The sequence below is a fragment of the Vidua macroura genome, chromosome 21 (genome assembly GCF_024509145.1).
Source record: "Vidua macroura isolate BioBank_ID:100142 chromosome 21, ASM2450914v1, whole genome shotgun sequence".
Classification (NCBI taxonomy): domain Eukaryota; kingdom Metazoa; phylum Chordata; class Aves; order Passeriformes; family Viduidae; genus Vidua; species Vidua macroura.
This window is the reverse complement of record NC_071591.1, coordinates 10,099,430-10,240,543: the sequence shown is the minus strand read 5'-3', so window position 1 is coordinate 10,240,543 and position 141,114 is coordinate 10,099,430. Positions and strand designations below refer to the sequence as shown.

General features: G+C 54.5%; 1 protein-coding gene across 4 annotated transcripts; it reads right to left on the bottom strand.

The window, feature by feature from the left end:
* Window positions 1-61,698: 61,698 nt before the first annotated feature.
* RGS3 (regulator of G protein signaling 3) lies at window positions 61,699-133,190 on the bottom strand. Of its 4 annotated transcripts, XM_053996455.1 has the most exons (23): window positions 133,103-133,190; window positions 129,335-129,385; window positions 126,677-126,735; window positions 125,948-126,042; window positions 125,071-125,139; window positions 124,316-124,376; window positions 122,919-123,009; window positions 122,283-122,350; window positions 117,821-117,902; window positions 117,033-117,138; window positions 116,437-116,770; window positions 116,001-116,040; window positions 112,559-112,746; window positions 110,786-110,869; window positions 104,742-104,853; window positions 98,364-98,404; window positions 86,544-86,666; window positions 72,154-72,804; window positions 68,618-68,691; window positions 64,728-64,829; window positions 63,842-63,903; window positions 63,049-63,215; window positions 61,699-62,959 (listed from the first exon to the last, which is right to left on the bottom strand). In XM_053996455.1, the coding sequence occupies exons 1-23, from the start codon at window positions 133,188-133,190 to the stop codon at window positions 62,774-62,776; spliced, it is 2,934 nt and encodes a 977-aa protein (XP_053852430.1). In that variant the 3' UTR covers window positions 61,699-62,773. The 4 variants fall into 4 exon arrangements, with proteins under 4 accessions (XP_053852430.1, XP_053852431.1, XP_053852433.1 ...); XM_053996456.1 differs by lacking the exons at window positions 122,283-122,350; window positions 122,919-123,009; window positions 124,316-124,376; ... (3 more) ...; window positions 129,335-129,385; window positions 133,103-133,190 and adding an exon at window positions 120,603-120,688; XM_053996458.1 differs by lacking the exons at window positions 68,618-68,691; window positions 72,154-72,804; window positions 86,544-86,666; ... (14 more) ...; window positions 129,335-129,385; window positions 133,103-133,190 and adding an exon at window positions 67,420-67,722.
* Between the last annotated feature and the right edge of the window lie 7,924 nt (window positions 133,191-141,114).

Below are 141,114 nucleotides of genomic sequence, written 5' to 3'. Positions count from 1 at the left end.
GCAGGAGCCAGGTGCCTGGCAGCCCCATTTCCTGGCATTACATCCTGGAAAGCCCTGTGGGAGTTTCCTGTTGCTCAGCCCTTCAGGCTGAAGCAGCACCTGCCTCCCTTCCCCACATTGTGCTGGCAGCGGGGGGGAGGATGTCACTGGCCAAGAATTCCTTAGCAAGAAAATGCCATGAGGCCTCCAGCCCTTTTCCAGGCTGCTGGGCAGTGGCAAAGGCAAAATAATGTGTGGGAAAGGATTTGCCAGGTGCATCCTGCAGGACGAAGAAGTGCCAGAGCTGGGCACGGGTGGCCAGGCCTGGTCCCACAGAGTGTGAGGCACCTCTGGAGAGAGCTCAGCAGGACCAGGACTCGGATGTCAGCTGAGAGGTGGCTGCTCTTGAGGCTTGGCCAGGGAAAGGTCTGTGCAAGGTTGCAGTGTCGGGATTCCTGAGGCTGGACTGGAGCCCTGCAGAGGTCCTTCCCAAAGCTGGTCCTTCAGAGGTGCTGTGAGTCCCTAGGGCAGAGCATCTGCCCAGGGCTGTGCTTGCAGTGCTGTGACAGTGACACTGTCCACATGTGGTGGATGCACTCCAGGATTTCAGTGTTCACACTGCACTGGGTTTTTACTGAATCACCTTATAGGCCACCCACATGTCCCATTCCATTTTCTCTTTCATTTCAGAACCAGGTCACTTCCACACCCATCCTCTTCTGAACTCCAAAGCTCCCACTCCTGGGATCCCACAGCATCTTCAGCAGCTCCTGCTACTGGAGTTTGGCTGAACCCACTCCTGTCACCTTCACCTCTATTTTTTTTTTGTCATTTTTCTTCCCCTCTCTCTTGCTGCAGCTGAGGGAGCAGCTGCTGTGGAAGCTGCAGAAGGCAGCAGCTTTCCATCAGCTCTGACAGGAGCAGCGGGGCCCTGCTCCAGTTCCACCAGCAGATCCTTCCCCATGTCCATGGCTGGAGGGATCCCCATCCAGGCACCAGGGAATGCACCCAGCAGCTGCAGACAGGTCACTGGGAGGACACCTTGGGGCTCTGGGAGAGCCAAGCACGCGATCAGTGACAAGCAGGATTAGTGTCAGATGACATTTCAGCTGCTGGTTTTGGGCACCCACAAGACCAGCTTTGTTCCCTGCACTGAGGGCCAGCCCTGCCCCTCCCTGCAGCACCAGGCTCCCGGTCCCATCAGTCCCAGCACAGGGAACAGCCTCTCTCCAGGCAGGAGATGGAACAGGGTGCCCATCCCCTTAGAGCTCAGCCTCCCTTGTAGGGCCACGTGTCCTGGCCGTGCCTGGCCACACCTGGCTGCTCTGGGACACTGCTTCCATCTCCCTGGAAAGCCTTGGGGCAGCTGGGAGCCCTCTGGATGTCACTGAGAGGGAATTTCTCCTGTGATTCATGACACTTGGCTTTGCAGGATGAGACAGGTCATGGAGGGTGGGAAGGGCCCCCGAGGGATGCTGAGGAGGCAGACAGGAGAAACTGCAGAACACACCCATGAAAATCGTGGCACTGAATATCCCCTTTGCCCCGTTCTGCTGGAAGTTCATGGCAGTGAGGGATGTGAATGTGATGGCCACCCTGTGATGGCCCCTGGCTGGCACTGGGATGGGTCACAAGGCACAGAAAGAAGGTTCCAGGGAGCCCAGCACAAGAAGGAGCCCAGATCCCAGTGTGTCCCAAGCTGGAGAATCAACTGGAGATTCACTAATGGCAGTGCTTTGTCTAATGCAGCACAAGGTGCCCCTGATCTTCTTGGGGGCAGTGACACAGTGCCAGCTTCTGCTCAGGTTTGTGTCCACCAGGTCCTGTTCTGTGAATCCTACTCAGCTGGGAAAGAAGAATAACAGGGAGAGAGAGATTGGCCAAGTGCACAGATCCTTCTCTGAGAATAGATGGGACTTTGGTGCCTCTTCAGTGAGTGGCGTCAAGGAAGAACTGTGTGGGTTTGTCCAGTGCTGCTGCAAGGGCGGCTTTGGAATCATGGTATCAAAGACTGGGTTGGGTTGGAAAGGACCTTAACTCTCATCCAGTGCCACTCCTGCCATGGCAGGGACACCTCCCACTGTCCCAGGCTGCTCCAAACCCCAATGTCCAACCTGGCCTGGGACACTGCCAGGGATCCAGGGGCAGCCACAGCTGCTCTGGCACCCTGTGCCAAGGCCTGCCCACCCTGCCAGGGAACAATTCCCCCTCAATATCCCATCCATCCCTGCTCCCTTATCCTGTCATTCCATGCCTTGTCCCAAGTCCCTCTCCAGCTCTCCTGGAGCCCCTTCAGGTCTTAGAAGGGACTTCAGGCTTTCCCCAAGCCCTCTCTTCTCCAGGCTGAACAATCCCAACTCCCTCAGTCTTTCCTCCTGGAAGAGGTCCTCCTTCCCTCTGATCATCTCCATGATCTCCTCTGGACTTGTTCCAACAGCTCCATGTCCTTCCTGTGCTGGGGACCCCAGAGCTGGCCACAGCACCCCAGGAACTGCGAGGAAGAGCTTTGAGCAATTCCAGAGGAGGGACAGAAGCACAAAAAGAGCAAATGGACTTGGAGCAGCTTTTCCTATTTAGACTCATTTGTTATCTGAAGTGCTGGAAACTGGAAAGCTTCAACAAGCAAAAGGTGCTGCCAAGGCTTATGTTTTCCTGCAATGTTTGACCTTTAGCTCCAGAAGTCACAGAATTACATAAGATCCCTCGTTTTTGCTAATTAAAATATTGTCATACTGGAGAAAGAGTCTTTCACAGAAAAATAAAACATAAGCAATGTCCTGAAAACACGGAAATGGGAAAGGAAAGAAAAGCCCAGGGTCTGTTCCCTGAAGAGACAACCCTGTTAAAGCCAAATTTGTGATCTGGGTGAATGTGTCATGGGTTTCAATCACGTCATGGTTGGCACAGTGGATACCAGCAGCCCTGGGAGCTCCACACTTTAATCTGGAAGTTTGGTCTGTGAAACAAACAAATTTTTGCTCAATTTCTTCTCTTTTTTGATTCTTCAAAAGTTTCCAAGGCCAGGGCGCAGAGCAGTCTGGTCTAGGGAAAGGTGTCCCTGCCCATGGCACTGGATGAACTTTAAGCTCCCTTCCAACCCAAACCAGTCTGTGATTCTATGATTTTATAATCACTGGATTAAATAAAACCCCAGAATGCCTGGGGGGGGGGGGGGGAATATTCTATATCCTCCCTTCTTTATGAGAAATGAGAGTGAGCCAAATAAATTATACCTGCAGCTAAAAAAATTATTTCAACTAATTGTGGAATGACATCTTTTTTCTTCCCCTCTCAAAAAAATCAGGTCACCAGCAAATGACAGCTCCAATTTTTCTCTTTGTAGTCATATCCCCAGCAGCTCTAGGGGGGATGAAGAGCAGCAGGACCCACCTAACCCAGCCCAGCTCCTGGGGGGGCTTCCCTGCCCACATCCACGTGCCCAGGCTGCTGGGGAGGCAGGAGAGAGGAAAAGGGAGTTTTATGGAGTTTTATCATTCGTGCACTGGAAAGGCCCCGGGTATGACCCCAGTGAGGTGCTGAGGGTGACGATCCCAATATTTGGATCTTGTGGGTTGTAGTTCAGGAAAGCAAGAGCCAGGCAGGCTGGAATTTACCTCCTTCAAAACTGACAGAAAATCAACATCCAAATGGGAATCTCACTGCTTTCCAGTTGTTACAAATACGTATTATAGCATTGGCTTTTTGCAAATATTGAAATAAATGTTATATGTATAATATTAAAGTAAGTTTGCTATAAAGATACAGTTATTTTATTTCTGTTGTTAAATAAACTTAGACATAGCAGTGAAATATCTTATAAAAGTATGCTTGTGTAAGAATACTTGTTTAATTACAATAAGATTTGATGAACATTTGATTAAGCCCCTGCTACTGATATACCAGCTATCAACATTCACCATCAGTAGAAAGTATGGGCCAAAACCCAAAACTGGAGGTAATAAGAATGGACTAAAACCACTGGCAAGAAATATTCATGCTCTAAAAAAGCAGACCAAGAAAAAGCCATACTGAACAGTTCTTAGAACATACAAACAAGTTTGGGGAAAAGTTTAAATCTACATCATTGCTTATGAATATGCAACAGACTAATACAATAGAAGTAGTATAGAAGGAGTGTTTCCAAAACAGCAAGTGTGCTCTTAGCAGAATACCAAGCACCCAGCTGTAAAATCTCTGCCTCCTCTTGTCCTTTATTAAATTTTACGTTTTCACAAGAGAGCGAAGCTGGTTTTCCACACAGTGCTCCTGCCTGGGCTGGAGCCCTGGCTGGGCACTCCCTGCTGGGCTGGGCAGGGCTCTCCTCCCACTGAGAGCTCCTTCGGCTGGGCCAGGGCAGGGAGGGGCACACCAGGGACCCCCGGGCACGGGCAGAGGCTCTGCTGGTGGCTCTGGACCGAGCAGAGTTGGCCAGTGAACCATCACTGGGGCTGGCGAGCCCTCCAGCAGCCACAGCTGCAGGAGCTATGAAAAGCTCCAAAAACAGATCCATTTTGCCAACTAAAGTTATTTCTGCAGCTCCAGCAGTGGCCTGGGTCCTGTAGCCTGTGGGGTCTCCCTCCACCTCCCCTCCCTGGCACGAGGTGGGCACCAGCATTTTGGGCCCCAAAGCCAACTCCACATCTTTCCCTTGTCTGTGTGCAATATGCAGCTGGGAAAAAAAAGGATTTCTCCTTTGCTATTTTCCTTTTATTTAGAGAATTGCAGATCAGGATGGGGGATTACAGTTGAAGTTAATCTTGGTTAGGATAACGATGAGTTTAGGACTGAGCTTTAATTAGAAATGGGTTACTTTGGAGGTTAAAATATACAATTAGGTTTTTCTTTGTGTCTGTAGGTTTAGATAAGTTTTAGGGTTATATCTATGGGGATGATTAAACTCAAGGACTTAGATTTTAAATTTCAAGAGATAATTGCCTTTGGGCTGGAATTAAATTTGAAATAATTTGAAGGATTAGGCTGGTATTAAGGTAAGATATGATTAACCATTGCATTATAGTAGATTACTGTTAAATAGAATCTCAGGCTGATTTAAGAGTCCAGTTTGAATCTAATTATAATTAGGGCTATTATTTGGCATAGACACTGTGATTCCTGATCGGGGAGAGATGAGAATTTGCATCAGGGGCTCTCTGCAGCTGCATTTCCACTTGATGCCCCTGATTTGGGACTCCCAGTGAGGGGAGGAAGCAGAAATTTCTGTGACCCAGGAAACCCCAAATCCCTGATGAGCAGCTTGGAGCTGTGCTGGCTGTAAGGTTGCTTTGTTTGCAATCCCTATTTCTGTTTTATGAGCACAAGAAGGATAGACAGAGCACGGTTTTGTTTATAGCACTCTGACACTTTCCCAGGTTTCCAGCCATTCAAAGCAAGGCAGGGGAAAGATCTGATCATTTAAATCTATTTTCCATTCTCTGCCTAAGCCTTTATGAATAAAACCAAAGATTGTTTTTAGAAATAACTCTCTTCCATATATAAATCCAACTTTTCTGTGTTAAAAAAAAAAAAAGAAAAGAAAAAAAACACCTCTTGATGTTTAGTCAGTGCTGTTTTATTCAGTTGCAGTAAAAGCAGGGAAAAGAAGCCTCAGTCGGCTGTTTATTACCAGGGATGTTATTTTTTGTACTTTACAGGATGCATTTTCTGTCAGAATTTGTAAAATATTAATCAAACAAACAGAAAACAGTACAGAAACTACAACTTGAAATGAAGGTGATTTCACAGCAACACTAAATCCATAATGGCACATTCCCCATCTTTTTTCTGTCAGCTATGCCACCTAAATGCTTCATTTACAGGAGGTTTGCTTTTGTTTTGGTATTTCTTGACATTTTATTGTCTCGGTTTCATTGAAATGAGAACAAAGCAGAGCAACTCTCTGTGAATAACAATGTTAAGAAGCAATTAGCCAGTAGAAATCAAAATACACGATGCTGCCATTAGAGTGACAAGGCGTGTGCACGGGAGGGAAGAGCTGCACTGCGGTGGGGAATGTTCAAACCCTGCATTCCCTGTCCTGCCTTTATGGCAGCTTTATCCCACACACTGGGGCTCCTGGAGCACGAGGGAAGGGGGAATTTTGGTTCCTATCCCTTCTCAGACTGCTCATCCCAGGACACGGCCCAGGGAAGGCAGCCCATGGTTAGGATAACGAAGAGTTTGGGACTGAGCTTTAATTAGAAGTGGGTTACTCTGGAGGTTAAAATATACAACGGTGTGGTTTCCACCAGGGATCAGAGACAGGGCTCCCACAGCCACCTGCTGACTCCCCTGTGACCCCAGGGGCAGTGGGGCCGAGGGACACAGCCCCTGGGGACTCCAGCTGGGAAAGCTGGATGCTTCTCTCCTGTTCTGGACACACCAGGCCCCACTGAGCCCAGGATGAGCCCTGGGAGCTGCAGTCTCATGACAGAAGAGTTTTGCAACCCTTATTCGCATGACCAAGATTCCAATGCTTTCCCCTCAGCCGTTTTTGCCATTAAATATTTTATATATTTTGATTTTTTCCATAGGAATGTGGGGTTGTCATAGCAAATCCCATCTAACATTCTGATTTTGGGGACAATTTCCAAACCTTTGATGAGTGCTGAAGGCACCTCTGCATTATATTGAACTTTGGGAACATTTGTTATGTTTCTGCTTATGCAGGGGTTTCCTGTCTTTAGCATGTAAAGGAACACATCTTCATTAAGGTTTTCAAGACCTCCATGAATTCTCCCTCTGATATTTGCTAAAAGAGCCTCAACAACTGCTGCATTTCACATTTTTCAGAAAGAGATAGATCAGGATTGACGTCACAGACCATATTTGGGTGCATTAAAAGCTGGAGCTTGTCTGACAGATGCTTTTTATAGATTAAAAATATTTGTGGTCTAAGGATGTATTTACATGGTCTTCAGGAAATTCTGGCAGATCGTTGTACCAAAACAATGGCTGCATTTTTTCTTCCTAATTCAGACCAATTTTACCCAGCTGGAGCTGCTGCCTTGGCTCCTCTTCATTTGTGGGTTTTGATCTTGCACAGAATAGCTGCACTTCATCAGATACTCCACTTTGTGTGCCAGGAGCAGCTCTTTAGTCCAAAAGCATCCAAATTTCCCTTGCTTTAGGTACTCAAGTGTAGAACTTAGGTCCTCCTATGGGACTATCCTTGCATTGGGATTTTCAGCACCCCCAGTTCTGAAAAATGCATTAGGAACCCAATTTCTTGGTGGGCCTTGCCCTGATTTCTGCCTTGGCATCTCCTGATGGTTCACAGGAGTGGGATGGAGGAGGCAGGAGGGTGGGGAGGTGCTTGGAAATCACCCCCAGGGTTTTTACTTTGTCTTTACTCTAGATCTCCAGTGAATTGTATCAAGGCTATTTTGACATTAGAAAATGTCCAACATCAGTGAAATTCACAAATAGCTGCACTTTTCTTTATCAGCTTTGACCAGTGGTCAAAGGAATTACTCCAAAAAGCTGCTGGGGTGACCAAAAACACCAATGTGGTGTTCCTCCACTGTCCCCCAGGAAACTGCCACTGGCACCATGGCTGTGCTGGTGTTTGTTTCCTTCTCAGCTCCTGCTTTTACAGATTCTGAACTGTAAATACCTACACATGTCTGTTTGTGTGTTTGTGTTTACCTTAATATAAATTTTAAATATTTATAAATATATATCATATCATCATATCATATCATACCATATCATATCATATCATATCATATTATATTATACATCTTATGTATATTATGTATATTTATTAAAATATATGTTATGTTTATATAAATATATAAATATACATAATATATATATTTATTAAAATATATGTTATGTTTATATAAATATATAAATATACATAATATATTTATGCATGTAAAAAAGAAGATAAGGCAGCATCTGAGCAGTGACATGGATGCCCAGGAAGTGGGATGGGATGGGATGGGATGGGATGGGATGGGATGGGCCAGAAACTTCTGGTAAGGAATGGATGAAAAGCAGAAAAATACGATAAATGGTGGGAAAGGCAGGAAATGGGTTTGCAGAACTGAGACAAGTAGAAAACAAAGGTGGGCAGAACTGAGCCTGCCCTAAACCCCTTTAGGAGGAACTTCACTCTGGCCTGAATGATCTAAAGGGTCTTCTCCAGCTGAGCCTTTGAGACTCCACAAAACCACTGGAGTCACTTGATGTAATCTGTTGGAACAAGAGACATTTTAGAAATAGTTTTCTAAAAGAAAAATACTGAGTTAATGCAGCCTTTTCTTAACTCAGTGATGCAGCTGGGGGATAATTTTCAGAGCAGCCCCAGGGGGAGCATCATTAACATCAGGCTGGTTTGTTGCCACACAAAGTTCTCCCTATTTCTGTTTCTGTTCTTTACTCCAAGTGCAATCCATTCCTGAGGTGGGGGAAAGGCAGGATTGTGTTTATCTTATGCAAAAAAAAAAAGCAATCCTTTTTTTACTTTATAAAAACAGCCCACAGGAACAGAATGGGGTCATTTCTGACATTTTTTCTTGGTACTGTTTAACATTTGATCCAGTGCCTTCATGGGGCAGAGATGAGCAGGACTGAGGGAGAGGGACACTGGGGTGGGTTTTACCCTGTGGCCTGATCCTGGTGTCAATTCCTGCTACAGAGCTCAGATCCAGAGTGAAAAGCCATCATCTTTCAGGGATGAGCCACCTCCCCAGGAGCACAGGGGAATGCCCAGCCCTGTTTTCTTCCTCCAAGCCCCTCTGTTTTTTGAGAACTCACTTACATATCACCCAGCAGCATTTTGGGAAGTAAAGCTGCTTTTTATACAGTCAACTGAATATTTTTACACAAATTTGAGGGCTTCTCTGCCCTTCTGGTCCAACAAGGACTTGTGCAGAGTTCAGTGTGGGTGAAAATAACCTGGAGATGGGGAATGGGCTCTTTGGCTCTGTTTCAACAAGCCAGGGCTTCTCATTCCAGCAGAGCTGTGCCCAAACTCTGTGTCCTTTTGTCTCTCCTTGTCTCCTCTAACAGATTTTCTTCTCACCAGTCTCAGAGGGCTCCTGGAAATTTTTAGAGGACACTTTTCCCCAGGCTTCTCTGCAGGGGAAGCAGGCCACTCCTGAAATAGATGTGACCTGGGTGGAAAATCAGTGTGGGGCTGCTGGTGTTCCCAGAGTAGGAGACAAGGGCTGGCATCTCTCCAGCACTGCTCCCCAGGGAGCTCTGCCAGGATCAGAAATGCACTGGCCACTTGTGAGGACTCATGGATGAAAATGCCAAGAGCAGGAGAGTCCAGAGCAACCTTTACTGCAATAACCTCGTAGTGTCCTTGCAGACCTGCCACAGGTCTTGCTGCTCATTCCTCATGTGAACACCTGGCCCAGGAAGGCAAGAGAAAGCAGAAAACCCAAAGTGTCAGCTCCCTAGGTCAGAGAATCCCAGAGTCCAAGAATCCCATAATCCCAGACTGGTTTGGGTTGGAAAGGACCTTAAATCTCATCCAGTGCCACCCCTGCCATGGCAGGGACACCTCCCACTGTCCCAGGCTGCTCCAATCCCCAGTGTCCAGCCTGGCCTTGGGCACTGCCAGGGATCCAGGGGCAGCCACAGCTGCTCTGGGCACCCTGTGCCAGGGCCTGCCCATCCTGCCAGGGAACAATTCCTTCCCACTATCCCATCTAAACCTACATTCTGCACCTGTCAGGTGCAGCCCTGTCCTGGAATGCTGAGCAGCATGGAGATGTTTCCCATCACTTCTGGAGGACCAAGAGCAGCATGGATGCCCACAGGAATTCTGCCAGTAGTGGGAGGAAGGAAGGGATAACAGTGTGAGGCCTCCAGGGTCAGGACAAGCTGAAGAAAGTGAATATTTCTTTATTTCAACTTCCTAGTCAGGATGTCTCTGATTTATTTTGGCCAGAAACAGGCTGAACCAAAAAAGATTCACTCTGATCTTGATTTTTTTTTTTTTTTCTTTTTCTTGTTTCCTAAGCCTTTCCTAAGGTCATTGGCCATTCTTGGCAGAGACAGTTCTGGAAAAGGAACTGTCTGGTTTTGTTTTGACTCGAGTCTGTCAGGGGGTTTTCCATCATGCAGTGAAAGGCTCAGCCCTGCTTTGGGAGCAGGGACAGGGAAGAAGAACTGAAAAGCACCTCACAGGTGGAAATTCCCTGCTTGTGTTACGAAGTACCAGACCTGAGTACAGCAGCTGAGGCTGCCTGGCCTCAGCAAGCCCCAGGGAGCTCCTCAGGGCCAGGTTTGCTGTCATGGAGGATGCAGACACAGAGCTGTTCCTGAGCTGCTGCAAAAAGCCTCAGCCTGGGCACTCTGGGCCCTGGTGTCCCCAATCCCCTGTGCTGACAGGTCCCAGGTGCCTCCTGCCAGCACTGCAGTGGGTGCCTGGTGGCCTCAGCCCTGCACAGGGCCGGGCTCCTGTTCTGTGCCAGCCCTGGGAAAGCTCTCCCACCATTAAGCACCAGTAGCTGCTGGCAGCTTGTCTTGGTTTGAACAGACAGGTGTCTGCTAAGGAAGGCAGGAGCCTCCTCTGAAATGGAAAATGTAAACCCCCTCCCTCTGAATTATTATAATTTGGAAATTAAGGGGCTCTTAAATTAAGGGTAAAGATATGGGAATAGGAATAACAGTTCTTTACTAGGAAAATTAAAAATACAAATGCAATAGTACAAAACAAACCACTGGCAGAGTGAGAGCAGGCCCTGGCAGGCTGTGGGTCAGGGTGTGGCAGCAGTGCCATTCCATGGGGGCTCAGCCCTCCTGCAGTGCCAGCTGTGCTTCTGCTGGAGCAGGATCCTGGACAAGGCTGGAGTTTTCCTCTGGAGCTCCAGGGCTGCTGGAGATGGGCCTGGGCTCCCTCTGGGAATGCAGTGGGGCAGAAAGCTGCTCCTCTGGGAATGCAGTGGGGCAGAAAGCTGCTCCTCTGGGAATGCAGTGGGGCAGAAAGCTGCTCCTCTGGGAATGCAGTGGGCAAAGGCTGCTGTGCTGTTCCAAGGTCAGATTGGATCCAGGTAGGAATGCTTGGCTCCTGCCCTGGGCACAGCATCTCCCCATGGGATGCTGGAATTTTCTCAGCCATGCAGGGACACTCAGTGGCCATGAACAGCAGAGATCTCCTGGAGGGAGGATTGGCTGTGGGAGAGATAAAGAAAAGTGCCCAATGCACAGAGGAGAACTGCCCCAGCTCTGACAGATGATAATCAAATGCACATCCCCAGCTAAGTCTTTCAACCTAAGACTTAGCTCACCTGGGAGGGGTCACCTGTACACCCTGCTGCTGGAAGAGCCCCTCAGCCCAGAGCTGAGGCCACTTCCCAGGCTGGGAGCAGCTGTGGCAGCTCCCTCTGGGTGTCCCGTGCTCCTGATGCTCTCCAAAGGGGCAGGAACCAGGCAAGAACACCCTGAGCCCCCAAAGTGCCATCTACCCAAAGTCACTGAACTTTGCTTTGTTGGTGAGCCCTCAAATGGCAAAAAGTTGGCCAAGGAGAAATATAAAACATGGATTAAAATTGCCTCTGTGACACAACATTCCAGCACCTGTGAGAGAAGTGTCCAAGGCCAGGTTGGACAGGGCTTGGAGCAGCCTGGGATAGAGGAAGGTGTCCCTGCCCGTGGCACTGCATGGGCTTTGAGGTCCCCTCCAACCCAAACAGGGCTGGAGCCTGGCTCTGATCCCAAAGAGGGGCATAAGGTCCTGGTTACTCCAGGATAGCTGGATCTAGAGCTCCAAGTGTTTTCTTACTCCTTGCTCTAGAAATTGTAGTTTAGTCAAATTGTAATTACCCACTAGAAAAGTGGGTAATTAAACTACCAAGGGAGAATTTTTTTCCCCCGAGAGCAATATTCTTACCCGAAAGCATTTTGCTGAGAGTTTGCTATTTTCATACTCCCCCCAAAAAAACTGAATTGGGGCCCTAAACATGAGTGTTTGTCCTCATAATAAATCCTGAACTCAGCACTGAACAGGCTGCCTTGCCTTGCCTTCAAAACATTTATTCCTCTGCAGGCTTGGTTACATTTCATGCCTGGCTGCAGCAGTGATAATGAGGCTCTGTTTGTGCCCATCAGCACAGCTGGACTCCCACTCCTTTGGGCTGTAAATATCTGTTAAAAAGAACATCTGACACATGGAAATCCAAACATGGTAAGCAGCAGCAGGAGGGGAGGCTTGGGAGACTGGTGGGATTGTGAGGAAAGTATTGGGAGCCAAAGGAATTTAATGGAAAGGTGAAGGATCAAGATGGGTTAAGGTTGGGCACTTTCAAAGGGTGGAGGTGCAACCTCTAGAGGGTCAGGTAGAATTAGAGCAGATAAAATATTTTAATTGGAGTTGGAAGGAAGCTGTGACCCCGTTGTCATTCCTGACACTTGCTGGGATGATTCCCCAGGCTGGCACAAGACCACCGATGGAAATATTTAAGGCCAGGGTGGATGGAGGCTCTGAGCAACCTGATCCAGTTAAAGATGTCCCTGCTCACTGCAGGGGGATTGGACTTGATGGCCTTTAAATTCCAACCCAAACCTTTCTGTGATTCACTGAGATTTCAACATTTCCTTTCCAATCATGCAGGGGGAATGAATTTTTATTTGTTCTCCCTCATATGTTTATTTGCCAAGAAATTATCTCATGTATTGATCAAATTCCTGGCTCTGACACTGGAGATTACCAAATCCTCAGGTTTCTGCACCTGTAATTCCCTCTGGGATGAAGTCTGTTTAATGGATGGGTCAGCCTGAGGCACAGACAGCACCTTCTTTGGAAATGTCTGGGAATCAGAGAACAAACAGTTTGGATAATCCCTAGTTTGGATGGGGCCAGGCAGTGTCACAAACTGTCACAAAGGAATTTGTGGGTCAGCACTTCGAATTTCACTTTCTGTAGGCACATGGATTTAGGGAAACTCAGAGTAAATATTGTCTTTAACTTTCCACTGGTCAATATTTACCTATTCTGTCAATAAAGCCCGATGTTCATCGGAGCAGAAGCCTGCACTTGTTGGAACAACAGGGATTCTCCTCCCAAACAGGTGTCCACAAGAGCAGGAGGCAGAACAGCCATGCAGCAACATCTGGGCTGCCCTCAACATCTGGGCTGGCAAAGCAGAGAAGACTCTCCAAAAAACACACACAGCTTCAAACACAGGTGAGCAAAACTGCAGCACCTTTGTCACTGCTGGAAGACAAGTTGTGAAATGGGGAATGTTCCTATGGACCTTCCCAGCTTTTGCCAGGCTGCAGCTGAGGAAAAAAGTGTCCTTTGTCCCCTGTGAGGGCACCACCCTCCCCAGGACCACACTCTGGCTCGGGGGATGGTGTCTCCTGTGCCTTGTGCTGCCCATGGTAGGATCTGATGGTTTCATCTCCCTTTTTCATCTCTCTTTGACATCCCGGAGCTGCCCCAGAAATGCTGTCCAGGAGGAGCTCCTGGATGTCCCCAGCCCCACCTCCTGCTCAGAGCTCCAGGAAAAACCAGCCATGGGTTTGCCCTGCCCCACCCTGAGGAGCTGATGCATCTGTGCATTGTCCCTTCCCTTGTGCCATGTGAGTGTGACTGGCTGCCACATTGAGCCAAGGAGCCAATCCCACCCAGGAGTTGCTCCACTCCTCAATCCCTCCATTCCTGACCACCTCACCCAGGGCCACATGGCTTTGGGAGAGGCAAAGCAGCCCCTGTGCAGACCAGTTTACACTTCTGCCATGGTGTATCCTTAATTTTGGGTTCTATCAATAGCTTCCAGACATGAGGTGCCTAAAAAGACGTCATCAAGGGGATGTCTGCAAAATGCTGCATCAATATCCAGATTTGTGCCAACACCTTTAGAGGAATTGGCCCAAATCCCAGGGGTCTGAGCTCCCAACCCCACACAGAAGGGCTGCTGGAAGACAGTTCTGCAACCCAGAGATGCTCCTGGAGTGGTGAGTGTTTAATCCCTGTTCCCAGCAGGTGCAGCAGCACTGGGCCCCAGTGGGGCTGAGGCACTGGTGCAGTGCCAGCACAGGTGTCCCAGAGCAGGCACAAACACCCTCTGAGAGCTCTCTCAGCCCAGCACTGCCTCCCTGATGTGCTGCTGCAAAACCCCAAAATTCAGCATCAGCTCTGCCTCCAGGACACCTCCATGGGCCAGAGGATTCCTTACATAAACAAAGGGCAGCTGGTTTTCCAATAGATCCTTCAGGAGCCAGAAAGAATATGACTCCAAACCTCATCTATAAACTCTGTGCTGAAGCCTTGTAAACCAAACCAGCCCTGGCTCTGCCCAATAATTATTTTAAGGAGGTTTGTTACAGGCTCAAGCAGAGGCTGCAGCCTCCAACTGCGTTATTAGGATATTTAATCCATTCTTGTGAGGAGCAGAGCACAGAAAGCAGCACAGAGACAGGAGCTGGACTGGCGCCAGTACCAGAGGACTAGAGAGTGTCACTAATGACTTTATTTGCTCCCCTGGGAGCAGGGATGGCTCTCAGGAAGGCATCCAGGGCTGTTTGGCTTACAAGGAGAGGAGCTCTGTGCACTCTTGAGTAGCAACAACCCGGGGTGCAGGCAAATTTGGGGAATTACAGCTTCAACTGCACCGGAAAACCTGGGAAAATGGAATATCCTGCTGCTTATGGATGATCCTTCAGAGAAGGGACAAAGGCAGTAGGATGAATTCTTCCCTCTCAGTGTGAAGCTGGAGCTGTTTCCTGTCCAAGCCTGTGGTTTCTGGCTGGACCCTTCCCAGGCTGTGCAGTTTACTCTGGGTCCAGGGACCTGCTTGGCCCAAGGCCTCGTGCCTGGGTCACCACTGAACCCAGCACACCACACCTGCTCCTAGTTTTTTTTTCCCTTTTTTATGATTATTTTCTCTCTTCCTCTCCCCTCCCCAGCACCACAGTGCTTTCAAACACTATTTCAAAATGGCATTGGGGCCAGACCTTCAGTCCCCCCTCTAGAGGACCCAGGGGAGGGGGTGGAGGGTTGCTGCCCTCCTGCTCTTTTTGGGGTCTCCAGCTTGGCTGCAGCCAGGGCAAGAAAAACCCAGGCTTTTGGGTTGTTTTTTTTTTTTTTCCTGCCCATGGAGGAATCAGAAAGTGTTTCTGGTGTTCCCCAGGTGTTATTCCCAGCCCCAGCTCTCCACAGGCTGGAGCAAAGATGGGCACAAACATCCCCATTGTGTTCCCAGTTTACAACTTGGCTCTGGGCTCCTGCTCCGAGGCTGTGATGAGCAGAGGGGCACTGGCACCCTCCTGGGCTCCATGGGCAGTGCTGCATACGAGTTTTCTGGGTGTCCAGTGACCGAAACCTTACAAAAATCCACAGGGAGCAGAGCCCTGGCTCTGCTGGCAGGGCAGGTTTGCTCTGACACTCGGAGGAACCACTGCCAGGACTTGTTGCTCATTCCTGCAGCATCCAGCCATCCCCAGGAGCTGCTTCCCTGCCACCAGCACCACAGCACGTCGCAGAGCCTTGTGGAGCCAAGAGCCAGGCCTGTGCTGCTTGAAAACAAAGGACAAAATTGGTGCCATGAAAGATAAACGCAGCTGGGAGCAGGAAAAAGTCCTCACACAGTGAGACAGGGGCAAAGTGAGCAGGGAAAAGTCACAAAGATTCCCAGCTGGAGAACACATGGAGAACACGGGCAGCTGGGAGAGCTGAGGCACAGAGAGATCAAAGCAAGGCCCTGGGTGTGCTGCTGGTGCTGGGGATGGCAGAAATGCAGGTGCTGAAAATCAGGGAGCCACATCCCAGCCCAGCCACTGGGGTGGCTGCAGGGAGGGGAGCCCTGCCTGCCTCCAGATGTGCCCCTGCAGTTCCTGAGCTGCCCAAAACCGCAGAGCTGCTGTCTCTCATTGGCTTGGCACCAGTGTTGGGTTGGATGCTCGTGTGCAGGAGGTGGTGGCTTCACTGCTGGGGTACCCAGGTACCACAGCAAAATCTGGGCTGTGGAGCCTGAAGTTGCATCTACTGGGAATTGAAATTCCAGCTCAGGCAACATCAGTGAAAATCTTTCTTGTGCTCTGAATCATGTGGGCAGCAAGAATTGGAGAGGGAGGGACAGAAACGTTGATGGGGTTTTTTATTTATTTTGGAAGCAAATTCCTTTGATGTCCAGCTGAGCGTGCCAAACCCGTGAATCAGGGTAACCCCCTGGAGCCAGCAGCAAAGAGCCCGCGTGTCCCGCTGTGTTCCCGTCGTGTTTAGCACCCAGCAGGCAGGACAGGAGCCGAGCAGCCCCGTGTCCCGGCCCTGGCAGCTCCCCCTTCCCCATCTCCCTGCCCGGAGCGAACATGCTGATTCCGAGATCCGCTGCTCTGTTTCCAGCGCTGCTCTATTCAGCGAACACAATAAGAAAGCCGACGGCAGATGTGGCCATGAAAAAACACCATCAGCTGCCAGGGCCGGCCGGAAAGCCCCAGAACACTGTCCCGTGCTGAGGCTGCTCCCAGAGCCGGCACCTCCATCCTCCATCCTCCATCCTCCATCCTCCATCCTCCATCCTCTGTCCTCCAGCGCATCCCTCCGGGACCCGATCCCGGGGGCACAGCCCGCGGGCATCCCGCGGCGTGCAGGGAGCGGGGAGCAGGCAGCCGCAGGGAAGGGTGTACGGGGGATATTCGGCTGTCTGCAGGCAGAGCACGGAGCACATCCTTGCTGGAAACCAGCGGGTTTAATGAGTGCTGGCGTTAATCGTGCTGCCCGCTCGCAGCCCTGCCCCGCTGTCCCCTGCACAGCCCCGTGTCCCCTGCAGGGAGTCAGGGAAAGATCCAGCACCACCCGCAGCCTCCCTCCCCTCACGGGCCACACCGAGTGCGAGATGTCTGGGCACGCTCCCAAGGGCTGAGCTGCTAATTGCTCCTGGGTTTTACAGAGCTCGGGGCTTTTCTGGGATTCTGGACATCTGTCTGATTGTGATGGCTCCGAGAATGGTTCCCACTGCAGGCATAGCTTTGAAGCTGTGGGATCGCAGGAAGCTTCGGGAAGCAGATGGATTTAACTGACAAATTGAAGCTCACTGAGTTTTCATTTAATTAACTTTTAATTGGCGAATTTGGGGCTCACGCATTTTTAGTATAATTAGCTGCTTAAATTAGCTGTTAACAGAGGTTTAAATTTAGCAGCAGGCTTTTTATATCCCGTGTCTGGGTTTATACTGTATCCATGCTGTGATTCCTTTTCAGCCAAATGCTTTAACTCCAACACCAAAGGATGAGGGGGTTTGGAAGCTGCTACAGGAACTTGGAGCAGGAAAAATGAGATGCACAATTCCACAAGGATTATCCCAGAGTTCCCTTCTGCGTGGGGCTTCTGGTCACTCTGCACCAGCAGATGGGGAGGATCAGAAAAAGAGGAGAGAGGAGAGGAGAGGAGAGGAGAGGAGAGGAGAGGAGAGGAGAGGAGAGGAGAGGAGAGGAGAGGAGAGGAGAGGAGAGGAGAGGAGAGGAGAGGAGAGGAGAGGAGAGGAGAGGAGAGGAGAGGAGAGGAGAGGAGAGGAGAGGAGAGGAGAGGAGAGGAGAGGAGAGGAGAGGAGAGGAGAGGAGAGGAGAGGAGAGGAGAGGAGAGGAGAGGAGAGGAGAGGAGAGGAGAGGAGAGGAGAGGAGAGGAGAGGAGAGGAGAGGAGAGGAGAGGAGAGGAGAGGAGAGGAGAGGAGAAGAGAGATCAGTCTTACAAACCCAGTTGTCTCCCTCAGCCCTAAGAAGCTCCATGAAGTCCTTGAAGTGGGTCCCTCACACCCTGTTTGGTGGCTGGAAGGAGAGGGACATGGAGAGAATCTCAGGCCACCTGGAAATGTTGATCTTGGATATGTTCTTCAAGGCCTCTGAGCTCCTAAGAAAAAACACCTCCATAAATTGGGATGGATAGGGTCAAAGGATGAGCTGTACTGAAGGAAGAGTTCCCAGCAGTGGGGTGTATAAAAGGATTTAAACAAATCTCCCCAAAAAATTATAATCTTTTGATTTTTGCAGTTGAAAACAGGAGAAAAGAAAACTCAGCAAAGATATCAAGGTGACAATACAGCCATGATTTGTTCCTTTTTTCAAGGCTGCATCTGTTTACTATTCTAGGAATAAATTCACAAGCAGGGTGGGAAGATCAATATTGTTCCTAATCCCCCAGATTAAGGGCAGCAGAGAGGGCAGAGCAGCCCAGCCAACAGTGAGGGCTAAAAGCTGCTTGAGCCAGGGCTAGAAAATGCAAATCTGCTCCTTCCTCAGCAGAAATAAACTCCACATTTTTCTCCTCCTTGCTAAGTTCTGTATAAACAGAACAAAAATATGTTGTGGACAAATAACCTTTCCCCAAACTGAACAAGAAAGGCATGGTCAGGTCTCTGCTCTTTCCTGGTAAAAAAGGTCAAAAAATATTTTAAGAACTGCGGTAAGAATGGAAATGTGGCTAAGTGGAAATTCAAGTGGAGTAGGAAACAATAGCATGGATTAGGTCATTCCCTGCAAGAACAGGGAGAAAATGTCGGGGATTTGGGTGCTCTGGACCTTGGTTTCCTCTCCCGCTGTGAGCAAATGAGGACCAAGCTCTCAGGAAATGAACTGGGGGGAAATGAGAGCCCCCCACATCACTCCTGGGGTCCCAGAGGGGCTTTGGGGCTGGATGGCTCCTCCAGGAGGAGACACATCCATGGGAAGTGGCACAAGCCAGCAGAGCCCTGATGTCTGGGAGGTGCAGCTCTGCCTATTCCTGCTGGGATGGAACTTTTGGGGACCCTTGGGAGCCTTCATCCCTCCATTAATGATCCCACATTTAATTACTGCACATTAAGTGACTGCACGCTTTCAGTAGCCTCTGGTTGTCATCTGCCCCCAGCACTCCCTCCAGGATTTATGTTCTTGGGCTGACAGACAGACACCAACTGTCCAGAAGCCTCCCACGTGAAGTGTTTGCCAAGGATTTCCACAAAATTTTAAAAACTCAGTTCCAGGAAGAGCTCTGATTTCTGCAGAAATGTTGAAAAATTGAGAGGGGAAGTTATTTTTCTACTGAGCAAAGGGGAAAAAAATGTAGGTATTTCCACTGTAATTTCCTTTAGAAATTTCTACAGCGATTGCTGGAATTATTCAAAAAACATTTTCTGGGCCCTGTGGGCACTGGCAGAACAAGAGGACACAGTCTCAAGCTACATCAGGGGAGGTACAGGTTGGACATTAGGAAAAAAATTTCACTGAAAGAAAAATAAAGTACTGGAATTGTCTTCCCAGAGAGGTGGTAGAATCACCATCTCTGGATGTGTTTAAAAAAGACTGGACACGGCACTTAGTGCTGTAGTCGAGTTGAGGTGTTAGGGCACAGGTTGGACTGGATGATCTTAGAGGTCTCTTCCAACCTCATGATTCTGTGATTCTGTGGTTATGAGGTCACAGTTTCTCCAGCTCAGTGGTCTTGAAGAGCAAAAATTGGCTCTGGCACAGGTTACCCAGAGCAGCTGTGGCTGCCCCTGGATCCCTGGCAGTGCCCAAGGCCAGGCTGGACCGGCTGGGAGTGACCTGGGACAGTGGAAAATGTCCCTGCCCATGGCAGGGGTGGATGAGCTGATCATTCAGAGCCTTTCCAACCCAAACCAGGGCAGAGAGAGGAGATTCATCCCCATCAGGACAGGAGATCCCTGCATGCCAGACCTCCTTTCCCCAGGCATTGGCATTATTCCCTCACTGGCTCATTCCCACACAGATTTTGGCCAAAACTGAAGAGCCCAAAGTGCCTCCACTGTGCTCCAGTGCAGCCCAAGCTCTCCTTCTCTTGTTTCACCCTCATTTTCCTTGCTAGGAGCTTTGCTGTCTCTTTCTGTCAGCTGCCTGGTTATTCCCAGCCCAATATTCCGAGTTCAGCTGTCCTTTCAAGCTGCAGGAAGGAGGATTTAGGGCTCAGCGAGCCAGAGAACAGATGGGCAGATTGGAGCATGAATGGAAACCTTTGCCATTGAGGAGCTGAAATCCCAGCTCAGAGCCCTGCAGGGCAGTGAATTACCCGGCAGCAGGGGCTGGAGCAAGGCTGGCATATGGGAAAAATCCTGCTTGTCAGGGGGGCATGAGGAGAGCTCCAGCTGTTTGCAGGGGACCTCTGCACCTGGCCAGCCCAATAAATCTGTCACAAATTCAGCAGGCACCGACTGCCAGCGCAGCAGGGTGGCTCCCCCCGGCCTGTTTGCACGTCCTGCCCACAGGAAATGTGCCCAGAAAGGATTAAAGCATGGCCACGCTTCACAAATTGATCCCATCCTGAGCCTTTCAGCCCCGCACTGAGTCAGCATCCAATCCCCAAAGGGAGATTTCCTGGGAAGTCTGAAAGGGAATGAACTGCCAGGTTAAAATGCCGTGTTTATCAAACTGAGTGAGAGACTACCCTGCTTCCTACGTGATTTCAAATAAATTAGAAGCCCATCTGCTGTGCTTGCTTCCAAGAACTTAATTACTTCCAAGGGTGATGAGTTTTTACAACAAAGTAATTATCAAGCGAATAATAAAGGCAGAGGTTGGGCCTTCAACAAGAGCCAATTGCTGCCACTCTAGTGCCTGCAGCTGGGTGTTCCTGAGAATCCCTCGGGACTGCTGCCCCGGGGGCTCCAGGAGAGGGATGCAGACTGATAAATAACTGTGCCATCACTCTGGGCCGTGTTCTGGGCTCCCAGGAATGGGAAGAGTGAGCTGGGATCCAGAACCCTGGCTGAGCCCCAGCCTGGGCAGCAGGGGAGGGAGAATCTGCCCCTGTGCCCTGTGCTCAGGTGAGAGCCCACCTGCAGAGCTGCCCCAGCCCCGGGGCCAGGCTGGGAGATCTGTACCCATGGCCATGGAAAAGCCAGCAGCACTCCCAGCACCTTCATTGCTGAATTGAAAATTGCTCTTGGAGCCAGTCACAGGCTAATCAGGACATAAATACAAGATTATCATTGGCCAGGCAGGGGGAGTGCTCAGTGCAGCTTTGGTCCTGCCCTGCCCCAGGGGCTGCTCACCCCCTCCTCTGCTGGAGCAGGGTCTGGTGCAGGGCTGGGACAGCTTCAGGTTCTGCTCTTCTGCTCAGACTTGGGGTGTCCTGGAGCCCAGAGAAATTCCTCTGCTCTGGAGCCAGGCTGGCAGAGCTGGGGGTGCTCACCTGGAGAGGAGAAGCTCCAGGGAGAGCTCAGAGCTCCTTGCAGGGCCTCAAGGGGCTCCAGGAGAGCTGGAGAGGGACTGGGGACAAGGGATGGAGGGACAGGACAGGAGCAGCCTGGGACAGTGGGAGGTGTCCCTGCCCATGGCAGGGGGTGGAATAAATTGGTCCTTAAGTTCCTTCCCAACCCAATCCAGTCTCTGATTCCATGATTCTATGTAAAATTGCTGCTCTAGATGCAATAAGGATTGGGCTGATTTAATGATAAAACAAAAGGAAACCAAACTGACTTCAAGGGAGGGAAGGAGAGGCTGAAACTCTCCTGAAGCACCTGATGACACCTGGCATCAGAAATATAGGGACTCCAGGGACAGGGAAAATTCCTTTCCATGCTGCTTTCTAGGAAAGCATACTGGAAAGTCTGATTTTCCTTATTGGGAAGTTTCCTGGATGTTCTGCAAGCAAACCCTCATGACAAAATTTTCCTTTTCCGACGGAGGTGTCCATGAGGCTTCTCCAAGTGCTGCTGCAGCTGCACCAGGCAGGGCAAGCACCAGGAGAGGTTTCTAAAGTGCCCAGATTATATTCCTGCCACTTCTAAAGATCCCCAGTGCTATGGAGCCAGCTCCAGGCTCGCCCAGCTGAGTGTTCCTGTGCTGGCTGGAGCCTTCCTCCTCAGCTGCATCATTGCTAATGACACAGGGCTGCTCATGAGCAGGCCAAGGGCTTTTTTCCCATATAGCTCATGGCCAAAAATTTGATGAATCAGGGTTTGGGGTGATTTATCTCTATTTCTGTCTCTCCTAACTGTATTTTCTATTTCTAGCACCCACTGTCATTCAGGAAAATCTTGTAGGTGTCCAAAGACACCATGACTCACACTCTGGCTCTCCCAGCTCTCATGAGCAGTTTTCACTCAGAGTTTGGGATCCTGGCTTGCAGCAAGTGGCTCTCTAGGACCAGGCCCATTACTGGGGAGAAGGAAAATGCTTGGTTTCCTCTGAGTCAGCCCAAGAACTGTGGTTTGTGTTGTCATCATTAACACATCTCTGCAGCTGGAGTTATTTTAATAAACTTGGTGACGATAATGCTTTTAACAATGGTTTTAGGTGTTAATTCCCATCCTCCAGGGAGACTCTTCCTTTGATTTGTCAAGGTTGAGTGAAACCCAGATGCTTGGAAGCCAATGATTCCTTTGAGGAGCATTCAGTGTTTCACCTCACACTTGTTCTTTCCCCTCCTCTTCCCCTTCTCCTTCCTCTTCCTCCTCCTCCTGCTGGAGCTGTGCTAAGCTCTCAGTTTGCTGCTCTGCAGAGGTCTGGCAGCACATCAGGTGAGCATCCAGCAGGGACAGGGAGATGAGGGTTGGGAGTGCAGGCACGGCCACCCCCAGCCTGCAGCACCTGTAAATCAAACAGGTTCTGGAGCCAAATAACTCCAGGGCTGCAGGTACCCTTCAGTGCCAGCTCCTTGTGTTTTCCTTCACTGGAGCTGCAGCCAGAGGTGTCATCCTGAGCGTGGAAGTACAACCAGAGGGGTGACCCTGGGAGTGCAAGCTCCACTCTCCCAAGGAAGCTTTCCCACCTGGAAGCTCAGGTGGATGAAATCCCTCAGCAGGATCCAACAGCAACCTGCACGAGCACAGCAGAGCTCAGGGCAAGGCTGTTCAGCCAGAAAGGGGGATTTTATTTGATATCCAGCTGATCTGAGTCGTTGTCAAACACCCCAAACTCAGCAGCAGCAGGACACAGGCTCTGCCCAGGGCCACTCAGAGTCACATGGAGGACAAGGGACACCAGCAAGGCCTTGGCACGTCTCCTCTGGCAGCCACGTGCCGATTTTGGGTGGCCATCACAGGATCCCCTGCTCACAACACAGTGACCATTGGGTCACCTGGTGGGAGTGAGAGGAGTGGAGAAGGTCCCCAGAGGGATGGGGACACACTGCTGTGGTACCCATGGTGCTGCTGAGAGGAGGGATGCCTGGAGGAGGATGTTTATGGGGGAATGTTCTGGTTGAAGTACTTGTAAGAAAGTGGGACACCTTAATAGACTTCTCAAGGAGTTTTGGGGAGGATTTGACTTTGAACTTCCTTTTTAAAAATAAGAAGTGGCCTACATAGGACTGAGTTTTAAATTATGCAAGTATCCCCCGGTAATGTATAGAGCAGCAGGAAACCCCAGAATAGCATCAGAGAGGGATTTGTGCCCTCAGCAGAGACCATCTGCAGAGGAGAAATGGAGCTTCTTTGGAAAATCCATGTTGGATCACTGGGAAAGGAGAGATTTTGCTGTCCTGTCAAGGACTCTGGGCTGACTGTACAGACAAAGTCATGGATGTGCTTGAGCCAATTCTCCTGCAGGGCAGGTCCTTGGCCACCCTGAGGCACATCTGAGGTCCAGAAGGAGAGTGGAGAAATTGGCCACAGCAGGAGAGTGGAGAGAGCCCACCCAGAGCCTCTGGAGTTGCAGGGCCAGGAGCTGCCCCCGGGCAAAGTGCCCTGGAGGAACAGCCCTGCCCTGGAGGAGCATCCCTGCCCTGGGGGATCATCCCTGCCGTGGAGGAACAGCCCTGCCCTGGAGGAGCATCCCTGCCCTGGAGGAGCATCCCTGCCCTGGAGGAACAGCCCTGCCCTGGAGGAGCATCCCTGCCCTGGAGGAGCATCCCTGCCCTGGAGGAACAGCCCTGCCCTGGAGGAACATCCCTGCCCTGTCCAGGCTCCATCCCTGAGCCATGAGCATGTCCCCATGGAGGCACTGGGGCAGAAATGGCTGTGGGCTGGGTTCTCTGGCCTCCTGTCCCTTTTTCCTGCCCTGGGAGGGGACAATCCCACCCCTGGCCAGCCCAGGCACTGCCTGCAAGCTTCTCTCTGCCCTGTGAGCACCTGGCCTGGGCAGAAGCTGCTCCTGGGTGCTGTTCCCACATGTCCCAGAGCTGTGTGGGAGACACTAAAGCACACAGGTGACACACGGCCTGTGGGGATAAAGGACATCCCTCACTTGGGAGGTTTAGGAAAGAAACAAAGCAGCTCTCAGGGCCACTTGCTCTACCTCAGAACAAATCTGGATTAATTTACCTCGTGGCACTTGGAGACAGAGCTTGGCTTTCCTTGGGCTGGTGCCTTTTAGGAAGGTAAATCTTGCAAAGCCCACCTGGAGCTGTGGTTGCTGAACATTCACCAGGACTTTTGGGGTTGTCCAAGCCAGTGGGCAGCCAAAGGATGCTGAAAAAAATTCCAGTGCCCAGTGCTTCAACAGAAGTCAAAATGTTCTACCCACTGTGTTTGTTATTCCCATTTTTTTTTTTGTCACTGTATCTAAAAAGTGGTTCCTGTTTGTCTGGTAGGAATTATCAGTCCTGGATTTCTCTCAAGGACTCCTCATCCTTGCAGTGCCTCCCTCCCTCTCATGTTTAAAATCATGAGCCCCAGCAAAGTGCCCTGGTTTGGGTAAGGTTGGTCCTGGGGCCTGGTGACAAGGACAGGACTGGGTACCATCCTTGTGGATCCATGTATTTTGGCAATATTCCATTCAGGCTGGCACAACTCCATCTTGGTCAGCACCTCTGCTTGTCCCCCAGCATGGCCAAGAGCTGGACAGGCCCCAGGTCCCTTCCAGGGGGCTGAACATGAGGCTGAATAAAGATAAACAGGCTTGAAAAGTGGAGGGAGGATTTTTAACTCCCTGCTTTGTCCCAGTGGAGGGAAGGGAAGGAAAGGATGAAGGGAAAGCCATAGGAGGAGCACGAGCATCTCCACAGACAAACCCATGGAATTTCAGCCTCTGCTTTGGACTCGGTCTGGCCTAAGCCCAATTCTGGGTGATGCTGGTGGGGCTCAGGGCAGAGCTGGGGGTCTGTGCTGGGCACTGGGGAACATCCCCAGGGCGGGGGGAAAGCTTTGCCCAGTGACACCCAGGAAGGGACAGCCACCCACACAAGCCTGGCTTGGTGTTTGGGGTACCCTAAAGCAGATCCTGGGGGTCTGTGCTGGATCTTCCAGCCCTGCAGATGCTGCAGGCTCCCTGGAGCACCATCCTCTGGAGCTGAGTGCCCCAGTTCAGTGCTCTCTACCACCAGTTCAGAACCAGCTGGGCTCTGCAGAGAGACCCTTGGCTGGCTGCTGCCAGACCCTGCTCAGACCACCCCACAGGGAGAGGCTGAAAACCTGAACTCCTGAAATCCTGGCTCCACTGAAAGCCACAGCAACATTCCCATTGCTTTTCCATGGGACACCCCCAGCTCATGAGTGCTGCTCCCAGTGCTTGGCTCCAGCTTCCCACAGGCTCTGAACTGCCCCAGCAGCTTCCCCAGGGCAGCTCTGCTCCCTGCACAGGCTCCAGGGCCCCCTTCCCAGCCACTGTGCCCAGGAGACCTGGGGAATGTCCAAAGGTGTTGCAGTCCTGACTGTTCCACGTCCAACTCTCAGATCCGTGAGAGCCACCAGAGATCAAACCCAAAACCTCCCGCAGCTCTCGGACCCTCCCACTGCCAGGGAACAACCAGAGGTGCATTTTCCACCTGGCTGCTGCATTTGTGCTGCTCTCAGGTTGGAGTGGATCCCCTCAGGGATGGGCCAAGACTGACTTGGTTACACAGAATCCTCTCCTGCCTTGTGCCTCTTATAAAACCCACCTGGAAAAATAATCCTGGAGACTGTGCTGACAAATGAGGAACTCTGCCCCTTCCCTTTCCAGGGGTGTGCTTTGGAAACCAAACACAGAGAGAGCCCCTCGGGGTGGCCAAAGCAAACAGCTCTGTTCAGAATACAGAAATAAATATAAAAACCAGGCCATGGACAAATCAGCAAGGAGCATTTCTAAACACAAACCCTGCCACAGGGCCAGACCTTTCCAGTGTGCAGAGCTAATGAGGGGCTCTTTTGGTGCTGTCAGATTTTGTTGCTGCTGCCAGGCTGATTTACAGCAGCTCTTTGTGCAGTGTGGCCCCTGCTCAGGGCTTGTGTGGGGTTACAAGGCATGGTCAGGATCCTTCTTCCACTAGATGCAAACCCAGCAGAGGAAATCACAACCCTCCTCTTAGGGGAAAAAATAATAATTCTAATACAAGAAACCTTTAAATCAACCCAGCAGAGGAAATCTCAACACTCCTCTTAGGGAAAAGAAAAAAAAATAATTATAAGAAATGTTTAAAATCCTCATGCTGGTATGATTTCTTTGATTTTAACAGCTGCTGAAATTGACTTTTTGAGGCCATAGGGAGGAGCAGCCACTGTCTGCAAAACAGATCAGGAGCAAGGCTACCTTCTGTCTCTCTGGTTAGGAACAGGGGATGTTTTGGGAGCAGTCAGCCTGAAAAGGCAGGAAGGGAGGAGTCAGGATGGAAACCCGGGGGCTGACACAGTGGAGTGGAGCCCTTCTGCCCCAAATCCCTCAGCAGGAGCCTCCCCGGGGAGCCCGGCTGTGGCCAGGGCCCTTGGGGAGGCGTGGGACAGGAGGGGCCATGGCATGGGCAATGAGCCCCAGGCCCTGGAGCTGCCTGGGGCGACCTTCCCGAGGAGAACAGGGGGGATTTATGGAGCAAACACTTTTCCAGCCAGGCCTGGAACCCCAGAGCAGCTTCTCCACATGTCTGGGAGCACCTCCCAGGCTGCTCCCAGCCCATCCAGCCTGGCCTTGGGCACTGCCAGGGATCCAGGGGCAGCCACAGCTGCTCTGGGCACCCTGTGCCAGGGCCTGCCCACCCTCCCAGAAGATTTGCTTCCTAAGAGCCAGTCAAAGCCTGCTCTCTGTGGGTGTGAGGCCATTCCCCTTGTCCTGTCACTCCATCCCTTGTCAATAGTTTCTCTCCATCTCTGTAGCAGGTTCCCTTCAGGTGCTGGTAGGCCACAATGAGGTCACCTCTCATTGCAGCTTCTCTTCTCCAGACTGAAAAAAACAGATTCTCTCAGTCTTTGCTCACAGCAGAGCTGCTCCATCCCTCTGGTCATCTTGGTGCCTCCTCTGGTCTTGCTCCAGCAGCTCCACGGCCTTGCTGTGCCAGGCCCCCAGGGCTGGAGGCAGCTCTGCAGGTGGGGTCTCACCTGAGTCTCACCAACTGCCCTTGAGTAACAGAAGCATAAACATGAACCACAGTAAATGACAGAGGTTGTTTTCAGCCTGACATGAGGAGCTCAGCTGCCATAGTTTCACTGAAAGCTATGTCTTTCAGAGCTGCTTCTTTTTACACCTGCTCAAAACAACGGGCACGGCTGAGAGGGGCCCTGGAGACAAGGGGCAGAGAAACTCTCAGAATGGCTTTTTTACCCAGAAAAACTTTTTCCCATTCTGACATTACCTTGAAAAGGGCCTGGTTTAAAAACCAACCACCCCCAAACTGAAAATGTTTTTATTTGAAAAGAGGATCATGTCAAGAGCAAAGCCCATCAGAGCTCAGGGAGGAGATGAGGGTCCCCCTCACTTCACTGTCCTCCCCAGGCTTGGAGCCAGGGGACAGCCCAAGGACAACAAATCAAAATTTAGATTCTGAATCAAAATTTAGGGGGTTTGGCACAGAAAATAAAAAATTTCTACATGTTTCTTATACTGAGTCAAACCTCAGGGAAGTGGAAGCACCCAGCAGATGCACTCAGGCTACTCAGGGCCCCAACAGAGATTAATGAATCTCAGAATTATAGAAAGGTTTGGTTGGAAGGGACATTAATTATCCAGTGCCACCCCTGCCATGGCAGGGACACCTCCCACTGTCCCAGGTCACTCCCAGCCCTGTCCAGCCTGGCCTTGGGCACTGCCAGGGACCCAGGGGCAGCCACAGCTGCTCTGGGCACCCTGTGCCAGGGCCTGCCCACCCTGCCAGGGAACAATTCCTAATTCCCAATATCCCATCCATCCCTGCCCTCTGGCAGTGGAAGCCATTCCCTGTGTCCTGTCCCTCCATCCCTTGTCCCCAGTCCCTCTCCAGCTCTCCTGGAGCCCCTTGAGGCCCTGCAAGGAGCTCTGAGCTCTCCCTGGAGCTTCTCCTCTCCAGGTGAGCACCCCCAGCTCTGCCAGCCTGGCTCCAGAGCAGAGGAATTTCTCTGGGCTCCAGGACACCCCAAGTCTGAGCAGAAGAGCAGAACCTGAAGCTGTCCCAGCCCTGCACCAGACCCTGCTCCAGCAGAGGAGGGGGTGAGCAGCCCCTGGGGCAGGGCAGGACCAAAGCTGCACTGAGCACTCCCCCTGCCTGGCCAATGATAATCTTGTATTTATGTCCTGATTAGCCTGTGACTGGCTCCAAGAGCAATTTTCAATTCAGCAATGAAGGTGCTGGGAGTGCTGCTGGCTTTTCCATGGCCATGGGTACAGGATTGAGCACAGACAGTGGTAACACTCCAAAGGCTGAGCAGGATGAGCAAAGGAAATGCCTCAAATGCTCATGGTGTACTGTCAAGTGTAAAAGCGGAACATAAAGACACTTCTAGTGCAATTTTAGGGAAAAAAAAAAGCTGTTCTAACTTCTTTTTGTTGCTAAGAAATAGCAAAACATGAGAATAAGCAAAGGAGCACTGCAGAAGGCACAGATGTGCAGCAGAGTTCATCATCCATGGACACACTCCTGACAGCCAGCTAAATACAGTTGTTTTCCATGTCTAAAATGATCCTTTTGTGGGACAAAAGCTCCATGTATTTCCAATAATGTATTAACTACTTTTTGAAGAGAATAATGGAAGATTTGGCTAAAATATTCATACTTATATTTGTGGTTTCTGAAGTCTGAAACCATGAGGATTTCAAAGCATTTCATGTGGCTCATTACAGCTCAGCTAAGAGGAAGATCATCTATTTTCAAGGAAGAAACAGCAGTGAGAAGAGTTGAAAATGTGAGAAGTGCTTCCACCATATGGTTTGAATTCTGATGATGATTCATCACTTGCCACTAAAATTTTAATTTTCAAAGTCAGAAATTAAAGGGGGGGGGGAAAGCTGAATATTTACTCCCAAGTTCTCAACCCACATGTGTTAAACAGCAAAGTATGGTGTAAATGCATTGTGTTGAGGACAGAAGTTTATTAATTCCTTCCCCTAGCAAAGGGCTGAAGAAGTGTAGAGGATTTGGGATCTTTTTCCTATTAAATACAAAGAAATGTTGAGGCAGCCTATCATAAAATGGCCCTCTCTTCCTGAGAGTTATCCCAGGGAATTCAGCAGGAATAGCCCAGCTGAAGTTTTTATATTCTTTAATACAATACAGATGGCAAGAGAGATGGAAAGTGCTTGGTATGCAAGTGCTGAAGGCTTTCAATGTTCATTTTAAAACACATAAGAATACTTTAAAAATGAGCCTGCATTAATCTTTGCATGCCAGAATGTATAACATGCATCCACTGAAGTGTAAATTACAGCCAAGGACTGACAACAAATTCCTTGGCCATAAACACCAACCTTCTCTGAAAGAAAAATCACAAGAGAGCAGAGCAGAATCAGCAGAAAAGGGTTTTGTTTGACTGGGTGTGTTGTCTTGCAGACACCTGACTTCATAGAGATCTCAGCACGTGACACTCACTTAACCTGAATCAATCATTTTCTCTGAAATCCACGCTGACTTCTCATCACAAACATCAGAGAAGTGGTGAATTTTTAGAGCAGGCTTGTTGTGTATCAGACTGAGCATGCACACGTTTTAGGGGGGCTGAGTTATGGAAGGCTCTGATTCTGAAGCAGTGAATCCCAGGTCTCGCTGTTGATCCAAACCTCCTGGATCTCCTGCAGCTGTCAGGGATGTGCCCATGTGTGCCAGGAAGAAGGAGATCTGGACAGGCTGCAACCTCCTGATAAACCCTGATTCTGCCAAAGGACAAGTCTCAAATTGACACCATTTATCCACAGAAGGTGTTTTATGGCTTGATAAAAATACAAAAAATACCAGAGGAATGGAAGCCTCATTGTCATCCTGCCAGGAACTTTTAAAATGAGGCATCAGAGATTCCTCCCTCAGAGGGTGCTGGCACTGCCCAGGCTCCCCAGGGAATGGGCACGGCCCTGAGGCTGCCAGAGCTCCAGGAGCGTTTGGCCAGCGCTGCCAGGGATGCCCAGGGTGGGGTTGTTGGAGGGTCTGGGCAGGGACTGGGTTGGGCTGGGTCATCCTTGGGGTCCCTCCAGCTCAGGATATTCTGATTCCATAATGGGATGAGGGCTCTTAAGATGCCTGGATGTGAGAAACTGATGCACCCCACTCCCACTGGCACCAAATCATCCCCTTTGTGCTCCGGGGTCACAGCTCTGGCAGTGCCTGTGGCACCTGGGACACCGAGCCAGGTCTCAGCTGCCACCTGGGCTGCATGGGGCCCATGAGATCCCCACACAGGACATCACAGAGGTGTCCCCATTGCCTGGCTCTGGTGTCCCCCCCATTGCCTGGCCCTGGTGTCCCCATTGCCTGGCTCTAGTGTCCCCCCCATTTCTGGTCTTGGTGTCCCCCATTTCCTGGCTCTGGTGTCCCCCCCATTGCCTGGCCCTGGTGTCCCCATTTCCTGGCTCTGGTGTCCCCCCCATTTCCTGGCCCTGTTGTCCCCCATTGCCTGGCTCTTGCTGCATTTGTGACTGGTACAAACCAGCCCCAAACCCCGCTGGAGAGCACCATGAGGGGCTCTTTCCTCCTCTTTCCTCCTCTCTCCTCCTCTCTCCTCGGTAATTCAATCCCAGCCCGGGCTGGCAGCCAGGCAGCTCCAGGAGCGAGACAGGCTCCTCTGGGTTATTAACGAGTTTCTTGATCCCAAAGAGCCCTTCCTAAGGAAAAACACTTCCCTCCATGGGCCAGCATGGGCCAAACAGATTGGGGCTGCATTTCTCCCTTGGCTTTGGTGCCTGGGCTCCTTGGCCTTGTGCCAGTGGGCAGCAGCTGACCCCAAGCTCGCCCTCAGGATGTGCAGCTCTGGCCCCTCTCCCGCTTGTCTTTGGGGAGGGGGGATCAAGGGCCACCGAAATAAGGCAAATGTTATGGGTAAAAAGGGCTTAATTTTTTGTTTTTGTTTTTTGTTTTTGTTTTTGGTTTTGTTTTTGTTTTTGTTTTTTACTTCGCTTTCTATTGTGGTGGCGTTTTGTGGATTTTCTTTCAGTGTATAAAGCAAGGCTGCAGCAGATGCCGTGTGCTCAGACCTCACCTTGACAGAGCTGGGGAACAGAAATAACTTCAGTGACTTAGAGGGAGGATGTGTGGAATCAGTAAAAACCACAGGGAAATCAGCTTTGTTTTAATCATCTGCCCAAATTCCTGTAAGTTAAGGAGATCCCAGGTACCCTGTACCAGAGAAATGTTCCTGCTGCTGTCCATGACATCAATCCCTGGGCTTTGGCTGCCTGGGGATCCGTGCTGCGCCTCCAGCAGATGTAACCTTTGTACAAGGGGGATGTTTGGTGCTTGTATTCTCTAGCTATTTCTGGAAGTGAATGCAATAATCTTCCACTCGGATATGACTGTCTCCAGCATAAACAAATCCAGGCCAGCTTTGCACCATAGTTCTACTGTCTGGAAATATCATCATGGAGGATGTTTACTTGACTCTTTCCAGTTTTTTTTTTTTCATTCTTTGCTTTGTTTGCAGTCAAACTCAAATTTTTAGATATACACACTTTTCCCAACCCAAATGACTTCCCCATTTCATTTCAGCATTTCTTGCTCCAGAATCTGGGGAGCAGCCAAACTCCTTCACTGGAACCAGTTTCCATTTGGGACGTGACATCATTCCAAGTTGCCATAAAGTCAAAGTGTATGTTCCATATCCAGGACCAGCATGGAGAGCTTGTGTTGTCTTTGGCATTGTGGCCACTGCCACAGTTGTCCATGTCCATCCTCCTCTGGAAACACAGGACATCAGACTCGGGAGTCTGGGTCACCTCTCACTGCTAGGGTGACATTTCTCCTCCAGGTGGGACAGTTGGACTCAATGGGCTGAATTTCATTGTCCTGGCAGCCTCCCAGTGCTGACGTGGGAGTGACAAGGAACTGTCTGTGGACAGCTTTGATGCTCTTGAGGATGTGGGATAGACCCATGGGGACATCCCCATCTGACCATCAGCCTCCTTGGAAAGCAGGGGACAGCAAAGCAGCACTGTGCTGTGAACTCAAGGTCTGAGATGAACTAGAAGTGATTGCAGGAGAAATCTGCCCTCGGCCAGAGGCTCTGGGTGGGATAATCCCCTCTGTGATGATGAGTGTGGTGCTCCTAAAACCCCACAAGTGCTCACAGCTCCAAGGACCTCCTGCTCCAGGGCTGGATGGTGCTGGATCTGCAGGAGCCCAGGCTGGGGAAGAGCATTTATTATCACAGGAAAAGAAGAATGTATTTTTGAGCTGGACTGATTTATTCCTGCCTGGATGGGACCTGTGGAGGTGTGTGAGACATTGAACTCCCTTCCTGGCCACACTGTGAGGGGCAGCCTGGGGAACCAGCACGGCTGCTGCTCTGTGCTGAACCATCTCAGGGAGCAGCTCCTTGCAGGGCCCGTGGGCAGCTGGGCACCACATGCAGGCTGTGCACCACCCTTCTGTCCCTCTGCCACCTGTAGCTTCTCACTGAGAAGTTGTTGGGATGAAATCTTCCTGGCAAGATTGGTTCAGATAAACACACAGACACAGCTGGAAGCAGCTCCAGGGGAGGTGAATCACACCCAGACCTGGACACCATCAAGACAAGGTGAAACAGCCTCAAGTTGCTCCAGGGTAGGTTTAGTTTGGATATTAGGGAAAAATTCCCAATGGAAAGGGTGGTAGGGAATTGGAACTGCTCAGGGCAGCGATGGGGCCACCGTCCTAAGAGGGATTTAAAAGATATGTAAATGTGGCACTTGGGGACATGGTTAGTGGTGGCCTTGGCAGTGCATTCCAGGGGGAATGGTTGGACTCATGATCTTAGAGGCCTTTTCCAAGCTTAATTCCATAATTCTAAGAGTACCATCAGTCCCCTTGCTTAGCACTCCTGGCTCTGGAACAACCCCCTGGACTTCAGAATCCCCTGGAAATCAGAGCTGAGAGCCACCTTTAAGCCACACAAATGTTTTTTCCACCACTTCTCTCCCACTAAAGAGCAACCAAATGTCCTACAAACCTCTGTGTTTGCTCGGATCTGCTCCCACTAAGGAATAACCCTGCAGGGAACGAGGAGGCAGAAACGGGACCAGGTTAATTTGGAGTGTGCCCTCCCAGCCCAGCGTCAGCAGATATGGGTATTTTTGTGCTGCTTCCTCTGAGATATTTTTAGCCACTCAAGTGACTTGTGGCAATTCCCCGAGGCTAGAGTGATTCATAGGGTTTGGAGACTGCACTGGATCGCTCCTTGGGAAGGGAGCGTCATCCCACTGAAATCAGGAGCTTCAAAGGCGTAGGGACTTTGAAAAATGGAGCAGGATCTCCAGAATGAGGTTTTTGGCTCTGGCTAAACTGGAGCTGTGGAATTTTCAGATTATTATATCATGGCGGGGGAGGGATCTTTTTGTTCTGGTGTTGGTGAAAGGCAGTGATTAATCTCACAGGCTGGGGGCAGGCAATGTGCAGAGGAAGACTGAGCCATGGAAATTCCCTCTTCCCTCAGTCCTCAGCAGCTTTTAACCCTGCCCTGGGCACCATCTCACATTTTTATCCTGCCTTCCTCCCCTGCAGCCTCTTCTCCATTAGTGCACATCAGTCCTCCTCCTCCAGACCATTATCTCTGATGTGTTGGCTTTCCAGAGACTTTTTTAAGTTCTTCTTCTAGTCAAGTGGACTTTGGTGGGATTTGTGAAGTTCAGCAGCCCAAGGGCAGAGGAGAACAGGACATTTTTCCTGATCTTCTTCATCTGGCTGCCCCTTCCCACAGGCACTCCTTAGATCATGTCCAAGAACTGCTTCTCTCTAGACTGACAAAAGCAGAGGAAGGAACCTCCCATCAATCCATGAGGAGATGAGATGAGATTGAGGTGAGATGAGATGATGAGAGATGATGAGATGAGATGATGAGATGATGAGATGAGATGAGATGAGATGAGATGAGATGAGATGAGATGAGATGAGATGAGGTTAATTCAGGAGAAAGTCCTTCCTCTGCTCTTTGTCTCCCCTTTACTTAGGAAAGGGGCACACCTTTCCTAAAGTGAGTTGAATGTGGGTTCAGAAGAATGTTTTGATGTATTTCTGCTACATGGAAGAAAAGAGAGAAGGTTTCCTGCCCAGCTTGGTGGGTTGGCAGTAGCTGTCCAGCCTGTCCAGCAGCTCATTTCCAGAGAGCATCCTCTGGACAGCAAAGAATGGGAATGATCAGGAAGGGCAAGAGCAGCATAAGCAGTGAGCAGGGAACCTCCCGCTGTCCCCAGTCCCCACAGAGCAGTCAGGAGTGCTGCTGCCAACAGCTGTGAGAGCCCCATGGGGAGAGGGAGGAATCAGGGGCCTCTTGCCAGGAAGAATCAAAAAAAGATGGAAAAGATCTGGAGGCAGAGAGGGCAGGGGAAGACAGGCCTTGGTCAGAGCTGTCTGGAAGGCATGAGGCTCTGAAAGCTGTGTCTTTGAGCTGCTCCTCAGGGCTGAGGCAGCAGCCAGACTTCCAGGCTCAATTTCCCAGTCATGTGGGATCTGCTGGGCTCCAGACATCCCTCAGCAGCAGTGTTTTGTGGGCAGATAATGTCTGGCTGCTCTTGTAAGAGATGTAGCTGTCCTAACTACAGAGCAGTTCCTGATCCTGCCTGAGGTATTTTTGCTGTGGACAGGAGCCAGTGGGATCATGTGCTGGGGATTCAGCTCCAGCTCCTCTGTCACAGGCCCGGGCACAGCACACAGGCCCCAGGAGTTATTTACAGCAAACCAGCCAAGCCCTCTGGCACAGCAGCTGCTGGGTGCCAATGCCAAAGGCGAGTGCTGAGGCCAGGATCTTCCTCCCCATGACCAGCACTGCTACAAAAGCAGCTTCTTCAAGCCCTGTCTTGTCTGGGACTCAGCCTTCATCCACCCTTGCAGAGCAGAGAAGAGACAGTGACCACACTTGCTTGGTCTGCTCCATGGAGAACTCAGAACCTCGGAATATCCTGAGCTGGGAGGGACCCACCAGGATCAGTGAACTTCTGCTCTGCACAGACCCCCCAACAACCCCACCCTGGGCATCCCTGGCAGCGCTGGCCAAACACTCCTGGAGCTCTGGCAGCCTCGGGGCCGTGCCCATTCCCTGGGGAGCCTGGGCAGTGCCAGCACCCTCTGGGGGAAGAACCTTTCCTGCTCTCCAGCCTGAGCTGCCCTGGCCCAGCCCCAGCCCTTCCCTGGCTCCTGTCCCTGTCCCAGAGCAGAGATGGGAGCTGCCCCTCGGGAGGAGCTGCAGCCCCTGAAGAGCTCCAGCTGAACAATCCCAGTGCCCTCAGCTGCTCCCCCCTGGCAAAGCAAGGGCAGTGACTGATGACACAGCCTTGGTGACACCCTGGGGCCATCTCAGCCCTGCAGAGGAGGTTTGTGGTGTTCAGCCAAGTGTTGGAGATGCACGAAGTGCTTCAAGTGCAGTGAAACCAGCCCTGGTCTGCCCACCTGCTCTGCAGGACCAGAGATGAACCAACCCCTCCTGAGACTCTCCCAAGATCAGGTGGAGCCACAATGTGAGAGAGGGAGTGTGTGAGAAAGTGGATTTCAGGATAAAACCTCACCACGGAGCAGCCGAGTTGTTCTGGGAGAAAGTTTCCTGTCAGAGAGTGTGGTCACACTGAAACCAAAGCTTTTCTTAAGAGCAGGCCAAAACTGAATGACTGAGTGCTAATTTCTCCTTTGTGGCAGAGCAGCTTCATTTTGAGCTTATGGGCTTTGCATTTCAGTGCTTTAAATTAATGGTTTGATAATAATAATAATGTCCTAACTCCACAGCAGTACAGCAAATTAAATGTGATGCTCTGGGTGGAGGTTAAATAGACTTAGGATTGCATTAATGTTTATGTTTGGACGTTAACAGAATGAAATAACCTGGTGTTACTGAGTGGAAATCTGTTATCATCTGTCCTGGGCTAAATCCTTCAGGTTTAGAATTTCAGTCAGTGAAAGAATGGAACGGAACGGAACGGAACGGAACGGAACAGAACAGAATAGAATAGAATAGAATAGAATAGAATAGAATAGAATAGAATAGAATAGAATAGTCCAGTAAGGGACCTACAGGGATCATCTGCTTGAGCAGGACTGACCCAGATTTAAAGCCTGTTGTTAAGGGCATTGTCCAGATGTCTCTTGAGCACTGTCAGACCTGAGGCATCATGCACCTCTCTGGGGACCCTGTTCCAGTGTTTGATCACCTTCTCACCAAAGAAATGTTCCCTCATATCAAGTCTGAAGCTCCTTGGTGCTTCTCTCCACTCTAGACAAAGCCAGTGCTGGGCCAGTCACCAGGGCAGGAATCAGCCTGAAGTACCCATGTCTGTGTAAAATCACAGTCAGGGGCTGTGTGTGAGGCAAATCACAGAATCATAGAATAATGGAAAGGTTTGGGCTGGAAGGGACCTTAAAGCCCACCCAGTTCTACTCCTTCCATGGGCAGGAACAACTTCCACTTTCCCAGGTTGCTCCAAGCCCCGTCCAACCTGGCCTTGTTCATATTGGCAATGATGTAAAGTTGAGGAAACACAAAGTACTGTTGCTGAAATACATAAACATTTAGAATCTGTGCATCAAGCCAACCATGGAATTACATTTACTCATGTTCAAAAGAGAGAGAAAAGATTCCCACTTCAAAAGCAATAACAAGTCAGAGCCCTGGTAAGATATTGACTGTGGATCACTCGTTAGCACCATGAAAAGCTGTGTAATTAGACAAAAATTCCAAGTACTTTCACTGAGAGGGATGGAATACTTACTTACATCAAGAGGAAGATATTTCATCATTCCTCTTCTAGATGTTTCCCATATTTTATGGCATTATGGCTTTCATGTTGGTTTAATTGGTAGAGCAGCAGGAAATGAGATGTACAAAACGTGGTTTTGCCATGTATTAAAAGTTGTATTCCTGGAAACTCAGCTCAGAACATTGCCCAGAGACATTTGGGACTTAGAAAATCTGGATCCAAAGTACCCTAACAGGGAAGGAGGGTTTCTGTCCTATGGAGCCAGGCTGGCAGAGCTGGGGGTGCTCACCTGGAGAGGAGAAGCTCCAGGGAGAGCTCAGAGCCCCTTCCAGGGCCTAAAGGGGCTCCAGGAGAGCTGGAGAGGGACTGGGGACAAGGGATGGAGGGACAGGACACAGGGAATGGCTTCCACTGCCAGAGGGCAGGGATGGATGGGATATTGGGAATTAGGAATTGTTCCCTGGGAGGGTGGGCAGGCCCTGGCACAGGGTACCCAGAGTAGCTGTGGCTGCCCCTGGATCCCTGGCAGTGCCCAAGGCCAGGCTGGACAGGGCTGGGAGCAGCCTGGGACAGTGGGAGGTGTCCCTGCCATGGCAGGGGTGGCACTGGATGAGCTTTAAGGTCCCTTCCAACACAAGTCTGGGATTCTGTTCTGGGATTCCATTCTGTGGCAGCCCAAACTCCTGGGACTGCAGCACAAGCTGACAAAAGGAAGGGACATCCCTGAGCTCTGCCAGGTGCTCTGTGGGAGGAGGCACAAGGGTTTCATCTTCAGAACCTTTCCCAAAGCTCTGGCCCAGCACAGGGACCCAGTGAAACCCCTTCCTCTGAGCTCAGCCCTGGCTCTGCTCCTCTGCTGCAGCACGGCCGGGGTGCTTTTACCTTGATGCTTTTCTAACTGTGGTTTATCACGTCCAGAAACCCCCAGAAAGAAAAAGGGCTGTTTGTCTTTACAACACCCACAGTTGCTGCCTTTTGATACCCAACATTCACACCCTTTCTGGGGATAACAGTGCTGATGTTTTATGGATATTAAAGGATCTGGGTGAATCCTTGGCATTCATGGATTGACTGCAGCAGAGTGAGGACAGGCCAGTGCATGGCACTCACAGCTGGATTTCTCAGCACAGGGAGGTTATTTGGCTTGTGGTAGCACAGAAAAACCTGTCCTCGTACCTCTGGATGCATAAAGAAAACATCAGTGGACAAAATCACTGCTGGAATTATCTCCTTGCTCCCAAAATAGAGGTGTAAAATACCAAAAGCATTGGAAAGTTTGCATCTTCTCTTTCCCTGTGTGTTGGATTCTATTTCTCTAAAATATCTAATATTTTTTACAAAACCGTCCTTTAAAATGTATTTCTAGTTCAATTTCTCTCTCAACAATATCTATCCTAGTCTATAATATGTCTAAATCAGCATTTCTTATGTAAAGTTTATATACAAATACACACTATAGAAACCTTTGTCCTAGGGTGACAGGTTTTTTCCCACTTCTCTCCAAGGAAATTCTTCCTGAACCAGGTGGGGGAGGGGCCGTGGGGGGTTTGCTTTCTGGGGGCTCCTCCTGGAGGTTTTCTCCCAAATTTGCCCTAAACTAGGACAACCTTCTATCAAGTTTTAAAAATTTTCTACAAATTCATTTCCCACACCTGTGCTGATGCTGGAGTGGCACCAAACATTTATAGCCAGGACCCTGCCCAGGCCCTGGTGCCCTTGCAGGGCTCTGTCCCACGTCCTGGAGCTCCTCTCCAGCCCCAGTGCTTCCAGTCCCGATGGGACACTTTGGGAATCAGGGCTGTGAGGACCTGCCTGGGGGTTTGTCACATCCTCCTCGCCACTGCTGTTCCCACCCGGCACGGTGGCCACGGTGCCAGGACATCCCCAGGCTCCCAGGGCTGAGAAGGTCCCTGGTCATCCCCTGGCCTGCACTGCCTCAGCTGGAAGTGGTGGCAGGGTGTGACATGCCCGGGCTGTGACATACCGGGGGCACTGCCCCTCCTCACCCACCCCTCCTGTGCCCCCAGCCCCAGAGCCACCCCTGGCTCAGCTCTGCCTCAGCTTCCCCACAGCTGCCAGACCTCCAGCTCCTCTAGAGAGTGCTGGGCTTTGTTCCTGCTCATTCCTGCACCTCTGGGCAGCCCCTGAAGCTGTTCCTGTGCCAGGCAGGGTCAGCAAAGGAACACATTCTGTGTCCTGCAGTGATGCAGCCCCAGCCCAGCCTGCTTTGGCCCTGGCACCCACGGGCTCACACCTGAGCTAAAATTCTTCCAGAAGGCTTCCACACAGGGAGTCCAAGCTCCTGAGAGAGACCGAAGCTCCCTGGGCCTGGCTGCAGCTCGGCTGCTCCTCAAGGTGCTCTCCTAGCCCAGCTCTGCCCTTGGGGTCCCAGCTGGGCACAGCTCTGCCTCCCTCTCCACAACAGCAGCCAGGGCCTGCCAGGGCTGCGGGAGAGGCCAGTCCCTGATTTGGGGATTGCTGTGCCCGGAGGGATGAATGACTCACAGTCTGGCAGCCGGCTGGGAAGTTCCCATGAACATAAGCCAGGCTGATGGTGCAAGCAAGTATTTATTCCCAAGAGTCAAACAGGAGCAACACATTCACAAGTGCTATAAAGAGACAGAGAAACAAAAGCAAACCAGATCTGGGCCTGCCAAGATGAGCCAAAAGCTTCTCTCATTCTCCTGTACCCCCTGGCCAAGTGTCCTGTGCAGGCCCTCTGCTCTCAAGCTCACAGCCACAGGGTGGGACCTGGGGCTGAAATCACCTTGGATAACTTCCCTTCTTGGAGATGGGTCTGAAGGAAGACCCAGGAACCTTTACCCCCTTCTCCAAGGGGTACCACATTTCCTGGATCAATTAGCAGATGTTCCTAGCACTGTTCCCCATCCCCACACACCTGGCTGTGGACTCCATCTCTGGACAGACACACTGGAAATGTCCCTCTCCTCCTGAGCCACCACATTCCTGCTGCTCCACCACAGACACCTCCCCACCTTCCATAAAACCCCCTTAGCTCGGCAGCCACACTCAGTGAGCTCTGCAGGACTGACCCAGATGGCTCCTAGAGTGCTGTGACAGCCATCACCCTCCCTGGGGACACTGTGGGCAGAGCCTCTGGCCAGGGAGCTGCAGCCCTGGGAGAGCTGCAGTGGCACCTCTGGTGTGCCCCATCACTCCCCACCCCATCACCGAGGGCTGTGGAGCTGCCAGGGACAGCCTTGTCCCCAGCCATGGCCAGGGGACACTTTATCCCTCTGGGAGTCTGTGGGGCCAGAAGTGCAGTGTGAAAGGCTCCAGGCTCCTTTCCAGCCCAGAGGAGCATCCAACACCATCCCCCTCTGTGTGAATTCCTCAGGCTGTGCCTGTGCCGAGTGAAAAATTTCCCCTCCTTTGTTGTTAGTTTTTTCCCCAATGATTCCCTTCCTCTCCTGTCTGAACCAGAGGGACCAGGCAATGCTGCTGGTACCACCTGCACTAGAACCTCTCCAGCTTTCCCTGTGTCAAACCACAGCCTCTTTCTCTGGAGAGCAGCCAGAGCAGCAGCCTGGGCTGGGACTCAGGTGCTTGGCCATGGCCCCATTGCTGTTCCAGACACATCAGGGCAGCTGAAGCACCCAGGACCCATCTCAGAGCTCCTGCAGACATGGCCAGCAGGAGGAGGTTGGGTAGGACCATGCAAGGGGCCAATTTCCCAGCCTGGGCCACTGGAAATGCTCAAGGCTGGAAGCTGCAGGAGGGGCAGCTGATGGGTTCTTTGGATCCCAGGCAAGATCCTGTCCGGTCTGGGTGTTCCCTGGCACATGGGGAGTGATGCCCAAGCTCTCAGCCCTCCCTGCAGGATGTTTGGTGTCCATGTCATCACCCCAGCCCTCTCCCTGGACATGGAGTGCAGAGCATTTTCCTGTCTGCAGAGGTGGTCTTGTGCCAGGCTCTCCGTGGAAGGATTTGTTACTCTGCTCCCCCAAGGACTCAGCAGTGATAATTTTCCTATTCTGGTCCTATTTCCCACCTGGCATTTGGCATTTCTCTGCTCAGCTTCCTCCTCAGCTGGGGATGAAGGTCAGCCAAGACAGGAGGAGCTGAGAGACATGGAACAGAAACATCTCAGGGTGAGACCGTCTGGCACAAGGGCACGTCCAGCACCAGCATCCTGGCTGAAGGCAGCACAGGAAACGCACATTGTCCTTGTCCTCAGGGCTGTGGGTCACCCTGCAGCAGCCAGGAGGAAGCTCTGGGGAGGATGACACCAGGACTGACACAGGGACCTCCAGGCAAGGGCTCAGAGAGCCAAAATCCAAGCTCCAGAGAGAGGGACAGATCAGGCTCCCGCCACTTCCACAGCCCCCTGAGATGCTCTGGATAGGGGACCCTGGAGCCAGGACTGGGGGAAAAAAGGGTCCTGGAGTAGCACTGGAGCACCTGAGCCCCCATCCCAGCTCTCTGATGGGAAACAGCTCCTCTTCCAGGGCTGAGTGGCCACAGGGCTTGTGCCAGGGGGCTGAGGTCTTATCCCTTGGGCTCAGCCCTCTCACACCTCCAGCCACTTTTCTGAAACTCATTGTCCCTTTGGGAGGAAAACAAGAACTTCACCTCTGTTGTAAAATGCAGGCGAACCCAATGGGAAGAATGCTGATGTCTGACTCCAGTTCAGAAGGCTGAATGATTTCTTTATTATAACTATGCTATAATACATTAATATACTCTATAAAGGAAGATACTAAAAACTACATGCTACTTTTTCTAACTACTGTATCTAACTACCAACAACTCGTGACCTTGTTCGCCAGAGTCCAGACACAGGTGGATCCGATTATCCACCAGACTCAAACAATTCTACCAAAATCCAATCAAACAATCACTCCAAGTAAACAATTCTCTAAGCACATTCCACATGAGAAAAACAAGGAGCTTAAATATAAATTGTTTTCTCTTTCTTTCTCTCTGTGCACCTTTATGAAAAATCCTGAGAGAGAAACGTGCTTGGCACACATCTCCCCCTGGAGCCAGCCTGGCAGCTCTGGTCCAGCAGGGTCATTCCTGTGGTGGCACTGGAGGGTGGGTTTGGGCTGGGCTGGAAGCAGAGCAGCAGCGTGGTGGTGCTGGGACAGCGGCTCTTTGTCTGCCCCATCAAAGGATGATCCATATCTGAGGATTCTTGTGGGACATCACTTGATTGGAAATCACATCCCCAGAGCCCCAGCCAGGCTCTTCTGCCTGCCAGCCCTCCCCACCTCCTCCAGAGCCCTGACCACATCTGAGGCTCCCAGAAGAGCACAGCACTGAGCAGATGCCAGCAGATAACAAGTCAGGCCCTGCTTGAATCCTTGGTACTCTCTCCTGTTCCTCCAGCCACGGGAGCCGGCCCAGCCTTCCCTGGAGTTTTCACACAGGCATTGTGTAGAAGAACTGTCACAGACCCAAACAGCTCATGGCAGGAGCAGCTCTACCAGCACATTGAAAATGCCTGGAGAAGTTGGATGACACCAATGGGGACTGCCCTGAGAGCTGGCCTTGAGTCTCACCAGTGAGTCTGGGGTCTGCCTGTTCCTCCAGGTGGATACCAAGCCCATGTCAAATCAGACAACTTGACCATGATCCTCTGCAGCCCAAAAAACACATTTTGGCATGTAAATAAATGAAAAAACTGATTTTATCATCCTGTCTGGCTGTCTTGCTTGTTCCAAGGTGCATTCTTTCCCAGGAAACACCCAGGAAGGCAGCTCTGGACACCAGCAGAGAGCTGAGGAGGAGGCTGGGTGCTGCAGAAGGTTGTCAGTGCTGCAGACATTTGAGCATCCCTCCAACTGCAGCAATCAGCTGTCAGAGCAATCAAAAGGAGCTGGAAAGCTCCTGTAGCAGGATAAATTGAGCTGTTATCACACAGTTAAGGACTGATGAGAAGACTTTGGGTTGCACTTTAACAGCCCCTTTCATCTGCCCAGCTCAGCACACTTGAAAATGTTTATAAATAAGCCCCACATCTCTCCAGAGGAGACTTTATTCCCCTTTTAACGTTGGCCAAGTGCACAGCGAAGAGCTGAGCAACTCAGCAAAGATCTGAGTTCGATGCTGGGAGCAGAGACCCCTTTCCTGTGACGAAGAGCCAAATCCTCACAACATCTTGATGCCAGACCCAGGGCTGACAAAAAGGACATCTCCAGAGGACTTTAACAAGGCCCCAGAACTGGTGTTCCTCACCACTAAACCCTTTTATCAGATGTCTTCATCTTGTGTTACTGCCTGAGCCATTCCCAGTGAGCAAACCTCCCTTGTGAGGCGCAGGGAAGGAGCCCACAGCTATCCCAAAATCTCCAGATAACCCAGGCAAGCCAGCACAGACACTGGGATTTCACCTGCCCTGAGCACAGCTGCTCTCTCATTTCCCAAAATCCAGTTTGCTTCAACAGAAGTGTCCCCAAATCCTCTTTAGCTGTCCCAGTGCTTAGGACATTGCTGATGACACCAAGCTGGGGGTTTGATCCCTACAGGGGCCATTGGCTCAGGAGCTGGACCTGATGATCCTTGGGGGTCCCTTCCAACTCAGGGTAAGGAAGTGTGGGAGCAGAGCAGCCCCGGTGGGAGCAGTGGCACAGGAGGGGCAGTGGGACAGGAGGGACAGTGGGGCACGAGGTTCCAGCCTCCGTCAGCCCTTTCCTGGCCATTGTCCCTGTGCCACCCACAGCAGCCACCCAGCCTCCTCTTCCCGCAGAGCCCAAACCTCCCCAGATCCCATCTGGGCACATCCCCCAAACCTCAGAGCCAAATCCCTTGGGATGGGCGTGCTCCCACCCACAGGCTCTGTCCTCTCCCAGCTGCCAGGGAGGCTGCAGCGGTGCTAGAACAGACCCCGGGACAGAGAGGAAGCTCAGCCTGCTGTCCCGGGAGCCTTTCCTGCCCTTCCCAGAATAGCCCGGTTGTTCTGCAGCCCCTTGTCCGCTCCGCCAGCCCGGCCCTCATCAACCCCTTTGCTGCAGCCTCGTTAGTGCGGGGGATCAATGGGGCCATTGTTCCCCCGCGCCCTCGATGAAGGGGATTTTGTTTATTAAAAAGTCATGCTGCTGGTGAGGAGCTCCTCGGAGCCAAAAATAACTGAGGCCGCGATTGTTTGCTCGCTGCTCCCTTATCGGCTCCGGAGGAGTCGCGGGCAGAGCCGCAGCCCGAGCAGATGCAGCTCCTGCTAAAAATACCTCGGAGCGAGGAGCAGCAGACGTCAGCCGAGCTGCGAGGGGCATGAGCCAAGCTCTCAGACACGCAGGGCCACCAGCCATGCCGGAGAGGGGCTCCAGATGTTTGCTGAGGGTGCCAGGATGGGCTGGGATGGTGTTCTAGATACATATTTTACATATAGATACGTATTATAATATTGGCTTTTCGCAAATATTAAAATGGATTTTATATGCGTGGTGTTCAAATAACTTTGTTATAAAAACACAGTTTGTATTTCTGCTGTTAATTAAGCTTAGACATAGTGGTGAAATAGCTATGCTTGTGTTAAAATGCCTGCTTGGATGGGATAACATCCAATGAACATAAGATAAAGACACCTACTACAGATGTGCCAACTATCAGCATCTACTGTCTGAAGAAAACATAGATCAAAGCCCAAACTAGAAGTAATAAAAAAAAAGAACCAAAACCACAGCCAAGAAACACACATACTCTAAAAAAGCAGACCCGAAAAAGAACTATGTAAAATAGTTCCTGGAATATATAAACTAGTTTATAGATAGACATAAAAGTCTATGAATATACAAAGGGCTGATGTAATAAAAAAAATATTTAAAGAGTATCCCTGAAAATGACAGTGTAGTCTTAGCTGAGATGCACCTCTATGGTCCTTGTCTCCTATTGTCCTTCACTAAACTTTTTAAATTTTCACAAGTGACCGTGTTTTTCACAATGGGCTGGTCATCCCTCGGCTCTGGGGGATGCACAGCACAGCTCAGCCTTCCTGAGGTGCTCTCTGGAGATTTCCTTTGGGAAAGCTGCCGAGGGAAGGGAGAGGAGGGCAGAAATCCACCGGCAGGGAGCCTCCAAAGGGGCTGGGATCAGCACAGGGTGTCCCCAGAGCCCAGCATTTCCTGCTCTCTGCTCCCTGGGGCTGTTCAGGGCTCCCTGCAGATGGGCAGCACAGCCCAAGGGATCCGAGCCCCACGGCTGGAACACCCAGCCAAGCTGGCTGCATCCACCATGGGTCTGGCTGTCTCTCCCAGAGCCCTCAGCTCAATGTTTGTGTCTTCCAAACAGCCCAGAGGCTCTTCCTGCTGCTGGGATGGAGGGTGGGCACTTGGAGGACACAAACAGAGTCTTCCTTGTGCCACCCCTTCCACCCAGCCCAGCCCAGGGAATCTTTTTGCTTCCCAGAGAGTCTCTTGGCACGAGGTCCAGCATTTCCTGACCACCAGTCCAACCCCAGCCCCAGCCCCCAGCCCTCCTGGCACCCGTGGTGGGAGCTGTGTGCCAGCCCTGCTGCACAGCCGTGCTCCATCCTGGCAGCAGTGATGGGACAACAGGGAGCCAGGTGAGCAGCAGATCCAAGCAGGTCCCAGAGGTGCCCTTCACGCCCTGTCCAAGCCCAGGGAGCATCCTACAAACGCTGTACACAACAGTGAACCACACTCCCCATTTCCCCTGCTGTTCCCTGACATTATTTAACTGATTTAATTTAAGGCCAAAAGCCACTGGTCTGCTCTGAGCCCTGGAGGGCAGAGCTTGCCCAGGACACGGTGCTGGTGATGCTCTGCCCGGGTCCACTCCCCAGAAGGGCAAGACATGAACTCTTCAGAGCAATCTGGGACAAAAAGAGCGATCCCCCCACCTTCCCAGGCTTCTGTGGGCTATTCTGGCAGGGAAAGTGTCCGTTCCCCATGGCAGCCCTCATGGGAACAGCACATCAGAGCCAGCCCTGGCCCCTCTGGCCACCCCTGACTCCAGACACAGCTCCATGCTCCTGCTCCCTCCCCAGCTGGGGTTTTACTGCAGGACCATTTCAAGGCTCGGTGTGGGGGAACCTTTGCTGAAACACCCGGCAGATTTGGAAACTCTCCCTGCTGCTTTTCCAAGAGCCTGATTTTGCCTTTCTGGCTCAAACACACCACTCATTTTTCTGCAGCAATGAAGATAAACGTCAATAAATCTTCTGCAGTCATTCCACGGGGCCAAGAGTGATCTCAGCCCTGAAGCATTTCAGTATCCTGCAGTTACACCCCGAGCCCCCATCCAGCAAACTCACCCTGCTCCAGAGCCTCAAGCACACAAGTACCTCCTTCAAGGAGATGCCCAGTGCCTGTGAAGTCAATGACACCTCTGTGCTCCAGGCTTTGCCTGGATCAGCTCCCACACGAGCAGCCTGTGTGCAGCAGAGAGCTCTGGCAGTGCCCAAGCCCCCTTGCAGTGCTGCTCCTGGGCTCCCAGGTGTTCTGCCTCTTCTCCTCGCAGCTCCCCCCAGCCAGTCCCAGCAGGGTGACCCGATGCCGCCCTGTTCTTTTGAGAGTTTTAAAGTTCTTCTAAAAGTTTTCTATACCTTCTAATGTTTACATATTTCTACTAGAACTTTCTCACACTGTTCATGTAAATAATGACTGTTTTACATTCTTCTTTGTGAGTAGAGAGAATTGATGGACTGTTGTTTGACCAGTGTAGTTAGAGAGGTGGCAATTTCACCCTCCAATCCACTGTCACTTTTGAAATCCTATATATTGTGGAGTCAGAAAATAAAACTCTCTTTTAGTTCTTTTCTTCCCTCTTTTGCATCTAGCTTCCGTGTGTGAGTTATTCCGTGTCGCAGTGTGACAACCCCAGGCTTGGCAGCCTCTGGGGGCTGTTTGCTCACAGGCCAAGGCACATCTGTTCTCCTTTCTGCCCCCTGAACAAGGCCTTGGGAAGTGGGGTGACCCCCTGTCCTCATCTGCATGAATTCCCAGCAAATGGCCACTCCTCTGGAAATGCAAAGTCCTTTTCCAGCTGGATGGGCAGGTGGGACAGGGGGGATCCCTCACTGGGCAGGGTGCAGCAGGCCCAGCTGGTGGACACTTCTCAGCCAGGGGTGTTTTTCCAGCACCTTTCAGTGGTACCACAGCCCCATGGGTGATGCAGGGCCCTGGTGCATCCTGCTGGCTTCTGGCTTCTCCCTTCTGCTCCTGGCAGACACCCAGCCCAGGCAGCTCTGCTCTCAGCCCAGGGGTGCCCAGCCACGGGGTCACTTGCCCTGCCCAGCACCAGCTGTCTGCTCCATGGGATCTGCTGGAGAGAGCAGGGAGAGGGCAGCTCAGTTCCAGAGCTCAGCTGGGGGCAGGCAGGGCACCCCCAGGGTGCTGCTGTGAGGGATAAGGAATTGAGTCCTGGGGCGTTATGGACCTCCAAACCTGAGGGGGATGGAGCTGGAAATGGGGTTATGGACCTGCAGCACATGGTGGGGAACCAGGAGCTCCCCGTTCCTCCCCCTGCTCAGGGGAGCAGGATTGTTCCCCTCCTGGGCATGCAAAGATTGGATTGAGTCACAAAATTTGGGGGGGAGAAGGTGTCACTGTGCAGTTCCCAGGCTCCCATCCAGCCCAAAGGCAGCAGATGTTGCTCTACTTCAGACACACCCGGGCAATCTTTGCTGGCCAGGGTGGGTGACCCCAACCCCTGGAGCAGAAACCCCTTCCCCGTGCAGAAGGACAATGTGAATGTTTTATTCAGCAGTTTTACAGTTTGAATTCCCTTCCTTCCCCCTGCTTTTCCTGGACCTGCCTCATGCCTAAATTGCCATGAGCTGCAGGGTCTGAAGTGCTACAGCCTTGTTTCCCTAATTTCAGTCTGTTCAGCATTATTGGGGGTGGCCCTTGCTAAACAACTTGACCTTGCAGAGTACCCATGAAAACAAACTGTTTCCAACCACCCTGGGAAGGCTCTTATCAGAAAATGAGCTTAGAAATTCCTCAGCACCCAGAGTTGGTGCCAGGTCAGGGCTCTTATCTTCTGCAGTTGCTGCAGTAAATGGAACTTCCAGTGTGTTCCAGGGAAACACAGAATTAATTGTCCTGGAGCTGGGATGGAGCCCAAAGAAATTTAGGGCAATTTTTTTTTTTCCATCCTCTGAGTTTCTGATGTCCCAAATGTCTCATTGTTCCTCTGCAGTTGTTCTGCTCCAGTTCAAATGCAGGTTCACAACAAACACAAGCAGCTCTTTGAAATATAATTATAAAAATTTTGCACCTTGGGAAGGAAGGTGAAGGAAATCTGAGGGATTCTCCTCTGAAAGTTACTGTGAACAGCATTCCTGCATGTGCCCATTCCTCCCCAGGACCCCCAGAAAATCTATTGGATAGAATCCCAGAATCCCAGACTGGTTTGGATTGGAAGGGACCCTAAAGCCCACCCAGTGCCACCCCTGCCATGGCAGGGACACCTCCCACTGTCCCAGGCTGCTCCAAGCCCCATCCAGCCTGGCCTTGGGCACTGCCAGGGACCCAGGGGCAGCCACAGCTGCTCTGGGCACCCTGTGCCAGGGCCTGCCCACCCTGCCAGGGAACAATTCCTAATTCCCAATATCCCATCCATCCCTGCCCTCTGGCAGTGGGAGCCATTCCCTGTGTCCTGTCCCTCCATCCCTTGTCCCCAGTCCCTCTCCAGCTCTCCTGGAGCCCCTTGAGGCCCTGCAAGGAGCTCTGAGCTCTCCCTGGAGCCTTCTCCTCTCCAGGTGAGCACCCCCACCTCTCCCAGCCTGGCTCCAGAGCAGAGGGGCTCCAGCCCTGGAGCAGCTCCTTGGCCTCCTCTGGCTCTCTCCAGCAGCTCCAGGTCCTTCCCACACTGGGACCCAGCTCTGCAGGTGGGGTTTCACCTGAGGGGAGCAAGGGACACCCTCTCTCCCCTCACAGAAATCCCATTTCCAGTCCAGGGCACACTGACCAGTGGCTAAAGACCAGTTTGCCAGCAAAAGATTGTATTTTCAATTGGTCACCTCATCCCAGGGAACCAATCTGGCCAAGCTGCACATTTCCCTGGAGCAATCCCAGCGAGGGGGGCAGAGCAGGCAGGATGGATCCCTCCTGCTCCTTCCCACAGGGAGACCCAGCCCAGGGCAATGCCATGGGGCACGGGGGTCCCTGTCCCTCCCAGGGGCACCACGGGGGCACAGCCAGCCCTGCCTGGCACAGGAGCAGGGCCAGCCCCGCTCCCACAGCCCCAGCAGCTGGGGACACGTGCTCTCCATCACTCCTGTGCTGCAGGGGCTGTTCCTCTGCAGACACAGGCCAGCCTTTATTTGCTCCCTGCATTTCACAAAGGCATGTGCTGCTTGCAAACGCCTTTGGAAAACTGCCGGCAGTCAAGCAACCACAGGGAATTTTCCCACAAGGGCCCAGCCACAAAGACACCCAAACTCCAGGGCTGTTTCCAGCCCTCTCTCCTGCATGAGCTGGGCAAGCATCAGAGGATGCTGGGGAGCTTTGTCCCAGCCTCTTGCCTGAGCCTGGCTGATTCCAGGCCCAGCTGAGCCTGGCTGCAGAGCTGGAGGTTCTTCCTTTTGGAAAGTGCTGCAGAGGGAGCTTCAAGACCCCAAAAGATTGCAAAGGAAACCCAAGAGGCTGGTGAGGGTCACTGTGTGAATAGCTGGTCCTTTAAGTTCTGGCACGGGCAGTGTCTGAACCGGGCCTCGCAAAATCCCAGAAGAATTTGGGTTGGAAAATCCCTCCCAGCTATCGAGACCCAGCTGTGCCCAACCCTCACCTTGTCCCCAGCCCAGAGCACTCAGTGCCACGTCCAGGCCTTCCTTGGACACCTCCAGGCATGGGCACTCCACACCCCCCTGGGCAGCCCCTGCCAACCCCTGAGCACCCTTTCCATGGGGAAATTCCTGCTGCTGTCCTCCCTGAGCCTGCCCTGGCCCAGCCTGAGCTGTTCCCTCTCCTCCTGTCCCTGTTCCCTGGAGCACAGCCCGACCCCCCCGGCTGTCCCCTCCTGTCAGGAGCTGTGCAGAGCCACAAGGTCCCCCCTGAGCCTCCTTTTCTCCAGGCTGAGCCCCTTTCCCATGGGATTTACCCCCTACACCCTTCAGACCATGTGGCCAACCCTGTCCCACTCCCCTGCCTGTACCTGGGTGGTTACACCGAGTTCAGCCTTTTACAGTAAATTCACTGTCCAGATCCTGGTCCAATCCTTGGGGCAGCCAGGGAATCACATCCAAGGGCCAGTTGTTGGCTTCCCACCAGGTCCTACCCCCCTGAAGGGTCCCAGCAGAGTAGAGGGCCCCCTGGCAGGCCACAGGTACAGACTGGAAACAGCTGTGGACAGATGTGCTGCAGACAGGCAAAGGCTCTCAGCCTGCCAGGGTTGCTCTGGTAACACCCAAACACAAACCTCACCTCCAAAGGCTTCCAGCCTTGCCATCAGCACGATAGGAAACAACAAAGTGATGAAATCAACCCTGCAGAAACCCCCTGGAAGTACCAGCCTGGCTCAGATTTGCAGGAAAAAGAAATGCCAAGAAACTGAGCAGGGAACAGGCAGTGGGACAAATCCATGGAGTGCAGCAGAGACAGGAGTGAGGACAGAGGGAGCAGCAGCATCCCCAGCAGTGAGTGGAAGGTGGAGGAGAGAGCAGAGGGGTGGTGGGAGGAGCAGGTGGTCGCCAGGGATGGGCTCTGCTCCCACTGGGGCACAGGGTCCATGTGGGAATTGCTCTGGAGCTGCAGAGCCTCCAGCACTGCCACGTCCTGCTGCAAATTCAGGGAATGCTGTCTGGAGAGGGACCTCTGCGATCACCCCCAGAGCAGCTGCATTACCAGACCCTTCAGATCAGTGCAGTCCAACACGAGGAATCTCCTGCAGCCCCAGAGCTGCCTCCTGCCCCACCAGGGCTCCAGGGGCTCAGCCACCCCTGTTTGGAGTGGCTCCTTCCAGCAGCTCCTCCCAGGCTACAGGGCCATGGAGGGGACACAGGGGACATCCCCTGGCATGAGCTGGGCCAGCACACTGCACAGCCCTTCCCATGGAGCTGCCCACGAGGTGCTGGAAGTCCTTGGATCAGGGACCAGAATCCTCCCACCCCTGCTCTGCCACAGGAGCCCCAGCCCCTTCTCTCCCACCTCCTCCATCAGTCAAGGGCCTGCTCTGCCAAACCCCACCATATGCCCTGGCACCAAAAACCTTCAGGTTCAGGATGGGCCCACCAGGACACTCTGTCCTTATGCGCTCCTGCAGGTTCAGGAGCTGGAATCACACACGAGCACTGGCCTTGGCCTCAGCCCCTGCACTCCCTCACTGCCAGGCACCTCCCCAGTTTATAGCCCATTGTTTTAAGGAGAATCAGCCCCCAGTCCATGCTTTCCATTCAAGAGTGGTCAGGAGTTGGCCTTGAGTTCACTTGGGTGCTGCCAGTGCCCCCCTGCAGCTCTGGCCATGGTTTGCTGAGCACCTGCAGGACCAGGGACACTCGTGTGTCTTGTGCCAGTCCTGGCCACGTGGCACAATGCCCTGGGTTGACTGTGTGATGCTTTTATCCCCAATCACCTGTTCTGTTTATGCTGACTAATAAGTTTTGCACCTTTAAGACTTTAACCCGGGACACACAGGCAGGGCAGTGGTGACTCCTGGAGCTGAATCACCGCGTGACCCTTGTGTGAGAAACTACTGCTCACTTTTAAAATGTCAAAGGTTTATTAAACCCTAATGAAACACAACAAAAGGACTGAATAAGGAAAAATTACAGTGCTGGGAGCCCCCGTGATTATCAGCCACGTGCTCATCTACAAGATGGATGCTCTGCCTTTTATACCCCTGGCCAAGGTTTTGTCAGTCAACTCTGTTGGATTAACCCCTTTTCAGACCCAGAGATGGGACAACTGAGAGGTGTTTTAAAAACTGTCATTCCATTTTCAGTCTCATGTGAAGGTGAGACAATACAGATGTTATCATTCACGCCATCACAATCAAAAACTATCTATTTCCTAATTACAATACACTATAAGTGTTTCTTAGCCTATCAGCTTTTGCCACACCATTCTGTAAATGCCTTAAAGTCAATCATCTAAAACTACCCCTCACAGGTCCTACTACAACACACCTTTCATAGTTCTATTTCTCCAAAGTATCCATTCTTTTTTTCAAGGCCATCCTTTGAAACTTATTTCTAGTTTGATTTATCTCTCAACAATGTCTGTCCTTTTCCGTGGCATTTTCTACAAATCCATTTCCCACAAACTCCTTCTCTGCCATCCCTCGGTGGAGATTCCCTTCTCACACCTTGACTGGAGGTCAGGTGTTGTTATGCCACCCCTCCTGGTAATAAGCCAGCCCTCTCTGAATGCCCTGACTGCTGAGGCTGGGACAAGGGGAGGGAAAGAGGACTGCGGGGACATATCACAATAACAGCACTGCACATCCACATAATATCTGTCTTTAATTGTGAGAGCCAGCTATAACATTACTCACCTGTAACCCTTGTGACTCATCCCCCAGTGCCACAGGCAGGGCCTGGCCAGGCTGGCGCTCCCTTCCCCTCCCAGCCCTGGCTGATCACAGCTCCACCTCAGCCCCTTCTGACCTTGGCTTTTCCATCTTTGCAGGAGCCCTCTGCAGGGCAGCCACGCCGAGGTCAGGGGACAGGAAAGGTTCTGATGTTCAGAGTGGAGTCACCTCCATGTCCCAGAGGAGCCTCATCACCTGGGGTCAGAGTGGGAGGCACCCACCAGGCCCAGCCCTTTACCCTCCACCTTCCCACCTGCTGCCCCATCCCTGCTGCTTTCCACACCCAGGCACCAGCCCATGGAGCAGCCAAGATCCTGGGCTGCAGAAAGGGAGCGTGCACAACAAAGACAGGGGAAAAGCAAGGAAGGCAGGGTGAAGGGCAGGAGGGAACAATGTGGTGAAGCCACAGCACCATCACCCTGTGGATGATGTCAGCCTGGACCAGCCCCAGCTCCCAGCCCTGCACACAGAGGCCAGCTCTGGTTCCAAAAGCTCAGTTCTTCCACGGGAAACCAGAGCACTGGAAGAGCCCTGAGGCTCCAGTCCAGGGCATCCTCACCAGGGAGCTGGGCAGAGGTTGGGCTTGACCCTGCTTTTCCAGGGCATTTGTGTAGTTTATGGGAGAAGGAGCCTCAGTGGCCCCTGTAAGCACACCTGTGTCTGTGGAAGAGCAGCCACCCCCGAGGAGAGCCCCCAGGCTTCCAGGCCCCTCTTAGGGGAGGCAGCAGGAAAACATTTGTGTACAGGAATTAAAAAAAAAAAAAAAAACAAAACCAAACAATTTGAGGGATTTCATCCAGAGGAACGAGTGCTGGGACTGTTCCTTTTCCTGACCTGGAACATGCAGATCTTCAGCACTCCCAAGTCCAAAACAATTCATCTGGGAATCGCTGGCTGGACCAAGGATGGATGTGCTGGGATGGAGTGGAGCCCAGGAATACCCCAAACTCCTGCTCTGGCCACGAGTGGAGCACTGCCAACCCCACAGCCAAAGGGTTAAACACAGCAGGGATCCACTGACAAACCAGAGCTGCCAACCTTGTGCTGCCCTTGATTTGTGCCAGCCTTGGGGGCTGCTCCCCACAGCACTGGGATCCCAACACCCAGGAGCTGCCACAGCAAAGATTTGTCACCAACAGAGAGCGTGTGGCATGCCAGGAGCTCAGGAGGGTGAGACAGACACGGGAGGTTCTCCCAGGGCTTTATTTCCATTGACAGCTGCAGTTATTTTGGGAGTTTGGCACAATGGAGAGTGCAGGGGCCAGTTGGATCCGGGAAAAAAGGAGATGTGTTTTTCTTTAAGAAAAATACAACAACATTGTAGCTTGATTGGAAAAAGACCAGGTTTTGTTTTTCTGGTTGTTATTTTTTTCCTTAGTTGGCGTTCCTCTGACTCTCTGCAGCATTTTAAGGTTTTTCCAGAAAATGAGGAGCAGCCCCAGCTCTGCCAGGAGCAGTTACTGAGGCACCAGGGCTAAAAGTGGCAAAAGCACTGAAGGTTTCCAGAAGCCACAGCTGGAAATAACCAAGCACAGCACCACAGGAGAGCACAGGGCAGCCAGTGGGGCTCCACACAATCCCCACTCCAGCCCGGGACTTTCCATCCCTGTCTCTATCTTGGAGAAGTCTGGCATTTCCTGGTGACTCTGCAGCCATGGAGAAGTGGGGAACAGTGGGCTCAGAGCAGAGCTCAGCAGCAGAGGGCCTTGAATTTGTGGTGCCTGGGGGAAGTACAGGGTGGGGAATCATGGAATCCCAGACTGGTTTGGGTTGGAAGGGTCCTTTCCTTGGGCAGGGACACCTCCCACTACCCAGGTCACTCCCAGCCCTGTCCAGCCTGGCCTGGGACACTGCCAGGGATCCAGGGGCAGCCACAGCTGCTCTGGGCACCCTGTGCCAGGGCCTGCCCACCTCCCAGGGAACAATTCCTTCCCAATATCCTAAAGCTACTCTTCCAGTTTGAAGCCATTCCCCTTGTCCTGTCACTCCATGGGGAGCAGGAGCCAGGTGCTTGTTGTTTCTCCTGAGTCCCACCTGGATCTGGCCGTGCTGCTCTGAGGACAGAGCCTGTGGCAGTGGCCCAGCAGTGTCCCCAGCCAGCCCAGCTGTGTCCCCCAGATGCAAAGCTCCACTGGGAGGACTCTGCAGCACTGCCAGGGTGAGAACTCCCCCATCTCTCCTGGGAAGATGTGGATTCACCAGCTCTTACCTTCACCCCAGGTGGCAGGAGCAGAGCTGCAGGAGGAGTGGGCAGGGCCAGTGGGGTGTGCTGGGCAGGGTGGGGAGGAAGAGGAGCAGAAAAGCCATGGGACTCCCCTGCTGGGTCCCACTGCTCCCGCACTATCACTGCCAGTGAGACACTACTGTGGGGTTTGGGTGGTGCCTCTGCCCACTGCCCAGGCTGAGCCCACTTCCAGCTAAGCCCAACTTCAGCTGAGCCCCATTTAAGCTGTGCCCAGCTTCAGCTGAGCCCAGATGTGAGGATGCCCATCCAAACACCCTCAGCCAGAGAAACACAGCAGAGAACAGAGAGGATGGAAGGCCAAGGAGTAGGACCCACATTTGATGGATTTCAAAATCCCACCCAAGAAATGGAGTATTTGGGGAGATAGGACCCTCAGGGTTAAAAAAACAGCTGAATTCCCCTGGTCTTTATCCAGCAAGCAGGAGCTTCAGCCACTCCCAGAAACAGGGGAGATGAGCAGAACAAGAGGGTGGAACCAGAAAACCCAAGCACGAGTGGTCTTTAACACCAGAGCCTGGAAAATACCTCCCAGTGTCTGACCCCCCACAGGGCTCAGGCTGGCTGGGGGTGCCACACCTGACCCCACAAACCTGTGCAGCCACAAACACAAGCAGGAAATCATCTTCCCACCTTCCTCAGAAGGCTTTGCTTCTCCAGGTCCAGGAGAAATCAAGTTTTGTCCTGGTCTGTGGGGACAAAGTGGCACATCAGGAATCTCCTCTTCCTACACAGGTGCAAGTCAATAACCCCCTGGCAGGGTCTGTGTCTCTGCAGGTCACAGGAGGCTCTGGCTGACAGCTCAGCTGGAACCCAGTGTGCTCTGGGTGATGGAATGTGCCTGGATGAGGAGCCAGCAAGGGCTGACACATTTCCCAGCAAACCTCCATCCCTCTAAAACATCCCTGTGCAGAGGGGGCAGTGCCCCTGCAGCCTTTTCAGACACCTGGATGGACCAAGAGGCCCAAGCTGAGACCCCTCTGGATCTTCAGTGGTGGCCCTGAAGCTGCTCCCGAGGCTCCTCTCTGAGCAGGAGAGGGGGGACAAGGAGAGATTGTCCCTTGGGAGGTCACTCTGCCACCAGGCTCAGAGTCCTGTGCTGAGGACTCCAGCAAATTCCCCAGAGGGGCTGGGGACTCCAAATTCCCCAAAGCTGCCTGCAGGGAGCCAGGGCATTGCCAAAGCAGCCTGGCTGGAGCCTCAGCCGTGGGAAGAACAGGCAGAGCAGTGGCAGCTCTCCTGGGAATCACTTCCTTGGCACATGGGCACAGCAGAGGAGAGCAGGCAGAGCCCTCTCTGCTCCCTGCCAGAGTCAATTCCTGGGCTGTGATGGAGCTGCAGTAATGAGTGTGTCCATAATTATCATCTCATTAATGCCGTGCCAGTGCTTCAGGAACTATGGTTTATGGCTCGGCCATAAAAGCCGACACTACTTAAAATGTGATTTTCAGGGGCTCCCATCCTACTTCCTTCCTCATTGTTTATTTTAGGAAGGGAAAGATTGGCTGGATCAACTTATCAGACTTCCTACCTCTGGCAACATTTGTGCTCCCTGAAAGATCATCTAGTTAATTAACTGGATTGTTTGCATACAAATGGCAAATTCAATAAAAGACGTAGGGCAGTAGCTGCAGGAGCCATCTGGGATCCCCATCCACACCCCAGCCTGCACAGCTCTCGCTGCTCCTCAGGCCTGGGGTGGCCAAAAAAAGAGATTTGAGGAATGATTTCTAGAAAACAGCAACGTGGAGATCAGAATTACCAGTCAGGGAGAGGAGCTTCTGTGACAGGGGACAGGGCAGCTGGGCACAGAGGAGATGTCACCCTGAGCTCCACGGGGCCATCCCACAGCCCAGCCCAGGCCAAAATCTGGCTCTCAGCTCCCATCTTTTACCCACAACCAAACAGAATCTGAGTGGTCAGAGGGCAAAGGGAAGGACTCTTCCCTCAGCTCCAGCAATGGACCCATCCTCAAGCTATGGAATTTCATTTTTCCCTTGTAGAAAAACACAGGATTCATCTTCACATGAGGACTTTGGCCTCCTGCAGCTCTGACCTGCATTTCTTGTGTCCTGGGGGACATTGTCCATGTCCATGCAAAGCTCCTCAGTGTGTCAAGGTGCATCCCTGGGCTCTCTTCCCTACCCTCCCACAGGCCAGGAATGTCCCCAGCACCTGGACAGGTCACCTGGGACCCTTCCAGCAATGAGACCCTCCTTCTCTGGGGGCTGTTTCCTGCTGTGCCAGCTTTGCCATGAGCACACCTGTCCTGTTGTCCCAGCTGAAGCTCTGTGAGCTGTCACACGCTGTGCTGCTGTCCCTTATTGTGTCACCTACCAAGAGAACTTTGGCTCCATCACCTTTCCTGCTGTCCTTCCCAAAGCTCTGGATCTGCTACATCCCACGCCTCTCATCCCTCCACCTCAGCAGCCTCTGCAGGATTCCCTCTGATTTCTCCACACCCCTCTTGAGCTGGCTGGAGAGAACAGGGCACACAGTCAGAGGGACACATCCAAATCCCCCATGTCCAGCACAGGAGCTCCATCCCAGAGCAGAGCAGAGCAGAGCTTGTTTGGCTCTGGGGATCAGCTTTCAGCACGTGAGCCCGTTCTGCCCTGGGAGCTTTGTTTGGTGCTCTGTGACCCATCACAGCTGTCCCCAGGCCCAGGAGCAGGAGTGTCACCTGCTTGTCTTTGTCTAGAAAATCACGTTAGGGACAGCAGGGCTGCTCCCCTCAGGAGATGACGCATGGCCTGTGTGGAACTTTCCATGAGAAACACGTGTGGCCCGAAATAATTGTCCCATTAGTTCAGGAAGGGACAAGAAGGGACAAGAAATTACTTGCAAATGGTTCCTGTGCAAACACTCCATCCACAGCCCCCACCTGCTCCTGCTGGGCTCTTCTTCCTCTCCTCCACCTCCCTCCAGCCCTCCCTCTGCCAAGGGAGGGAGGCAGGGAAGTGGGATCCCAGATTTTCCCAAGATGAGAATCCCAAAATCAGCTCCATCCCTGCCTGTGCCCCATGCACAAAGGGGGTGGGGGTGCTGGCAGGGGGGTCACTCTGAGGTGCCCCTCGTCCCCTCCCTGTGTCCCAGCCCTGCTCAGACACAAATAAAAGCAATTTTCACCATCCTTTGCTCCATCCTCCCCAGGCCTCGGGGCTGGCTGCACTCTGCATTATCCATTTTCCTCCCCAGCTCCAGGGAATGTGTGAGCTGGATGGGCTGAGTAAAAATGACCTCATGCAGGGAAGAATCAGAAAATGAGCAATGAGAGGGACACAACAATGCTTCCCCACTGAGCTGGAGGCACCCAGGGGACTCCACCACTGCTGCATTTCCTGCCCTGGCACCAGCCCAGCCAAGCTGGGTTTGTATCCTTGACAAAAACCTCTGAGTCTGGTTTTATTTTTACTTCAGAAGCCTTTTACTTTCCCTGTAGTTTACTCCCTTGGATTGTTTGGGAGTGACATCGTTAATGCCACCTGCAGAGGTTGGTGGCCCTAGTCCTGCCAGCCTCAATCCAAGGATGCTTTGGAAAGGCATCTGTGGCACCCTGGGCAGGACAATGAGCTGAGCATCTCCTCAGCCAGCCCAGCCCAGCCCCGGAGTCACCACCAGGAAGGACAAGAGCCCTCAAACACACTCTGCACCCTTTATCACACCCAGAGGATGCCAAAGGCCCCAAAGGCACACCAAGGCTGACCTCCACCCCGCCCTGCAGACGGCTGGCTGTTCCTGTGCTGGGGCTCCAGACACCTCCTGGGCACCTCAGCACCCAAATTAGAGCTCGGGGTGCTCTTGATATGTCTCAGTAGCCCTGAGCAGGGTGAAGGGACTGTCACAGCAGCTCAGCTGTTTACTCCGGGCAGGGAATTCTTGTGTCAGTGGTTTCAGTATCAAACTGCTGAGCTGTGTTTAGTCTGTGGCTGGAAAGCAGCCTTGCTTCTATTCTGAGAATATTTGTCTAATCAGGGGTCCAAGGAATGATTTTGCTCAGTAGAAAGTTCTGTTTGTTTGGGTAGGTTTGTCCTCCAGGATGGGTGCCTTGGGGAAGCCCAGTAAAGGCTGAGCAGTGCTGCAGTGTCTTGGGCCACAGGACACGCCTGCAAAAAAAGGCAAACTTCTGTTTCTGTAGAAATAAGAGAAAAGCTTTATGCTCCTGCTTCCAGCCAGCTCTGGAATGAGGCTCCTTGCAGCCCAAGTGCTGTGGGTGCTCACCTGGGATGACCACACTGCTCATTCCCGTCTCCCAGTAACTCTTCATCCCAGAGGTGCTCAGCAGCTTGAGCTGCATTTTCAGCTGCCACATTCAGAGCTCCTTTTGCTTCTGTGAACCACAGGTGACCCCAGCACCCATCCCTGGCTGCCAGCACGTCAGGCAGCTGATGCAATACTGAACTGAGGGACACCTGAGGGGTCAAGGCCATCACCTGGGACAGGTGACACATTTTCCCACCTCTCCAAGTGCTTTTTGTTCATCCCAACCTCCTCATCCCTGAGGGTGTGAGGGAACCATCATGTTAAACCCAGGACCTTAGGGGGGTTAGGACCTAAGGGGACATTTTACCTTTTTCACACCCGGAATCACATCAGTTTTTGAAGCTTTCAGCTCTTTCTGGTGATAATTCCCATTTTCCCATGTAAATCCCTTCCCTGTGGAGCTCTGCCTTCAGCTGGGTGAGCTTTGTGCCATGGATGAACAAGGAGCACCTGGCTGGACTTTGCCCTGTTTGCACACAACAAACACGGCTGAGTTGTGACTATTTGCAACTCAGCAACCACTAATTTTTAGCCCAGAGATAAATCCTCGTTATCTGCCGAGATAAGGTGCTCCCTATTTTGGATGGCACCGGTTTCCCTGATGGGAAGTTTCCTTTGGCTGCAGCACCAGCGATGTCCACAGGCAGCTCTTCCCACACCCCTGATCCTCGGGATGAGCCCAGGACAGGCAGCAGCTCCTGCTGTCACCCTTCTTGGGTGGCTTCAGTGCAGATAATGTCCCTTCTCCTCCCCCAGGGCCGTGCCCAGCCAGGTGACACCCCATGATCCCAGGAATGCTGCTTTGGGAATGTCCCTCCAGCAGTGCCAGTTGGATTGAGGCTGTGGCTCAAATTAGGAATTAAGAATTCCCATTCCCATCACGTAGGCTTGTGGCATTGGTGTCAATAAGTCAGGAATTTCTTCTCCTGGCATGACTGGATTTTGTCCTGGATATCTGATTTTGTGCTAAAGAAGGACATTTCTTCTCCCCTTCTGTGCTGTAAGCTCAGTGTCCCTGTAAGAGCTCTCTGTGTCCCCTCAGGGCAGTGGGGCTGGATCTCTTTCCCAACCAATGTCCCCCAGAACAAACCCCCTCCAGGAGGGGGGACTTCCCTCAGCCGTTCCCGTGCAGAAGCTCCAAGCTCCTCACACCTTCTGCTCTGCAACACAAAGTCTTGGAGAAGCTTCACAGCCCCTCTCCCACAGCACGCAGAGGACAAAGCTGTGGCTTCAGTGCCACCACAGAGTCCACGAGGAGATTTGAGTTCATGTTGAGACCTGTCCCGTGCAGGGGGCACCGGCCATCCCAGGAAAACATGGGAAAAGCACGTGGCCCTTCCAGCCTGTCTCTCCAGGGAACCGAGTGTCCCCAGGCACGTGGGGATGGCGTTTGCCAAGTGACTCAGGCCAGCCTGGAACCCAGCAATAAATTCTCTTACAGCAATAACCCAGCTCCTGCCACTCACCCAGGGCTATTTCATCTTTCCAGGGAGTCACCCCAGGTCCTCATTTCTCCACCCCCGTGGGGCCTTTGTCCCCTGCAGGGATCAAAGCCGAACACCAGATCCCCACCCCACACATCCCACGGCAGCTCCAGCCCTCCCTGCCTGCCTGGCTCACTGGGCTGGGGTAACTCCTGGAGGGAAGGCAGGTTGTAGGCTCAAAAGCCAGCGTGGTTATGGGGTTGGGATGCTCCTGGGCATCACCAGCACCATGGGATGCACTGGGGCAGGGAGAAGGTGACAGCAGGGACTGAGCTGCCCAGTGCCCACAGAGCCCCCAAGCCCAGACCCTCTGTGGGTGTCCCAGTGAGCCTGGGGATGTGGAAAAATGGGGGGAAGGGGCAATGAGGGGACCCTGCTGTCAGTTTCCTAACACACAGTTTGGGATGGAGTGAGGAGCTCAGGAGAGTGCAGATGGAGAGGGGGAGGTGCAAGAAAATCTGTGTTGAGTCCAGACACAAAGGGAAACCCTCCCAGCTGGGAAGGAGAGGAGATGAAAGCTCTGGGCAATGCCAGGAGAAAGAGGAGGGTCTGGCCTGGAGAAGGCAGCTGGGAGGGTGCCCCCACCCACCAGGTCCCAGCAGCTCTGGGGTCAGTGACTGGGTCACCACTGGGACACCATCCATGGACCTTGACCCTGGGGTGCCAACAGCATCTCCAGGAGAGCCACCTCACCAACCCTGCTGTCTCCAGCCAAGCCCTGAGCAGAGCCCTCAGCTCTGCCTCAGTGTCCCCACCTGGCATCACCTGCTGGTTGTTTGAAGAGGGAAAACAGGCGGTTCCCCAGAGATGGTACCTGCTGGGGCAAGCTGTGCTCAGGTGGAGCAGCCACACAGCCCTGGCCATCACCAGCAGCATTCTGGGCAGCCACACCACAGCCCAGCACGGCCCTGTGACACCACAGTCACATCCCTGAGCCATCCAAGGCCGACCACAAGCAGGTGGCACTTCAGGTACCAAACACACCCTGAACAGCCTTTACAAAATATTTGCATCCCACGCCAGAGCACTGCCCTTGCTGAGGAGGAGCAGCCCTGCCAAGCTGTGCACAGATCTGGAATAGCTTTTCGTTGCTGCTTTGGGTGTGTCCCCAGAGGGACCAGGAGCTGCAGGAGGTCACTGGTCACTGGTGTTGCTGGGCATTTCCCTGCTCAGAGGTTTGTGCCCTGCTGTGTTTAACAGCGACTGCTGGCCTTGAGAACCATCTCACTTTGGGCAAATCTCTGCTCCTACACCCAGACCTGGCCTCAGGAGCATCTGGCAGCTGCTCCATCATAAAAAACAGCTCAGAAATTCACGGAATCAGATTTTCCTTTCTTTAGCCACACAGTAATAGGATTTTACACTCTTCAGCGAGGCGAAGGCCGCACAGCTCCACCAATGCTGACAAACATGGCACGAACAAAAGCCAGCTACAAGAAATTATATTCTCCTTTTATTTACCTATGACCATGACAATGTAGGATTTTTTCTAGCTGCAGAGATGCTTTGCACTGTAAACTGGGAGGCAGGCAGTGCACCCCGCCCTGCCAGGGCCAGCAGGAACCCCCGCTTCCCAAACACAGCATTGTTATCCAGAGTCAGGAGAGCGGCTGCTGCACAGAGTTGCTTTTCTCCATCACCAAACCCTCCGTCGTCAGGGCATCAGTATATTGATATTTACACCAGGCTCCCCCAGCGGCCCGCTGCCAGGGAATGGGTCTGGCACACAAAACCTGCTACCTTACAAAATCTACACACCTGGAAAAAGGCATCCACTCCGCCGGAGAACTCGGCCGTGACACACACAAATATTGCACTTGTAACTTGGGAATGGGGAGGACACGGGGGTTTCCTATCACACAGCAACGTGTCCAGCTACAGGAGGGCAATAAATAAACCAGGGGTGGGGGCAGGAGGGGGTGCTTTGCACACCTCCAGCGCAGGGCAAGGACCCGGCTCTCGCTGCTCCCGGGGGGACCCACCACGAGCCGAGGAAGCGCCGGGCTCCTGCCAGAGCCGTTCCAGGGCAGCTGGCAGGCCCCATGGCACAGGGAAGCACAGCAGCATCCTGGGGCTGCTCCAGTTCACAAGGCTTTAATCCAGGACCACGTTTGTGTCAGTGCTGCTGTCCCCTTGCCAGAGCCCTGCACGAGATCCCCTCCTCCTCGTCGCCGAGCTGGGCTCACTCTCCACCTTCCAGCAACGCTCATGGCTGGGGCAGGTGCTTCACAGTAGTCTTGTGGGAGCTTCCCTCCTGGCTAAATCCACGCCGGGGCCACCCCGAAGGCGTCGTACCAGCGATGGTGGGACGGGAGCTGCAGCAGTGCCAGACTGCTCGGCCTGTCAGTCCCCTGGGCCCCCAGCTCGGTGCCTTCAGCTGCCCCACGTCCCAACGGCCTGGGGCACGAGCAGAACAACGAGCTCCCACCAGCTCCTGGGAAGGCCTCCACTGCCCAATTCCATGTAAACACACAGCTCCCAGCCTGCCCCGAGACAGTCCTTGGGCCTACAGTGGGGAGCTGCCTTTCTTCTGGTTGATTATGTCCAAGTAGAGGTCGGAGCGGAGGAAGCGGGGGTACGAGTCCTTCTCCATGAGCCCGTAAATCCTCTTCTGCGCCAGATCGAAGCAGCTGCGGGTGATGTTCTGCAGGTTCTCCTTGGTGTGCTCCCGTGTGTAGGAGTCCAGGTTGACCTGTGGGCAGAGGAACCAGGGCTGGTGAGCAGCTCCCCAGGCAGCCACCGTGCCAGGAACCGCACACCAGCGTGGGAGCCAGCCCTCACCTCCTTGCAGGACTGGATGGCAATGTACTCAGCAAAGATCTTCTTGGCCTTGGAGACCATCTTGGATTGGGATTTGATCTTCTTGAACTCCTCACAAGCCAGCCAGAACTCCAGGTTCTCCTCGCTGAACTCGGTGCGCAGGAAGGCCCTGAAGGCAGCGAGCCCGTCTGTGGGAGACACGGACACGGCTCTACTCCTGCTCACAGACACGGAACAGCCCCACAGGACCCTCAGCTCTGGCAGAGATGCAGCCCAAACCTCCTCCCTGCACTGCCCGAAAAACCTCCCTGTGCAAACAGGCAGCGATGGCACTGCCAGGGCAGCACAGCCCAGCCAGGAGCTGAATCCACATCCCCAGCCCGGCTGCTGCACCGAGAGGCTGAAGGGAGGCTGGGCTGGCATGGGGACAGGATCCCCTGGCCATCCCCTGGGCTGGGTGTAGGATGGGGTGCCTGAGAAGGGCTGTCCTCCCATCTTCAGATGTTCTAAAGCAGCTCCTGCTCCATGGTTCCTCTGCACAGCTCCAAACTGGGCACAGACATGGACCACTGCCGCCTCCTCCCCAACCTGGGGGCTGCAGCCCTGACCTGAAGCTCTCTCGGGCCCCTGCCACAAGTTCCCCCCTGGGCCAGGCAGGAGCAGGAGGGGTGCAGACAAGGGAGAAGCTAATTTGGCTTTGTGCATCCCCAAACACCAGAAGGGATTAACAGAGGAAATCCCAGCTTTATCCAGGCACGTGTCTGGATATTCCCCTGGCAGCAAACACAAGTGGAAGGGATGGACACACACTTACATTTGTGCAGCAGCAGCTTCTCCAGGGAGTCCCCCCACTTGAGTGCTTCCTCGGGAGTGGGCCTGTGGAAAAAGGACGGCACGTTGGCAAAGCTCAGCAGCAAAAGCTGCTTTTGCTGCCTGCTAAACATTTCCATTGGATTAAAAGCCAGGCTGTGAGCCCAGCACGGCTGCTCCCAGCTCCCAAATCAGCCTCCTGCTAAACGTTTCCAGAGGATAAAGCCACGCTGTGTGCCTGAGGGGCTGGCCCTGGCTCCCACCTTGGTGCTGGCACTGGCAGAGCAGCTGAAGGCAGAGCCTGACTCTGCATCAGGCAGCACCACAGCAGCTCTGCCAAAAGGAAACTGCTAACTTTAGGCTGGCAGGAAAAAAATCCAACCCCAGAAGGTCTGTGCAGGCAGCCGTGGCACTTGGGGTGTCTGAGGAAGAATTGAAGAAGCCCTGAGTGATGCAGAGCTGAAGAAAAGTGGGATTTCAGCTGCCCCATTCAAGCAGCCAGAGAAAGCTGCCAGGAGCAAGAGCAGGGAGGGCTTGTCTCCAGCTGCTGGAGCATCTCCAGAGCAAAGTGGTTTTTCAAACCATCCTCTGGCCAGTTAAAGTTCCATAGACAGGCACTGGGAGAACGCTGTTGTCAGGTAAATTTCCAGCCCAAGCTGCTGTGGTGCCACTGTGCAGGCAGGACCTCTCACCCTCCAGCAGGAGATTTTCAGCCAAAAAAATATTTTTAACGTTCCTCCAGACACAAAAATATTGTCCACAACTTCCCCAAACGGGGTGAATACAGACTCCCTAGAGGTGAGGAGCTCCAGACCACAGCTTGTCCCCAAGCCCCCACGGTCCCCATCCCCACGGTCCCCATCCCCACGCCGCCCGCTCGCAGCACCTACTTGAGCGATTTGAGCACTTTGTCCAGCTTGCCCGAAGGGTTGGCTCCGGGGGACTCGTTCCGCCGCCGAAAAATCCCCAGGCGGTTCTTCATGTCCTTGGCTCTAGAGAGAAGAGCGAGTGTGAGCGGGCGGGTGAGGGGACCCCCAGCCCCGCGGGGACCCTCCCGCAGCGCGCCCCGCGCCCACCACCTACTCCTTCATGGTGTGCCGGCGCTGCAGGCTGCCCGTGTGCGGCCTCTGCACCGCCAGCAGCATCTCCGCGTGGAACTCCAGCGGCTGCGGCTTGGACAGGTCGCGGAAGAAGGGCATGGCAGCGGGGACGGCCCGAGCGGCGGGGACAGCCCGAGCGGCGGGGACAGCCCGAGCGGCGGGCACGGCGGGGACAGCCCGAGCGGCGGGCACGGCGGGGACAGCCCGAGCGGCGGGGACAGCCCGAGCGGCGGGCACGGCGGGGACGCTCGGGCGCTCTGCCGCCCGCCCCGAGGCGCGCTCCTGCCGCAGCGGCCAGCGCGGAACGGGAAGTGGGAGGGCTCAGCGCGGAGAGCTTTAAATGCGGCGTGGGGCGGCCCGGAGCGTGCGAGTGAGTAAAGGCTGTGTCAGCCCCGCCGCTGTTTGGGACGGCTCTGCCGTTGCTGGGGTAACTTGAGGAAAGGTGGAAAAATCAGCGCCGAGGCGGATAGTGGGGCCTTTCAAGAGACGGCGGGGAAAAATAATCACGGCGAGGATTTACGAGGGCTATTTATAGAGCGCAGGCATCCCGGGAAGGCAGCGGGGCCGGCGGCGGGGCGGAGCGGGCTGAGGAGCACAGCGGGGACTGCGCTGCCCTGTGTCCCCCCTGCGTGGGCACCCACACATGCACACCCCACGGGTGTTCACACGTCTGCGGTGCCAGCCCGTGTGGGGCATGGCCTGGGGACATTTCCGTAAGGGGGTGGCCGGGATTGGCAGCGCAGGGCACTGGGGCAAAGACACCCCATTCTGTCACCCGCGCACGGGTCCCCTCGCTCCAGCATCCCTGGACAGACAGACTCACGGACACACGGCCATGGGGCTCGCGGTTGCTCCAGGGAGCTGCCAGCAACACAAAGTTGTACAGATTTTTGGGAAGCGCCGTGGGAAAAGGAGCCCCCCCCGCCCGGAGCAGGCACGGGCAGGGATGGGACGGGCGGTGCTGCCCCCGCGCGGCAGCGCGCGGTCACTGCACCCGGACACCGCGGGGACCGGTGCCAAACACCGCCCAAAAACCCCAAAAACTGCAACGGTGACAAGTTTTAGCGCTCGGGCCTTGCTTCTCACTCCCTTTTCTGGCAGTCTTCTCCTAGTGGTACTGATCACTGATACTCATTAAAAAGCAAGTATAATGCTATCTTAACTGCATGTGTCTGGAACCCTTATAACTGGAAAGAATTACAGCTTCCATCTCTGTTTTTAATTTCTTCAATTTAAAATACCTCTCCTCGATCTTATCATGAAGTGCACATAGACAGTGTTTCACTGCCTATGAATATAATGTATTTATCAAAACTTAAGAGCATCAGTCTTTTCTCAACACGCATGGACTCTGCCCTCTAAATCTGAAGCTCCTTATCTGACACCATCTCATTAAGCAAGTGGCTTCAGTTTTCACTTCCTGCTCTTTCTGATTCTGCAAATTTAATGTTACAGGATCTGCCACAGGTCGCACAGTAAGGATGCTCAGAGATGCCACCTCTACCTTGCCAAGCCATGCCCAGGGACATGAGGGGTACAGGAGGGATTCAGGGCATGGATGCACCACCCCACCCCAGGTGATGTTCTCCAGACCCACAGCTCTCTCCAGTCCCAGGAGGGTAAAACACAGCAACCACAGGGAAAATAAAATAAGTGCAACAAGCCCAGGGCTCAGTCCAGTGAGCCACAGAATGACTGTTGAGTGCAATTGCTCCCCCCAGTCCCTGGTGCCATCCATACCCTCATGGACACGGACAGTTTCACTGCCTTCACACCCCCTGGACTGTGATCCCAGCAGGACACACGTCCTGCTGCTGCCAGGCACCCGCTAATGTGGGAAAAGCAGATCCAAACATGGAGCCTCACGATCCAAACACCATCTGCCTCCCATCGCTGTGCCGCCAGCGCCGCCAGCAGCTGGGACCCACCAGCGCATGGGACGAGCCACCCCACACAGCCTCGAGCAGCAATTTCAGCAGTGTTCCCAGTTTAGCTGGGCAGCAGTTGGTGCCTGGCAGGGCTGGAAGAGCACTGAACACCCCTTGTGTGACACAGGAGGGTCGCCGCCTCCACAGCACAGCCCTGCGTAGCAGGCCAGCTGGAACACACCAGGCAGGTGATCCTGGCTCCTGGGTGGATTTTCCAGCTGTCCCACACCAGGCAAGCACCTCCTAAGGAAGCTCCCCAACTTCCACATGCTGCTCCTCTTGCACACCCTTGCAAAGAAGAAGTGACACCAACCCAGGCTGTGACAGCCATGGGCAGGCACAGCCCCCAGCTGCAGCCACACGGCACAATAAATGCCACAGCAAAAATAATTCCACAAAATAATTGGTGATTTCACTCCGGAGTTGCCTCTATAAAGCCATCTGCCCCAGCACCCCAGCATGGCCACGAGGCCCAGCACCATCACCCCACGCTGCTTCCAAACCATCCCCTGGGCAGCACATCCCCCTTCCTGGCAGGATGCTGGGTGTCCTACCTTTCCAGGTATTTTTCGGAAAAGTCCACCATGGCGTGGTACATCGAGGCCGGCAGCGTGTGCCGGGAGAGGAGCGAGTGCCGACCCGCGGCCCCCGCCACATAAATAGTCCCGGAGCCGGCTGGGACCGCGCCGCGCAGCCAATGGCGCTGCCAAGAGCTCCCCGGAGCATCCCCCGCCGGCTCAAGGTGAGCGCAGAGCCCTCTCCGCAACCGCCCCTGACCCCGCCGCGCCGGGGGGGCCCAGCCTCCCCCGCCAGCCCCGCTCCCCCAGCGCTGCCACGCGGCCGGGGGGACGTCCCTGCTGCAAGGGCTTCGTTTTCATTTCCAGTGCTGGGGTGGGGGGGAATAATAAAAAGAGCTAAAAATAGGCGGCAGCGATGAGGCAGCGTGGGCCGACAGTGCCACTCGCTGGCACAGCCGGCGAGGCCGGGCAGCTGCGTGCGCAGCCCCCCTCGCACCCTGAGCCATTCCAACCACGTGTGGCTCCTCCACCCGCCCGGCACACGTGGCGCAGGGCACGGGGCACACAGCCGCGGGCATCCCCGTGGCCCTGGCACCGGCCGGGTCCGTGTTCCAGAGGAGTTCTCTCCCGAGCGTCCTCACTCGTGCACCTGCCCCCCTCGGCTGCAGCTGTGTTTGAGGACAGCAAAGGCCACGGCTGCCTTGTCCTTGCTTGCACCCACTTTTTGGCACCCCAAAGCCTTACCGGGAGCAGCAGAGGGCTGCCGGTGTCCCCCGGAGGTCCCCGCGGTCCCCGCTCCCACTGCGCTGCCGCAGATGCGCTGAGGCTGAGCCTGACCCGCGGTGCGAAACCTCCCCATTCCACCTCCCCATTCCTCCTCCCGGCATGGGGCCAGCGGGAAGGAGGCCCCCAGCTCAGATTTCACTGCTTCCATGTCCTCTCCCTGAACCCAGGCAAGCTGTTTTTCCCAAGAGCCGGTGTCTTCACCCTGTCTGGGCACGGTGGAAAGGGGTGCTCCCAGCTGGGCTGGGCAGTGCCCCCAGCACACCCCACCACCCTCCCTGGAAACAATTCCATCTGAAGTGAGAACCCAGTTCATGGCTTTGCTGCTGGAAAAAGTCAGGGGGAAGATGTGGATCCTGAGGGCTCCTGGTACCAGCAGGGCTAGGCCGAGGTGTCTGGCCCCACAAACAGCCCTGGCACTCCCCGATGCCACCCCTGATGTGACACTTACAGGCTCTTGCTGCGTTTCTTGCGGGAGGTCTCGTCCCCTTCATCACAGCTGCACTCAGGGTCTGCTCCACTCAGCTGGGGGGAACAGAAAAACAGTGTCTGTCATCACACCAGGACATGCCCAGTGTCACTCTGTCACCAACCAGCAGGGCCAGCATCCCCTAGTTCCCACAGCACACAGCCCAGACCCACAGGACCCACAGGGCCCCTTCTTCATGATGGCAGTGACATGGGACAAGCTCCTGACACCAGAACCTCCCTGCCCTCACTCATCCTCTGCTACCTTCAGCCCATGGAGCTCCTAGAACATCCAAGGAGACTCCAGGGCCACTGGCCCAGGTACCCTCTAGGTTCAAGGTGCTGACAGTGGAACCTCCTACAGGGAGGACATTCACATCCCCACTCCTGATGCTCCTACTCCTGCTACTGAGTGGGCACAGGGATCCTGCCACTGCCCAAAGAGCCCCCCAGAACTAGGTTGGGCACCCAAAATCAATCAGGAGTTCCCAGCAGTCCCCGGGCATGAGAAATCAGAGCAGTTCAGCTATAATTGAATCATATCATTGCAGTTTACAAGTCTGCTCTCTGACCACTGCTCCAGAGCAACCTGGACAAACCAAGGGGATCTGGGATGTACCATGAGCTCAGGGCAGCCACAAAGCCTGGCACTAGGCAGGGAGACCCGCGGGATCACCGTAGCTCGGGGTCTTTAGCATTCCATCCATTCCTGCACGCTGCAGATGCTCACGGCCGGCCCTGCATCCCGCCCCCCCCACACCCACCCGACCACCGCCAGCTCATCCCGTGCTCCCGGGGCTGTCAGGCGCTTTCCAGGATCATCACCCCGCGGCCGGGCCGTGGGAACGCTGTGCTCAGCCCCGCAGCCCCGGGCCCGAGGTTCCGGACACTTCCTTCCATTCTGCGCCCGGCTTTCCGGAGTTTATCGGCCCCGAACAATGCGGCCCTCGCCGAGCACCTTCCCCGGGCCGCTCCGGCCCCGGCAGACGGGCTGGCCGGGGCTTCCTGCCATTGTCCGGAGAGGCTCCGTGCTCGGGGACAAAAGGCAGCGGCAGAGCTCTCCCGAGGAGTCCCAGCGCTCCCCACCATGCCCAGTAAAACAACCAGCTCCCAGCCCCACCGCGGGAAGGGGAGACGGGGAGGCACGCCGGGCACGATGGTGTTAAAAGAGGCTGTGGAATGAGCCCCTCTGAAACACTCCCAGATGGGAAAATTACCAAGAACGTTGATGGGTGTGATGGCCCTGCAGCCGAGGCCGCCCGGTGCAGGTGTTGCCAGTGGGGGAATTCCCTGTGGGAATTGTGCATCAGTGTCCTGCTCCAAAAAGCTCAGAGGTTTCATTGAACTATTCAAGGGCACAGACCAATAAAAGAGCTTCCAAAGTGTAGGCAGGGGGTGGCAGTAGCCCAGTCCCACAGTGGCTCAGCCCCGTGTCTGGCTTCCCTGACTGCTGCACACCCTCCACAGGCAGCTGGAGAGGCAGGGCAAGGGGGATGGGACAATGGGAGCACGGTGGGAATGGGGCAGTGGGGACCAGGCAGTGGGAACAGGGCAGTGGGAATGGGGTGGTAGGTGCAGAGCAGTGGGAGCTGAGCAGTAGGAACGGGGCAATGGGAATGGGGCAGTGGAAACAGGGCAGTGGGTGGGGCAATGGGAGCAAAGCAGTGGGAACAGGGAAATGGCAATAGGGCAGTGGAAATGGGGTGGTGGGAGCAGGGCAATGGGAATAGAATAGTTGGAATGGGGCAGTGGGAGCAGGGCAGTGGGAACAGGGATCAGGACAATGGGATCAGAGTGGTGGGAACAGGGAAATGGGAGCAGAGCAGTGGAAATGGGGTGGTGGAAGCCGGGTGATGTGAGCAGGGAGCAGGGCAGTAGGAACAGGCAGGGGTGCCCAGGAGAACACACAGGCAGGGATTTAGGCTCCAGGCAGCCAGAGCTGCTGCAGGCTTGGAATTGGGAGCTGCAGGAGGTGCAGCCACCACACTGCACTCTCCACCGGCACAGGCTGCCCAATCCCTGCCCCAAAAATCCCAGTCTAATGTGCACCAGAACAGTTTAACGCAGGAGGAGCTCCGTTCACCTCTGCGGGAAAGCATCCCCCCAGATGAGAGCAGGAAGCGCAGCTGGCGGCTCCGGGGCAGGGGGGAGCACGATCCGGGATACCCGGCGGGGACACACAGCACACCCAGCTCGGGCAGCGCTGCAGCGCTGCAGGGCTGCAGGCTCGGGGCTGCAGGCTCGGGGCTGCACACACAGCGGCACTGTGAGCTCTCCTGCAGGGCACTGCTCACGGGACGCTCTCAGCCGCTGCTGAGGCTGTCATCGCCTCCCTCGCACGTGTCCCTGGCACAAGGGTGGCTTTTCTTTAGCGGGGATAGGGCGGGTCTGAACCCTCCATCTCCTCCCGCACACAATTGCTGGCCTCAGTCTCCAGGAGAGTTTGGACTCCCCTGCAGACAGCAGCCCCATCCCAGCAGTGTGTAACCCTCACCAGCTGATCAGGGACTCTGAGCCCAAAAATTCCTCCAGGAAACAGCATCAGGGTGGTTTTTCAAGCAGCATGGCAGAAGGGTTAACCCAGCGTAGGTTTAACCCCAGCATGGGTTTAACCCCAGGGTCTGCAGCAGCCTCTCCTGCCAAGGAGCCCATTGCTCTGGAGCAGAATGTGGCCCTGGAAGGTGGTCCCAAGCAGCAGGACGTGGTCCTGAGCTGTGAAACGAGGTTCTGAGCTGGGAACACGACCCTGAGCACTGCACTGCAGTCCTGTGCTGAGCACCAGAGCCCCAAGAAGCACCCAGAGCTGAGGATGGGGCAGAGCAGGGTATGGGGCCAGGGGCCACTCTCAGCACCCTGCCAGGGCCACCTGGGGAGGATGGGAATGGGAACAGCAGCACTTCCCATGAATGATCTTTACACTGGCAGCTCCTTCCTACACCATGCAGCCAGGGCCAGCTCTGCTCTGAGGGCTCAAGGAGCACCCCAGACCCCTGGGATTGCATGGCCCCAGTCTTGGGCAGAGCTGCCTCAGCACAGCCTCTGCTGCTCCTCCTGCATGGTGGGGTCACACATCACTGCTGAGCACAGCTTTTCCATGAGATGGACCCCCACAGTGGTCAAAGTCCTGCAGAAGGCCGGTGGGGCAGAGGGTCACACTGCTCCTGGCACCCCCTGCACACTGGGGACTGTCAGCAGGGATTCTCCCCACTGCTGGGAGCAGCCCTGTGCAAGTCCAGGTCCCCAGGTGCACCTCTGCCACCAGCAGTCCCAGCAGACAGCACTGCCCAGGCCGTGGGCCCTGCAGGCCGTGGGTGCAGCGGTGGCAGTGCCACCCACAGCCCCAGCACGCTGCTCTGGGTGCCGTGCCCCGGGTGCTGACACCTCCAGAGCCGGCTGCCAGGGACCCTCCTGAGCACTCAGAAGGGAGCTTTGCCATGGTCATGGAGACAGGGGCCACGTGGCAGGACACCTCCAGCCCAGGAGCTGTCCCAGCAGCACGGCCAGCCGTGGCTCACGTACCTTCCTGTGGCCCGAGAAGAGCAGCGTCAGCTGGTGGATGGAGCCGCCGTTTTTGACGAGCTCTTTCTTGAGGGTCCTGGGGGAGGGCAGTGCCCAGTGCGCGGCGGCGCCCTGGCTGTCGGAGCAGTTGAGGGTGGTGTCGGAGGTGAAGCAGTGGCCCTTGGCCTCCTGCAGGAGGCTGCCCTCGCTGTGCGTGCGGCGCCGCAGGGAGCCCTGCACGCTCAGGGAGTAGCCGGGCTGCCCGCCCGATGTCTCGATCATGCTGCTGCGCTTCAGCTCGTTCCTGTCCAGGTACTGCTCGTCGCTGTCCTCCTCCTCCTCCTCATTCTCCTCATCCTCATCTTCCTCCTCATCCTCCTCCTCGTCCTCACCGTCCGTGCCGCTGCCCGCCGTGCCCGCCGCGCTCTGGCTGAAGGTGCTGTCCAGCCGCAGTTCGGGGATGACAAAGGCTGGCAGGGAGTTGGGCTGCTCCTCTCCTTTTGCGGTGGCCACCGGCTGCTTTTCCGCCAGGAGAGGAGCCTGGGTGGCCCCCAGAGTGTCCCAGGGCTCGGCCAGAGCCGCTGCCTTGGCAGCCAGAGGGGCATCACCCACTGCTGCCTTCCCATCCTCCGAGTGCATCTGCCCCGGCTTCTCAGCGTCCGTCTCCAGCATCTGCCAGAGAAGATAAAGGAGGATGAAAGCAGAAGCACCCCAAATCTCTCTGGTCACCTTCCTGGGAAGCCTTTCACCTCCCCACACCCCACCTACAAGGCTGGCACTGATTTGTACAATGCTAACAGTGCACTGGTGGGGTGGGATGGCATCGTCCCCACGTCCCCAGGTGGTGCCAAGTCACCCATTGCTCTGTCAGCACCCGGTCCTGCTCCTGAGCCCTGGAACACCAGGTTCCCCAGCTGGCAGGAGTGGAATGGTGGCACTCAGCTGCCCCCTCCAGCAGCCGGCAGCACCGGTGGGTTTTGGGGAATCCCAGGGTGCCGGCTCGGCTCCAGCCGCAGAGGCAGAGCCGTGACAGCATCCTCACCCCGACGGCTGCTGCGAGCTGCTGCCCTGCAGGGATTTCCCCCACGGGCTGCAGAGAAACCCAGCAGGTCGTCCAGCAGCTCTGGCGCCTCCTGCACCGCGTTAACAAATGCCAAAGGGAAGCGCCGGGCTCTGCCCATCCCTGGATGGCCCCAGCTCAGCCCGTAGCTCTGGGCAAGCCCTACAAAACCACAGCCACTCCTGCCAGCCTCTGAGGGGCTTTAAGCCTTTGCGGCAGGTTTTTTCAGGTTTCTTTGCAGCTGGGGAAGGGCTGAGCAAGCTCTGTCCTTTCAAAGGGAAATGCCCAAGGGAAAGAACCTCCAAGGTTGTTTTTGTGAGCAGGGGGAGTCTGCAATGAGCCCTCCCTTGTCAGAGCAGAGAGTCCAGTGTGATTTTTCTGTCTAAGCCAAAGAGGCAAAACCAGCCCAGGAGGGAAAAAAAAAAAGACCAAAGGAGAGAAAATCCTCTCTTTAGGAAGCAATTCCCTCCTACACAGATCCCGGGGCAGGGATTATTTCACAGGACCACCCCCAGCTAACAAGTCACCCAGGAAAGAAGTCACTGTATCCCCAGCTGAAATCCAAGCATTTTCACAAACCCAGTGACAACCAGAGAGCTAGAGTTATCAAAGACATCCGCTCTGTATAAATTGATTTCAGCTTCAAAAAGGGTAGCAGCCCCAGGAGTCAACCCATCCAGCCTCACATCCCATTGGGAAGAGGCACCCATAGAGTGGACAGAGGCTGTATCCCCATGGAGGTCCCAGCCTGTGACAGCACCCCTGGGAGAGCCACCCTGCTGCTGGACACCCTCATCTCCCAGAGCACAGAGGTGATAACCACCCCTGGACATCCCCAGGCAGTTGTTGGGCTGCAGAAGCTGCTGTCACCTCCAGGAAACACCCCGGGGGGTGTGAGCCCCCTGTGCACAGAGAGGACAGCACAGACATGGCAGCACCTGCCTGAGCTCAGGAGGCAAAGAGCTGGACAGGTTCCAGGAAGATGCTGGAGATCAGTGCCACAGCCAGCTGGGCAGGAGCCCAAGCTGTGCCTTGTCCTGGTTTATCACACCCAAAGGGTCCTGGTGTCACCTGCAGCACAGAGAGCACCAGCTCTGTCCCACCCAGCCTGGCTCACCTCAGCAGCAATTCAGCATCACCTGAACTCCCCCACTGAGTCTGAAGACAAAAATTTGTGCTTGGTCCCTTCATACATCGCTCTGTCCATGAAACAGCTGGATTTGGTGTCAGGCACAAAGCAAATGCTCCTTTCACCCACCCTTGGGGTGAAATTACACAATAATTCCTTGTAAGAAGGGAATGTTCCCAGCCCTCCCCGCCAGGCTGCCATTTGCACCAGCATGTGCCTCAGAGATGCTGCTGATGTTTTATTTGTCTTGCAATCACTGTCATCATTATCTCATGAGATAATTAGAGGAAAAACCCACACAGCCCCCCCCCCCCCCCCCCAACACTGCCTATCTGCCCAGTCCTTCTGCTCACAGTGCTGGGTGCCTGCATCTGATAAGGTCCTAGAAGGAAATGAACAGGCTCCTTTAAAATGAGAGACATTTGGGGATTAAATTAAATCCTTGCAATAATTCAATCAGAGCCTCTGCTGCTCTTTTCTGGCATGGAGGGGATGAGCAGCAGCCTCACCATGAGCGAGGGTCGGTTCCGTCTCGGGCGGAGAGCATCACCAGGGCTGTGAAATCCTGTCTGCACACGGCTGAGCTCTGCTCAGCATCACCTGGGCTGGGGAGAGACAGCAATGCCATCACTGCCAGCCCACAGACTTGCTCCTGGCTGGAGGCACCAGGGACTTCATCAGCACAAAGCCAAGGCCACCTTGCTGCCCAAATCTGACTTGGGACCTCAAGGATGGGGATGTGACCAGGTTTCATAGACTCACAGAACGGTTTGGGTTGGATAGGACCTAAAACCCATCCTATCCCACCCCCTTCCATGGGATCCACTATCCCAGGCTGCTCCAAGCCCAGCCAACCTGCCCTTGGACACTTCCAGGGGTCCAGGGACAGCCACAGCTGCTCTGGGCACCCTGTGCCAGGGCCTGCCCACCCTCACAGCCAGGAATTCCTTCCAAGTTTCCCATCCATCCCTGCCCTCTGGCAGTGGGAAGCTGTTCCCCCTTGTCCTGTCACTCCAGGCCCTTGTCCAAATTCCCTCTCCAGCTCTCCTGGAGCCCCTTTAGGCCCTGGAAGGGGCTCTGAGCTCTCCCTGGAGCCAGTGAGCAGCTTTTCCAGTACCTGAGGGGGGCTGACACCTTCTCACCACTTCATGTGGCCAAGGGGCTGCTGGAGGAGGCAGCAGTGGAGGCAGTGCTGCTGCTGTCTGAAGGAGGTGCTGTCCTTCCACCTCACAGATTCACCCAAAACATTCCATGCTCTCACTGCAGCAGCAGCAGCTCAGGAGCCACCAGCCAACATCTGGATTTCTCCATTCTCAATGCCTTGGTCCCACTGCTCTCAGCATCTGGGTGTCCCTGACCTCCATGTGCAGATTTCCCTTTTTTCACCACCCGCATCTTCCTCTGCACTCAACGAAGTGGTTTTGCCATTCCCAGCATCTGGGTTTCCCTGTCTGCATCGGGGCAGATCGAGGGACTGAGGGGATTTACTCCATCCCCCCTGGAGGATCTCACACTTCACTCTTCCAGCTTCTGTCTCAGGCTGAGAGGCCAAGGCAGCATTTCCTGAGAAGGGGAAGAGAAAGCAGAAGCAAGAGCTGCCTCTGAAGCCCAGGGTGGCTCTCTGGGGTCATTTTAGGGAAGGAGGATGATAGGTCTGAGACCAGAGAAACACCAAGAGAGTTCCTAAAAATGATCTCCTCATTAAACAAATATCAACACACTGCAAAATAGGCAACACTGCCCTGCCTACTCCAACATCCTCAAACCTTGCACCTGTTACCCACTCCTTGGGTTCTCTTTGCCATCAAGGATCACTCACTATCTCAAACCTTTTTTTCAAGTTTTTAAAGTTTTATTGAAACCAAGACAGGGCAGAAGAACTACAAACCCTCTGCTCCTTGGTCTGTACCTCGAGCAGGTTTTTCTGAGCTGCTGCTCACATCCAGGACTGTTCCAGCTCACCAGCAGAGGAAATTTTAACGAGCATCAGCACAACCTCGACTACTCCAGCATTTCTTTAAATAATGTGGCCTTGCTGGTAGCCCACAGCTGGGACTTCCAGCTGGGAAAAGCCCAGCCATGGAGACAGCACAGCTGAGAGCTGAAGCCTGCCCTGCCCTTGCCCTGGTGCTGCCAGCTCTTCCAAGGGGAGGCCAGGGATTTTTTTTTTTTTTTTTTTTTTGGCTCTCAGCTTCTCATTTCAAAGCCTCTGCTCCTCTCAGTCATGGAGCCACTGTGGCTCAAGGAATACCTGGCCATGGGGATATTTAATTGAGCCTTTCCTGGTTCCTGATGGGGATGCTCAGGTTTTCTCTTTCTTTTGTGGTGATGCTGAGGAAGAGGAGGCAAAATACAGCTCAGAGAGCTGCCCTGCACCCGGGTACCTCCTCAGGCAAAACCAGGGATTGGGAAAAGCATGGAAGTCCCTGCAGGCTGTTGGACACAGATGTGGGCAGGAGAGCAAGGGATGTGCTGCTCCAGCTGTGCTCTCACCCAGGAGGGGTGAATGGACTGCAGGAAGAGCCGATCTTGTGGCTGTCCCTGACCATGGCAGCTCCATCCTCCCTGTGCCCCATAGAGAACCTCTCTGGCTCCTGCTGCCCTTCAAAAACCTTTGCTCTGAGATGCCTCACCTGTCCCCATCATCCAGTGAAACATCAACCTTTCCAAAGCAGATCTTTCCTAAAGCAGAAGGAAAATATTTTACAATTTGGGTTCTTAGCATAAGACAAACTCTGCCCAGATCCACCAGATCAGAAACTTCTAACTGTGAAAGGCTGTTGAGCACCTCAGGATTTCAAAGTGACAACTAAGAACCAAGGAAACTCACAGCTACAGGGAACAGCATCTAAAGCACAACACGGGGCTGAGGGGAAGAAAGCAAAGCCAGAAATGCAAAGCAGAACTACCAAAACTTGAGAAAATCTTCGTGGGAGTCATTGTGAAAGTGCTCACGAGGAGCATTCCCCGAGCTCTGCTCCTCACCCTCTGCGAGGCCGGCCAGAGCCCAGAGCTCGCTGCACAGCCAGGTTTTCTGTCCTCACCCTGCTTCATTACTGCACAATGAATAATTGATCTCGAGCAATTAGTGTAACAGCAAAAGCGGCGCGGATGTATGAACCCGAACAGCAGGGCCAGCAGTGCCTGGGGCAGGGCAGTGAGGGTGGAGGTGCAGATGGGAGATGGGAGGGTGATATTTGTACCGCCCTAAGAACCCGGCCGTGGGCTGCCTCAGAGCTCTGGCAGGAGAAGCCCTCCTCGGGGAGGAAGCACAGGAGGATCCTGTGGTCCCTGTACAAATTCCGATCCCCATTCCTGCATTCCCGGCCGGTCGCTGCGCACAGGGCTCTGCCCAGCCCCAGCCCTGCGGCTCCCGGGGCCGCTCCGCTCCCGAAACTCAGCGGGAAGCGGAGCCCACGTTTACCCGAGGGCAGCAGCCCCGCGCCCGCGGAGAGGAGCTCGGCTGCAGGCTCAGCTCGCACGCCGCATCTCGGTGGCACCACCTGCTCAAGGTGTCAGCCACCAACCCGGGACCAAGCCTCTCCACGCCGTCACCAGGGACTCGACACCGCCGCAGCTCCGGGCTGCCAGCCCCGACCCGCAGCTGCCCGGCAGTCCCAGCTCCAGATCCCAACCCATCCCCCTGCCCGGTGCCCTTCATCCCCAGCGAGATTCCGAGCGTGCCACGGCTGCAGTTCCTGCTGAACCTGCTAGTTGGTCCCCAGTGTCAGTCCAGGGACAGTATCCAAAAGGCTGCAAAAGTCCCGGAGCAGAAAATTCACATTGTGGGCACATTGCAATGCTGATCCCACAGCAAGAGCCAGCTGCTGCCCACGGCACAGCCGTGCCCAGCCCAAATTTGAGAGGGAACCTCAAAACGTCCCCACGCTACAAACGCCCGCTCGCTCTCCCTGGATGCACCTTACCAGCCCTCAAGCCCAGCCTGGTGGCAAATGAGTTGTGCAGGAGCCACAGGTCCCCCAGGAGAGAGCAGGGTAGGGAGCGGAGCCTTGGATCCCCAAGGACACCAGCGCTCCTGACGCCCTGCGCCGCTTCCTCAGCCTGAGCCAGATCCTGCCCAGCCCAGGGTCCGGCCCTCAGGCTGCAGCCTTTGCTTGTAAAACCTACCAAATGCGGGCTCTCAGCTGCATCCTCCGGGCCGAGCGAGCGGCATCTCCGCCGGCAGCCCCGGCCCCGCCATGTGCCCGCGGCGGCGCTCGGCTGCTGCTGGCGCAGCGCTCCGGCTCTGCCCTGCCCTTATGAATGTCCGTGTCAAGCGACGGCTGAAACCGCCCCAGCCTCCCCCAGACGCGGCTCACTCGTGCCCCTCGTGCTATTTATGGCTCTGCCGGCTCTCCCTGGAGGAGCTGTTACCTGCTGACAGCAGCGGACGGCCGCCATGCCCTGAGGAAGGGCCATGCATCTCCCTGCGAGCCGCCGCGCTCCCCTTCTCCTGCCCTGTCCTGCCCCCGGCGACACCGAGCGCAGAGATCCCGGTGCTTCCTGCTTAAGGAAATTCTGCTGCAAGTTCGCTGTTCGTGGGGTTTTTTCCCCCAAACTGTTTTCTGTGGCACAGTGACGGCTCTGAAGTGGGGGATGCTCTGCAATGGGGTGCTCTGCCCTTTGCATCTCAACCTCTGAGAGCGGCTCGACCCTAGTGGGCAGGGACAGGGAGAATAAACAGGTAGGATGGTGGATGGTGTCCATGCAGGGGACAGCCCACGCATGACCATCTGCCTCTCCTCTTCTCCTTCAAGGCCAGGGCCCTCTCGTGGCACCCCCACGCACACGGGGCTGGGGACCCCACTGCCTTGGCTGGGCATTGCTCCTGCTGGGATTCCACTTCACTGACCAAGACAGGAAAGTGTCCTGATGGTTCCAGAGAGAGAGCACAGTGAGGGGTGTGTGCGCGGCCACTCTCAGACACGTGCTGGTTTTATCTGCCCCACAGCCACCGTTCACTGGCGAGTCCTCGCTGCCGCAGTGACAGTCCGAGCTCAGCTCTCCTCCAGCACGGACCTTGGGCACACACACGTCCTTCTGCTCAGCCAGCTGCAGCCACGTGAATGCTCCTGAGGTGGAGCAGGACTGTGCTGCCTCCTCTGCCTCACAGGTAGCCACAGCTTTGCAGTGGCACAGGAAAAGTGGAAGCTCCCTGGTCTCACTGGACACAGAGCTGAGCTCAGCTACACGTGGTCACCATGGACAGCAGCGACTTGGCACAGCCACCCTCACAGCTGTGCCCAGCTCCCATCCTGCCTGCACTGCTGAAGGGAGCTGGGCCTGGCAGGGTTTGTGCCTGTTCCCTCTCTGAGGCCACCTGGCTGGCTGCAGGTCTGTGGGGCACAGGATGTCACCACACTGGGGGTACATGGATGTCCCTGGCCCCTCTCAGTGAGGAATGACCCAGCCACCACCCCAGCCTGCCCACACCCACTGCTCTGTGCCCTTTGGGATGGGAATACAGCTCCAGAGCCGGGCTCCAGCTGCTGCCTGCAGCTTCATCAGTGCAGGGCAGGTGCCGGGGACCCGGAGCTGTGAGATGATGTCTGGGTCATAAATATCCCTGGCAGTAGAAATCCAGAGTGGTGGGAAAGAGGGAGGAAGGAGTAGATCCTGTCACTGCCACTCAGCCCACAGAACCCTTTCTCTTTGGTGCTGCTCCGCAGGGGAATCTCTGCAGCTTTATGGGCAGGGCAGAGCTCTGTCCCCTGGGCAGGATGAGGTGACAACCAGAGCCTGATGCATTCAGCCACTGCAGATCCACTGGGAAGGACTCATCCCAACACCACACACAGGAGCACGCAGTTGGTGCAGGAAGCTGTTCCTGCTGCCAGCAGAGACCACTGGAAGGAAACATCCACCAGGAGGAGAGGACCTGGCAGAGCAGCTTTGCTGTGACTGCCTCCAACAGGGCCATGGCCAGAGCCACACACAGGAGGGAGGAATCCCAAATGGTCCCAAACCCAACACTGGTGGCTCCAAAGCCACACACAGCCCTTGTGCAGTGGTGCTGGCAGGTGCTCGTTCAGGGCAGGACACCAAGCCTCGTGGAGGGCCAGGGTGCCATGGGGGCAGGATGAAGCTGTCCCTACCAGTCCCACACCACTCTGGGCATCACCACCCAAAGCCCCCTGGAATTTTCATTAGATCCTTTGACTCTGCAGAGATATCAGTGTTTGGGTAACTTTTGCATGGAGTTACTTGAACTTGACTTCAGAAGCTGCCCAGCCACATGCTCACAGTCCGAGCCATGCTCGGAGGGAAGAGAAGGAGCAGCCACCCGAGGCAGGAGGTGTTTGGGCACAGGAGAGCAGGCCTCCAGCCTGGCAGGCTGCAACAAAGCACTTGCAGCACCTTCATTAAATCACAGCAGCGCTGGCTCAGAGCACTCAGCCTGTGCCTCTGACCACCCTGTGCAATGATCTCACCCCGCTCAGCCCGCCCGGGCTGCTGGCGCCGCTCCTGCCAGCACTTTCCCTCTTACCAGCCCTTCTGGGGATCGACGAGGAACAGCCCATCCAGGGTTTAAAACTGCCTCTGGCCATGATGGAAGTGTTGGCAGCTGCTCACACCCGGCTCCAGCCTTGCTGGTGGGGGCGAGGGGGTGCGGGCTGACTGGGAGAAATCTCCCAGAGAAACGGGAGCTGCTGTCTGTGGAGGGGACAGCTCGGCTCTGCTTACGGCAAAGGAGCAAACGAACAAACACGGGGGAGCTGTGGCATCAGCTCCACTCCTCCTGCCTGTGCCTCGGGCGCTGGGGGCCAGCTGGGAGCCTCTGGGGCCTCGGTGCCACCAGGAACGGTACCAAGAGCCTCAGGGCTGGGCAGCGAGGCCAGGGGAGCCAAGGTTCAGTGACCCAGAGCTCAGGGGAGGTGACAAATGGATCAGCACCCCAGCCCAGGATCCCATCCAGCCCCACAGGCACACTCCAGCTCCCTGGGGCCTTGGGACGTGTCCTTGCAATGAAGGCTGGAAGCCAACTGATGTGCAACTGCTCAGCCTGGAGAAGAGAAGGTTCTGGGGAGAACTTAGAGCCCCTTCCAGTGTTTAACGGGGTTCCAAGACAGCTGGAGAGGGACTTTGGACAAGGTCCTGAAGTGACAGGACACAGGAAAATGGCCTTAAGCTGAAGGAAGGGTTAGATCAGATATTAGGAAAAAGTTCTTTACTATAGAGGTGCGGGGACCCCAGCACAGGGTGCCCAGAGAAGCTGTGGCTGCCCCTGGATCCCTGGAAGTGTCTACAGTCAGGCTGGACAGGGCTTGGAGCAGCCTGGGATAGTGGAAGGTGTCCCTGCCCATGGCAGAGGGGTAGAACTGGATGATTTTAAAGATTCCTTCCAACCCAAACCAGTCTGTAGTTCCATGACTCTGTTCAAGAAGGGACAGCTTCCTCCAGATTTTTAAGTGGCCAGAGTTGAACCGGAGCCTGACTCGGAGAGGAAGAGCATCTCTGGCCCCACAGCCTCACAGACCCACAGACTCCTCAGCAATGAGTTTCCCCAGCCCAGGGCGAGAGCTGGGCTGTGCTCCCTGGTGTGGAGCAGTGCAACAAGACTTTGTTTTGGTTTTGTGAGCTGGCTGCACGTCCTGCCAGCTGACGCTTTAACCCTCAATGGGGCAGAATCACCCTCAAGGTTTCTCCCCGCTTTGAGCCCTCTGACAGCACAATTAGGTGCTCAGAGGGTATGGCCAGGTTCAGGCTGGCCCTGCAGGTGCTGCTGTGATGTGCTCAGCCTTGGCCAGCCTCTCGTGTTGGTGTGTGGAAGGAAAGGCTCTGGTGAAGATCCAGGTTTCCTGGACCCTTGGCCATGTCCTGCCCCACAGCAGCAGATGAGCAGAACCCCCTGGAGCAGAGCTGGCACCGATGGGGCAGCAGGTTCCCAAAATGGAAAAGACTTTGGCCAAAACCAAAATAAGGTACAAAATCATCCCTCCTTCACCATCAAAGAGCTGATCACACTTTGGCTAAACTGCTGTGAGTGAAGCACCTGCTCAGAGGGACAGGGAGGAATGGGGCTGTCCACAGCCCTGTCCCCAGGTGCTTGTCACAGCCACCCCAGAGCCTGGTGCTTGACTGTGCAAGGAAGGCCCGGGAGATGCCCCAGTGCAAGGAGGAGGGATTTACTGGATTTACGGGGGCAGGGGGGTGCCAAGGAGCAGGGATTGCGGGGGGACAGCAGGGTGGGTGCCTGGGGTGCTCGGGATGAGGAGGAGGAGGCAGGGGATGGGACAGGAGAGGGGTGACCCACACTGAACCGTCCGCAGCTGCAGGTGCCCGGGGACCAGGGCTGTCCCCGCAGCCCCGGAGCCCTCCCGCCCCGCCGGCCCTGGTTTCAATCAGCCCTCCATCACACGCTGTTTGCTTTTGCTGACAGCTCATTTACTCGCTTTTGTCAAGCACGGTGTAAATAAGTGAGAGAAACAGCCCTGCCCTTCCTGACCACAGGCACGGCCAGGAAGGGGCCGGCCGGTCCCCCCGGCCGCTCATTCCCAGCACCGGAGCCAGCGCTGCCAGGAGGGGCCGGGTCATCCACGCCTGCTCCCAGCCAGGGTTGGGAGAGCGCTGGGCATCCACCACCTCCCTCGGGAAACAAGGGGAGCACCCGTCCTGGACTCCCAAAGTCCACGCCACCGAGTGTCCGTAATTATTTAGCTTAAGGATAATCTGCATCTTTCAGATACAGCCAGCCATCATCTCCGAGGTAATCTCAGGTCACGGAGCCAGAAGGGAAGAGTAATCAGCCGTTCTGAGTGTGGAAGACACAAAGAAACAAGCAGTGAGAATCAGACGGTGGCAGCAGGTCGGTTACACTCACGGGGTTGTGCTGTGGAGCTTTTCCCTGGCAGCCAAACCAGCCGGAGCAGCTCCAGCCCCTGTGCCTTGCCCTTCCCCTGCTCTGCAGTTTGCCCTCTCTTCAGTCGGGCTGAATTACCCCGAGCTGGTGCAGCAAGGTGAGGGTAGCCCAGCACTGATGGTCAGCACCCGACCCGGGGTTAACTCAGTTAAAGCACAAAGCTGCTCCTCTGTAATCACATCGCCATGGCTGCGGTTCCTGGCAGCCCCAGCCAACCTCCAGGCTCCACACAGCCCCGCTGGAAGGTTTGCTCCAAGCTGGCTCGCCCTGGGGATGTGTTTTACAGGGACTTGCTCAGCACAGTCACAGGGCAGAGAGCAGCATCCCAGAGCAGACCTGAACACAAGGACGAGTTGGGGAAGGCTCTGCAGGTGGAGAAAATTCCCACAGGGTAATTCCTGGGAGCTGCTGCAGCTGGCTGGGTGGGTTTGCAGCTCAGGGAAGTTCAGCCAAGTCTTACAGTGGCAGCAGAGCCCCATTTGCACACATCTCCTGGACACTGGGGACAGAGAGCTGGGCCACAATAACAGCCACGCTGTCCCCAGAGCTCGTCCTGCACTGACCTGGCAGGAAAAGCCCACTGGGAGCAGAGCTGGACCATCACAGCTGCATCCCTCATGGATGTCTCTTCCTCCACTTCCAGAAGCAGCTGCTGCATTTGCTCAAGTCCCCCAGAAACCAACAGCTTTGCTCTAAAACCAGCTCTGAAAGCAGCAGTGCCAACGTGGCCCCTGCAGGGCTCAGACTGCCGGCCTGACACCATCCTCCCTGGGGACACTGCCAGGGGCACTGCCAGAGGCAGTGACAGCTCTGCAGAGCCTGTCCCTGAGCCACAGGAACCTTCCTGCCCTTATTGCTGCCCTACCCAGGCAGAGCTCAGGGGGGCCTTGAAAAACAGGAGGTACCACCCCAAAGCCCAAAATCTGTCTGATCTCTGCACAGCTTGAAGGTTGCCACTGGTGGCAGCCATGGAGGCTCCTGAGGAGCTGCTCTGTGCCTGGGCAGTGTCCATTTTCCTGGCTCCAGCACACAGCTGGCATATGGCACAGCTCTGCTGGCACAGAGGCTGTGCTGGCCCTTCATTCCCACCCCACATCGCCTTGGCCAGACTGTGGCCACAGCAAAACGAGCTGCCTCTTGCTGAGCTGGAGCAGTTTTGAAGGCTTTGCAAATCAAACTCCTGGCCAGGCTGATATTTCCAGCTTAATTTGCCTGTTCACGGAGCACAGACACTGGTTTTTTTCCCTAAATAGCCCTAGTATCAAATGACTGGTAAGCCAAGCTAATGGATCAGTTCTCCCTTGCAAGAAGCAGCTGATTTTCCCAGCTCCTGCCTCCCACTGCTCTGGCATCCCCAGAGAGGTCTGTCCTGAGAAACCAGCCTGGCCACAGCCCCAGCTGCAGCTCTCCCAGGTCAGGCTCCTGCCCAGCCCTATGTGCCCACCCTGCCCCAAGCACCCTCCCCTGTCCCCCTGGGAGTTCCTTCCCCACACTGCTCCTTCTTGCATTTCACACCAGATTTGCTTTAAAATTGCATCCTGGGCACTTTACACCTTGCTGGGATGGCAATGGTGCTATAAACTCAATTTAGTAGTTGCTGTCATGCTCCTTTTCTCCCTCCTGGCCCCACACCCCACCAGTGGGATTTCCATCAGCTTTGGCAAGCCAAGATAAAACCCCTTTGTCACAACTTTGGAGGGCCCATGACGGCTCTCCACAGGACCCAAAGAACACCCTCTTGGCTACTGAGGCACAGAAAAGCCTTTGAAAGAGATGTGATGTCTTCTGGAGTACTTTTTCACCTGTCCAGTGGCCAGGCTGCTTCCACAACTCAGGGAGCAGATGCTCCAGGGCTTTGCTCTGAGCACAGCCCCATGGTCTGCCATGAACAGTCTGGGCTGGGGAGGGCAGAGTTCCTGTCTTGATGGAGCCCCACCAAGATGCCCCTTTGTAGGACCCATTTGAGAGACTCAGATTGGAAATGTCCCTGCACAGCTTCACCCTGGGTGATCCCCAGCCCGTGGCGGGATCACACCCAGCCCAGCACAGAGCCACGCCAAGGATCAGTGGATTCCAGCAGGGCCCCATGCCTGGGCACAGAGCTGTGCCAGCAAGATGCCCCACGGGGCAGAGGAGCGCTGGCCGAGCGCTGTCACCTGTGTGAATCAGCTGCCCGGGGCCGCTCGCGGAGTGGGAGGTTTGGTTGGTAACGAGGTTCTCAGGCTTTGTGCGCTGCTGTTGCTATTTTAGTCCGCCTGAAACGTGCAGGAAAAGGAATCCGGAGGCTCTGTCTCCTGTGGAGATGTTTGTGCTGACCCAGTTTGGGAGGCTGCAGAGCCGCAGCCGCATCTCCCTGCCCCGGGGCTGGGCAGCGGCAGCCCGGCTGTGCCGCGGCTCCGAGGATGGGCCGCCTGCCCTGGGGCCAGCCTGGCCAGGCACCCACAGGGACACAGGCACATGGGGTAGGAGCTGTTCCACCGCCCTGCACCAGCCAAGGGAGAGATCCGGGGCTTTTACCCCCAAAATCCCCATCTGCAGCACTTAAAGCTCCTCAAACACCCAGCACAGGGGGTTTCTCTTCTCGCAGAGCAGTGTCAGTCTCCAGCAATCCAAACCCAACCCCTGGGACACAACATGACCCAGCAGAGACTGCCACTGTCCCAGACAGCTCCGTGGGGCAGCCCCAGCCCCAGAAGAGGTGGATGAGGGTGTTCACTGCACCCACAGAGGGCAGGCAGAGCCTCAGAGCCCTGCACACACATTTCTCTGCCAGAGCTGCTGAGACAGCGCTCCCGGGCCAGGCTGGAGCTCTTCAGTGTGGGAAAAGTGCTGGGGCTGCCTTGCTGGGCATGAAAAACAGCACTCCCCAAACGACCCCTCTGTGCTTTGAGGACATCTGTGGGGTCCAGATCAAACACCTGAGCCCACCCAAGTGCACAGAAGGGGCAAATATCTGCCCCACTACTCCCATGACCTCGGCCTTTTCATCAACACTCTTATCAAGAGACTACAGCTTGAACCTCTCCCTCTTCTTTCCGTCCTGCCCCAGAGGTGAGCTCTCAGAGCAGGCTGGCCACGGGGTTGTGGAACCTCAGCTGCCCAAATATCCAAATACAGATGCTGGGAGGTGTCAGCCCAGCCTGCCTCAGCTCCAGCCAGCAGATGCAAATACAGCCACTGCTCCCAGGCAGGGCAGGAAGCTGCAGACACAGCAGTGCCTGAATACAAACTCACTGCTCACCTGGCAAGCAAACAGCCTCCTGCACGCCCCTCCTGGCAGGAGCATCACTGAGCAAAGCCCCCCACAGGCAGAGCCTGCCGTGCTCCAGGCAGGAATTTCCAGCTCCGCGTGGGTCTCTTACCTTGCTCTCCGTAGGAGCTGCTGCCGGATGTTGCTGCTTGGTGATGTTCTCAGCCAGACACCAGCAGATCCTCTTCTTCTGCTCCTGGGAGTAAGCCTCCAAACTTAATAAGCACTCCGACTTCTGACGTAAAGGAAACACAGGCAGGGAGAAGGTCATTAGCTCTGTGTCGCAGGCCCTGCCTGGGTTTGCAAATTCCTTGGTCCCCACACACCGCAGCAGATGAGGGGAGAGCTCTCACCCCTGTCCTGCACCCTGGGCACAGGAGAGTCAGAGACTGGAAATCAGCTCCCTCCAGAGACAGGGAGAGTGGTGCAGGGGAGCTGACTGTGCTTCCATGAGCAAGAGTGGAGCAGCACGGGCAGTCCTGCACCCTGTGCCACTGCAGTGGAAACCGAGGGTGGAAATTGCTCTTTGCCATATGCAAACATTAATGAGGCACCAGAGCATGAACTGGTGAGAACGAGAGCCTTTGGGCTGGGTGGGGCTGGGAGGAAGAGCTCAGGGAAACTCCAGAGCAGCCTCGCTGTCCTGTTCCTCACTGAACACCAGGATGAATTTGGAGATAAACTCCAGAGCAGCCTCCCCACCCTGCTCCTCACTTAACACCAGGATGAATTTGGGGATAAACTCCCCATCCTGCTCCTCACTTAACACCAGGATGAATTTGGGGATAAACTCCAGCTCTGGTCACACATGGTCTGTTAGCAACATGCAGCAAGGAAGGAATTAAGAGAAATGATGGGAAGTCATCCCAGCTGAGCCTCCCTCCTCGTGTGCCCTTCCCTGCACACATCTTTTGTTTCTCTTGAACAGGTTTTCTTTGGGCCAAATCTCACTCACTTAAGGAACTTTCTGACCAAGTTCTCTCAGCAGCTATCTCCCAGCCCTTCAACGGCTTATCTCTCATGCTAAAAATTAAGCATTATAACATCTGCTGCCTGCTGGGATTTTGCACGTTTCACTTTAAAAACGGTCCAGAAATGCCCAAGGTTGGTTCATCTCCTTAAGTGGTCAAGGGGAAGAGAAAAAAAAAAAATAAAAGCACAACTTTAGGACAGACTGCAAAGAAAGGAAAAACAAGTCGTTCACTGAGGGCCATAAAAAAACCTTTTCTTTCCCCCTAGAATTTCCTTCCAGAAGGGCAGGTCCCCAGTAGCTGTTTTTTCCCAGAAAGGTCAGAGAGAACCTGCAGCTTTGTGACTCCAGAGACATAACATAGCCAGAAGGGGAAATGCTCTTTAGTCACACCATTTAAATCACTGTTTGCATTGGATGGGAATTCATTCATGTTTCATCCAAAATCCCCTAAAGTGGTAAATAAACCAAGCTCCCACATCACCTCCTGGGAAAGAGGGTTCTGGTTCAGTCCTTTGCCCCTTCTAGGAGACTTCCATGAAGGAGAAAGTTTGAGCTTTCTTATGCCTGGACATCTCCACATTTATTCCTGCAGGCTTTAACACTGAAAATTCCTTCTCAGGCTTCCTGAGCACAATCAGAATGAGCAGAGGTTTGGGATTCAGGGATAGGAAGTGGTGGGGCTCCCCCTTGCCCCCAGATCTTGGGTGGCCGTGATGCTCAGAGCATCCCTGGAGTGTCATAGTGAGTTTTTCCCATCCTGGATGTTCCAGTCTCTCTCAGTCCCACACCTGCAGGTCACCAGGCTGCACCACTGTGACACCCACTCATCCCTAGGAAGTCATTCCCACTTTCAGAGGGGAGGATGAGCACCCATTTGCTGGGATGGAATCCAGGCTGGCATTTCCCTGCCCCACACTTGTGGTCAGAAGAGAACAAAGCAAGAACTCAGCAGAGCCCCAAGGCCATGGGGCAGCTGTGAGGAGCCCACCCCGATGCTGTAACTGCTGCACATCCCAAGCCCTGCCAAGCTCCTGTGATTCCCCTGGAGCGAGGCTCAAAGCAGTTCCAAGGACATCTCGTGTCCCCTGCTGTGACAGACACAGAGCTCACCTAGCCCTGCCCTGAGCCCCTCCCTGATTCAATTACAGCCCATCTCTTTGATTGAATTTAGCACGCAGCGATGCTCAGCTCCTGCTGGCTGCTGAGAGCAAAGTGCCCCTCTGCTCCCTCTGCTCCCCCTCAGCTGCTGCAGGCTCCCTGACCTCGGCACCCAGGAATGTCACAGCCAGGAGAGCAGATTTCCCTCTGCTCCTGAACTCGGGGAAAGGCAACCACCCCAAGGTGTGTCCCAGGTATTGTGGGCAAGGCTGAGGGGGGACATGAACAGCCAAAATTGCATTTATCCAACATGTACATTTTTTATTACCGCCACAGTGACATTTAACCTCTCCAATGTACATTTCCCAAGGAAAGAGTTCTGGTTTTCCCTCTTCCATTAACCTGCTCTCCTAAAAACTTTCACCTGGACTGGGAAAAGCCCAACCTGCAGGGGCTGAGCACCCGCAGCTGCCTCCAAAGCCACACAAAGTCCTTGGGATGCAGCCAGATGAAGGGTTGGCTGTTATTTGGGATAGAACTCATGGCACGTGTCCCTGGAGCCTGGTCCATGCTGGGCACTGAGTGCCCACCCAGGGGAGGCTGGGGAGGGGGTCAGGGAGCTGTGCCTGCACACGCTGCCCCGTGAGCTGGGAACGGCCTCCCCGTGGTTGTTTTCCTTCAGGGAGGCTGCTGCTGGGCCTGCCAATATTTACAGAGAGAAAACAGGGTTTAATCTCCCAGTGCTGGGAAAGGAGGATGCAGATGGCGTGAAGGGGGCGTTTGCCACCAGATAAAGGCAGCGACTGAAGTGGCTGCCAGTGGCTTTCTGCCTGCCTTCCCCCAGTGACAAACATGTTATTGCAGGTGCTGTGTGCTGGGCTCAGGAGCCACTGGTGAGCCCACAGCTCCAGGGCAGTGCCAGCAGCAGGCTCCCCACGCTGTCCGAGGGAGAGGAGAACACAGCAGGTATTGCAGAGAATGGCCCAAGCCAGCCAACACCAGCCCCAAACAGGCCCTGCTACAGCCAAGGATGATCTGCAGGAAAAGTTCCTTCTGCTCCATGGGAGCAGCTCCCCCAGGCTGAGACCCAACCCCATGGCAGCCAGGTGAGAGGTCTGGCCATGCAGAGCTCCTTTCTACCCCAGCAGACACCACACAAGGAGGGGCCATGGACTCTGTAGCCCATAAATCATGAGAGGAGCCCCCAGAAAATGGCAGCATCACAGGAGGAGCCCCCAGACCCCACACACCGAGCCCCCTGACTGCAGACACCCCTCTGTGCAGGGCCCCAGGGCTCTGTGTGACACTGCAAAGCTGAGAAACCACAGGAATAAGGAGCCAGACTCAGTTTGACACCTCTGGTGCCCTGAGCTCAGTGCCCAGCAGAGCCCAGGGCTGTTCTCTCACCACTGTCTCTCCTGGCTGTGTGAGGGACACATTGCCAGGGTGGGAGGGAGTGGTCATGTCACAGAATCCCAGACTGGTTTGAGGTGCAAGGGACCCTAAGGCCCATCCAGTGCCACCCCTGCCATGCCAGGGACACCTTCCACCGTCCCAGGCTGCTCCCAGCCCCAGTGTCCAGCCTGGCCTTGGACACTTCCAGGGATCCAGGGGCAGCCACAGCTGCTCTGGGCAATTTCCTCCCATAGATGCAGAGATGCACTTCTGCTCCTTCCCCGGGCTCCTCCCCCTCAGGGTTGGTGGCAGGGTGGTTTGGGGACAGCCCTGCCAGCCCCTGGCCTCCAACGCTCTGGGTGTTGGGCCATGGCCAAAGGCAGCAGAGATCCCAGAGGGGAAGTACCTCGGAAACTGCTCCAGACTACAATGGCTCCAAATCACAGAGCAAACCTTCCCAGGGAGAAACAGCCAGCCTTGGGAATATCCTGTGCACAAAACAGGGCAATGCTGCCTGCTGACTTCATGCACCACCAACCAAGGGCTGGTGAGAAAGTTCTGTTTGCTCCCGTGCTGGGGGAGTGGGGGGACCACGGCTCTTCCTGTGGGTTTTGGACTGCTGGGCACACTGGTGATGCCCATAAAACAAACCCTGGCACTAACAGCAGGGTCCTTGGGATGCCCAAAAGGTGCCAGGGGTGCTGCAGGAGAGGATGTGCATGGAGGTAACACTGGCAGGACACAGCAATGTCTGCATGGCTCTGCTGTGGGTCTTGTTTTTGGAGCACTGATGATGGCATGGCCTGGGGGATGCCCAGAGGGTGTGGATGCCACATCCCTGGAAGTGTTCAAGGCCAGGTTGGACAGGACCCTGAACAACCTGATCTAGGGAGTGGCATCCTGGCCATGGCAGGGCTGGAACAAGATGAGCTTTAAGGTCCCTTCCAACCCAAACCATTCTGTTATTCTATTCTGTTCAACCTCCAGGAGGAAAATCAGCCTGAAAAATCTTTTCCACCCACTGTGGAGCAGCCAGTGAGGAGACAGGGCTGTTTTCCCAGGCCAGGCAGTTGTCTTTAAGTGGCTCATCAGGTAAAAGCCTTCCTAGGAATCCCTGAGAGGAGCCAGGTACGGAGCTCCTGCTGCAAACACCACTCTGGCAAACAGAGAGCAGGGCCAGCACCTTCCTTCTCTGCAGACATCCTTTCCTCTCAAGGAAGAGGAAAACAGCTCAGAGCTGAGTGGCCCCAGCAGCACCAAGCTCACCCACCCAGTGCCAGCACAGCCCCAGAGCTTTCCCAGAGCTTTCCATGCCTCTTCCCTGGCACAGCCCCATGGGCAGAGAGCTCCAGCCTGTGCAAACAGCCCCAGGGCCCTCTGAAATCCTCACCCTGTACTGCCTGGGCCTTTTTAAAATCTCTCCAGCACTGTAACTGCACCATATCAACTCTTCTTTTTGCCAACATCTGGGAAATGTGACCCCAAAATTAAAGTTGGGGTTGAAGAACCTCATGTTTTTTTGTTATCTCAACACTCAGGTTCAGGCTGAGCTGTGTAAAGATGCACAAAACCAGCAGAGCAGTGTCCCTGTTTATCTGTTCCTCCAGCTGGGACACAAGCACTGCCTGCTCTGCTGAAGAGCCTGAGCTGGGAGCTGGCAGTGCCCAGGAGCTGCCCTGTGCCCAGGCTCTGGGTCATGCCAGCCTGGGGTTTCTGCCACTGGTATCACCCAACATCTGACCCAGGGCTGAGGACGTAAAGCCCAGGGTCTGTCTGCACAGGGCAGCAGCCTGGCCACCAACTCCAGAGCCACTGCCACGGGTGTTCCAGCTCCAGGGACAGCCCAGGAGACAGCCTGGGCCAGGGGGACATTGCCACTGCAGCTGGAACTTGGGGCTGCCATGGGGATGCTGGGATGGGCAGCTCCAGAGTGCCTCAGCATCTGGGGCAATCTGCACGTGGGTTCACGTCACAGCATCCTCCAGAGGGACTTCTCCAAAGGTTGGCATTGCTTGAATATTGCCTCAGTGCAGCTGCAGCACCACCCAGAGAAATGCAGGGGCTGGGACCTGATGGCCTTTGGAGGGGGGAAAATGGAAAGCTCAGTTCAGGAAAGAGTTAAGCTGTTGCTGTGAGTGTGACATGGCAGAGGGGCTCAGTGTCCAGCTCTCAGTGAGCTGGGTGACTCAAGGCTTGGGGAACCTCTCCAGCATCCCAGAAATGAGCCATGGAGGAAATAAAGGAAATGTCAGAGAGCAGGAAAGGATTTTTCATCTTCTAACATCTCCTGGCCACCAGCAGGAGAATGGCTGGAGCAGAGGGAGTCTCCCCCTCCCCTGAACAGGACTGGGAACAGAGGTACACAGTTCTGTTCTCTCAGAATATTCGTGTCACAAAACTGGTGAGAGCAAGGAGTCTCCAGGCCGTCTCTACCTCAAGTCCTGGGACCGATCCCAGCCCCTGCAGCCTTGCCTGCAGTGGCTTCTCCCCCACAGCCCAGGGGATCCTTCCCCTGTGCAGGACAAGCCCATCAGACAAATTACAGCTACAAACCTGACAAGCACCATCTCTTGACCTATTGTGAATGAGAGGAAATTGAGATTCAATTCCAGCAGAGCACACAGCCCATTTCCCAGACAAAAGCTCATCTCCACTCCCTTTTCACTAAACAAATTTCCCTCAGCTGTAGGTCTGATGTCACCCCCTGCCTAGCCCTTTTGCCCTCTTCCCTATCACCAAACCATCTGCTCAAGTGCCCTCTAGGTCTGCCAAGACAGTGCCCAAAATGCTCCTTCAAACTCTCCTGATGATATGTCCAGAACAGCCAGCTCCAAAATTACCAGGTGTATAAAAACTGCCGTGTCCCAGAGCGTCCCTGAGGCTTGTCCTCTGTGCCATCAGTAAATTACTTTTCCCAGCACTCAGATTTGCTGTTTGAGACAGAACCTGGGCTCTCCCTGGCTCCTCCCTTTGGGACAATGCCACATCCCAAAGGACACTCAATGAGCAGCGCTGACTCCCAGCAGGAGCAGAGAACACTTTGGGATATGAATGCTGCTGTGGAATAAGCTGGGACATGGATGGAGTGAAGCATGTTACACAGACCACAGCATGGCTGTGATCCATTTGTCCAAAGCATTCCCTTGGCAGCGGATGAGTGGAACAGGAACAGGAACAGGAACAGGAACAGGAACAGGAACAGGAACAGGAACAGGAACAGGAACAGGAACAGGAACAGGAACAGGACCCTCTGGTGCAGGGATGTGTCCACACAGAGCCAGGCTGCCCAGAGCAGCTGTGGCTGCCCCATCCCTGCAAGTGCCCAAGGCCCTGTCTAGTGAGTGGCACCCCTGGCCATGGCAGGGGTGGGACAAGATGATCTTTAAAGTCCCTCCCAACCCAAACCAGTCTGGGATTCTATGATGGGGCAAGGTGGGGCACAGTGACATTTCTCTGGCATTTGTCCAAAGGCTCTCCCGTGCAGTCAGGATGGGCCTGTCCAAGGCAAAGCCAGCTCAGGCACAGATTCATAACATCAATTTGCTCAGCTCTGCATGCTGAGCTCTGCTGCTCACCACAGTAGCACAATGAGTTGCTACTGGAAGGATTTTCTGTTTCCCAAGACAAACTCCTGTGTCCGCAGATGAAAACTTCCAGAGGAAAGAAAAAGATAAAATTTGCCATTGCTTTTCAAAGGAAAAACTTACTGAGCTGTTTGGTTTTAAGTCGATTTGGTCTGAATATGTTGGGTTGGAATCAAACACTTGTAACAATGCATTAAACCCCTGACCTGCAGTTTCCTCTCAGCAGGATATTTCCGGAGCAGGGAAGGGTGTGAATACAGCCCTGGAGCACACTCACAGCTCCACAGGCTCCCTGTGAGGCTCCTCATTCCCAGCAGGCAGCAAACATTCCCTTCTGACAGCTTGTACACATCCCACGAGGTACATGTGTCCTGCAGGGAATGGGGTGGGATGGGGCAAATGCAGACAAACTCCCACACCCCAAATCCTGCGGGGTGCAGAAATGTGGGTTCACACTGAATCCCAGAATCCCAGATTGGTTTGGGTTGGAAGGGACCTTAAAGCTCATCCCATCCCACCCCCTCCCATGGCAGGGACACCTTCCACTATCCCAGGTTGCTCCAAACCCCATCCAACACTTGGACACTTCCAGGAATGCAGCAGCAGCCACAGCTGCTCTGGGCACCCTGTGCCAGTTCCACCTATTACAGTGCTCAGATCAGCCAGAGGCTGTCACAGGCAGGGGCTGTTCAATGTCAAACTGGGCTCTTTGGATTTGAAATCCTGAAAGAAAAGATGTCCAGGCTAGGTCTCAGTGCACTGGCAGGACTTTTTAACATATCAGCTGGCAAATAATAAAAATAGAGGAGCTGTAATGGCCATAAACTGAAACACAAGGAGTTCCACCCAACATGAGGAAGAACATTTCTCCATGAGAGTGGCAGAGCTCTGCAACACCTGCCCAGGGAGGGTGTGGGGTGCCCCTCTCTGGAGACATCCCAAACCCACCTGGACATGCTCCTGTGACACCTGCTCCAGGTGACCCTGCCTTGGCAACCCCAGCTGTACTGGGATTCTGTAATCCCAGGTACATACAGCATTCCTGAAACCAAAAGGTATCACCTTCACCTCCAAAATCCTGGCTTGTGTCTGTGCTGGGACTATCACAGCCACCAGAAGGAACAAAACCCCCAAATGGGGCAGCTCAGTGCAGCACCTCCCTCTGCTTTCACATTCTTTCCAATCCCATTCTACATTTAGCCTATCCAGGATGCCAAGTGCCCCTCCAGAACTGGGTCCATCTGCACTCAGGATCTCCAAACCCTGCAATTCACACCTTGGAGAGGCTGCAAAACAAACACCCTTGGTGCTGGAACCCACGCCAGGCTCTGCAGCTCCTGCTAGCTCTGCCTGCAAATAACCAGACTGCCCAGGGTTTAAACTCTGTGCAGTGATTTATTACACACAATTAGACAGGATGACCAGCAGTAGCTTTTTTGTGACACTTCCTGAAGGTTGGAATTTTCTCTCTTGTTTATAATAAATTAAACAACTCACAGGTATTAGAACATACTTTTGTTTTGTAACGTGGCAGATCCAAATGCAAATTTGTGACCTTATGGGTCAGCACATTACTCAGAAACCCTCAAGATGAGCAATAGCAAGAGACTGAGCTCAAGGCTTCAGCAGAGAGCTCGTCCTGCAGCAAAGGCAGTGGCAGCCCAGCCCCATGGGCTCCTCTCAGCTCTCAGCAGCACTAAACACATTAGTGCTCATTGTAGATGATTTGTGGGCAAGAAACAGCAGCTCAAGAGCTTCCTCCGACCTCCCAGCCCATCACAGCAGCACAATGGATGTGTCTGCCCAGGCACAGCGACAGGAGCCTAGCTGAGAGTGGCCACAAACCCTCCTGAGCCACCAGCAGCACCCGGAGGCACCAGCAGCAAGGGCTGAGCCAGGAGAGGGCTCTGGGCACACAGAGCTGCTGCCAGGCCAGGGATGGAGCAGGTCACGATGGGGAGAGACCCCTCAGGGTGACACGGGGCCAAAAAGCCATGACAGCTCACACATCCTGCCCTTATCATCCTCATCCCTCCTAGCTGCCACCAGCAGTCAGGGGTGGGCAGCCAGACAGTCCTGATCCCCCTTCACCCAAATTCCCAGCAGCCTGAACATGTCCCCTGAGCACAGCCAGCCCATCTCCAGAGGAATCCGTGTCCCCAGGGCACAGCCAGCCCCTCTCCAGGGTAATCCTGTCCCCAGAGCACAGCCAGCCCCTCTCCAAGGGAATTCCTGTCCTCAGAGCTCAGCCAGCCCCTCTCCAAGGGAATCCCTGTCCCCAGAGAAGAGCCAGCCCCTCTCCAAGGAAATCTCAGTCCCCAGGGCACAGCCAGCCCCTCTCCAAGGGAATTCCTGTCCCCAGAGAAGAGCCAGCCCCTCTCCAAGGGAATCTCAGTCCCCAGGGCACAGCCAGCCCCTCTCCAAGGGAATCCCTGTCCCCAGGGCACAGCCAGCCCCTCAGGGGAATCCATCCTTGCAGAGGGCTGTTCCCACAGTCAGGAAGGAAGCTGAGCTTTTCACCAGGGCAAAAGAAGGAGCCACAACCAGAGTGTGGCACACACTGGACACCAGATCTGTCAGGTGGTGAGCAGAGCTGTACTGGGATGGCCCAGGGACTCTCCCCAGCCCCGTGTGCGCTGCAAGTGCCACTTCCAGTGCCCAGCCCCAGCCTTCATCTGAGAGCAGGCCCACTGCAAAAATCACCTTATCACACAAACCCACCCTCCCACCAGGCCAGAGAGGCACCCAAGGCCTCCCCACTGCCCCCCTGCAGTGTTTCTGTGAGAGCCAGCCTGCAGGGACCCCTCTGAGGGTCCCCTCCCAGCCTCCTGGGGACACCCCCACAACCCTGTAAGCAAAGGTTTGCTCCCAGAATGTGAATGCAAAGAAGAAAAGAGAGACAACCTGAAGGAAATGCTCTTCTTGGCTTCCCTGCAGGAATCAGATGCTGGAATGCTCCCAGGCTGGCTCCCAGAACATCCCATCCTTTCAGAAGAGCCCATCTCTCCACCTGGGGCCAAGGGCACAAGCCCTGTGCTGCACATCTGGGAGGTTCCTGCTCTCCTGCTCCATCCCCAGCCCCTGCAGCCCTGTCACCCCCTGCACGTGGCTCCTGGGGAGGTGACCTGCAGCTCACTGTTTCCCAGAAGAGAAGTCTGAGAGAAGTCTGCTGGGAGAGCCCCATCCTGCCCTGGCTCACTGCTGACTCACAGACACATCCCCTACTCTGTTCCCCTTTCAAACCCCAATTTCCCACTGCTGGAGAGCCCGATGGCACCTACAGCTGGGAGGTTACTGTCCCCCTCACCTTGGAGCCAGCGGGCCCCTCTGGCTCAGGGCAGACCAGCAGCCATGGGGCTGGGAGGGAAGGGTGGCACGTCCTGCTTGGCAAGGTGCTGTGCCTGAGCCAGGGGCTGCCCCAGTGTCACCTCAAAGCCTGGGCTGGCCAGTGCAGGGAGTGAACACCCATCCCTGGGGTCCAGCATGTGGCAGAGCTGCTGCTGGTCACCACGGGCAGGCCCACTCCACTTGTGATCTGCCCCAAAACACCCCAAGAGGAACAGCCAGGGTTTGCAGGGTCCCACAGCGTGGCCAGTCCAGAACTACTGAAGTCTGTGGGGGAACAGGAGGTGGGAAAGCAAAAGTCTCACATTTTCTATCCAAGTGCTCCACTCCAGCCACAGCAGATGCCAGGGATCTCCATCACCAGAGCTCTCTCACAGCCAATTAGGTCCCTCAGAAGAAAGCCCAGCACTTCATTATAGCCTGACAAAGACACCTCTTCACCTCTCAAGATCTCAGGAAACACAACTAGCTCTGTTTTGGTCACTTCTACTTCGGGGCACTAAGCTTCTAAACCAAATATCAGACTCTGAGTGCATTTTTCCAAGTGCCTGAGAAAATGCTGGAGAGCCTCATCCAAACACCCAGCACAGCCTGGCTGAGTCACAGCCCAGCTGTCACCAGCCCAGGGTGACATTGCCCTGGGACACGCACTGAGCAAACCCAAGGGGAGGCTCAGCTCCTGCCCAGCCACCCTGGGAAAGCACAGAGGAGACAAGGAAGGAGCAGGAGGGAAGGAAGAAGAGAGGAGTGCAGGATTCTGCAGTGAGTCGTGCCCTGGCCCAGCTCCAGCCACTCAAGGTGAACAACTTCCACTTCTGAGCATTTGCACCCAGCTTTCACAATGGCTCATTATTCCACAGTGCTGCTGAGCAGTGTTTGCCTTTCTCCTCTGTGCCCTCGGGAGCTTTCCCAGACCCACCTTTCCACCTCAGAAAGTACAAGGCCTTGAAAGCAGGAACACAGTAAAGTCACTGCAAAAGCAAAAAACCCCACGACCTTCAATCATTAGGGAGGTCCAGTGTGAACCAATTTTGCAGAGTCCTTGACTTGACAAAAGGGACTGTGCCAATGTCTGGGTGACTCCAAATCTGCTTAGAGCACTCAGCTACATGTGGGTTTAGAGCTTTCAGATTCTGCTTTCAGACTGGGCTTCCTTATTTTATTTGAGGGCTCCAAATCTGGATGTTTGAAGACAAGAAAAGCAAGGTGCCTAAAATAATGGCAAAACATTTGATAAAGAAATCTGCCCCCAGTGGTAAGAATCCTAAGAGAAGACAAAACTGAGATGTCTCAAGGAAGATCCACAGGGAGAAAGGGGAAAGAAACCTGTCCTAGTGCTGCCCAAGCTCCTTTTAGCAGCTTCTTATTCACATATTCTACAGCCATTATGTTTCCTTTCCAGGCTTCTGGTAAATTCATTTAAAGGGAAGTTAAAATCAATTTTTTCAGTGCTCCTTGCTCCAGAAGAAAGGATCAGAGCTGTCAGAACCTGCCCAGCTCTCGCTGGAAAGTTAAAGTGGAAATCAGCACCACTCACCTCTGCCAGGTAAAGGATGCAGAACTTGCGATCTTCTGAACCTGCAGAGAAGAAAAACCAGGATCAGAACGGAGCTGCAGCTGCATTTCTGCAAGTGGAGTCACTGGCAGAGGAACTGCCTAAGAGACAGCACTGAATGAATGTTTGTTGTTGTCCCCCAGTGCCAGGCTGTGACCTGGGTGATGTATGTGGCATCTGCCAGGGCCGGGCACGGCGGGATCCTGCAGGGACTCACTGCCCTGGCAGGGATCCTCTTCTGGGCTTCTCCTTTGGAAAAGAGTTTGCTTCATTCAGAGGCCACGTGCAGGCTCTGCTGCCCAAGTGCCTTGGCACATGCGGCCTGTGGGAGCTTCCCAGGGGCTGCACAGGTCCTGCAGCACCCACCCAGGCGTCCTGCCAGTCAGGGATTGATCTCTCCATCTTATCCCTGTGGGCACTTCGCTCCCAGGAGGACTGACAGAGGAACTCTTGTTCCTGCATCTCATTCCCAGCTTCTTGCCCCAAGTCCTGGCTGGTCCTGGTGGTCCTGCTGTCTGTCCCAGCCTCCACCAGTGCCAGCAGCTGGGGCACTGCCTCTGCAAGGGGACAGCCAAATCCCAGAGCAATGAAGCAGCAGCCATGGGGCAGAGGGAAGAGCTCATCCTGCTCTTTTGGGCTGAGGACAAACTGCCCAGCATTGGGACACTGGGAGACCCAGCCAAGGAACTTGCACTTCCACAGCTTTGTGAAAGGAGATGGTGCTGGGGACAACACAATGACCAGCTCTGCCATCCACCTCCTGCTAAATCATGGAGCAGCCCAGAACAGCTCCTCAGCTTGCTGCCAGGTATCCCAGGAGATGTGCCAGACTCCAGCTGCTGCACCTGGCTGGTCCCTGCAGGTCCAGCCTTCCCCGCACCCCACCAAAAGACAAGCCTGAAGATTTGCCGTGGCCCTGGTGTGTCCCCAGCCTTGAGGGAAACCAGCTCCAGCTGGGCATACACCAGTCTCACAGGAGGACATGAAACTGCCCCAGGACAGGGTCATGTCAGCTCTGGAGCAGGACATCCCATCTCCAGGAGCTGGCTGGCCCCTTCCCAGGAGCTCTGCCCTTGTGGGGCTGCTGCTTCCCTAACCCTCCTAATGACATTGTCTGTGCCAGGAGCTCAGGGCTGCAGCCTGGGCACGGTTGCAGATCCCACTGGAAGTGGTGTCAGCACAAGCTCTGCTTCATTTCAGGAGCCTGAGCTGCTCGATGGGAACAGGCTCTGCACAGGGCTGGAAACACCCTGTTCCCCAGAGGAAAACAATTCTCCTGCTGCAGGCAGCAGCCCAAATGTCCAGATAAGAGTTGTGATCCACTGAGGGACTCAGGTGCCTCTTGAGTCACTTCCTGGGCCACGTGAAACCCATGAAGAAGTGGCCTGGTGCTCTTTGCTGGTGTCTATTCCAGCCGTCCTTTGTGGGGTCACAGCTCTGCCTCCACTGTCAGCTTCAGTTTTAATGCGTTTTACAGGACATGGGCTGGAAAATCCCTACAGGGACACCAGGACACTGTGACACAGTGGCTGCTGGAGCCCAGCACCACTGGGAGTGCTGCTGTGGCCCTCTCAGGTGAGGAGCCCCTGTGTGTTCCCAAAACCTTCCCTGTGCTCCCCTAGGCGAGGTGAGAGAAGCCTGGCCCCAGGGCTGCCCCTCCAAATCATCATTCCCACAAGGGGAGGGATGTTGCACTCTGGCAGCAGGAGCAGAATGGGCCTGGCTGGGAGCCCATCCTCACCTCTGCACACAGAGAAACATCCACTGCTCCCCATGGCAGTGTCTGAGCGCTGCCAGCCCCTCTCCCATCAATCCCAGCAGGACCACCAGGGAGCATTTGCCTTGTGGAGCCCATTGGAGCCCCTGACCCAGGGCTTTTCCCCTCAGAAAAGGCAGAGTTGGGAAGCAGGAGCTGTGCCTGCTGCTGGCACACCACGAATCCACCACCCCCTCCTGCTGCTCCCACTTCTCCTGAGCTAGGCCCTGCTCTTCCCTGCACCAGGACCTCTCCAGGGTGACTGGCAGAGCAGGTCACAGAGCACCAGCACATCCCAGCCATGTTTCCTCAGTAACTTTAACCAGATTTCCCCTGATGATGTTGTTATAGATACATATTATAATATTGGTTTTTCACAAATATTAAAATGTATTTTATATGTGTAGTGTTAAAGTAACTTTGTTATAAAGATATAGTTTTTATTTCTATTCTTAATTAAGCTTAGACATAGTAGTGAAATAGCAATACTTGTGTTAAAATGCCTGCTTGGATGGGATAACATCCAATGAACACAGGATGAGGACACTGCTACAGATCTGCCAACCATCAGCACTCACTGTCTGAAGACAGTGTGGATCAAGGCCCAAAAACTAGAAGTAATAAAAATAGACTAAAACCACAACCAAAAGTTACACATACTCTAAAAAAACAGATCCAAGGAGGAGATATGCTAAACAATTTTTAGAACATGTAAACTAGTTTGGGGAAAAGTTTACTATGCATAAGGGGCTATGAATATGCAATAGGCTGATGTAAAGGAAAAGGTATTTAAGGGGTGTCCCCAAAGGTAACAGGATGCTCTTGGCTGAGTGCCAAGATGCACCCAGCCCTAATAACCTTTGCTCTATGGTCCTTGTCTCCTATTGTCCTTTATTAATTTTTTTACATTCTCACAGGAGAGTGAACGTGTTTTTCACAATGTGAGGATCCTCATAAAGGAAGGTCCTGTTGGAGTGTAACAGCCCAGGGAAAGACCCTGCTCCTCTCGGGCCTCTGTGGATTCCTTCTGCAATAACAAGTGATCCTGACAAGGTCCAAACCCACCAGAATTAAGTTCCCTTCCAAATTCCTCTCCACTGAGTTGTGAATCCTGGCACCAGCAACCTCCAGAGCCAGCAGCTGCTGTTCCCTGTCCCTCCAAGACTCACTGATACACATGGCCCAGCAGCTCAGTGCCTGCAGGACATACAAAGCAGGGAGCCAGTCTGGGCTAAGGAATGGCTTAAATCCCATTTTCTACCAGCCTTTAGGGAGAGCTTCAGTAATAAACTGGCTGCCCATCCCAGCAGCTGGGCTGGAGGCAGGGCTGATCCCTGGCAAGGCACAGTGGGAGGCTGGAGGGCAATGGCAGAGCCAGGCAGGGCTGACCTGGGTGCAGATTTCACCACAAACCAGGCTTGCCAGGATTGTTTCCATGTGTGCAAGTCTCTGGAGGGTCAGGGTGGAGCAGCAGAGCCTGATGTGCCCAGAGCCCAGAAAAACACAGGAGAGGCACAACCCGGCACTGGAGATGCCCGGGATGATCCCCAGCTCTGCTCCCCACATCTCTCGTGACAACAGCACAGCACATTCTCTCAGCCAAAGTCAGAGAAAAGCTAAAATGAAATAAGTAGGAGGAAAAAACTCACTTGAAGGTATTTCCTTCTCTTCCTGATGTGCTGTGGTGGGGACTGCCTTCCAGAGTGATGTGAGCTGAACTTGTGCCAGGCTGGGCACGAAGCACAGGGGGAGCTCTGTAGGGACACGTCCCCTCTCCGGCTAAGCCCTGTCCTGCACGCCCACACTGCCTTACCCAGCACAGCAGCAGCTCCCAGCACTGCTCTGCCTCTGCCACTTCCCTGTGCAGCCCATGGAAAGCACCTCAGGATTTGGGGGGTGCATGCCTGGTGCTGGATCACAAAGATGGGAGAAGAGAGAAGCTGGTCCTGCTCCTTTGCACAGTCCAAGGGCTGTGGCAGTGCCCTGGTGAGGGCAGGCACCCTGACCCCAAATCCTCAGCTCTGTTCAGCAAGGCTGGGACTGCATCCAGCATCCAGGACAAGGTGCTGCCAGGCCCTGGATGTGTGGGAAGGGAGGGAGGCTGCTGGGCACATCCAAACCCAGCTGCCAGGAGGGGACAAGCTCGTCCCACTGGGGGAGTGTGGCAGGGTGCAAGCCCTGGGTGCTCCCCAGCGTCCCAAGGAAAGAAGGCCCATAAATCCCACTGTTGTCCCTTGAGCGTCTTGGCTGCACAACACAACAGGTTGGGATGTCAAGGGCAGTGAAGCAGCACATGAGAAGCCCTTGTTTGCAGGATCCCAGCTGGGATGGGCTCCCAGTGTGGGGATAAAGGAATGCTCCTCTCTGTCCCAAAGCTGAGCACACCCACCGGGGGGGAACCAGCATCCCGGCGTGTGGAAATTCCCACAGTGCCTGGTGAGGAAGCCAGCTCTGTGTCACTGGGAACCTGGGCTGGCGTGGTGCTCATCAGCCTGGTGCTGGGCTTGTAAAGCAGGAAGAGAGAGCATTGTGAGGCAGATCAGACTGATTTGCTTTCGCACAGAGCAGCGAGCAGCAGGAACAGGAAACAGCACAATGGCCCGGAGCGCACCGGAGATGTCTCAATTGTTGGAGGCAGCCACACGCCTGTTCCTATTCATGTGCCATTCAGTCATTCAGGAGAGCAGCAGCAAATCCCTGCCAAAAGGGACAGACATCTTCGTGCTCTCTCCAGCCACCTTTGAAGCAGCCCTGCCCGAAGCAGGAGGGTTTGAGCTGCCCAAACAGCAGCTGTGCTGGAGTCCCAGTGCACGGAGTGGCTCAGTGCTGCAGGGACTCCATCTCCTTTGGAGAGCCTTGGGAAGCTATTCCAGACATGATCCAGCCAAGTTATTGTGGCAACAAGGAAGTAAGTGGCAGAAAACTGCTCACAAATCCACCGTGCCTGAGGTGAGGAGGCGCAATCCTGTGCTGCTGCAACCAGAGCTCGGTGTGCAGAGGCAGGAGCAGCACCAGGGAAGCTGATTTCTTCAAGCAGGTGAAAAGAGCACAGCTATTCCCCAGCCTTTGGGAGCAGCCCAAATACATGGTCCAGGAGCTGACCAAATACATGGTCCAGGAGCTGACCAAAAGCACTTTAACAAGGAACAACTTCTTTTGTCCCTTTCTTAGAAGTAAGCAGTGCTGAGAACACACTTGACAAAGCCCAGGGAGGCTTCAATGGCTTTTCTCAATGGCTCGTGGCTGTGGTGCCCCATCTCCCTCCCTTGTGTTTCTGCTCCCACCAAATAGGTCAGGGAATTCATCTGGAAATAGAAACGTTGCTGGAAATGGGAAATAACAACTGACAGGCAGCCTGTGGTGTCCAGCACTGGCTTCAGAGCAACAGGCAGCATGTGGAGAGACACAGTCCATCCACAGGGCTCATGGCCCAGCTGGGAAAAGTCACAGGAAGCAGCAAAATTCACCCAGAAAAGGATTCCTATGAAGAAGCAGCCCAGATCTGGATTCATTCCTTTTGGTCAGGGCCACAGAACTACATAAAGACATTGTCTCATCACTTTCAGAGTAATTTGGGTTGGAAGGGGCCTCTCTGGTGGGCTCTGGAGTCCAATCCCCTGATCAAAGCACCCAGACAGGACACTCAGGAGTCCTGAATGCCTCCAGGCAACTCAATATCTGGGCAACTCAATATCTGACCAACCTCATGACAGGAAAGTTTCTCCTTCCATCTCATCCTGATTTCCCCTGTGGGTCCCAGGGCAGCTGCCTGGGCTGGAGGAGGAGCTGTGGCACAATTAGGTAACTGTACATAAAGCCAGCCCATTCCCAAAAAGCAACCACACCACACAGGGAACAAGGTGAAACTGGGCCCAGGGCCAAGAAGTGGCTCCACCATAGCAAATAGGATGTGGTAGAGCCATTCCCTTATTCCTCTTTAGACCAGGGGGAGCTAAAGGGAATCTTTTGTACAGCCTGAAATAACCCATTTCCAGTCACCCCTGGCCTAGAAGCCCTCTCTGAGCTCTCAGCTGGACACAAAAGGTGTCAGCCAAGGTGCAGGGTGAGGGCAAGGTCCCCAGCCCTGCTCAGAGGGTTTGCTCTTTCCTCCCCAGAGAGGTGAGAAGGGGGATGGATGTGAGCAACAGGGAAACCGTGGGCAGCTGAAGAGAGAAGTAGCAAAGCAAAGCAGCAAAGTAAAGGTCATCAGAGCTTGGCCAGCCACGCTTGGAGCCAATCTCTGAACTCCCTCGAGGCACCACGAGGGAAACCTCAAGGCTTCAGTTCCCTTTCCCAGCCTTGGCCAGTCCCTGCAGTCACAGCATGACACCACTCGGGGAATGCCAGCCCAGATCCTGAGACATGCACCCAGAAGGGCTGGAAAGGGCCTGAGTGCTCCTGAGGTGTCCCAGGAGATGGAGCTCCCAGGTGAATGCAGGGATAGCAGGGGTGATGCTGGCACCCCAGGAAGGATGACCTGGAAGCATTGGTGGCATTGGAAGCAACAGGACAGAGGGGTGCTCTCCTGCTGCTGGCCAGAAACCTTCGCTGCTAGCAGCCAGAAAACCCCCAAAATGCCTCCAATTGCTGCTGCAGACACTCACCCTCCTGGAGCTTGACACTCTGCAGGTACAGAGGGTTCCTCAGCACGTTGCAGCGCCCGGGCTCATCCTCCTTGGTGAAGAGCAGCAGGTCAGAGTAGACAAAGAGAGTCACCTGGAAGCACAGGAGCAGCACAGGAGAAGCTATAGGGAGCTCATCTCTTGGCACTGAGACAGTGTCCTGGAAATGTCCTCTGCCCTGGGGAGAGGCACCAGCCTCAACAGGGAGCCCAGACAGCCCTTCCCAAGGGGCTCATAGCTGCTGCACCCAGCGAGCTTCGGATGAGGCTCCCCTCACTTGGCAGCCGCTTCCTGAGGCTTGTGGAGTCCTGTGACAGGAGGGATAAACCTGCCCAACAGTTCCACGCCACACAAACACACCCTCTCTGCTCCCTCCTGTCACTTCCCACTTCCACCAGTTACAAATCACAGCAGGAGGAGGGAATAAGTTGCCGACTAATCCCAGCACGCTGCAGAAGTTGCAGCCTGAAAGCAAATCTGATCACTCTGATCAGCCCCATGGAGGAGCTTCTCGCTGCTCTCAGTGAGAAAGTAAAGTTTGGTTTTTACGAGAGCAGGACCCACAGAGAGCAGCTGCAAGGGACAAACCTGACACCTCAAACCACGGTGTGGGTGGAGAGGAAACACCAGCCTGAGTGTCTGCCCAGAGCTGTGCTCCAGCAGTGCCTCAGGTGTCCCAGGGGCTGGGAGCTCCTCCAGACCAGTGGGAAAAGTCTTGCCTGAAGTTCCCAGTCCAATCAGTTCAGATTGATGGGACCTTTAAAATAAGAATGGGTTTCTCCACTGCACTGGAGATCCTGGACCCAGAAGCCCCCCAGGGATGAGAAGCTTGGTGCCACAGCTGAGGTGTGAGCCTGTCCTGTCTGTCCTGGGGCTGTCCCCAGCTCTCCAGGAGGTGGGGCACACAGAAAGCCTCAAAGATCACAGAATCATGGAATCACAGAATCCCCTGAGCTGGAAGGGACCATGAGGATCATCCAGTGCAGCTCCTGGCCCTGCCCAGACCCCCCAACAACCCCACCCTGTGCACCCCTGGCAGCGCTGGCCAAACGCTCCTGGAGCTCTGGCAGCCTCGGGGCCGTGCCCATTCCCTGGGGAGCCTGGGCAGTGCCAGCACCCTCTGGGGGAAGAACCTTTCCTGCTCTCCAGCCTGACCTGCCCTGGCACAGCTCCAGCCGTTCCCTGGCTCCTGTCCCTGGTCACCTGAGATGCCAGGGAGCAGCTGCAAGGTGGCAATGGCACAGTGGCACAGGGGGTGCCAGACCTGCTCAGGGTGAGGGCCTTGGGGTGCCCCCAAAACCTCCCACAGCAAAAGGAAAGCTTTGCAACACTGAGCCACAGCAAGGAAGGGTTTGTGGCCTTTTAGCAATGCTTTTGCAAAAGGAGACAACACCCAGAGTCACAGAGGGGTGGGAGGGAGCACAGAGAGGTGACTCTGCTCCCACAGGGACCAAGTCCCAGCTGACAGCACAGTTTGTGTCTGTGGCTGATGGACACATCCTGAGGAGGACCAGTTAAGTAACAGTTGTCACAGGCTGGGAATCTCACATCAGGGAAGAGCATCCGCCTCCAAATCCAAAACCAAGCCCTTGCCACAAGATTTCTCCTTGCAGTGCAAGTTCATTTTTGTGGGATTCTCAGTAAGTACAAAGCTGCTGGTGGAGCTTTAATTGACAATGAAACCAGGGAGGGGGTGTTCTTCTATGTGTTATTTGGAAAATCCCTTCCTCTGCTCTCAACACTCTGCTGGCCTTGTGCCCACATCCACCCTCTACGTTCTTTCTGATCTTGTTGGTAATACAAGGAAAAACCAGGTAGAAACCGCACTATAACCTTCATCCCATGCCCACCTTATGCCAAAAGGTAACTTTTCTGGGACATGTCTGGTGCCATCTCAGGTCCCTCAACCCCAAAGAAGAGATGCTGAAAGGATTTTGAGAATAGCAACCCAAAGTGAAGGAGATAAAAGCATGATCAGCTAACAGTCACACAGAAATGGAGGAAAGAAACTGAAAACCTACTACCTGTGGAAGGGTAGAAAAAGATTGGGAGCAGCAGGAAAATCACTTCAAAACCAAGCTAGTTTCAATAGGGAATCTTAGAAATGGAATGACATGGCTACATATTTACAGGTAGCATTGAGCTTTTACAGGAAAATGGGACAGATTGTATTCAGGATGTAGAAGGTAAAAGCAGGTTCTGTAAGAACATCTCTGTCAGATGCTGCTTCCAGGAAGACACTTGATCTGAGAGCAGTTGATAGAGGTCCCTCTGCTTCTCCAGGCTGTTGGGAGGAAAAACAAAAGTGCCCCTTCCACCCACAGAGGCAGAGGCAGCCCAGCACTGCGGGGCCTGGGGCTCTGGAGGCCCAGAGGTTGGAGCTGGACATGTCCCCTGCCTGAGAGCTGAGGAGGGGACTCAGGGATGACCCCAGGGCAGCAGGGATAAGGGGAGACTGGAGGAGTAATGTGGAGCTCTGCCCTGGGCTGCCATCCCACACTGATGGGCCGTGACCTGTCTGTAACAGCCCTTGGCAAACAGATCTACCCTGAGAAACCACGGGGCTCCTAAAAGGCAAGAGCAAACAAACAACAAATACAACGTCTGGGCTCACCCAGGCAAGTCACAGAATTCACCAGAGTTGCTCCTTGAGGGTCAAAGTACCTTTGGGTATTTACCAGAAGTAATTTCCTACCCCACAGTCAGAAATACAAGAGCTGACAGGACAGAAGGACTCTCTGAAGACAGGGATGGGAGCCCTGGCTTACTGCTGCAGTGATCGAGGCCACACGGCCATTGTCACATGGACCTTTTAGGGGAGTCTGAACAGATTTTACAGGAGGGGGAAAGTTGTTCATAGAGGCCCACCCTGATATCTCCACTCTGCTCATCTGGGTGTGCTCTGCACCACAAACAGCAAAGCCTCTTCTGCTGAGGCACCTGAGCAGCTACAGGACATAACTGGCAAAGCCCTGGTGCAGGAGACAGGGACACGTTTAAGGAGTTTCCTGAAGGAAATCAGGAGAAACTGAAAGCCAAGAGGGCAGGTAGGAGCAATGGGCCTGTGTGCTGCCCAAGAGGGGATAACCCTGGGACTGTCACTGAACCTGCCCTGGGCAGGAGGGAACCAATATCACACCTTGGAAAGAAAAATGTGGCAACAAAATCACTATGAAAAGGTGCCCAGAAATGCAGCCTTGAAGAGAGAAAGAGGAGAAAGCATCCTGCTCTACAGAGAGGAGCATAAACTCAGCCAAGCCCATCCATGAGGCTCCAGGACTCCAGCAGGCACATCCTGACCTGCAGACCCTGCCAGAGTGGCAGAAAGGGGAGATGAGAAGGGCATGAGCGTGGCCCACACTGAACAGACACCTCAGGGCTTTGGGAGGCCTCCAGGTCCATTGGAGATGGATGGACAAGGCCAAAGGCTACACTGGACACCCCATGTGCCATCGCTCACTGGCTCCTCTGGCACTCGACAGGCTGGAGGGATTTCAGGAGGCCATAAAAGTGGGAATTGCAGCAAAGTCTAGACAGGATGTGATTAAGGCCTGAATAAGGATTGCCCCAGAGGTAAGGTCAGGGAAAGGACAGACCCTGGCAAGCCTCCAGAGAGATAAGTTGACTCCTTCAGGAGATGGGAGAGAGTTTGCTCAGGGGCAAGGATGAGTGCCTGATGTGGAAACTGCCACAGGGAAAAGATTCTGGGGGTTTGGGAAAAAAAGAAAGGAGCAGCAGACTGCAGCTCCAGCCCCTACACCCAGGCCCTCCTCTCTTGAGCCTCTCAGGCAAAGCAGATTAATAACACACAGAGAACAGTCCTGCAAACCATAGGAGCCCAGCTTGAGAGAGGCTGTATGGGAAGAGCAGTGGGAAAACAGAAAACCTCATGGAGCAAGGTAGGAAGGACTGACTGGACACAAGACAGCCTCTGCCCAGGCATCAGAGAAGGCCGGTGAGGGAAAGAACTCAAGTCCAGCAAAGAGAGGAGTCAGAGCCCTCCTGCACCAGGGAAGTTCTGTGGTGTCCAGGCTGTTTTGGGTCTTGCTGGCTGCAGAGGGTCAGGTTCTCTCCCCTCATAGCCCGGCAGGACCAAAGCAGACAGCCCTGCTCTGCTGGGGAGCGCGAGCCTGGCACTCCAGAGAGACCTGCACAGGCTCCTTGAAGTTCCACAAAGCCTTCCATGGCCATGCCACACACTCAGACATGAGAGAGCCCTTGCCAAGGGCCACAGGTGACATCCCAGCATTGCTATCTCCACTGTCACTGCCAGCACGGGCTCAGCACCACGGGGTGTTTCCCTCCAGCACTTCTCATTTCTCACCCCACTGACTCAGCCCCTCCTGCCCTGCCCCTGTGCCAGCTCACCCAGACACCACAGCCCCAGGGCACCAGCATTCCCAAATGCTGCCTCACCTTCGTGGCCTGCATCCTGCCCTTTCCTGGCACCAGCTCCAGCTGGGAAATCCTCTCCCAGCTCCAGGCTCATCCCAAGAGCATCATAAGCAGAGTCCTTTCCCTGAGACATTTTCCTGACCCTGCCCACAGTGGGGTCTCTGCTCTCCTCCACACACTTGTCCTGGGGTTCTTCATCACCCCCACGTGCACAAATACCCCATGCAGGCTGCAAACAGTTATCCATATTTATTTAGTTATTCATTATTATTTAGTTATCCATAAATATTCCACGTTTGGCTGCTGCTCCAAATATCTGAGTCTGACCTGAAGGCAGGTACCTCCAACCCACCCAGGAGGAGCTCCCTGACTTCAGCTGCACTCCCAAGCCACCCAGCACAGCTGTGCCACACAACCAGCAGTTTACCTGGGTTTCATTCCTGCAGGTGCCCAGAAGTGTCTGAGCAGCACAGGACAGCAGGACACACAGGGAAAGGGGTTTAGTTAAAAGTTAGTGCCAAGTTTTCTAATCAATAATGGAATTTTTCATGTACTTTGATGTATTTTCATTTGCTTTTTGGTAGAAAAAAATAAGAAAAGTGATTCAAGTCAAAGCAAGGGATGAATTACACAATGAAAACCAGAAAGAGGGGGGAGTCAGCACAATCCTCTACTGGTTTGTGCTGGCCAGTGATGGGAAGTGGCTCTGGGCATTTCTGCTGTTGGCCACCCAGAAACTAAAAGCAGTGAAGTACAACTTCCTCTACAGATCTGTGAAGATGATACATTGTTCACTCCTACTGAATTCAACCCCAAATTGCTCTGTGAGATCCTCTGAAACTACCCCAGAAGAAATGGCATTGGTTAGCAGTGCATGAGTGGGCTCTGCCTCTCTCCCAAATTCCAAGGCTTTGCAGACTTTGCAGGTGGATGCAAGTGAAGCCAGCAGCAAATGTGATCAACACATCCAAACTCTGCCAGTTTGGATGGTAAAAGTTGTCTCATCCACAGAGTACAATAGTCCTGTTGTGCCCCCAGAGTTCCAGCAGCTTTCCAATAACATGGCAGAAAAGTTGAAGTAAGAAGAGCGAGAGGAGTTTGAACAGGACATGTGAGCTGTTTCAGGAATTGAAATTCTGAGAACATCTGTAGCAAGTTCTCTGTCTGGTTCTAGTTCTAGGTTGTGGAGTCTCCTTCCCTAGAGATGCTGCAAAGCCATGTGGACACAATCCTGAGTGACTTCAGGGGATCCCTGAACAAGGGGATGAGACTGGATGACCTCCAGTGGTGCCTTTCAGCCTGAACCATTCTGTGCTTCTCTAACCTGGCACAAAATATCCTTAAACCCCCTCCTCCTGTGTCTGCTGGGCTGTCACTGATGTGCATTTGCCACCCACAGTTTCCTCTCTGTGAGCCCAAAGGCAACAGGAACAATAGTTGATTTCTAGCACAGAAGAGTTTTGATATTTAGTTTATCCCACAATAAACTGTCCAGAAGCCTTTCCAAGTATCACATCTATATAATTAAGGTCCCTTCCAACCCAAAGCATGGTGATTCTACAATTCAATCCTCTATGTAAGACAGCAGGAGAGCAGGTTTGGAGGGCTCAGAAAACATGGAAGAGTTTTACCTGTGTAGTCCTGTTCCTGCTCTCGTGAAGGAGCAGCTCCTCCGACAGCAGCAGAGTCCGGGCTGGGTTGCAAAGATCCAGGGGCTACATTCGGATGGAAAAAAAAAAAAAAAAAAAAGGAAACAAAAGAAACAGTCAAACCTTCCAGTGGAGTGTGGTTAGTGAGATACACTTTCCACCCACCAAACCCACTTTGTCTTCACTTCGAGCTGTAACTCACTCGGGGAGAAGCCACCCCGCACTGTGCTCAGAAGGACACAAAGTCTGCAGTCCAGTCACAGGAGAAAACAAAGCCTTGCACTCACACCTACGCCAGCCCCAGCTGTGAAAAGACCAGCAGGGGCTGCTCTGCACGGGGGGGTTATGGGTGTTTGTCAGCAGGAAGCACAACCACAGTGCTGGCACGTCAGGTTCCCACGTCCCTTAGGCACCAGTATTTGTACCTGATGGTGTGCATCACTCTCAAAGCCACTTTTAAGAATTTCTGTCCCTTCCTGTGCCACACCCAGCTCCCCAGTCAGTGCTGGAGAATGGGACAGGTTCATGTGTCCTGAGAGCTCAACAAACCCTGCAGCACCAGCCTGGACCACCCTTGGGAGCAGCACAGTGGGAACAGGAGGGGATCTGCACAGGGCCCTGCAGATGTGACAGTGCAGAGAGAAAAAGCAGCTCCTGAAGTGGCAGATTCCCAGGCACAATCCAGGATGAGGTTTGGGAATAAGGAAGCAGAAAGTGCCAGTCGTGTTCCTACCAAAACAAGCTGAGGGCTCAGCCAGGTGCCATCAGGGAGGAGGGAGGTGATCAAACACCGGCCCCCAGCTCCAGCCCAGCCCACACTGGCCTCAGGCAGCCCACGGCTCAGGCTGGAGTGACAGGGAATGTGCACCATGGTTTCAGGCTGAGCTGAGCTGACAATGCCACTGGCACAGGAGGACAAAGGGGTCCCCACAGGCTCAGAAAGGAAGGGATTCATCAGCAGTGTACTTAAATACATGGAGCAGATGAGAATTTTGGGGTTCTGGCCATATGAAGGACAAAATGAAGGACACAGAGGTAGTTAGAGCTACCAGCACCAAATTCAGGGCTGTTGTCTTAAAACAGCTTATGGAACTGTGGGGGCAAAACATTCCCTGTCAAGCCATTACTGCTCTGAATCCTTGTCCTCTGCTCTGGAGTCAGGCTGGGAGAGCTGGGGGTGCTCACCTGGAGAAGAGAAGGCTCCAGGGAGAGCTCAAAGCCCTTCCAGGGCCTAATGGGGCTCCAGGAGAGCTGGGGAGGAACTTTGGACAAGGGATGAAGGGACAGGACAAAGGGGGATGCCAGAGGGCAGTGAGAGATGGGATACTGGGGAGAAATCCTTCCCTGTCAGGATGGTGAGGCCCTGGCACAGGCTGCCCAAATTTTAGTGTGACCACCAGCTAAACTAAAATCACTTTGCACACACCGACAGCACAAAGAACCACCAAGAAGAACCACACTGATCTGCAATTCCAAAGTTAGGTCTGAAGCCCAAAAGCTGGGACACCTCCTCCTGACCCAAGCAAGCACCAAGGGCCACATTTGAAAGCTGAAAATGAGAAAAAAAAATCCAACAGAGAATTGCTTGGGCAGGACACAATTCCCTTCGAGACAGCCCCCAGCACTGAGCCAAGTGCAGCCAGCTCCAGAGGAGAGCTGAGCATGACAGGGATCCTGCTGTGAGGGAGATCCTTGCACAGCCCCAGCCCCAGCCCGGGCCCTGAGCACATCCCAGCCCCCCCTGGCTGCACTGACCTGCACAAAGATGGGGAACACCAGCACTTTGGGGGCCAGGGTCACGTAGGTGCCGTAGGAATGGGGGATGTGAGGCCTCACTATGGTGCAGTTCTGGTAGTTCCCGTAGCTCTTCATGGACTGCACAGTCTTCATCAGCCTGGATTTCCTCCCAGAGCCCATGTGGGATTTCCCTTTAGAGCCATTCCCTGGATGGACAGAGGAGGCAGAAGGAAACAGAATGAGGAGAGAGCTCCAGCTCTGCCCACTCCAGTCCTGCTCTCCCAGGCTGGAGGAGGGCATGGAAACCCTGGGGAACTGCTGGAGGCAAGAGCTGCAGGGACAGGCATCACTCAGCTGTCCAGGAGTCCCAGGCATTCATGAAATAACAGCACTGATTCCATTGTTTCTAATGGCAAACAAGAGGTCCCTGGGTGGTTTTGTTCCAGAGCTGCTTGCTTGGTGGCCCGAGGACTTCAGTGGGTGCCACCAGCAGCACATACATGGCTGGGAAGGTACAAACAGGACCCCAGGGTGGCCACAGCAAGCTCTGCTTCATGCCAGCACATCCCACCAGTGCTCTGCCCTCTGATCTGCCCTCGTGAGTCTCCACCTGCAGTGCTCTGTCCCACTCTGGGGTCCCAGCACAGGAAGGACCTGGAGCTGCTGGAGCCAGTCCAGAGAAGACAGCTGAGATGCTCCAAGGGCTGGAGCCCCTCTGCTCTGGAGCCAGGCTGGGAGAGCTGGGGGTGCTCACCTGGAGAGGAGAAGGCTCCAGGGAGACCTCAGAGCCTTTTCCAGGGCCTAAAGGAGCTGCTGGAGAGGAACTTCAACATTTTTATCCACACAAGTCCTACCTGCTCTGGATTCTGAGCATGGAAATTAGCAAAGTACAGGAATGTCATGATGTGGGGCAGTGGGTTAATCACAGTTCTCAGAAGATACTGAGATAGGAGGTGTCAGAGAAACAGGCAGAAGTTACAAACGTTCATGGCTGGGATCAATCCCTGCTGCTGCCAGCAGTAGTTATTCAGACATTGGGTGTATTTATAAAGGATGACCTCACTGTTCATGAGGCTGGCATCACATCATCCTCTGTTTTTCAGCATTACATTCTGGGCTGGAAAAGGCCCAAGCAGCCTGACTGGTTTTCAGTCTGTCCCTCTTCCCTGAAGAGTTATCCTCACTCAAAGGAGGGATTACAGGAGGCTTTCTCCTGCAGCCTCCCACCTCAGCTGCTCGAGCAGAGCCCAGACCACATCCTGCTGGACATCAGCAACCTGTGCTCTGCCCTAAAACTCACAGGCAACAGATCCAACAGGAACTGCATGGCTCTCCAACCAAAAATTCACACCTTCAAAAGAAGCCCCACTGAAAAATCAACATATTTCCTTCCTCTCTCCTCCTATAGCTGATGAATTGAGCCAGCCTGGGGCTGCAGGCAGAGCTCTCCACTGGGATTGAACATATCCAGTGAGGAGCTGGAGCGTTCTCCTTCTCCCCCTCAGGGATGTCTCAGGAACAGGAAGGAGCATCCCTCCTGCAGCTCCCTGGGGACCCCCAGCACCTCTCCTTCCCTCCCTGCAGCCACCCTGGAGCTCCTGCTCCCACCACAGAGCCTTTTACCCTCACACTGTAAGGGGATGCCCAGAACCTTCCCAGGCAGAAATGAGCCAAAACACTCCTGACCATGGCCCGAGGCAGATAAGGTCTTGTCCAAAGCAAACACACAAACCTGCCCAGCATTACATATTCCATTAAGCATTAGGAAATAGCACATTTACTCCCAGATAAAGGTAACAGAGCCAGCCAGCCTGGGCTGGGAAGCCAACTCGGCTGTTTACTGCTGCCTGGAGCAGCTGCCTTTGCTGGGGGCACCCTCATGACCTAAGAGCTTGTTTCCACCTCTAAGTGCATTAATCCTGACATTTTCCCTTTTCCCTTTTTCCTGGTTGCACTGCCAGATAACATCGAAGCACAAGAGACAGCTCAGCACAGGCCAGATAAGATCTGTCTGGGCTGTTTAGGATTTGCTTTTGCTCTTATCCCTAAATCACCTCATTTTATCAGAGGAAAAAATCACCTGCACAGGTCCTGGCACAGAAACACACCCAAATGTCAGCTCCTGTCACTGGGTGGGCAGCTCTGTGCTGCCACACTTCATCCCTGCTCAGGGTAACTGATACCTTCCTCCCTCTGAACTTAACATTAAATAATTAAAAACAAATCCATAAAAATCCAAAATTTGCTACAGGAAGAAGCCCAAGCCTTTCAAATCCCACCCCACTGTAAGAACAAGTCCCCGTGGTCCAGCTCATCTTTTCACAGGATCCACAAACAGCAGGAAAGAGCTGCAATTATCCACAGAACAAAACATCCCCTGCAGTTGAGAGTGGAAAATTCTCCTGGCTGCAGAGCTCCAGGGCTGGGAGCACCCGAGGCACGGGGGCCTGACCCACACTGCTCCTCCTGCTCCCCAGAACTCCCCTCAGTGCTCTGCCAGCCCCACACTCAGCTTTCTCTGGACACTGTCCCACCTCAGAGAGAGCACCAAGTTTTCCAGCTGTGCCCTCACCACACAGGGAATGCTGAGGGGTTCACACTCCTCCAAGAGCTCAGCTCTCCTAGGGACACACAGCTCATCCTGAGGGCATCCAGACAGCCCAGGGCAAGAACAGCCCCCCAAAGCTCCCAAATCCATGAGCAGACAAAGGGTATTTCCACATGGACCTGGATTCCTGCAGTGCCCAGCCCTGCCACCCACCTCAGCCCACTCTTCCCACAAGTCCAACCATCCCCAGGGAGCTCCAGGCATCCCACACACACCTGTCACAGCTGTGGTTCGTGTTATGAGTTTGTTTCAAATGTTTTTTGAGGAGAGCTGCCCAGAGACTTTGCAGCAGCCCAGGGCTTGAATATTCCTCAAATCTGGCACAACTGCTGGCACAGATGTGAGCCACAGCCACCCTCACTCCTGAGGCACTGAAGGAGTCTCAGAGCAAGGATCAGCTCTCCCAGCAAGGCCTCATGGCTGAGGAGGAAACACGTCATGGACGGGCCCATGGACATGTGGGAACCGAGATGCTCAGAGCTCTCACACTGCATGTTCTCACCCTGCCCTGGGAGGTTCTCACCCTGCCCTGGGAGGTTCTCACCCTGCCCTGGGAGGTTCTCACCCTGCCCTGGGAGGTTCTCACCCTGCCCTGGGAGATCCCCACCAGCAGAGCCCTCTGTGAGCTCCCACAGACTCTCTCACATGAGGTTCACCCCATGCCTCGCTCCCCTCTGCTTTTGGGTTTGAGCCACAGTGGGAAGATGATCCCACCCAAAATCCCTGGGCTGCTGCTCCTGCCCTCAAACCATGAGCCCTCCACAGGGCTCGGGGCAAGGAGTTGATGGTGCCAGGAAGACCAGCTTAGGGCTGGGTGCTCTGAGCAGCACTCCCAGCACAGGGACAGCTTACCCACAGTGGTGTTGTCCTCTTGGTACACGGGCCTCAGCAGCTGTAAGGGACAGAGGGGACACGGTCACCTGCAGCAGGCCTCAGGTACAGTGACAGCAACCAGCTACAAAAGTTAACATGCCAAACCCAGCCAAGCCAAAGCACTTCAGAAAGGGGAAAAAAAACATTTTTGCAGCAGAAAGTGAGAGCAATGACTTGCAGTGTGGTCTTGTGCAGTGGGAACAGTCCCCACATCCTCCCCATATCCCTGGGGTGAGCCCTGAAGGGAGGCAGCAGGGAAATGTTTTAGGAAAACATTGGTGGAGTGAAAGCTCCACCAAGGGACAGAGGTGTGGCTTGTAAAATTGGCAAATATTTAGAGATGATGCTGGATAAGACTGAAGCAGGGGCCAGGAGAGGCTGCAGCCCAGAGCCACGTGCAGCCCCTGAGCCCTACCTGGCTGCCGGGGTTCAGAGGGGCCAGGATGATGTAGTTCTGGTCTGCAGCAGAGGGCACTCGGGACAGGGCCGGCAGGGTGTTCTGGCCCCGCTTGCCCAGCTCCGTGTACCTGTCCCAGGTGTGCAGCCCCAGCCCCTCGGTGCCATCGTAGAGGATGTGGCAGCTGCGGCGCTGCTCCGCCTGCGCGGGGCCGTTCTTCTCGCGCTTGTTGGGAGGGGACTGCAGGTCGTAGGCGGATTTGCAGGAGGACCTGCGGGTCATGCCCTCGTGGGCCGGCTTCACCTGAGGCACCAGTCTCCACACCAGGAGGATGATCTCCGTGGGACAGTTCCTGGCAAGATGGGGTGGGGAAATCAGGGCTGGAATACCGTGTCCAGGCACGAGCCCTGCAGCCCTTCCTCCCTCCAAAGCCTCTGCCCCTCTCCTGTGCTCCCCAGCCCCTCCATCCTTCCTTCTCCTCCAGGGAATCCTTTCCCAGTGTCCTGCATCCCTCAGAGTTTTCCCCTTCCCACAGTCACTCAATTCTCCCACTGCCCTGCCCTGGGCCCCCCAAACCACCTCTCCCTGCCCTGGGGTTTTTGGGAAGCACTCACCGGATTTCATGTGCCAGTTCCACACATTTCCAGTGCTCCACAGGCTGCTCGTTCAGCTGCAGCACCGTGTCGAGTTGCTGCAGACCTGCCTTCTCTGCTGGGCCACCTGAGAGGGACAAATTCCAGTCACCTGCCAGGCAGGAGGCTCAGTGGGAGGTGGAGGAGAAGCCCTGGAGCTTGGAGACACCCAGAGAGTCCCACAGCTTGCACCACTCACTCCTCCAAACCCCATCTGACACCCACACCCGAAAATGAAGTGGGGTCAGCCAGCCTGGAGCTTCACTTTGCAGCACATCCACACGCACAGGGCACCAGGATAGAGCCATCAGTCCTTCCTCAGAGCTACTGCATGAAATGCCCATGTTTCCTGGGGTGTAGTGGGGAGCAACAGGGCACACTGGAGACACAAGTCCATCCCACAGGTCCACAGCAAGAGGCTCTACTCAGGGAACTGAGGATTCCCACAATCCTGCTCCCCTCTGACCTGCTTTCCCCTCAAATGATTTCTGAAGGTCACCCAACCAGACAGACAATTCTCAGGTTGGAGAGGGAAGGGGAAAAAATCTCTGCAAATTACTGCAAAACATTGCCAAAATAGTGACACAGTGCTAACCCAGTGGCCTCTGACCTCATTAGAGGCAACACAGAATTCATCTAATGAAGTTTCTTGGAGGTACCCAGAGTCCTGCAAGGTGTGAGAGCTCCAGAATCACAACCAGCTCTGGGAAGCAAAAAAGGAGCAATAATTCATTCAAATCAAGAGGGATGAAAAGGATCCAGTCTCTTACCAGAGTCCACTGCCTGCACACGGACTGGGGCATCGCAGCAGATTGTGAAGCCAAAGCCATCAGTGCCCCGAGGGATCGTGATCTGCAGGGAGACACCTGTCAGGTGGGAGAGCAACCACTGCATGTGATGATTCCCCCCTCATTCCCACACTGCCCCACAGCCCCTGGAAATGCTGGCACACAGCATTTGAGAGATGGGGAAGGGCTGTCACTGAGACCCCCTCGGATAAAGGGTGCAAAGGGTGCTAAAAGGCAGGGCCAGATCGAGCCAAGGCTCTCTGGAACACCACGAAAGGAGTGTTTATTTCAGAGCACACACTCTGCTCCCAGCTCTTCCAAGTGTAAGGAAAGGTCTGAGAAGCCATTGCAAAGGAAAACCTGGCAGTCTGGCCCTGACACTGACTTCTCTAAGCAAATCACTTAAACATTTCATTTCCTGTTGGAAAATACAGAAATAGCAGCGCTCCCCTGCTCCGGAGGGAGCTGCGAGCTCAGCAGGCTCCTGTCCTCCAGACATCTGTGTGCATCACCCCCTTCCCTGGGCTGAGTGTGTTTTCCCTCACTGAGTTTGGAGAGGATGGATGTTGGGTTGATTTAGGCTCATTTCTCCTCCTGATTCGAGGAGCATTGAGCTTATTAATAAAATTATACTTATTTTTTGATGTTGGCTTCCAGCAAGCAGCTCAGCGTGACAGATCCTGTAAATACCTGATTAGCCCCCAAGACATTAGTCAAGATGCTTGTTTTACTGACAGAGAAAACAAAATTAAAAATCCAACATCTGACCTGTATTATTTTGAGAACAAACAGGCAGAAGGAAGATGAGGAATTCAGCAGAAGTTGCCAAGAAGGTGATATGGTTCCTTTACCACAGGAGGGCAAAGGCAGCGAGATTTCATTTCCCTGCACCTTGTCCCTCCATGATTGCTCAGCATAAAATCAGGCTTCAAAAGAGAAACTGGCTTGCCCTGGCAGGATCAAAACACAGATCCAGTCCCACTCCACTGACTATTTTTCTCTCTGGAGTTTGCTGGCTCCTCAAAGAGGCGGCTCTGCACCTTTGAATGAACCTCACAGCTCAGTCCAACCAGGAGTTGGACTCCATGGTCCCTGTCAGTCCCTTCCAGCTCAGGATATTCCATATCCTGTGATTTCATCTCCAACACCAAGCACTGGCACCTCAGGAGCCAGCCCAGCATCTCTCCCACCACAGAGACTCCACGGGCACTTCCCAGCCCAGGGTTTCCCCTGTGTCAGGGCTCGCACTCCTCCTCCCTGAGCTGGCTGACCTTGCCCCCCACCTGCCCTGTGCCACTGAAGAGCAGCTTCTCCCTGCTGCTGCTCCTCAGCTTCCACCACCATGGCCATCACAGGCAGTCATTGCCCATTGTTTGCCCATTTTTGCTGCCATGCACAGAAGTAAAGAACTATGAGCATCTACCATGATATGGGAGGTGGGTGGGGAGGCTTGATGTACCCAAACTTTACCAAAAAATGCAGAGGAAATTTTCAAAATAAAGACCTGAGGAGCTCTAAGAGACAAAACAGAGTCAGCTGTTATTCAGCCAAAGCTTTCCTGCACAAGATGGTCACCAGAGCCCTGGCAAGAACGGGGCAGTTGGGTTTGGAATTCTGCTGCTTTTGTAATTCCCAGTATTTGCTGTCCCCCACAGCAGCTTTGGAATAACCCAAACAATGAGCTCAGGAGCACAGGGAGAAGCTGACCCTGAGCTGGGAGTCCCAATCCAGACCACAGAGAGAATATTTCTTTGAAATGCAGGAGACTGGGACCTGCACACGGAAAAGCAGCACCTGGTATTGTGCACTGGGAAAACTGGAACCAGTACAGCGAGCTACTCCTCAGGAAATAAGTGTTGTTGGTTCCCAAAAACACTAAAATCATTTTAAAAGAGGCAGTAGCAGCCTGCTGTGCCTGCTTCTTCTCTAATAAGGGGGAAATTCAGACAACACCTTGCAGCTTAACATGGTTATTGTCAGCATGCTACCTGCAACCTGGACAATAAATATATTTTTTTATATTTACATATATTTATATATTTTAATAATTTATATCTATTTAAAAAGCACCCCTCCCTGCCCATTTCTCCACTGCAGCAACAGGCAGAGACCAGCCACAGGCACCCATGTGAAGATGCTTTCCTTCTACCCTCACTGTAATTTACAAATTGTAACAACACCAAATCGATGCCTCACAAGCAGCACTCACAGAATCCATTTGTCGGATTAACCCCTTTCCTGACCCAGAGATGGGACAACTGAGAGGTGTTTTAAAAACTTTCATTCCATTTTCAGTCTCATGTGAAGGTGAGACAATACAGATGTTATAATTCACGCCATCACAATCAAAAACTATTTCCTAACTACAAGTGTTTCTTAGCCTATCAGCTTTTTGCCACACCATGCTGTTAATGCCTTAAAGCCAATCATCTAAAATTACCCCTCATGGGTCCTACTACAATACACCTTTCATAGTTCTATTTCTCCAAAGTATCTAGTCTTATTTGCAAGGCCATCCTTTGAAACTTATTTCTAGTTCCATTTATCTCTCAACGTCTGTCCTGTTCCATGGCATTTCTAAGTCAGCATTTCTTATCTGAAAGTTTACATACAGATGCACACTATGAGAGCTTTCTGTCAAGCTTTAAGAATTCTCTACAAATCCATTTCCCACATCCAGCCACAGCAAGAGAGCTCCCAGACACTCAGAGATGTGCCCAAGGCTTGCAGCCACACGGGGGTTCATGCCAGGGGAGATACAGACCTGCCTGTACCTCCGCTCCGAGCACACCTTGCAGAGTCCATTGAAGCGGTTCATGGCTGGCGCCCCCGGATCGCCGCGAGCCCATGAAAACCCCACGGCTCCCGCAGCGATCCCGGACTCCTCGCAGTGGAAGGAGCCCCAGTCAAACTGGCATGACCGCCCATGGGAACCCAGCTCCCGAGAAGAATGGCAGGAAGCCACCTTTCACCTCCCCAGCCCCTGCGAGCGCTGTATGCCGCTTTACGATAAGCCAGAGGCTTCCTGAAAACCCTCACTGACGAGGAAGGGAGAGAGTTTTATATTAAAATTCCTGTCAACTCTTTAGTATTCCCTAGTCCCAGCTCTGTTGATGTGGCTTTTGTTCCCGTGGCATTCTTCAGGCGCACGGAGCACTTTGTTATTGCGACGTTCTCACAAACACTTAGAGGATGTTTGAGCAGCGTTTCACAGGCACTGGCTGTGAGAGCCTCGCTCCATGAAAGACACGACTCCACACTCATAAAAAAATCAGAGGTTTGGGTTTATAGAAGCAAAAAAAAAGAGTTTGTTTTTGAAAGCACAGACGCAGAGGACATGCACGGCCCCATGCTTTGTGCTCATAAAGTCACCAAGGGGGAAGCACCAAGGTCAGCTGAGCAGCATCCATGGTGGAATTTGGGAATTAAAGGCCAAGAGGAACTCTGAGCACAGCCAGCAGCAGGATACCCAGAAAGGCTCTCAGCTGCCCCAGTGCCAGAGTTGGGCAAAACTCCTTGGAGATGGGGTTCCAACAGAGAAGAAAACACCTCCCACACTCCTACTGGGGGATGAAAAAGGAGGGAAGGCTGGAGGGAACCCAAAGTCTAAGTTCTCAGGCACAGTAGCTGGGGTAATAGGGCCAGGGAAGCCAAGGAGGGAGCTGAGGAGCCTCAGCATTCCCAGGGGAGCCATGGTGGCAGAGCCATCAGAGCATTGTCCCGGGCGGCCGCACTGCCCGCTGGGGCTGGAGCTGGAGCTGGAAGGAGGAGCAGCCTTCCTTCCCAGCCACCACTTTTCAAGTCAGTGGCGACTGCTGGAGAGGAAGGGAGGAGAGGGGCGCTGGCTTTGTTTGTCTTGCTCAGCCCTGCGCTGTAAAACAAATAACTGCAAATGCAGCTGAGGGAAGCACAGGGCGGAATTCGGCACAGATAAATCACGGGGCCGCCCGAGCCCCGTTTCCGATGCAAACCATGTGTTTGTGTTCCCGTTTCCCATCCTTGCCTCTCCTATAAGTCACCCAGGCTCCACCACGGGCCTTTCCCTTTCCAGAGCACACTGTCCTGGAAGGAGGAGAGGAGCAGACGTGTCCAAGGAGCCACGGAGCTGGGCAGGGGCCCATGCTATGGGGCAGGAGCCTGTCTGCCCAGCCCTGCCATCCCAGGCAGTGCTGCTGCTTTGTCTGGAGTGGAAACACACCTGAAAACAGGAGGTCCCTGGGGCAATGGGGGTTAGCACCCAAATCACCCCCTCCACCAGCTGGGGCCTGACTGGGGTAACAAATTGCCTTTGACAGCCATGGTGTGACAGGGAGGTGACAGAGCTCCCTCACCTCAGCATCACCCTCACTAAAACACTGTCCCTTGGCTCTCTGGAAACCCCTCAGGCAGGCACCTGACCCCACATCTTCCTAGTGCTGGTGGGCCACAGCCCTGTCACACCCACCTTTAGCTGCTGCAGGATCACAGTGTCCTGGCTCTCCTGGGCTGCACTTTGACTTCCTGGCTTGACCTCTGAAATGATTTTTTAAATATTTTTTAAAAAGGAAAAGGCCCCATGAGTGTGACAGCACATCTGACAATCCCACACTGCACATGAGACCTTTGCATGGCACGGGCACATCCCCTCCAGGCAGCAGCTCGAGGGTGGCTGCACACCTGAGACGGGCACTGCTGCCCCACCCTGCCCGGTGCCAGCCTCTGCTCCTCCACACCCTGGCAGCACTGCAAGACCAAGGCAGACCAGTGTGGCCACAGCAATGAGCCCCAAGTCTGAGAGGCAGGAGGCAGCATGAGGACAAGCCAAGCAAGAGGGAGAGATGTGGCTGCAGGGTTGGGGTCCCCAAAGAACCCCAGAAGTGAGGCTGAAGGGGAGAGCAGGGACTGCTGAACCAGCCAAAATCCCCACCCCACAAGATTTTGGGATGCCAGTGCCCACTGAGCACCACAGGGCCAAGCAGTACCCTTGGGACTCAGGGTGTGGTGGGGCTGGGGCTGCTCCACACACAGGCTCAGACACAGCAGTGACTCCTCTTCCAAGCCTTGCCAACCCCCCCTGGGATATTCCCGTGGTGGGACACACCTGTGCTCTGCTTCAGCCTCCTCATGGCCACCTTCAGGTGCTTGGTCCTGCCCAGGTCCTCCCCGAGGAGGTAATACCAGCCACTGATCTCCTGTGGGGAGGGAAGCAGCTGTGCATGCTGGGCAGCTGCTCAGCCCCATTGCACCCACTCCATTGCCCCAGTTACAGCCCACAGAGGTGCCCAGACCTGCTCTCACACACACACACAGAGCCCACAGTCCTTCTCTCAGCAACAACTAAAATTCCATCCTCCCTGCAAGGGGAGAATGAGTAACACTGAAGCACCAAGATGCCAGGTTTTTAGAGGGATATCCAGCAGTTATCATGCAGCAGCCAGGGGACAGGACTTCATCTCAGCCTTGCTGAGACCCTGCAAGCACCACACTGTTTTAAAAAAGCTGCACCTCACTTGTCCAAATTTCAGAGGAGGCCATGCTTAAGCCACCTGTCACCCACCTCTCAGGCCACCACCACCACCAGCTCCTTTTTAGTCTTCTGCTATGAAGAAAACATCCACACCTCAGGCCAGAAATTTTAAAAATCAAGGAGCGTTTGGACAACACTCTCAGGCACCAGGTGAGATTGTCTGTGCAGGAGTTGGACTTAATGCTGCCTGTGGGTCCCCTCCAGCTCAGGATATTCTGTGATTCTGCGAGCTCAGGGGATGTATTAACACTTCCATGAAACCCTTCCAGTTTGCCGAGATACTCTGCTGCCCAGGGAGAGAACCCCTCCCCGCTGGCCACTGGATGAAGCATTCCCATGGGATGAAGCATTCCCAGGTCTCGGTGGTCGCTGGGAGCTGTTGGCACGGGAGCCCTGCCCGAGGGAGGCAGAGCCAGCTGTACTGACGAGCAGCAGCCAGGCTGGGGCAGCAGCACTGTGACCAAACCCGCCGCAGCAGGGACGGGGATTCTGGCTTAGAACTCCTGAAGGAACAGCCAAAAAAAGCCGCCGTGTCTGCCCTCTGCCCATCAGCACACTGCTGGGAATCAGGCGGACTCCTGCATGTGTCCCACCATCACACCCCCTCGCCCACGTGTCAGATGTGACCCATGCCAGGCTGGCCCCATGTCCTGTGTCCCCCCCCGCAAACTGGGCAGGCAGCATGTGCTGGGGACAGCTCTGTGCACCCCCAATCTCTGCCACTCTGTGCCCCTGCCAAAGGGAGTGCCATCCCTTGTGCCAAGATCCCTCCTCTAACAACCTCCCCACCCATCTCCAACATCCACACCAACTCCAGTCTCACACTGCCCATCCATACTGGGAATGGGAGCAGGCAACTCCCGAGGCACCTTCTCCCACCGTGGGCAAAGCTTGTTTTCATCCCCCCACCGAGCCCAGAGACCACAGAGAGCCACGCCCCAGCCCCACCCTGCACTGGGACACGGAGGTACCTTGTCCAGGGACAGGAGGGACTTCACACCAAAGCTCATGCAGCCGATCAGTTCACTCTGCCTGCAGGACAACCAGAGTTCAGGGACTGTCAGCACACGCCTGTTGGAGCACCAGGTCCCCCCTTGCACCCCTGTCCAGGGAGCCCCCAGCCATCCCTGCACATGCTGGGTGCCAGGCAGTGCCCAGGACGTGCCCCTGCTCCGTGGTTTGAGCAGACGCGGTGTAAGCACATCTGCAGGGCAAGGAGGAGCTGGGCTGAAGCCCCCTGGTCACCTCCAGCCCACCTGGTGCTGCCAGGAGCTTGGCCAAGGTGGCACTTGCCTGGGCTGGCAGCACAGCCTGCAAGGTGCCAGGCCCCTTGGTGCCTTCGCTGAATTGTCCCCAGAAGGAGGGGAGGTCCCAGCCCACTCCAGCCCCACCTGGCTTTGGCCAACAATGCAGGCATAAGTGGCCACAGGGATTTAAATGCTGGCCCAGCTGGTGGCTACCAAGCAGCACCGATGGCAACAGAGTGCCAAGGGCAGGGCTTGCTACCCATGATGCTCACCAACACTGGCTGCTCACGAGTGTGACCCCAGCTGGGACATTCCTGGCCCAAGCCCTTGAGCAGAGCAGCCCTGAGGACAGGGGCAGCCCTGGGGCCCGGGGCCCTGGAGGAGCTCACATGGGGTGACCAGAGCAGGGGGCAGGGTCTCTGGCACAACAGCCCTGAACAGACCCGAAAAGGATCCTACGACAGCTGGCAGCCCCTTACCTGGAATTCTTCTCTCTGTTCCAGACTGTGACCAGGAGACGCTTCTGCTCATCCTCCTCTTTCACTGGGCTGTAACAAGAGGGCACAGCCCATCAGCCTCCCCAGAAGCACTCAGCAAGGGCTGCCTTCACAGCCACAGACTCCTCAGCCTTCTCACAGCCAGGTCTTCTCCTGCAGTCTCTGCACAGAGCACTGCAGCACCTCCCCAAAGAGCAATCTGCTCATTCCCGACAGACACCTGCAAGGGGATGTGACCTCTCCTGGGCAGGTGTGGGGCATCACTCATGTGGTTTCAGGGGGGAAATAATCTTGCAGAAAGACACATCCAACACCAAAGGGTAAATGCAAGGAACAAGCCACAGTTCATGCTCTGAAACCACCACCCTGTGCCAAATCCAACACTGCACGGGTCAGAGGGCTGGCACAGCCTCCATCACCAGCAGTGACAAGCTCTACTCAAACACTAAGTCGTGCAGCTCCTTTCCCATGCAGGAGCTGTAGGAAACCCTTTTACCTTCCTCAGTCACACTATTGCAGGTGCCAGGTCTAGGAAATGGAGTGTGTTTGTCCAACTCCTGCCCAGCAAGACAGTCTGAGCATGCAGGAGCAGCGCTGCCATGCTGTGTGTGCTGACAGCTCTGCAGAGCTCTGCCCAAAAGTTCAAGGCACTTCAGCTACAAAAAGCAGCAGAATAATGGTTGTCACTCCTCATCTCAGCAGCAGAGCTGCTCAGGCGTGCTGCGTGTTTATTAGAGATCACAAAGCAAAAGCAAACAGTGTTGTGGTGTGGGGAGAGAGCCCTGGGACCGTGGCACGGGGTCCCCACTGCTCAGTGCTGAGGGATGGCCCAGAGCTGCCTCTGCCCTGCCATACTCACAACACAAAATGCTCATGGAACACAGGATTTTTGCTGTCTGGCACTGTCTTCGTCTTTTGCCTGCACTTCCAGTCAGCATCTGGCACAATGGACATCTTTGGGAGGAAAACAAGCAGCATGTAAACATTCCCAGTGCACACACCAGCCCCAGCTGCCGTGGCAGGACACTGGCACAGGCACTTGTAGGGATGGCTGAGCTCAAAGATCCTGCTGAGCCCGTGATAATGGGTGGTTGGGATCACTCCACCCTTCTGCCTGTGGGGTAATTGCATTACAAAACTGCTTGGGGAAGGGGAGGGAGGGGAAAGAGCAGAAAAATCACGAGTGATGTATATAAGCGTGGCTGGCTGGGGTCTGACTCGCACCCCCTCTCAGGAGAGCACTGTGCACATCCCAGCAGGAGACCCACCCTGTTTGTGCCAGCAAACATCCCCACCAGGCTTTGGGCACCCGCTGGGATGTTCTTGCAAGGAATGGTTGACACAGCCCTCAGCAGGGTCCTGTCCTCCCCTTTTTTACTTCATCCAGACACTGCCAACAAAAACCATGAGCTGTCCAGCGCTGGGCAAGAGCCTAGCCAGCTCCCTGCATGCTGGGGATGCTCTTCCAGAGCAGGATGGAGAAGGAAGGGGAAGGGAAAAATAGTGCAGAGCAAGCTTGGAGGAGCCAACCACAAAACTCTCCCCAAAAAGCACAAAGCTCCCTGAGCAAAGCCCCAGGAGATCCCACCTTCACATAGGAGTCGCACGCACGGCACTCTGCTCCCATCAGACCTTTTGCTTCCATGACTGGAAAAGAAATGAAATTGTCACATCCCAAAGCAGCAGGGAAGGCATCTTCCTACCCAACAGTGCTCTGCTCCACAGGCTGATCCCTCCTTGTGGGGCAGAAACCCCTCAGACAGGGGCAGGGGTTGATGGTACTTTGCCTTTAACACACCTGTGCTATAAATGCAGCCTGGACTGAGGTCGGTGGCAGAGCAGTTCAGCATCCAGGTGGCAAAAATTGAATTCCCTCTGCCCGATTTCCCCCAGCCCTGCTCTCCCTTCCCTGGAGCCAAATGGATCCTCCGGTTAAACAACAACGGCCCATCCTGGCACTGCCTGGACACTGCCCCAACACTGCCACTGCCCTGACACTGCCACTGCCCCGACACTGCCCCAACACTGACACTGCCCCGACACTGCCCTGACACTGCAGTGCCACTGCCACTGCCCCGACACTGCCCCAACACTGCCACTGCCCCGACACTGCAGTGACACTGCCCCAACACTGCCCCAACACTGTCACTGCCCTGCCACTGCAGTGACACTGCCCTGACACTGCCACTGCCCTGACACTGCAGTGACACTGCCCTGACACTGCCACTGCCCTGCCACTGCAGTGACACTGCCACTGCCCTGACATTGCAGTGACACTGCCCTGACACTGACACTGCCCCGACACTGCAGTGACACTGCCCTGACACTGCCACTGCCCTGCCACTGCAGTGACACTGACACTGCCCCGACACTGCAGTGACACTGCCCTGACACTGCCACTGCCCTGACACTGACACTGCCCCGACACTGACACTGCCCCGACACTGCAGTGACACTGCCACTGCCCTGCCACTGCCCTGCCACTGCCACTGCCCTGCCACTGACACTGCCCCGACACTGACACTGCCCCGACACTGCAGTGACACTGCCCCAACACTGCAGTGACACTGCAGTGACACTGCCACTGCCCCGACACTGCCCTGACACTGCAGTGACACTGCCACTGCCCTGACACTGCAGTGACACTGCCACTGCCCCGACACTGCCCCAACACTGCCACTGCCCTGACACTGACACTGCCCCGACACTGACACTGCCCTGACACTGACACTGCCCCAACACTGCCCTAACACTGCCCTGACACTGCCCCGACACTGCCACTGCCCTGACACTGCCCTGACACTGCCCCGACACTGCCACTGCCCTGACACTGCCCCGACACTGCCCCGACACTGCCACTGCCCTGACACTGCCCTGACACTGCCCCGACACTGCCACTGCCCTGACACTGCCCTGACACTGCAGTGACACTGACACTGCCCTGACACTGCCCCGACACTGCCACTGCCCTGACACTGCCCTGACACTGCCCCGACACTGCCACTGCCCTGACACTGCCCTGACACTGCAGTGACACTGCCACTGCCCTGACACTGCCCCGACACTGCCACTGCCCTGACACTGCCCTGACACTGCCACTGTCCCACACTGCCCCAACACTGACACTGCCCTGACATTGACACTGCCACTGCCCTGACACTGCAGTGACACTGCCCCGACACTGCCCCACGCTGCTTGGCCCTGCTGCTGGGACTCTGTGGCTGCCTGGGGCAAGGGATGTGCTGGGATGTGTCAGGGATGTGCCAGGATGTGCCAGGATGTGCCAGGACACAGAGCCTGCAGAGCACAGGATGGGCTCTCAGAACAAGGCCAAGCTCCCTCCCCCCGAGCCCAGCAGTGGCTCTGCCTCTGTGCCAGCAGATTGTGCTCCTAACGAACACACCCAGCACATGGAAAGCCCAGGGCACAGGGGAAAAGGGGCTCTGCAAGCCCCTCTGGTGCTTCAGGATGTGGTTTGTAGGGTTCCTCCAGGACAGCATGCACCAAGGGCCTCTCCTCCAGCCACACCTGCTCTGGGGTTAAAGATGTGGGGATGGAGAATCAAAAAGCCAGATGGGTCACCCATATCACCCAACAGCCTCCTCCTGCCCACGCTGAGTACCCTGAGCATGCACCATGTGCAGCCCCAGACCCTGAGCCTCCTTTGCTCCCTTGCTGGACCATTTCCCTCTTCCCAGACTCTCTTTTGGAGTCACCATCAGAACAAGACCCCATCACTCACACCCAGCTCATACTGGGGCTGCTCCAGGTGGAGGGTAAAGCCTGTGCCAGACCCTCAGACAGGTGTTTCCCAAAAAAAAAGAGATCATTCTGACACTCCCATTGGCCTCTGATAATCACCATCAAAACACTTTCATTGAAGAAATATTGCTGGTGTTGAAAACTGCAGCATTTGGAGGTAACAGAACAGTTTGGAAAGCCTGGCAAATATGGCAAAAGGGTTTTGGCAGAGACAAAGCATTTCAGATTTCCCTTTCCAAATTGTATTTGCCTTTTTTCTCTTCATATGGAATAAAATAAAGGCAATTTATACACATGGGTGCAAACACATGAAGGTCTCTGGAAATTTCAGTTTGGTCTCTTAATCAAAGAGCTTCCAATTGTGCCACTGCACAACAGGGTTGCTCCCAACAGGAGCAAGAAGGAATGGCATGCAAGTGCTGTCCCCACCACCAGCCCACTGTGGCTCTGGGGCCAGTTTGGGATGTCCCAGGGACACACTCACCGTGCAGCACCAGCGTCCGGCCCCGCACCTCGATGGACAGCTTCAGCTGGCCTGGGGACAGGAGGGGACAGGAGAGGACAGGCTGAAGGACAGGCTGAAGGACTCACCCACCTCACAGCTGCAAGGCTCACACGGGGCCAGACACATCCTGCCTTCCTCTCCCAGGCAGGGAGCTGAGGGAAGCATCCCAGCTCACAGAGGCTCAGGCTGGAGGTCAGCACTGCCAGCACTGAAACCCACAGGGCTGGTGCCAGCCCTGTGCAGGAGGTCAGTGCTGGGAGAGCCAAGCTGTGCCCTGCTGGGTGAGGGCACAGCACCCAGGGCAGCACCACTGCTCTGCCAGCCTGCTCACACCTCGCTTTTCCATGCACTGGCAGCTCTGCATCAGCCCAGAAATCCCCCCACAAGGCTCAGGCTGACACGAAGACTCAGCCCATGGTGTTTGTCGGGGTCAGGGTGTGATGGTTACGGGGTGCAGGGTGAGCTGCCTCCCCTCCGGGTATCCTCCCAAAAGGTTCCCTGGGAGCTGGGCCTGTCAGCCTCAATAGGATGTGCAGATTTCAATGGCAATGAAGGCTCTCTAATCATGTTCTGGACCGACCCAAACCTAAACATTTCCCAGCACCCCTGGAGAACCCAAAAACTGAAACCATCACTGCTACAATGTTTCCCTTAGTTTCCCCAAAGCAAAAGATCCATTTTCACTTCTTCCCCAATTTAGAAAACACAACAAACAAGTGAGTAAACATAATTTACAGGCAAGTAAACATAATGTATAGACACATAAACATCTTGCAAGTTAAAACTCAGCATTTCATTTTGCCAAAGAAACGCCCAAGGGCTTGGGCTTGCTTGGGAGGGGATATCTGATGGGATTGTTTAACCTGAAACAATTCAGACAACACATTTTTCACTCAAAAAAAAAAAAAAAAAAAAAAAAAAAAAAAAAAAAAAAAGATCCAACCACTGAGCAGCTCACATGTGCATGGACACGTGGAAATGGTGTCTGTGTGCATTTGTACAAGTGGAAGGTGAGACAGCAAAGGCTGGAGCTGGTGGGTGAGTCAGGACACATCTAACACTGGTTTGCAACAGAGAGAACGCTGTCCCCCAGTGTCACCCTCCCACTCCAGGCTTTGGGCACAAGCCTGGAACTCCTCTGCCATCTGCAGATCTTTGGGGCTGTGGGAACCCTCTGGGGACAGCTCTGTGCACCCTCAGTCGCTGCCATTCTGCCCCTGCCAAAGGATCCCTCCTCTAACAGCCTCCCCACCCATCTCCAACATCCACACCAACTCCAGTCTCACACTGCCCATCCATACTGGGAATGGGAGCAGGCAACTCCCGAGGCACCTTCTCCCACCATGGGCAAAGCTTGTTTTCATCCCCCCACCGAGCCCAGAGACCGCAGAGAGCCACGCCCCAGCCCCACAGCCGCTGCCTGCTCTGCTGTTAGTGCACAACAGATGTTACAACATGAAAGGAAACTGCCCCCGTGTAGCCAAGCATGAGGAGGAGTCAGGGGGGATGAAGGGAGAGGGGAAGGAGAAGGGAAGTTTTTGTGCTGGGTAATTTGGGGGAATGCCAGTTTGGGGACTGTCCTGCCCTGGGGATGGCTGGGGCTCTCCTGGGCAGCTCAGGGGCCAAGGCTTTGCACAGCGGGGTCACCCCGGCCCCGTGTCCCGTGTGTGTCACTGCTGTGGGGACAGGGCCCCTGGCACAGGCTGCCCCAGCACCAAGGAGAGGAGAGCAGGGAGAAGAGGGACAGTTCTGCCTTTTTGGGGAGAAACAAATTGGCCATAGCAGAGTTTGGGAGTTGAGGTGTGCTCCTCTCTGTGAGGAACAGAGGACGTTTCCCTCTGAATGCATTTGCTCCTGAGTGTCTCCCAAGCACATGGAGGGACTGATCACAAACCCCAGCACACCCCAGCCCCCGTGTGACCCCTGGTCATGCCTGGGAGGCACTCACTGGCTTGTGTAGGACCAGGATCAGAGAGGGAAGCTGCTCTGGGCTGAATGATCCAGCCAAAGCTGGTGGGAGGGATGTGCTGTGCCAAGGTCTGTGCTCAGACAGAGCTGGGGCACTTTGTCAGATGAGCAGAGCAGTGACCTGGTGCCACACCTGGGTGGACGGGAACACAATCCCTGTCAAGGCAGGTTTGTGGGCTGCATTCCCACCTCAGTCCAAGTGCAGAGAGTCAGAGATTTTTCTCCTGATACATGCCTAACAAGAACTGAGGGAAACAGCAGAGAGGCCCTGACACGTCTTGTCTGGGTCCTCTCTGTTAAATAAAGGTTAATATAAATTAAAATAAGTGCAGAAGAAGGGCAGAGGGAGAAGCCACATGCAGCTCCTGGGTGAGCATCCCATCACAGAGCTGGACTCAGCCAGGCTTGCAGGGATGCAACACAGAGAGCTCCCAGCCCCATCCATCTGGACCCACAGGGCCAGGAGAGGCAATTCATGCCAAGGAACAAAGCTGGCACAAGGAAAACAGGGGAAAATGGGCATGAACAAGCACGAGATGGTAATCAAACAGGTTCCCACCCATGAGAGAAGTTTGCCAGGCCAAGGGAGGGGACAGGGCAACCTTCTATGGAAGCAGTCCTAGGAGGGAAACCTGTTCCTTACTGATGGTCTCTGACAAATGGAAATTGGGAATGGAAAATTTTGAGTTCTTCTTGAATGCTTTTCTGCTTTATTGTAGGAAAAACACAGTGTTGGCCCCGGCTGGAACAGCCAAGAAGTGTCTAACAAATGCCAGTGGGGATTCCTGCCAGAGGACACAGTGCCAGATCCTGCCTGGGTGGGAGGTTCCCATGGGCACAAGGCACCCCAAAATCACCATCTACAATCTCTGCCCTGGCACCAGCCCTTTGGGAGACTCTCTCCTAGTCACACTCAGAGGGCAGTGCTGGCCCTGTCCTGCCAGGCTCTGCAGCTCAGAACACAACTCCACATCTCACCAGCGGTGCTCAGCCTATGAGGGGAACTGTGGCTGCAGAGATGATGTTTGGCCTGGACTTCATTATAGAGCCAAGAGGCACCACAGAACCCACATTATTTTGCCTATATCCTACAAAGACAGAAGGATTTCAGCTTCCAGGCTGTCCTCAGCAGTTTGGCACCCAGAAGGCCAAAAGGGAAAGGAACAGCATCCCTGGGAAGGGTCAACATCCCTAGGAAGGAGCTCACTGTATGGTCACCTGCTCTGCTCAGGAGAGCAAGAGAAGCTTTGAAAGAAAACAAAACTGCTGCTTTGAAAGCAGCACCCAGAAGGGGCACCCAGCTGCCCTGTGTGCGACACTGCTGCCCAGCCATCACACACCACCAGCGGCCAGGACATCCACAAGACATCCAAATTCCCTCGGGACTCGCAGCCGAGCCAGGGCCGGGCAGCTCCACCCGCAGAGCCAGCGCTACCAGGGGCCCCCAAACCCACTCTGCACACCTGAGGCAGCCACAGAAAGACCCTCGTGAAGAGAAAAGGAAACCAGGGCTCAGCCCTAACGGGGACACAGCTCCAGGCAGCCCTACCCCAGCTCGTGTCCATCCAGGGGGCAGAACGAGCTGGGCGTGGGACAACTGGAGAGCGCTTCCCACACCGGGCTCAGGGCGCTCCTGGCTCCAGGCATTATCGCGGCTCAGCGAGGCAGAAGCTGCTGCCTGGCCCCGATTCCTTCGAGCAGCAGCTCCCCAGCCTCTTCCCATGGCACCCCGGCCGGGGCGGCATCCCCCGGGCTCCCCGAGCCGGGCTCCGCGCTTACCGAACGTGCTGAGGCAGAAGGACGTTCCCAGGAGGGGACCGGCCCGGCGGGAGCAGAGCGAGACCCTGTGCACATTGCCAGCCTCCATGGCACGGCACCTCTAATTAGGAGCTGCAGTAATTGGAGCCGTGCCTGCCGAGCCCGAGGGAGCGGGGTTTCCATGGGACACGGAACAACCGCCGCAGTTTGAATGGAGCGGCTCCCATCGGCCCCGCGGCTTGAACGGGGACCGCACCTGTGGCCACGTGCCAGGGCGGGGACAGGGCCAGGGTGGTGACAGTACCACGGTGGGGACAGTGCCTGGATAGGGACAGTGGCACGGTGGGGAAAGTGCCTGGATGGGGACAGTGCCACGGTGGGGAAAGTGCCTGGATGGGGACAGTGCCTGGATGGGGACAGTGCCACGGTGGGGACAGTGCCACGATGGGGACAGTGCCACGCTGGGGACAGTGCCTGGATGGGGACAGTGCCACGGTAGGGACAGTGCCACGGTGGGGACAGTGCCTGGATGGGGACAGTGCCTGGATGGGGACAGTGCCCTGCCCGCCCCCGCGGACCCCGGAGCCGCAGCCACCCTGCCGATGGTGCCCCAGGAATGAGATGCAGGAGAAAGAGAAAACTCTCCCTGCTGCCAGCAGTCCCTGGGACTGCCGTGCGGGTTTGCTGGCACATCCTCAGCTGTTCAAGGAGCTGTCCCGCCGCAGCAGCGCGGGGCAGGAGCAGGCACAGCACCCTGGGGACATTACTGCAGGCAGAACCGGTCTGGGAGGGTGAGCCGGAACGGAGGGGTGGCAGGGCATGGGTGACCTGTTTGGCTCTCATGTGACAAGGAAAGAGGCACGCAGCCCCCCCAGATTTATGGGGTCACCCTGCAAGAGCCCAGAGCAGCCCATTCCATCACCCAGGAGCTGGGGGTGCACCCACCGGTTCTGGGTGCTGCACCACAGCTCACCGGGAGGCAGCAGGGCTGAGCACCAGCTCCAGAGGGTGTGGATGGAGATGGTTCTTGGGGGAAAACACCCTCCCCAAGGGCTGGGCTGTGCCAGATCTCTCCAGGATGAAAAAGAATGAGATCTCCCGTCCAGCCTGGACACACACACCCACCCCTGCCCAGGACACAGGAGGGGAAAGGCTGCTCCAGCAGCTCTGCCCAGAACAAGAACCTGCTTCCCACATCTGGCACAGCTGCTTTGCAGGCCCTTGAGGAAGGGATTCGTGCAGTTATCAAAACCCAGAAGCACAAGGAGGGGAACACAGAGAGGGAAGGGGTCTTTTGCCAGCGGGCAGGAGCAATCCCAGCCAGGATTCCTCCTCCAGCCAGGAGCCAACTGGCCAGGCACACAGCCAATACCACAACATCCCACAGTGGCCTGTCTCAGCTGCCCAAGTTGATATTTGCATCCTGGCATTCCAAAACACATCCCCATGGTCTGCTCCACGCTCTCTTTACAGACAGGGCCACAGCCAGGAGCTCCCCAAGAGCAAAGCCCCGAGCTCCAGCACAGCTCACCAGCATCAGAGCTCCTCCAAAATATGACAGGCCAACACTGGAGATGTCACATCCCGTGGTGGCCCCTCCACACAGCCCTGGCCAGGGCTGAGCCCTGGCTGGCCCAGAGCCCCTCCCACACCCTCACTCACCTTTCCCTTTCACTCGGGCACGGCTGATCCTCCTCCTGCTCCCCGAGGCTCCCCGCAGCGGGGACTGTCCAGCCCGGTGTGGCCCCCTGCTCACTGCTGGCAGATGCTCCAGCACTGCGGGACTCTGCCCTGGCCCTGCCAGGGAAAAGAGGAGATGAGAGCAGGACACGGCAGGACAGGGAGCAGGGACAGCAGGGAGGTCACAGGCTCTGCTGCACCCTTAGTTTCATCTGCCATGGGGGTTTGTCTCCACCACCCCCCAGCCTTCCCTGTGAGCACAGAGGAGAGGAACGACAGCAATTCACCCAATGCAGTGTCACAGAGGAGACAGAGCCATGTTCAGAGGGAGTCACTCCTGGCAGGAACCCCAGCTGCAGCCTTGGCCGTGGCCCTTCCCATCCCACACACCAAGTACATCCCAGAGGCTCTGCTCAGCACAGTTTTGTTTTATTTAAAACAGATGACTAGTCCTGTCAGGGCTTTATTAATCTGTAAACCCTGAACTGGGTGTTCAGGACAGGCTTAGAACCACAGAATGGTCTGGGTTGGAAGAGACCTTAAAGACCAACCAGTTCCATGCCTGCTTCAATTATCCCAGGCTGCTCCCAGCCCTGTCCAGCCTGACCTTGGACACTTCCAGGGATCCAGGGGCAGCCACAGCTGCTCTGGGCACCCTGTGCCAGGGCCTGCCCACCCTGCCAGGGAACAATTCCTTCCCAATCTCCCATCCATCCCTGCCCTCTGGCAGTGGAAGCCATTCCCTGTGTCCTGTCCCTCCATCCCTTGTCCCCAGTCCCTCTCCAGCTCTCCTGGAATCCCTTTAGGCCCTGGAAGGGGCTCTGAGCTCTCCCTGGAGCTTCTCCTCTCCAGGTGAGCACCCCCAGCTCTGCCAGCCTGGCTCCAAAGCAGAGGGGCTCCAGCCCTTGGAGCAGCTCTGTAGCCTCCTCTGGACTCATCCAGCAGCTCCTTGTCCTTCTGTGGATGGCCCCAGAGCTGGACACTCTTGCAAGACTCCAGCTCAGGCCCAGCTCCAGCCCACCCCTGCTGATGTGCTGGGGCTCAGAGGAGGCTCCACAAAACAGGGAATTGGATGCTCTCCTCATGTCCAGCACCCTGACAAAACCACAGCAGCCCCAGCCTGGCCCTCCTCACTCACAGCCATCCAAAGCTGCTGCAGGATCTGATGCTGAGACAGACAAAAGTGCACAGACCCAGCACTGGGAGCCTTGGTGGAGAGAACTCCCAGCCCAGCACAGAGCAGAGGAGCCAGCACAGCCCAGTAACTCTGCAGGATCAGAATCATCTGCCCAGGCTTCTTCCACAGAGATGAGCAGGGTAGGACTGGTGAGGCAGAGGTGTTTTACACTTCCCTGAACAGAGTCAGCTGTGGAGCCCCAGATTAACTCCCTCGAAGGGCAGTGGGGCAGAGCAGTGTCCCTCAGCCCTGCTGGAGCCACACTCACAGCAGCTGTAAAGGCAAGAGAGCCTCACCTGGAGTTTTGGTGCCAGGATGTGTCCCTCAGCCCCGTGCCAGTGTGTACCAGGATGGACAGATGGACAGCACCTACCACACCCTGGCCAGTGCCTCCAGGTACCCCAAAATATCTCCAGCTCCACCTTCACAGCCCCTAGACAGAGGCAGCAGCTTGAAAGGCTGTTTGCTCACTAGAAAAGCTGCATTTTCACCCCCAAAGCCTGGCAGGGGCACTGGTTTGATTCAGCTGAACTTCCACCAGCAAAACTGCCTGAAATTGAAGGAAGAGCAACAGGAGGGACACAGAGCAAAGAAGGGAGGGAAGGAGGAATGCTCTGCACAGCCCAATCCATCACTGCCACAGACACCTATTGTACCGCTGCCATAAATCCAAGCCCCTTTGGGCACTGTGGAGACAAAGAGCACCCCAGCAGCCTCTAAAACCTCTGGACAAAGAGCACAGCTCTGCTGGGGCTGCCTGTGCCTGCGGTGTCAGCCTGACCTTGGCACCCTGCAGGGGCCTCAGCAGGCTCCCAGCCCAGAGCCAGCCAGCACTGCCCAGGGCCTGGTGCCTTGGGGGGTGTTCAGAGCTGGGGAAGGCCTGGCAGGGTTTCTGCTGCCAGCTCCCACGCCAAGCTCCTGCTTTCCTGGTGGAAAGGGGCCAGGTGCCTCCTTTTCCCTCCTTCCCACAGCACAGCAGTGAGGGACCAGCCAGGATGGGAGCAGGGCAATGTGCAGCTCAGGGGCCAGTGGGGTGGAAAAGGCCCAGAGCTGAGTCCACTTGGGCTGTGAGAGTCCCTTTCCAGCTCTGGGAAGCACGCAGATCCATGCCCATGGATGCTGTGTTGCTGGAGCCCCCTGCACACACAGCCCAAGGGCAGAGGCACCAGGCACATCCATGGGCACAGCTGGGCTGCTCAGCACTCCTGCAGCTCCCCATCCCCTCCTGCATCTCCAGCCACGGGGATCCAGGGCTCAGGGTGGGGTGAGGAACAAAGATGAGATTTATTCTGTAATTGCTGCGTGTTTGTCCAGCACAGCAGTGGTCTTTGCTGCCCTCATCACAGGGGATGCACAGCAGGGCAGGACGTGGCAGCGAGCAGAAGCGTCTGTGAGACAGCACCAGGAGCTCCTCAGCAGCCCCAGCACATCTGCCTTTTCTCACAGCACTGCAGCCTTGGAGCCCAGGGGAAGCTGGATTCCCTTTCCCAGCCAGCAGTGTCAGAGGTGTGGGAGGCAAGCAGAAGGTGCAGCCTGGGGAGGGACACTCATCCCTGCAAGTCTGGGCCACCACCTAAATTCTCCTGTCTGACTGGTGGCCCCAAAACTCCCAGAGTTTCCCTGCAGCCTCTGGGATCTTCAGGATCCAGTAACCCAGAGGGAAGCCACATATGCTGGCTCCTGCCTCCCCACCAGGGACTTGAAGCAGCAAACCCAGGGCGAGGTCTGGTGGAATGTGGTGGACACAGGAGGGGAAAGGCTGCTCCAGCAGCTCTGCCCAGAACAAGAACCTGCTTCCCACATCTGGCACAGCTGCTTTGCAGGCCCTTGAGGAAGGGATTCGTGCAGTTATCAAAACCCAGAAGCACAAGGAGGGGAACACAGAGAGGGAAGGGGTCTTTTGCCAGCGGGCAGGAGCAATCCCAGCCAGGATTCCTCCTCCAGCCAGGAGCCAACTGGCCAGGCACACAGCCAATGCCACAACATCCCACAGTGGCCTGTCCCAGCTGCCCAAGTTGATATTTGCATCCTGGCATTCCAAAACACATCCCCATGGTCTGCTCCACGCTCTCTTTACAGACAGGGCCACAGCCAGGAGCTCCCCAAGAGCAAAGCCCCGAGCTCCAGCACAGCTCACCAGCATCAGAGCTCCTCCAAAATATGACAGGCCAACACTGGAGATGTCACATCCTCTACCACATCTTGCTGAAAGGCAAGAGAGCCCAGGATAAAGAGCTGGGATGGGGATGAACCCCTTAATTCCACCCTAATTTTCATCCCATCCTCAACATGAGCGCTGGGAGAGGAACTGAAGTGTATTTATGTTACAGAATATTCCAAGAGCTCTCCTGTCTTGCCCACAGGGAGGGTCTGGGGACCCCTCATCATCCCAGCCCTGGGGTCTGCAGAAAAACCTCACAAAGGCTCAAACTCCTTCTCTCACAAATGTGTTTATAATGCACAGGAGAGGCCCTGGACTGCCTGGGGTCAGTCAGTGCTGCTGTCACCTCCTGGACAGGAGGGCTGAAGAACAACCCTGCCACGTGCCCCAGAAGCTCTGCTGATGCCAGAGCCCCACAGACACAGGCAAATGATGCCAAAGTTCTGTCCTGGACAGGCAGGAACCAGCACACAGGTGGTGTGGCCATGCTTAGGGATCCAGGGTCATTTCTAAGGCCCTTCTCAATATTCCTCCTTTCAGAATAATCAAAAACTCTTCATTTGTTCAGCTGAATCCATTTGCTGACATTCCCAGTGATCTCCATCTGCCACCCATCAAAATTAAAGCTTTTTCCCAGCAAATTTATTTGCCCCTGGGAAAAACCAAACCAATCTGGGATTGCCTTTTTCACTGCACGGCTCAGCCCACAGGACAGATAACACCAAGCAGCCTCCTGAGCCAGCAGAAAACAATTCCCTCCACAACCCCAGGTATCCTGAACCTCTGGAACGGGAGCAGGGTTTGTACCTGCCCAGCCTTGTCGTGTCCTGGTCCCCGTCACAGCACAGCACCCTGGCAGCCCCAGCACCATGATTTGTGTGGCTCCTCTCAGCAGCACCCGCAGCTCTCCCAGCACACAGAGGTGTTTACACTCCCCCTGTCTCCCAGGAGCTCCCCAGGCTCACACAAAGCCTCCTCTCTTTCTCTCATTGCAAAAGGCTTTCAAGAGGCAAACAGGACAGTAATAAATGCTCTGTCTCTCCAGCTAAAGCAGGCAGTCTCACAGCTTTGGGTGAAAGAGTCCCAGGGGACAGGGCTTTCAAAATAATTATAAATAAATTATAGTAAAGAGTCTCTTTAGGGCTCCCAGGCCACAGAACTCTCCCCACCCATCTCCCAGAGGGTTTGAGGCTCACTGGCTGCAGAAATCACTCCTAACACACAAACTCAGGAGATTCAAATCCACTCTATCCTGCAGCACAGAGAGCCCTGAGATCAAACATGATCCCACATGGAACTGGGCATCTGCAGCCTCCCACAACAGTCATGAGGGAGATACAGACCCTCATCTCCTCCAGCCACCAGGATCTGGCTCCCAAGACCAGCCACCCACAGAGCCATCATCCATCCACCCCTCCTCCCTCCAGGGGAACGAGCAGTGCTGCAGAGGCGGCGGGGAAATCACCCGAGCACTCACGCGTAAGCCCCGGCTCCCCCCGCTGCTCCATGGCTCCCACGCAGGGTCAGATCCTCTCCAGTGATGGCCAAGTTGAGATTTAGCTGCCACGAGCCTTTGGTCGTGGTACCACTGCAAAGGGGAGTGGGGAAACCCAAATCCAAACCAGTATAGAAATGTCCCAAGGGAGCAGAGTTCCAGTCTGGGAAGGTACAAATTAAATTGTAAGCTGGGAAGAGATGGTGGTCCTGCAACAGCCCCGTTCTCTCCTGGCTCCCAACAGCAACTCCTCCTAACTTCCCTCCTCACATTCCAACCCCAGGACTGACCTTAACCTGCAGTTTTGTTGCAGTCTCCAGCAAACTGCCCATTCAGCTGGTTGGCCTGGGAGTTAATGACTTTCTTTTAAAATTTAACACCGTTCTCCATCACAAATTTCAGTCTGCCAGCACTAGGGTCTGCCTTTGGCTGGATATTCAAATCCAAACACGTGCTTAGACAGTTATTCCAGGCAAAAGGGTAACACATGCACACAGAAAACCCACAAAGCTGCCTTTGGAACTAAAGAAACTAAAAAATCAGGCTGGGAAAAATTATCTGGCTTCCCAGATGGTAAGAGGATTGCAAGAAGGAGGGTTTGGGCTATTTCAGGGCAATCCTGAGGGCAGATTTCTGTGATTAGCACAGCCTGGCATATAGGGCAGACACACAAACCACAGCACTTTCCAGCAGTGGGAACCCTGCAGCCCCTCTTCCCCAGGGCCCACCTGAGGTGCTGCTGTCCCTGACACCACCTCTGCAGCAGGCACAGCTGAGCTTCTCCCTGGAAAACTCCAATTAGGAACCCAACAGAGGCAGACTGGTACCTTAGCAAATCCTTTTCCAGTCTGAGGCCCAAGAAAGGTTTCTCCTCCTTCCAGGGTATTTTAGGTACATCACCCCTTCTCTGCTCACATCCCAGAGTGTGAGCAACCTGTTGGAATCCAAATCTGAGCCAGAGCAGCAGCAACATCCCCAGCATGGTCTTTCCTGCTGCCTTTGCCACCCTGCAGCTCCCTTGTCTTCCCTTTTTGAGGCAGATGCACTCAAGACTCCACGTTCCTGGAAAATTGCCACTGGGAGAGGACAGTACACTAGGTGTCAAACCAGCACTGATCCAACCTCATGGGCTGCTCCTGCTCACTGCCCACTGCACAAAACCATCCATCCCCTTCCACAGTGTCCCCACAGCCAGCACATGATCCCAGCACAGCACTCAGCTCAGCTCTGCTGCTTTGCCAAAATATTGGAGTCTTGGCAACATCCAGAGTCTGACAAGAGCTGTGTCTCTGCCTCTCCATAGGACTTCATGTGTTTGGCCTTTTGCACCCATCGTTTTGGGTAACAAATTCTTTGTCTGATCTCTTTTCTAAACCTCCCTCTCTGCCCCTTCCCCACGAAATGCAGAGTCTGAACATGCAAGGGAGCAGCTCACAGCCATTCCTGGGCTCTGAGGCGTGGCTGTAAGAGCTCAGGATGCCGTGGCTGGACACACAGAGTATTTCTAGTGCAGGCAGAGG

What these genes read in the sequence shown, in the direction of transcription:
- RGS3 (XM_053996455.1), bottom strand. Translation starts at nt 133,190, where the DNA reads ATGGAGGCTGGCAATGTGCACAGGGTCTCGCTCTGCTCCCGCCGGGCC. An exon ending in TTCCATGAGCATTTTGTGTT is followed by an intron (nt 125,140 to 125,947) that starts GTGAGTATGGCA and finishes CTCTTGTTACAG; the next exon opens with CCCAGTGAAAGAGGAGGATG. An exon ending in GAGGCTGAAGCAGAGCACAG is followed by an intron (nt 122,351 to 122,918) that starts GTGTGTCCCACC and finishes AAATCATTTCAG; the next exon opens with AGGTCAAGCCAGGAAGTCAA.